Genomic DNA, 122,169 nt, shown 5'->3' with positions numbered 1-122,169 from the left:
TTATGTAGCTTAGTATGAGGAATAGTAAGTATTCTCTACCCAGATGAGTAATCGCACATCAATTGTGTAACCACTATAAAGTTGTATTTTTAGTGTAACCACTATAAAGTTGTATTTTAGCAAAGCAAGATTTAGTCATTGTAGCCCTTTGAAATCTTATGTAATGGTAAATGGCTTCATTCACACACTGGTGATGGCAAGCTAAAAGTGTTCAGAAAAGGTACATTGAGATCTAGAAATGAATCAATAATGTGGTTTTGTTTTCTATTTGTAAACCCACCTGTTTTAAAGGAATGTCAAATGATCAGCAATGGCCTCTACATTACCACAAAGGATCCAAGGCAAAATATCTAAACATCATACAGTGATAGTGATACAGGTTTGCAGAATTCTTATATTCATTTGTGTTGATTAAAAGATATATACAAATATAATGACAAATAAAGGTGTGCATAATTATTAGGTCTTACTTTTCCTTTGGCAAATGGTGCCTGTCTAATAAGATATCTTGCAGAGGGATGCAGCAGTCTTAAATTGCAGTGTTCTGAAGTCCAGACTTTTAACTGGTAATAACTGCCCATGAACTGAGAGAAAGTCAAGCGCCAAGATGCCACTCTGAGGCCATACAACATCACTGAGTGCCCAAAAGCACAAGAGATAGCCATGAATCAATAATGTGGTTGCAAGACAGATTTCACTTTATGCATATTTGTATTGTTGAGCAAGAATATGCATCTGTTTTAAAGGAATGTCTGTTATTCATGATCAATGCAGATTGTAAATCAAATAAGTGCAGATTCAAGTCCTTTGTGTAGTTAGCCGTAGGTCTTACCTTCAACATAATGAGTAGTTGTTGTGATAGTCCTTTCTGTGAAGTAATAAAATTAGTTTTAGGTTCCTGCTCAGGCAAAAATATCTAAACATCATACAGATGAACCCCAGTGAGAACCTGTGGTCCATCATCAAATGGGAGACTTACAAGAGGAAGGAACAGTGTGAGGTTGGGATCTCAGTTGATGGTGAACAGATCAAAACACTGAAGAATCCAGAGACAAACTAAAAGAAAAAAGCATAACAGAAATGTCAAAATGTATATTTGTGAAAATGTTATATTGTCAACCAGTGAAACCTCTACACAAATAGTCACCTGACAGGGATTCCCCTTCTACTACCTTTTCAGCTTTGATCTGAATGTAATAATAAAATTAATCAACTTCCTCAGGAGGATCAGGAGGTCCTGACGAGACAAACTAAAAAACAGGCAAGGTCTGTCCCCTTCACTACCTTTATCTGAATGTACTTAATCAGCTTCCTCAGGAGGATCAGGAGGTCCTGACGGCCCACAGGAAGGTCTGTAAGTGATACACATCACATTTAATATATATCAAACAAACAGAATGCAACCAGGCATACAGGTGAACACACAGCATACGTTCTTACCCCCAGGATAAAGAACATTCTTCACTATATGGATCACACCGTTTGTTGCCATCAAGTCACTGTTTGGCACACCCACAGAGTTGACAAGGATAGAGTTGTTTACCTGGTAAAACCAAACACAATTAAACGTTACCTTCACACAAATTTAAGAAGATTTAAGTCATTTAAGAAGAATGCAGTGTGAGAGCTGGGAATTCCATTTATTAACGTTACTAATATCCTACAATTGTCCAACATGCAAAACTGAGGCAAATCACACTTTGAGCTGAGTTTGAAAAGTTTTTCTGCCCTTGGGCTGAATTTTAAACATTAATCTAAGAATAATTTCATGAGTTTCATTAGCTGATACGTCTGAAATTACCGCTCTATGACTGTCCCAGAAGGATTTAGAAACTCGGTGCTGGCTTTTTTATTTAAAAAAAAAAAACTCTAAAAGATGACATACAGATTTAACTTGCAGGTTCTTGCCCTGGAAGGTTTTGAGCAGATTGGTAACTCCTCCCTCTAATCCTCCATTGATGAAGGTACCATTACTGAAGTGGTACAGCAGGATGTTTCTCAGAACAGTTAGATCACCTGTCGATGTCAATACGAAGCAATCATAATTCATATTTTACACAATGTTAAACAATGTTTTTTCTCATTTCTGCATCAAATAGTTCCCTATTAGATGAAGCTACCTTGACAGCATTGCTGGGTTTTTCAAAAGACAAGTGCATGTGTGCTCACTGCAGTGGGGTACTCACTTCTGAGCAGAGCCATGTCTTCCTTGCTGAGGTCGACAAAGGCATCGTCCGTTGGTGCAAAGACGGTGTAAGAGCCTTCCTGCTTTAACAGATCATACAGACCTGCTGTTTCCATTAACGACAGGAATTTCCTACATTTATTCAAATAACAGAAAGAAAAGAAGAAAATCAGGGATGCAGAAATAAAATAGAAATCAGGTGATTTTAATGATCCACTGGAAGTACTTTTTTACCACAGCCTTAGTGTTGTGGTTCAGACAGAAAAAAAAATTCCCCAAAGAAATTTATATTCTATATTTGTATATTTGCACAAGCAAAATGGCTCTAACTGCAATAACACAATGAATATCAGAACAGATTAAAAAAAAAGGTTTTTCTTTTAAGCCGGGAGGATTATAGTGTTAGCAGTGAAGTTCAGACAGAGGGTTTGAATGAGATTTGCATTCTTGTGTGGTCCCACTGAGTCACAGATTTGTTTTCCTCAGTTATTCATCACCAACCTTTACTGGTGCCTTTAATTACACAGTGAGAAATGTTCTGCTGAAAGTGCATCATCAACAGCATTGTTTTATTACACACACAAGCAATGTGCGATCACTGTTTCCATCCCCACTACTGGAGATAAAAATCTCACTTTACTCAAAGAGAAATCATTTTCAGCAACAAGTATTTTAGAATAACACTTTGCTCTTACTTGAAACGTCCGTCAGCAATCAGGAGCTCATAGATAGTTTTCTCAGGTGGTTTGATTAGAGACCTCACAGAATGGAGCATCCCATTGCTCCCCTCCTTACTGCCACGCACCATACATGTGTTTTCTATGCACACAGCCTGTCAAAAGAAGAGCATTCATAAAGTTAAGCCACAGGTTTAAAATTCACTGTACAAATCTGGTAACTATTTGCTTGTGTGGAGGAGGGCTGTAAGCCTTTCTTTTTTGATTGTCATCAATCAGAATAAGACAATGTTTCTGTGGAGAAATTAAACCCAGCTGACTCTAATATGTTATCTAGTGGAGCAGAAACACACTTCATCTGCCAAAAGCTGGAGTAATTAGATGTTTACAGATTTTTAAAGTCAGCAACAATATACCCCACACTTGGTAAGACTCATATAAATCAGACTTCTAGTTTGAAAGTTACTGCTTTCTGTGGTTTTTCTCTTTTTCTTTCAGATTTCACTTGGTTAATGTAACAATACACACACACACACACACACACACACAGAATTCTCACAGTGCGGTAAATGAAGACTCGTAGCAGTTTGCCAGCGATTGTTTCCAGCGTCTGTTCGTTGTACAGCTCACTCAGTTTCATTTTTATCTTCAAGATGTGGTTTTCCAAAATGAGTCTCAGCATGTTTGTGTCCATTGACATCATTTCACCTGACAGAGAGAAATGTCAGAGATTTAAAAAAGATGGATAGTTTTAGATCCTGATCAAATAAGGCAAAATGCCTTGCAATTAAAACGTGTGGCATATGTTGTAATATTTTTGGTTTGTAAAAGACAAAATATTATAACCACAAAAAAGTGCTACTTTTCTATAGATAAGAACATGTTTCAACTCACTAGTGAAGGCACTGTTGAAAGGAGCTAGGAGGGTGTACTCTGTCTTTGGACCCAGGGATTCAGCTAAGCCCAGTTCAGACAACTTCCTGCTGAAAGTGCTCTGGGAGGTTTCTAGTAACGATTTCACTTCCTTGGCTGACATGAACAATACAAAAAAGACATGCCTGTGACCCATTAAAAGGAACACGCCAAACGATTTAAACAACTTCAAAATGTGTTTGTACCTGAGTCTGGGATCAGCATCTGGTCTATCAGGTGGATGACGCCATTGGTCGCTACAATGTCCTTCTTCAGCACCATCTTGATGCCGTTCACAGTCAGACTGTCACCGTCACAGCCAATCTCTATGTTGCTGCCTTCTGCCGTCTCATAGATCGATCCCACCATGATTGCTTCTGCACACTGGACACTCTTTAACAGGTGGTAGTTCACCAGGGCTGACAAGATTGGTCAAAGTGTGAGAAAGGCAAAATAAATTACATTTAATAGAGTAATTAAATAAACATAAACACAAGTTGAACATAGTTGTGCAACTCAAATATCTAATTATTATGTGAAGCTCGTGCTGTGATGTGTTATTCAGGAATTACAGGTACGCAGATGAATCAAACACCTATGTTCTCTCTGCTCATTATTCACATTAGGCATTTATTTATGCGATTGCACCCACAGCTGAGCCCGACTATCAAGTTAAGCCAACAAATTTAGCCTGCAAAAGCAATGCATTAGAAACACAAGCAAAATTTCAAATTAAGTCACCTTTATTATGCAGGTCAAATTACTCATTGGCTCTAATATAATCTTGTCTTTGGAAGCTGGCCTTGCGTCATTAGTCTGCAAAGCCTGTTTGTGTCGGAAGTCTCTGATAATTTATTGGAATTTATTCCAAGAAGAAGCCTCTCACTAAGGACTTCATTATATGTGGGACTTGAATAGGTACCTATATTTACACATTATTTTGCAGAAAGGGCCTAAACGATGATTACATTGGTTAACTTTTAACTTGGCAAGCTCAATCAAGATCAAAGTCCACTTCATATCAATTTGTCTTCGGGCCTACTATCAGCTGTGTGAAGCTGCCGCACACAGCTCATAGTAGCTCGTAGTAGTAGTAGTGGTCCTTTTTTAGCATATTAACCAGGCTGCAGGATCAATGCCAATATGTGAAAATGTTAAGGTTGTACTTTATGCTCTCTTTAGTGCATCACATTTTTACTGTACCTTTAACAACAGCCGGGTCTCCCATGATATTCTCCAAGTAGTCTGGGTTCATTTTGTCAAAGGCGTCATTAGTTGGAGCAAACAAAGTGTACTGGCCAGGCTCACCCAGCTTGTCCATCACATCGGAAGCTAATGCTATAGCCTGGGGAAAAAGACGTGACGTAAACATTTTTCTAAGAATCAGATGCTAAACTGAGTTGAATAGAAGTTGCTGTTTGTTAATGGCGAACTGTACAACTGTAAACATTTTTGAGAATAGTTACATACACTAAAAGAGGAAAGGTCTTCATTGAACTCCAAGTGATCCTTGATGGTGTTCCCCACAGCCTTGATTACCCGATCGATGACGTGCACCACACCATTTGTGGCCAGCTGGTTAGCATGGAGAATCCTGGCACAGTTCACTGTAACAACCTTAGGAAGTAAATATTTTATGAAGATAAAACAATCAATGCCTTAATTGGCTCTTATAGATATAATTGTAATAATCATGCAGCGTTGCGCTTGTCTACACCGTTCATAAACTGACCCCATTTGGGTAGTGGTTGAAGTGCAGCCCCTCTTCATTGTACATGGAACTGACAGTCATGCCATTCTTCATGTCTTTGGTGAGGACACGGTGGTTTACCATGTGGTAATGCAGAGCGTTGTAGAGTTCAATGTTCACATTGTTCTCTAGTGCAGATCGTTGAGCCTTTAAAAATCACAGTGTTAGTTTCATCAAAGCATAACTGTGTGTGAGCAGACACTATTGTAAATGCATTTCTCTAGTAAGGTTTTAAACACAGGTTTACTCACAGGGTCCAGCTCATCCCAGGCATCATTGCTAGGTGCAAACAAGGTGAAGGCGCCTTTTCCCTCAATTTCATTTCTCAGTTTAGAGACTTCAGCATATTGCTGTGTGGTTGTAGCCTTGACAAAGCCCAGTGTACCATACACATGGTCAATGGGAGCCACTGGTGGTGAGGTTGAGAGTTGTGAGAAACCAGAGGAAATATTCATATATTGAATATATTGTAATTTTTAGTTGATTTTGAATGAAGCTGTTGAGCCAGCCACCTACCTGCAGTGCATCCTTTCGTACCCTCCAGTTTCATATAACCTGGACAGCATTCATATACAACCATACTGTCAAAAAAAATTAAAAGAGCAGTGAGTTATTCAATAAGTAGATAATCATTAAAAACATAAATTAATTTCATCCAGATATAAAAATAATAATTTAATTGTTCAGGGTTGTGCATCTTTATCATATAAATTTCAAACAGAGCAAGAGTCTACATGACTCTAACACAAAGTGATGAACCGAAACAAAACTATACCATCTCAACAAACTAAAATAAATGAGTCATTAAAAAAACCCCCAAAAAACCTGTGCAGCTGTGAGATAATGAGGAGCCCTGGGAATGAGGATGTTGAAAACAACAAATGAGGAAGTAACTCTTGACACTGGCTCACCTGAACACCACGTAGTAAACTTATAAAAAAAAGTTTGAAATGAATTAAACATAAAAATACTGTCAAGAAAACAACAAGTTAAGCAGACTGGAAAGGAGAAAAAAAACATTTACATGGTTCATATTTCCACAAGAAACGTGACAAAGAGCTCAAAAATTCCCAACAGGAGATTAATCTAGAAAAACTAGGTGACTGGGAAGATCTCCAGTAACTTATTTTCTGTCTTAAAAAAAGAAGGAAAGAAATTACAGGATCATGTGTAAGCATTATTATCAAAAACAGACCGTTATCTGTTACATTAATATGTAAAACTCTAAGTTGATTAGTTTTCTCTCTTCTGTGCAGTAGACTGCTATCAGATGTCTCACTTGTCAAGTCAAATCCTGTAGTCTGGAAATTTTCTGGAAAACATTCTTCACAGATTTTCATTCTTTAATTTCATTCCTTTTCATTCTAAAAAAACAGACAGGGGTGTCTGCTGCACTGCTGGCTTTTTCTTGGTCATTTATCTAATTCCCAAGGAAGTCTCCAAAAAAGCAAAAAGCTGATATAAAGCCAATGTCTTGTGTCGACTTCATTTATTTTTTAGGTGGAAATAAAGGCTTATCGAAACTTGTAAAAGTGTAACTCAAAGAAATATGTCATGGACCTGGGTCTGGTAACCCAGTGTTCAGGGGTGTTTGTGGACTGGTTTTTATTTGGTGGGTTTGTCTTATTGTCTTGTTTATGTGTGGTGCTTGCCCGTCAATGCTGGATCGCTGCAAGACTTCCCTTCAGTTTCCCAGCAAGTCAGTTGAATAGGTGAGTCTGCCGCAATTGTGGACTTTCTAACGGCTGCCTCTGAGATTTTTCCAGAAGGATTGCAGAGATGAGAGGGCAGTGAGCACATTTGACAGAAGCACAGAGGGTGCGGAGACACAGAGCACGGGGACTTAATTGTCGTGTCATATTACTGCAGTGTAAATAAACGCACTGTCTGCATCAAAGAGTCCTGTGTTTGGGTCCTACTTTCCCCGTTCCATGACAAAATGCAAGATAAGCACCAGATAAGCTGTGGAGCTGAGCTGGCACTCTTCTGCATTGGCATGAATGAAAGAATGAGGTGTGACAAGGCTAATATAATGAGACACAAGACAGTACCGTAGCTCTAATGTGAGAAGTTTTACTCGGAGCAAACAAACCATAGATAATTTGACAGTATTTGAGTAGAATTAGTCCCCAGTTAACAAACATCTTCTAAGACAAACTAGGAAGTGAATAACCGGTACTGGGGTTTAATTTGAAACACTTCTTGAGTTTTCAGTCCCAGGAATTAGTAATGAAAGTGTAATGAGCTCAAAGAGTTTTCCTTTGAGCTCATTACACTTTCATTACATTTTGCAGAACTTGAGGTTTTTCTGCCTTTTTCTAATGGAAACATTGTGTTTCCACATGATCACATTAGTTTTTCATGATTTACAATAAACCAGTCTATCAATCAATAAAGTTTGATTTCTATTTTTTTTTTTTAAAAAGCATACTGTAAGTACACCAACCTCAACCATAGCTGCTAATTGCATAAAAGTTAATATGTTCTGAGCATAAAAATGTAATTCTTACAAACAAACAAGCAAGAAACACAACCATAGTCAGTATGCAAGTAGATTCAAGTCCCCTCAACTGAAAACCTCATTCACACACACACAAGCACACATGTGCATGTACACACACACTTTCTACAAAGATTCACGCTTGGCAAAGCTAATCCATTTAATTAGTATTTGTGTGTTTATAGAAAAACGTCTCTGTGTGCGTTTGATTCTGCTGAATGTGTTGAATTAGTCATCTTGTGCAAAGAGGCATGTTGCTTATAGAGCAATCCCTCTTTGCTTTGACACTAATTTCGGTAATATAAAATACATAAATACCCCTCCACGACTGGCCGTCAGGAAGGTATGAAGTCATTGCTCCCCAGCTACGCTCTGACAGGATAATAGATTCAACAGAGAACTGAAACAGAATTAGCCAGTGCACTGTAGCCAGGCCCCTGGTTGTATCACAGCATGAAACAAATCAATGTGGCTTCCAGATGAGCAGATGTGCAAATATGGGGCTTTGGTGCACGCACACACGCACGCACACACACAAACACACACTCACTGTACTCACACAAAGACTTAAGGTGGGGTTTTCTGGCACCAGATAAAGACATTGGAGTGTTTTTTTATCCTCTGTAATCACTAATGAACAGTCTCTGTTCCATCCTCATCCGTCTGGTCTTAATATTGTGTAGAAAGGCTTTTTTTGTATAGATGGGTGTGGACTTCCTCTAAATGAATACATCTTTAAGAATCTGACTCTTACAGTGGTTTATTATAAAGTCCACTTAATTTTAATCACTCGTCCTGTGCTTCCTGCAAATAGTTTTCTTTAACAGAAAAAACACTTCTTTCATCCAACAGCTCAATTCAAATGAAACCCTCAAAAGATCCTATGGTACCATTATATCAAGAGAAACATGAGCAATTCCCAAACTATGTTAGGTTAATAGTTAATACTTTTAGGTTGGTATAGTGACCTGAAACTACACATGCATTTAATCAGCAGTGTAAGATCAAAGTTTAGTTTTGGAAACATGTTCAGGATACTCAACAGCAACAAAACCATTTGAAAAAGATTAAACGTGAAAGTGTGTGACTAACCCACCAGCACTGGAAAAGAACAAAACAACTAACCACAGCAAAACAGGGTATCTCTCTGGGTGATCCAATCTATCGCCAGTGGTGTACTGGTGAGGCAGATAAGAGGAGAATATACTGAACACTTCCAGCTGTTTAGCAAAGTGTTTTCTGTGGGAAAAACTTACTTATCTTTGGTGTAGATTTTGCTGTTTGTAACACTACAAACTTTTCGCATGCACTAAGAAATTAAATTATAAAGTGGAAAAAAGTTAAATGCATTGAAATATATTTTTTCAGTTGCTTTCAGCTAACAAAATCCTATTATAGAAATTGTTTCATTTAAACGTTTTGAACAGGCCATATTCACATTACACAAAGAGCTGACAAAATAATTTGTAAACAGCCTAATGGGACTTGGTAGTGATGTAACGATGAGGCCAAGCAATTGTGTTTCTTATCGTAGAAACCCCTATTAGCTTCTCGTAATCTACATGTTTTGACCAGTAATTCCTGGTTGTTTTCATGTCTACTGCTGTACTATTTTGGGAGAAAATGACTCACCCCTGAGCTCACATCCCATTTTCAGCCTTATCGATACCACAACAGGTGCTCCAGTTGACTGCATGACTGAAAACAGACGGGTGTATGTCTACATGTGTGTTCTTGTGTGTGCATGTGGGCTAAAGACAGAGAGTAAGTGTGTATATTATTTTCTGCTGCTACTGCACTTAAGTATACCAGAACAGCTCCAACTAAGCCTTACACTCCTTTAGGTGCGTTTCATGTAATATTTTATGAAATCATTCTGCAGGAAATAACCTAAATAAATAAATCCACCACAAGCACCCTAAAGTTTGGTTTCTTATTATTTTCATACATGCACAAAGACTAAATTAAATTTAAGCATAAATCCTGGGACAAGACAAATAAACAAAAAACTCTTTCAAAATAAAGGAAAAATCATTTAAAAAACTAGTCCAACTCACATATGGACTATGGCACAAATTAAGTACAATTACCCACTCTACAGACTCTCTATGCAGACACTAAAAGCATATGCAATACACTGATTTTTACAAACATCTGAAACATGCTGTAGGGGAAGTCCCATACCAATTATTGCTAAGCTACTACATCAGCAAGTCTACAACTGAGTAAACCACTGGCTACAAAGCATGCCCTGACTTGAGAGTAAGGGAGGGCTGGATGAGAATAAAGACAGCAGTACATGCATATAGAGATTCACTGTGCAGAAAACTGTGTGGTGTCCACTTGCAAAGTCTAAGATAAACATTTTAGTGATGAAAACTGACATTACCAGTTTGAACCATGCAACTTCATTTTAAAGCGAAGGTTAAGAGGAGAAAGCGAGATGCCTATAGGTTCAGATAAACTGAGGTACAAGTCTGAGGGTGCAGAAAGGGTTTGGTCAAACATATTGGGCCTCTGCTGATTGATGGGTGACAAAGCTGGGTGTGGTTTGCACTTTTGATCGGACCAGTCTATTTCAGTGCAAATAATAATAAAAATATGCACTAATTAGATCCATTCAGTCTTTCAGTAAATACTTACGTATTCTTGCCACAGATGCTGCGTTTGTACCAATTCCTGCATGTGCTGAAGTACTTCTTCTTGGTCCCCGTGACTTGCTGCAAAGCACACACATTGGGTCTGTAAGACAGGAGAGGGAGGAGAGGGTGAGGTGGGAGTAACAAAAGAACATAAGGATCAGGAGGAAGGTCAGGATATGGGACTGTACGAGCGTAGCAGGGGGAAGGAAGGCGATAAGGATAGACAAGTTGACAAAAAAGACCATGAGAAGATGTGGGGAGGTGTGTATGTATGAAATGGAAAAGAATGCATGGCAGAAAAAAGCAATTTACACATATCAAATATGCAATATTTATGTTAATAATACACTATTTGGACAAAAGTACTGGGTCACCGACAAATGACAAGCACAGGAGCGGCTCACTCATGGAAACTGATAAGCATGAAGCTCCTTGAGCACACTTTCTGTGCTGATGTTAATGTCAGAGGAGGTTTAGAGCTCTGCAGTCTTCAGAGTGTTGGCAGCTTTTACACACTAAGAGCTGCAGGTCAGGAATCACATCAACTCTGCCACTTCATGGCTGAGTTGATGTGGTTCCTAATTGCTTCCACTTTACAAATATAGCACTTACAGTTCATTGTGGAATTTCTAGGATGGAAGAAACTTCATGAACTGACTTGTTGCAATGCTGTCATCTTAACACAGTACCATACTTGGATTCAGTGAGTTCTTAACAACAACCCATTCCCATTCACAAATGTTTGTGAGGACAGGTTGTCTGAGTAGCTGCTTGATTTTATACCCCAAAAACAATTGAATTTAAAGATAAAGGGGTGTGGCCCAGCACTTCTGTCCATATAGTGTATTACGTAAAACCAAAATTTGATGCATGTGCATTTTTTGTCTGTTTTGTGGGGTTTTTTCAAGTTAGCAGACATTTATTTCAGCAAATAATAATGGCGCTTTATTAATCAAGCAGAAAAAACACTAATGTACAGTATCTACTACTGTAATGTACACTGCAAGTGTACTGTACTTGCAGTATGGTCAAAACCACCCAAGAGACTGAACTACTTATTTGGTTCATTTTCAGTCTTAATCCAAAATATCATTTTAAAGAAGATTCATCTTATTCAATTTAAATGTGAATTTTAAATTACATTAATTACATAATTATTAAATACATGATTCATGATATTTGGAATATTTCAATAAGAATCACACTAGAAAAACATTAGAAAGTAAGGGTTATTTCTTACAGTATTTGGATTTCTCTGGACTTCAGTTGTTGATTTTTGCATGTTAAATATGTTGACGATCAAGCGCTATTTCCTATTTTTCATCAATATGACTGATCTGTCCATGAAAATGTAATGCTCAGTAACATTTAAAACCACATTAAAAATTGATGCAGTATCAGCTTGTTACAAATGTTACAGTTTATTGCCAGATCATACAATTTATGTTCTTACACCTGCAAACAAGGTGATAAGAAAAATACTAAGTCTACCTACCCTTGATCCCTGGCCCGTATGCGGCTGTGGGTGACTATCTTGTCATATGCTGAAAAAGCTGTGGTCTCCAGACTGCAGAAGGCCACCAACAGTAAGGTCACCACCAGAAGCTGATGCATCCTGTGAAGTTATCAGTCCTCAGTGCTGCAAGGGCTCAAACACACACTGCTCTTGTCTTTCAAGTGCACACATACACACACACGCACACACACACACACGCAGGAGTCCCAAGAAACACACAGGATATGTGGGAACACACATGAGAGAGGGAGCTTTTATATCAACAAGCTTCTCTCTAACACACCCACTCCTTTTTAGTCCCTCACTGTCTGTTCCATACCATTATATCCTTCTCCCACCCGCATACACCCTTCTGTTCAGTCGAAATCCTTCCTCCACCACTAACTCTCCTCCTCCTTCATGTTCTTATGAATTTTGCATGAATTTGCTGACCACCGTCACATCCCAGAGCACCAAGGGCACCCTGTACTTCAACTTTACGTTGCTGTACAAGCTGCAGTGCCCGCCTGTCTCCAAACTGTGAATTGTGTTTAAAGTATGTAAACCGGTGATGATTTGATCATTGTATGTAAAATATTAGAGGATTAGGTTTTTTCTGAGGCTAACACCCACAGAATTTGCACTGCAATGAAAAAAGATGCCAATAAAGATCCATAAAGAAAAGCAGATTTTAAGATACAGATCAAAACACTTGTAGTTTCACAATAATACCTAAACACGGGCTCTAAGCATACCTCTGATCTCTCTTCATGAGACTTCTGGCAACAAAATGTAAATTAAATTGATATAAAAATGCTATAAAATAAAGGCGTAAATCATGCATGAAGACCCACTGTGGTGAATCTGCACAGTTCGGTATTTTACTCTTGACACGCTTGAAAGAAACCTGACTGTATTTTTATCACACCTCCCCTGGGACCCCACCGTTCTCCCCTTTAACTTTTATCATATTGATTCATCGTTTCCATCAACCTCCCGTGAACTCCCTTTTGCGCTCCTCTTCTCCCATCATCCTCCCTGCTGTCATGTTCATCGATATCAGCTCAACTTTTGCTTACTCCTACCTTTCCCCTTCAGCTGTCTCTATCTCCAACATTGAAGCCAGATCTGATACAGCTTCAAAGAATAAATTAATCATGAATACAGGCTTTCCGGACATCCTCCTGTACAGTCTTGACTTTTTGACAGGTGTGCTTCACACTTTACACATGCAGGTCGAGACAGTTCAGACAAGGTTGATTTATTGGACCAAGAGCCATTTCTTTCATCGCTGTTGTTTGAGAACGAATACGCCAAGAGTGCATGTTTTATTCTTTTACAGTAAATATAGTAAAGTAAGAGGTTAGGGGTTAGGGGGTTAGGGTTTGGGATGAGGACTATGTTTTAAAAACAAAGGTTAAAACAGCTTTGCGCTAAACTGAAAATATGTACTCACTCTTATGAACTCACACGACCTCTGTCTTTCCACAAATGACAGATGAACAGTCTCCAAGAGTCTGACTTTGGAAACATCTTTCTGTCTTTGAGTCCACTGTTTTTGAAATTTCGCTCTAATTGTAACTGTATTTTAATATTAACAAGTTATCCTCTAATCCTCTAAAATCCATGAATAGAGCTTATGTGTATTTATAGCGGTTCTTTATACTGTAAGTATAGTGTCTTGGATTTGTCACTCTACCTTCTTCAGGAATCACAGCAGGAAATTTGTGCTATGTATGACGTCTCCCCCTACTGGGAATTATTTGTCAGTACAGTCATATGTAAGGACAGGGACTTAACACATAAAACCTTTCACAACGTCATACATTTTTATTAGTAAGTTTTGATTAGGTAGTAAATGTTAGGCTTTGAGTGTTGCAGAGCAGGCCGCAATTTACAAGGAGCCAGCACAGCCTTTAATCTAATAAATCTAACACAACCCTGAATGTGTGAACTTTTATAAAGACTAGTAAGCTTTGCAGTTTTGATCCTTGAACACATTTTTTTGTGGGTTAGGTAAATTACTTTTATTATATATATATATATTTAATTTTAATTAAATAAAGTGGTCAAAATGTTACTATTTTATGTATTCTATATCAATTATTTCCTTCAGAAAACAAATCACACTCAATTTTAAATGTAAAAGACATTTCAGGTTATTTTAGTCACATTTAAAAGTCACATCACTGCTCTTAACCGAGATTATGCTACTGTATAAGACTTCAGCAGTTAAAACACGTAATTGTGAGCATTTAAATATGCAATGTTAGGAGATATCTATTCATGTGTTTCTGTGTCTGTGACAGCCTGGTTCAATCAAGTTGGAAGATCTATCATAAGCCCAGGAGCATTTCAGTACAGCCTTTTGATCCCACATGGAGCAGAATTTCATCAGCTGCTGAATATTTCATTTCCTTTTCACTTGCTCGGTCACTTGTTCACTGAAATTAGAAATTAGAGGCCAAGCAGCACAAATAGGAAAGCAACAGAAAGTTCAGAGAAAACAAAAAATATCCAGTCTGTGGGGAAACATATGCGGCAGCTGATGAAATTTTAAACAATTTTATAGTTTTACAGAAATTGTAAAAGTTTTGAACTGTGTTTTTATGATGCAGACAGGACCACAGTGCACACTATAGTTACTGTTAGATCGTGTAGAGCACAGGTTTTCTATTAATTACAGTGCTTAAACCCCATTTCTCCACTTTTTTGTACTACTGTATAATCACTGTAATACATTTTCACACTCATGATGTTCTTGGGAGCAAAAGAGATGTTAAAGTGGTGCAAAAATGTTGGCAAATTAGCCCTTGCAGTGTGTGGAAATGACATTTCACGACAACTGTTGCTGAGGCAAAAAGAAAAAAGAATGAAAGGAGCTCTGTGCAGTACTTTCACTCACCTTATGTGACATCTGTTCCAGGAAGTCATATGTTTTAACCACCAGTGCATGACAATAACGCAGTAGTGTTTGGTCTGTTCACGCTGTTAACAGGGTGATAAACTTAATAAACGTAATCACATTAAGAATAACTTCTACTCTGCAGGTAAACAAGTTAGCTGCCAATGCACTGCCGAGGTGCTACCAGCTTTGAAAATTATTTCAGCGGATATAAGCACAAAAACATCTTAGGTAGTGTTTCACTTGGAAACTTTAAGTAAGAGTATAACTTAACAGTTTAGCACTTTAGGTTAACAATACCTAAAGTTGTCTTGTTTTTGTGTGTGCCAGGGAACCACTTCAAATTTGATATTGAGATCACAACCAAGTAAAGAGAGGGCCAGTAGTACTGATATCAATACATTTAACTTCTGTGTGTCACGACTTATGAGATGAATCATCACTAATTTGGAATTTCTGAAGACATTTTAATGGCCACTAAATCACTGTGAGTTTTGTTTTCCAAAATAATCAGTTTACACAACAAATTACAACTTTTTACAGCTTTTCATGTATTTTGAAACTAGGTTTTGTTTTTCTTGGAGACCTGTAATGTAAATGTGTGTGTCTCTAAAGAGCCTCTCTTAAGGTTCATCTTCTGCTGTTCAAATGTGTTATAGGCTATAAAATAGACGTGACACCCAACACAAAGAGGCAGATAGACATTTTTCATAGTACATGTTTGAAGTATATTTTTTCATTTCCACAAAAAAAAAAAAAAAATCAATTTAACACAGTGGATTAGATATTCAACTTAGAGGATAGAAACAACATATCAATCCTATCATGCTAGTACTGATCCGATACCAATACCAGCATTGGTATTGATACTAATGATATTTGGATCAATGTGCTCACGCTTACAAAGGAAAAGGCATGGTATTGCTAATACCAGTGATATCACAATAGTTTTATATGAATTTATACTAGTATTATCACTGATGGTATGATATGGCAAAGCACTACTTGAAACCCACCTCTACTCTGCAAACAGTATATGGTCAGCTGAAGGCCCACATGCATTTCTCTGGTCCTGTATCAGGTCTTTGCTAAATTTCTTAAGAAACTGATTTTCAGATAGTGTTTATCTGAATGTAGATAGTAAGGAGATACATGATAAGCAAATTTTTTGGCTAATAGCTCTTTGAAAGTAGCAAAAATACTACTTCATGGCTGCCAAACTATATTATCTTTGCCATTTGTCAAAAATTCTCCACAAAAAATGACAAAAATTATGTTTTTTTTTTTAAAAAAAAAAACAGGCTGCTAGTAACAAAGTAACAAAGCCTAAAGACACGACTCAAAATTGGTTCTCAGCTACGTTGTTTGTTATCTGTAGACACAACACTGGTTCATGCCTTGAAGTTGGTGCATTTTTAAGCTTGACTGAACACTGAAAGCTCAGGGTAAAGCGGCTTAACGAAGAAAATAAATTCTTCTGAAAATAATCAAGCACAAGGCCTGAAAACAAGTGAAAAAGCAGTCATTATCAGAAACAAAGACAAACTTTAAAAGACCTTCAGAAAACCTGGAGAACCACTTTTCCAAATCACTAAAATATACCAGAAAGTCAGGCTCCTTGAAAGCATAGAGAAATGATGGGTAAAACGAGACTTTTACAGAGTACTATAATTCCCCTTCTCCAGTAATTAATCTAGCTGCTCTGTTATGAGCCTCAAGAGTAAAATAGACCATTTGGTGATGCTTGGCTGACTTGTTTAAATAGAAAGGTACTGTGTGACCCAATTAAAAGAATATCAGTTTGCATAACAACTATTAACCATTTCATTATTTTTATACATATGCATTAGTTTTTGTGGGTACCTGCATGCATAACCTTATAATCAGGTCATAGTGTTGTGTTGCTGTGGGTTCATGGCTTTTAAATGTGTTTTTCATTAAATAAATAAACACCTATAAGGAAAGATTGTCTTTCTTTTATTTTTAAAGTAATTTTTAATAACTGTCAAGTTTTTTCTTTAGATTTAACACGTCACTACAAAAGACTCCAAACATCATTAATGTTTAAGTGTAAACATCCATCCATCCATGCAAAAGGTTAACTATTAAGATATACAGTTAACAGTATCAGTTATTGTGTTCATGCCTGTCAGGAATTTGCAATGAACAAAAGAGGAGACAGGAAATTAAGAGTGTATTTCTATATTTATTCTTGATTTATGTTTCAGTTTCTATAATGCCATTCATTCAAACTAACATGACATCTTAAACTAACAGTTAAAAACAGCAGATCTGTTCAAAATAATGAGTTTATTCTTGAGTGACAAAACTTGAATAATACGTTGCTTTAAATAATTGATCGGCTGTGTTCATAATGTATATCTCAGATAGTTTGGCCACGCCCTACTTTACAGAGAATACTTGGGTTGAACTGTCAGCGCTGAATTTACAGTCGGCCTCATCAGTGTGATGAGAATCATGATCCACAGTTCTTGCATAGAAAACTTTGACAGAATTGCTGTTGCAATGATCAGAGTTTGTGCGATCTTTGAAAAAACTGTATGCCATTTTAAAGTGTGTAAAGTGCAGAAACAGACAGAGTAAGGCAGAAAGTCACGTCTAAAACAGAACACATCTATTGCTCTAATAAGATAATGATGGAGAGAGTTAAATGTTTAAGGGTAGAGGGAAAAAAAGAGGTAGAGAGAGACGGTTATATGGCAACCAACAGGACAATTTGAACTGAAATGCACATATCAGATGGGAGAAAAAGCTTTTTTCTTTCAGGAAATCCTTATTGTCCAATCACCTCTAGGGTCAAAAAACGAAATATACTAATCCTTAAATTTGATTCCTCGTAATGCTTACACGGAGCTTCGAACAATGTTGCTGCATTTCCACTGCTAATATAACAGCGTTTAAAACAGTTAAACCAGAGGCCTCCCTGAGTCTCCAAAGATCAAAGCTGATCATAAGTTTAGTAATAACTGGAAAAGTTCGACTCATGTTCACAATTCTCACTCGAGGCTCACGTTGATTGTCAGTCTCTGTGTGTTTAATCCAGCATTACTGGACCTGTAGTTCTGATCACATCTCATCACATCTTAGGCATCATCTTTGTATGAGCTAGACATACATTCATCAGCTACTGAGTCAGTACAGGTTAAGTCCTTTTCTCTTTCTTCGGTTTCTCTTTCTTCACACTGCTCCAAGCATTTTTTGCTGTTCGACTCCTCCTTAATTTCCTCGACTTCTTCCTTCTTTTTTGTTTCCAGGAGTTTCCTCTCACTCTTTTCTCCAGCGATATGTTCCTCTAAGTCTGAGTCCCCAGACTCTCCTGCTTCTTCTGACAAAGAGTACATCTCCCTCGAGATTTCTGCTGCACTTGATGAGGCTTCGTTGTTGCCCCTTTGGTGTTTCTGGAACAAACCAAAGTCAGATACATCTTTGGGGTTGCTTCTCCTCTGGCTTGACATTTCACCAGAGCTCTCATCAGAGACCAGGGACATGAATCCATTAGGTAGACCATTGGAGGCTTCAGGTGGCCTGGGTGCAGCTGTTGAACTGCCCTGCTTGAGGATGGATGTAGTGATTTTGAATCGATTAAATTTGCTTTTCATCTGGGTGCTCTGTGGGCAAGCAGAGACCTTGAGTGAGGAATTAGGGTATGCAAGGCTGGATTCCACTGAGCTGCCACTGGCCTTTGCCACATTTAAAGCTGACTTTCCTGTCTTCATCATTCCCATCACCTCATAACGGAAACTGGAGATATCTTGTTTCAGCTCCTAAAAAACAAAGAGCAGCTTGACTGTGAAATTTGTAACTACTAGCTCCCACTGTTGGTATCAGCAAAACACTGAGCTGTATTGATCTGGCTAAAAAAGATAGCTAGCAAAGGTTAAAATATCAATACTAACTAGCTAGCTTAGTTAGCTAGTTAGCTAGCTAGCTTTGACTCAAAAACAGTTATGAGACAAAGCAACACTACGTCTCTAAATGCCTGTAGTCTAGACTATGAATTCATGTATTATTTATCTCTGTATGATCATGGTTGAATTTTATGTCTGTTAAACTAGGAAAAAAACAGTCACAATGCAATCACCTCTGAGCTATGATGAAAATCTGGATTAGTCAGCACTTAAACCACCTCCTCATATATCCACTTATATATTATCTCATCATCATTATCTTGTCAGTGGATGACTGTGATTAGTTTGTCTGATGACTTCCAGGCATGTACTTAAAGCATATGCATTAACAGTCAACGCATAATATTAATGGAAAAAAAAAAGATTAAATATAACCAAAATGCAAAAAAAGAAAAATATGCAAACATGATGATAAATAACTCTCAAACATAATCATTTCATATTCATTCAAGAAGGAAGACTACCTTGAAGTTGTCTTCAGTCAAGCCTTCCTCTGTCTTGGCATCTCGAATCATGGCGGCCACGTAACGTTTCACCAGGTTCCTCAGTACCTCCTACAACAATTAAAAAAAATCTTGAACACAAAAGATCTGAAAGTTTATTCAATACAAACTTCAAATGAATGAGACAGGAAACAGACAAATGTGTTCCTCTACAACGAAAAGTGATGTAAATCCTTCTGAGTTTTTTTGGCTGATTTTGTGAAACATCATAAAAGCTTTTTATGAAACGTCCGCTTCAGGGTGTCAGCCCTCCGTTGAACCTGCCCTGTGTGTATCCACCTCTCACCCTTTGACCCCCACCTCCCTTCCCCCTTTTGTAAAAGTAATTAAGAAAATGAATGGATGAAAACTGAGAGCTGGAAACCTAAAGAGGCCAATTTGTGTTTGCCGCACACCCATACACAGACAGTGGTGAGAGAATGTAATTATTTTCAGCTTGCTTTCAAAGAGACTGCACTTACCTGGTACTGATGGTTTATCCTCAGGTTCTCTGCGGCTCGCCTCTACACAGACATCAGATGCCAGAGGTTGGTTAGAGAAAGAGTGGGAGATGAGTTAAAAAAAAAAAAAACCTAAAACATATTTTGTTTTTCTTCACAGTATCACACTTTTCTGTAAACTCTGCTATCTGTGAGGCTCGATATGTGTGTCTCCTGAGTGCTGCGCCATCAAACAGTAAAAAGTTTCCCTCTAAAATTAGGCTGCAATAAAGTGAAAATTCTACTTTCTACAGAAACTAACACTTTTTTCACTGGGTTACTTCGTTCAGTGTCATACAAGACAAAGCAGAGCAGCAAATCGTGACTCTCTCTTATAAGTAAAGTTGCCTGATTATTTTTAAAATAAAATTCAGCTCAAGTGATGGAAATTCAGCTCTCAATCACCGCTATTACTCCAGCAAAATGCCTAGTCATATCAGGAAGCACTCTTGAAGCCATTCCTATACAACTCCAGACTTCAACATTATGAGTTCAAACAACTTTGTTTGTATGTTTATTAGCAAACTCATATAACCTCTGCCTCATGAAGAAAAGAGATTTCTCAGCCTTTCTTGTCAGTAGTGCCTCCAAAGCCGTTTTTAACCACCTGAATTTCATTCCTTAATTGCTCAGAAGGTGATTCATTATGTTTAGCTTGCAGTTCGTGCAATTCCAGTTCTAATTTCCGTTGTTCCATCTGATTTTTCCGCTTCAGGCCTGCTGAATATGATATAATCAGCCCACGGGTGTAAGCCTTCAGGGTGTCCCAAAGCAGGCCTGGAGAAACTTCAGGGTTGCATTGACCTTCAAAAAATGTTCAAGCTGATCATTTAAAAATATTTCAATTTTGGGTCGTGAATCAAAATTGTTAAATCTCCAGTTATGAGACCGAGGGACAGGATTTAGATCACTTAGCTGAACAAAAACGGTGCATGATCTGAAATAATAATATCGCCTATTGTACATCTCAAAATGTTTCCTAGTGATCGTTTGGGGGTGAAAACGAGATCGATTCTACTACTTGTTCTATGAACACCAGAAAAAAAGTAAATTCTTTATCGTTGGGGTGAACAGTCTGCCAGGTATCAACCAGATCAAGTTCGTTACAAGTATCTAACAGTGCTTTGGCCCTTGTAGACATTTGAATTTGTTTGTGAGGGGATCTGTCCTTAGTTGTAGAAAATAACAGTTAAAATCACCGGCTATCACAGAATTATCACAAACCCAGTCAGAAAAGGAAGAGAAAGTATGAGCAATAAAGTCGTTAGACTGTACTGGTGGAAAGTAAATATTCAGAAATGACACTGCCTGACCACCTAGGGTGCCCTTTAAGGAAACATATCTACCAGACTTATCACACAAATTGTTTGGTCAACTGTCAGCGGTAGGCGTTTATGTATTAAAATGGCTGCACCGCGGCTCTTACTCGTAAAGGAGGAACTAAAACTTGACCAACCCAATCACGTTTCAGTTTTAGATGCTCCTGAGGAGACAGGTGAGTTTCTTGCAACAAGGCAACATGGACATTCTCCTCTTAAGAAAACTCAATATTTTTTCCGTTTAATAGGGTTATGTATACCTCCTACATTCCAGGAACAAACATTTAACACTGAATTATCACTTATCATACAATATTTGAAAGAAGCATGGAGCCAACCTCAGGTGACCAAAGCATAGCTGATATGTAGAGCTCCCAAACACTGCTCTACAACACCAGTGGCAAGTAAAATACACATAGAAAAACAAACGTCCTGCTTTGCTAACAATTAACAAAAAACTATTTACAAGAAACAGAACCGTCAAGAAACCAGTGAGTATGGAGGTCAGACAAAGGTCTCCAACGCCCAGCAGGGGGCGCAAGCAAACTTTCCAACTTGGACATAGAAAGATGCCGGACCAGAGTACGAGTCTTTTCTCAATCAGTAACGTGAAATAGCTGCCCGCCCGCAGCTAAAACAAGGATTCGGATTGTAAATGGCTAAATAAAATAGTCTATATGTATAAGGGTATTATCTCCGCGCAGACCCAAAAAGAAAAAAAAAAAGAAAACAAACAGAAAAAAAACCCAACAATAATAAACAGAAAAAAATAAGTAAAAAGAAAGGAGGAGATGAGTGACTGGCGAATGCCTCACGTATGGGATAGGAGCACAGATCAACAGTCCGCTGGAGCCACTGAGGATGAGCGTGGTCCCGCCCCTTGAGGTACGTTATCCAGGTAAGCTGAGACTGCTTCTGGGGTTCTAAAGGATTTCTCCTGGCCATCGATCTTGATCCTAAGGACAGCCGGGTACATCATGGCGAAGGGGATACCCATCTCCCTGAGGCGTTGTTTGATGTGGTAGAATCCCTGGCGTTTCTTCAGAACAGCGGCGGAGAAGTCCTCGAATATCATAATGGGAATACCGTTATGAAGTAAGGACTGCTTCTTCCTGGCCGCTTGCATGATCCGTGCTTTATCCTGGAAGTTGTGGAGCTTTATAATGACGGCGCGGGGCCGCTGGGCATTGGTAGGGAGGCGTGCAAGCACCCGGTGGCAGCAATCAATTTTAACAGTGCCGCCCTTGAAACTCACAGCCAGCAACTCCAGTAACCACGTTTTGAAAAAAGACACAGGGTTGGTACCTTCACTGCCTTCGGGTAGCCCAATAACACGTATGTTACACCGTCGGCTCCTGTTCTCCAAGTCATCAATCTTATCCAAAGCGGCCTCCAGCTTAAGCTCCACTTCGGAAATCTTGGCGCCATATCCCGCTGTAATATCTTCCTGCGTTGATATGCGTGTCTCTGCCTCCTTCATTTTAACATCCAATGCAGAGATGTTAGCTGCGCATGTTTCCAGTCTTTTCAGAACCGGGTCAATCTTCTTCTCAAAGGAGGTCTCCACAGCCCTCAACACCTCCGCCGATATCCTCTCCACCAATTTATCGACGTCCATTTGGCCGAGGAGTGGGGACGACTGGGCCTCCGCCATTACCGCTACAGCATGATCGCTGAGCGGAGGGTGATTTTCTCCGGATTTGCCCGGTTTTGACCCGAGGTTGAGCTTCTTCTGGGTGCTTGGCATCGTACGCAGTTTAAAAGTCGAAATAAACAGAAACTTTACCCAAGTAAGACATATATAAAGGCCTAAACAAATGCCAAGCTGCGGGAGCGGGCGAGAAACACAGCTACTCCGCCATTGACGTCACGTGACCCCCCAACTTTGTTTGTATGTAAGTACAAGTTGTTTGGTCTTGGTCTTCTTCCACATCTTTGCCAAGATGTGGAAGAAGACCAAGTCTCCACAGTAAAGCATGTTTTACATCCATGGGCTGAGAGGGTCCAAGAAAGATGTCCCTGCTCCAAAACTAACACTTTCACCTTTGCCAGAAATTTGCAGCTGCCCACACGGATAAACCAAAGTTTTATGGTCAGGTGAGACAAATATTGAGCACTGTGACCAAACAGGTCACAGTGACAAGAGGTACAGTATGTCTGAAGGAGTAAAGGTGAGGTAATTGTACAAAGTGGGTGGAACAATGAAGGCGGAGAACCTCCAAATTTTACAATTTCACGTAAAATCAACAACTAGAATGTTGAAACTTGTACAACTGGGTCTTCCAACCAGACAATGATCCCAAACACACATCAGAACTGGTTTTGGAGTGGATAAAACCTTGAATGGCCGTTGTAAAGTCATAAACCTCTGACCACAACTAATTTACAAACTATGAATTAGTATGAATTTCTCAGTTAGTAGTTAAAAAGATAACAGCAATAAAATCTTTCAGCCTATTATTCCTTATGTTCATTCTTCAAACAAACCAACCCCCTCTCTCTCTCTCTGTATGTGAAAACCATACAAACATTTTTGACACCAGCCTTACCCCAAGGGTACCAATGGTGTCAGGGCGCTTGGAGCTTGTCCTCCACACCTGCTTCTTGATCCAGCACATGAGGTACCAGAATGATTTGGGGCTTGGGATGATGTTGAAAGGGGCTGGCAGAGTGCCTCCTTCTTCAAAATAACTCATCCACAGTTTTGTCCTTGCAAATTTCCACTCAATGTCTGCATGGTCCTGAAATCAGATTGAGGTATATTTGATAAGAATGAATGTCTTGGTTGAACTGTTACACTTACATGACTGTATGCAGTGTTTTTGTTTTTCTGCTCACAGCAATGTGCTGGTAGGAGTTGTTCATCATGGCTATGAGCATGTTGAGGAGCACCACCAACGAAATGATGTTGTAGGCCCCGAACATGTTGGCACCAACAAATTCAGTGAACTGGTGGTCAGCATCCACATTGGTCACATACAGGCTGATCAAACCAAAGATAGACCAGAAAAGAGACTGCAGGGTCTCAAATAATCTGCAAGAGAACGTATGCGATGTAAGCCAAATTTGCTAAACAGTACAGATACATGCAGTAAATAAAATCTGTCCTTGCTAGTTGAAAATGTATTCAGTTGCAGGATGGTTTAAAAAAAAACTGAAGGAACCTCTTCACTTAGTGTTAATGAGATTCTGCTAATACACCAGCTTTTCTTAGCAACTGAAAATTTGACTGAGTTCCCACATTTTGTAACAAGTAACAGCGATATACACGAACGCACAGCTCTCTCTTTCTTTGACACTCTCTCTCTCTCTCACAAGATCACATATTCACACTACACGAGCAAGCAAGACAGGATTCATGCAAACTCACGTGGAGAAAGCGTTATTCTGATGCACACATCGGATGCCCTTACACTTTCCTTTCTCATCTGAAGCCTTAGTGTCATAGTAAAAGTACAGCTGGTTCAGGCCATTAGCAAAGGCGAGCAGAACCTGAAAAGAAATGCAGCGCGTGGGTGAAATTATATAACTTCATTCACTTCTTCTGTCACATATAATTTACTGTTCCACTTCTTGTCTTTGTTCTGCTCGTGCGCAAACATTTACCAGGCAGTAGATGAAGAGGAACTTCAGGATGTCGAGCAGCATTCGCCCCAGAGAAATCTGCAGTGGCCCCAGGTGAGAGTTGGCCGTGAACAGTGAAATGAGGCGCAGGGAACTGAAAATGTTTGCAATGGCAAACACTGCTTCAGCAACTAGTGTCGGGTGCCACATTTCCCACTGGTTTCTGGGTTTACTTCCACTGTACTGGATGAGCAAAAAAAAAAAAAAAAAAAGACAGATAACTTGAGCATACAGAAAGGTCACAGCCTGCATACTCTATTGTCAGCACTAGTGGTTACCTTAGTGTAGGCTACAATCTTCAGGGAGATAGTGGCCAAGTACAGAGAGTTCATGACAAAATCCATCAGGTTCCACCAGTCATGAACATAGTCTTGAAAACCACCATCCCACATTTGCTTGATCTCTGCCCAGATGAATCCTAGAAATTAGATTATAGAAAAAGAGAGCACGTGTCCAGTATTAGCATTTTATATGATTGCATATTATTTTAAAACATTGAGGACTGTAAAGATAAAAAGACTCCTTATTTTCTCTTCAATCTGCAACTACTGTAGCACCCCTGACTCAGGCTGGCTATTTTATTGACATGCCCTTTGAGGAAATGTGAGCTACTGTACATTAGCAAACAAACATGCCTACCAAATTTCATTATCACAGTTTTCAATGTTCCCATGTTGACATTTACAGGCTGGCACAAATACATGATGAAAGAGAGTTAAGGCTGCAGTAAATGCCATTCAAGTTTGTATTTGATTATAAACCAAAGTACTGAACAGATTAGATAAAAAATCAAAAAAGCATTTTCACAATTCAACTTGAGGGACACCCACAGTCTCATGATATTTCAATGGATGCAACTGTCATTATTTTATCTGGATAAATAGAGGATGGAAGTCCCACTGAGATAATCAGTCCCTTTCAATGGAGACATGGTATTTAACTCAAAACTAAAGAAAAGTAAGTTAACCTCATGGCAGTGCTGGAAAAGAAAAAAAACAATCAGTAATAATAATACATTATGCCTGAACTACAAACAGTTGATCAAAAAGCTACGTTCAGCTACTTCCTTATTCAGAAGCGGTTGCCACATGTTTGACTTGGCAGATTTTTTTATGCTGGACACCCTTTCTGATGCAACCCCCATGGGATTTGTTGGCCATTGTTGAAGAGATTATTTTGGACCAAAGGTGATGGAAGGACTAAAGTCAATGCCTGAAGTCATGTTGGTAGCATGGCTAAAAAGTAAATAGTAAAAATTGTGGAGGGCAGAAAAGCATGTCAACAAGAAGCACTTAGTCACTGAGCTTAAAATCTGCTGGGATGCCCGAGGCAGGATGAAAAGATAACACTTTTTATAGGCTTAATGTTCATTCAGCACTTTGATCCAGTTCTACTTTGTGTAGTTTTTGGATTCAATCAGCAACTAAAGCAAAATCACTTGTTCCCATTAACAAGTGTAAAGTTTGGAAAGTTTGGATTTGACTTTTCCATAGGAACATCAGCTGAGGTGTGTGGTTGTCATAGCAAGAGTAATTTAAACCCAATATTTAAAGATTTATTGACAGTAACTGACCACAAATAAGCTCTCTACTTCAGCAATTCACCAGTACATTCACCATCAGTACACTATCAAAGAGTATAATCATCCTAATGCAGAGTACAAAACCACTCTACTCACCCAGCACCCAGGGCAGGATCATCCACTCCACAGCGGTCGGTGGAGGGCCCTGCCTGTCCTGCCTGTCCTGCTCTGTGATAACAATATGCTGGGAGGCGAGGAGCAGCAGGAACAGAAAGGTCAGGTAGGACGCCGTGTGGCAGATGAACTTGATGAAGGGCTTGCGGATGAAGAGGCCATAGCGACTCTTGGGAGCGATGAGGTAGCAGAGAGCAAACACAGGGTAGAGGAGACCTATGAAGACACAGGTGACGAACTTTCCCGCCCAGTGACGCCGCCTCCAGCCAGGGAACTCATCATACCAGCGTGATGCCAAAAGCTGCTGACAGTTGGGCTGAGCTACAAACTTAAAGGGGGGATATAAGAAGGGAGGGGGAAAGGTTTAACTGTTTGATCTATGCTGTTTGATTTTTTTTTTTAAATGACTCAAAATAACTTTTATTACCTTAGCTGTGTATAGCAGGCATATAGGCCTGCTTGGAAAACTCATCCTCAGCCTAAGACTATATAAAGGTTTTACACCGACCATCATGCCCTTGTGTCAGTATCCTGGAATTAGTACCTGCAGCAAGCTTCAGTTAACGGAGTACAAAAGACTGAGTAGGATGTGTTGGTGGTGTAGAAAATTGAAGGGTTATCATGTACACACATGAGTATTTTAGAATGAAAAACATATTGGCTGTCTTACAGAAACAAAGGTGGCTTTAAGCAGGCAGGTGGGCCAGCGCAAATATTTCTACATGTTTAAAAAAGAATGACTGCATAGGATTTTTCTGAGATTTTCTTAAAATCCTGGACTGAATATGATTGGAACTTAATTTAAAGATAAATACCTAACATGACTGTGAATGCATGTGAGTGAGCAGAAATAAAATGTTCAGTAACGCTAAAATAGTGATGCATCAGAAATGCAGATTAGCTTCAGTGCTGCTCGACTGAGTGAAGGTATATGGAGGCATACCCGGTTAAAGCAAAACAAATTCTGCTACAAATGAGGGTTACATCATAAGCATGCATGCATATGCAAGCAAATTATGCAGGAGCACACAATGCTGTGAAAAATCCTGATGAGCCTCCATATCAGTATATCAAGTGTTGACCAGCACCGGCGGGTGCCAATTCACCAACTCTGCAGCCTCGTTTCCATGGGAACCACAGATCCTTATCTGTGTTGGGGTCTGAAGCAGAATGGCTCATATTTCCATACTTCAACTACAGTATTACCTGAAAATGTGAGAGAAAATGCAGAGCAGATGGACAGGAAGGGCTGAATTTTATGGATGAGAGGAGAAGAAGAAGAAGTGGTATACTCGTTTTTTGTTTTTTTTTTCTCTTTTTTTATCCAAATTTGAGAGCGGGAAAAAGAGAAAGGGACGACTGAATGAATGTGTGTGTGAGTGTGAGAGACAACGACACTGTATTTGAAGAATAAAGAGAAGAAAAAGTCCCAACTTTTTCTTTTCAGATGACTTCTTTGAGCATGGGCCTTACTGCAGTGGACCCATGGGTGCAGACTGAAGTAAAAAAAGAAATATTAATAATGATAAAAGTAGAAAGTCTTTAATTCTACTACAGCTATAAATATAATTTACCACTATTTAAAAACAGCTTTAGTCACTTTTTCATCAAACCTGCTTCATTTCAGGTCTTTAAAGTTTTGAGTGTTCCATTTATAAACAGAGGAATTTATTTTTAACTTGCATCTTTAATTAAACATCAGAACCTTAATCCTGATTAAGAACTATAAACACTATTGGACTTCTTGACGTGTTGCGATAATCAGCACGATACATTTAACACTGGCAGTGATGGCAAGGCAGGAAATTATGCTAATTAACATGATATATAGGAAATCAATGTGAATATTTACTTAACACGTGGGCTGAAATTAGAAAGTAATAAATGCCTGAGATGTAATTAAATTGTCTGCTATAAACTAAAACACTGCGTTCTAAGTAAGATGTTGTTGACTATTTTATTTAACAGCCAGGTTAAAAGAACAGGTTTTATTCTTAACAGAAAATCTCTCTGGCTGTACCTTTGATTGCTCTTAAATAAAAAAGATTATGTTCCCCTTTCTATTGAAAAACTTATCTTCTTGTTAATTTCTCCTGAGACAGAAAGGCCAAACAAACGAAGCCATCAAATATTGTAGAGCCATTTCTCATCTGTCGCAGTCACTTACCAAAGCCAGCAGTGACATATTTGCCTTAATTGGCTTTTTTGCACAGCTCAAACCATCTCAAGTCCAGTTGGAAAAATGTCCCCCAGCAAACTGCCTATCACCGAGCCTAAAATGCCAGGAAAGTGCCTGTAACTGTGTGAGTGCTGTTGGTGCTTTCTAGCTCGGCAAAGACATGTTCCCCTGCAGCTCTACCGACATAAAAGGACTGCTGAAAGTTTTCTTTGTCGCTTTCACAGACACACGGTGACAAGCAAACAACATTCAGATGGGTGTAGAATTTTTGCTTTGCTAAAAACTGAAATACAGGTGGATATGAAATCCATTGTTTTGCTCCACCACTCTCTCAGGGTTGCAAGACTAATTACATATCTAAAAATGTAAATGTCTAATATCTGTATAATATCTATGAATCATTCAGCTAATAAAAAATACTAGCAAAAGTCTTGAGATATTAAATTTGTATATTGTGTAAACATAAGAAATCAACTGGCTCCTTTTTCAGTGCAAAGAAACAAATTTAAGTTGTGATCTTCATTCAGGAATACTAGAAGCTTGTTATTAAATAGTATATTGTCAAAAGACAACAGCAAAACAACAAATTTAAGTTGTATTTTTGTTTCCATTTTCAAAAACATCATTTGTTTCCATTTTTTCACTAAATCCATAAAAAATGCCAAAGATAAAACAGTTTGAAAGTATAATATTTTTCACCAACAAGATGCCAAAGAGATATTGTGTGTAGTGTGTCCTTAAAAAAAATTAGGAACCTGGGAAAATTAAATCCAAAAGAAGGGCCAGGTCTAAAATCTATAGTAGACACGCAGTATCTGAAATAAAGATCTGACAGAAAACCCAAGAGATCCATCTGGCCCTTCTGTTGATCCCACTACTGCAAACCAAAGACTGCATTTCAGCTAGTGGTGTTGGAGATCTTTTCAAAACTGATGGAAATATAAATGCAGAAAAATACAGACAGAGTTTGATCCACCAACAAATTGTCTGACTGGCAACAACTTGATTTTTTAGTATGACAATGATCCCAAACACACTGCCAATTGAACACAATCAGTCATGGACTGGCCTCCCCAAAGCCCAGACCTCAGTATTGCTGAAGTAGTGTGGGATCATACTGACAAAGAACAGAACATAAGGCAGCCAACATCCAAAGAAGAGCTTTAAACATTCATGAGGAAGCCTGGAGAACTATTCCTGATTTCTAATTATAAGAAAGTTTCCCAATAAGGGTTCAGGCTGTGCTGAAATACACAAAATATTGACTTTCAAGCTTGTTACAACTGTACAAACTCTGTTTTTGATTTATATACTTTATTTCCATTTATATTTGCACGTTTCAATAAAAAAACTGCACCTATTTCTTATTTTCTTAGGAAAATATAAAGAAATGAAGGATGACTTCAGACTTTCACAGAATACTATATAATCTGAACTGAGAACATTACACTACCAACAGTCCAACAGAGTGAGGTTGGAAGTTAGAAGAGGTTACAGATGAAAAAGAGATACCTCTATCTATTAAACTAAAGGGATCTTGTTAAAGCTACATATGTGAAATACAATTATTGCTTCCCTTTATTTCTGAATTTTACAAAGGCTGAACACTTTTGGTCACAGCAAACTGACTTGTTAAACCAGATACTTGCTCCAGAATCAACTGAGCACAAATGGTTTTCTCCCTACACAACACTTACTCCTCTTGGTGCAATTTAATTTCTACTTAATGGGGACATTAAGATGGCTTGAAAATCTGAATTGCAGTTTTTATGAGATATCACAAGGGGGCAACGTCAAACTACTGCATGTAAAATTGATAGGTTCCCCTCAGTGCCTCTGACAATTTTAAATATTAAAGAGACAGTCTGTTTACGTTTGTACTGTGATTTTTCAGTCTACTCACCTCACCTACATTTATACCAAGAATATCTGTATAAAATGTAAGTAATCAACATTTGAACGCTCCAGGGAGAGAAGATAATCTGCTCTTTAATGTCTATGTGTTACTGATCACATTTATCTGATTTGACCTCCTGCTGCATCAAAGCGCTGACTCCTCTGTGAGTTCAGCTCTTTAGACAGAAAGCCTATGGAGATTTCTCTTCAAACTGTTATAAATGGCCTTTTTAAACCCTGGGAGCACATCAGCGCACAGAGCCAAAAAACACACACAGATGCGAAGATAAATACACAAATGTAAACAAGCCTATTTGCACTTTACACAAATGAGAAACGTCCTTCATTTTGTTCAGCCGAGGGTCAAAAACAGACTTTTAATGACTCACATTCATAAACAGAAAGCACTATTTAAAAAAAAAAAAGTCTTCCATGCAGACTGAGTGTCGTGATTATTGTGAGAGTTTGAAACACTGGTTTCTGATCTGAAAACCTTTTAAAAGCGCTGAGCAGAGATCACACCGCAGACAATGAACACTCTAACTGCTCTCTGCATGAACAAACAAGCTTTTCCAGCCCCAGTAAGTGTCCATTTAACCCTCAACACTTCACTGGGGGCAAAACTTTACGGATCATCTCTCTCAAACAAAAGGCATTTCCTATAAAGAACTCTGCTTATCTGTGTGTGTGTGCGCGCATAAATGTGCACTATACAGATGTGATTTTCTGTTCTCAGGAAGCAGCAGATGAAAATGTTTTTTTAATGGCCGATTCATGTCATGTTTCCGTTTTCCAAACGAATGAGAAGTTTATTGAAGAAAAATCTCCCCAAATGAGGTTAGGACAATAACCGTTCATTGAATATTTTCTTGCGCCTTAAATTCATATAAAATCCTGTTTCTTGTCTTTGCAAGATGACTCTGCCTCTTCTACACAACAAAAAGCACTGCCTACATAACTGCTGCATATACTCCTCAATCAAACAAGAAATCAGGCATAAAACAGAGTCCAAAATGAGTTAAAAATAAAACAAAACACCTTACTGCTCAGTTTTTCCACATGATAGTTTTTCTATCATAGCAAAATGAAAAGAAATCTGTCAGCACCACTCTTTGGGCTAAAGTTGTAAGAAATAAATGTCTAAAATGACAGAAGAAAAGCTGATAGCTCATTCCCCAGACTGTCCTGTAATTATAAAACACAAAATGTCTTTTTTTTCTGTGAATCCATTGTAAATAAAGAAATTTCTCTAGTAGATAGGAACATTTAATCATTTATCTGTTACTTAATTACTTTGATGTAGCATGAATGACTGTGGGGGTGGTCTTTATTAGCTGGAAAACCTGTAAAATGTATGAAAAGGCAGTTAAAAGTCCAAAATTAATGCGACGCTTCACATTTTCCAAAGCCACCCAGTCGGCCAAATTGGAGTCGTTGGTGGGTCAATTGTGGCCCCCGGGGCTTATGTTTGACACCCCTGTTCCAAGAGAACAACAAAAAACGAGTGAAAGTAAATTTACTGAAATAGAAACTTTTCAGACAGTTTTACAACAATAAGACTGCAGAGAGACAGCAGCAAACTTCTTAATCAAATTATCACATGCTATAATAATTTCTCACAGACTAAGCATTTCCAGCAGAATGACTTCATCTTGAAAGGATTCTTAACAACTCCAGGTGGCGGGGACATTTATCATTTGAAAAGGGCGACTGGGTGGATTGTTACTCTCATCCTTGACACTCTGCTCTCCATCAAAATGCTGGAGCGACTGAAGGCTGCTATAGATAGCCGATCCAAGAGAAGGGCACGTTGGGACTCGATAATTAAAGCGCGAGGCTTGTTTGTTTACAGTGTGTGCAGAGAAAGATTTACTGGCAACAGCAGAGGGGTTCGGTAAGATGACAGGGGACTGTCCATCATCATGTCCACCTGTGCACTTGCACTGCCCCAAACTGTCCTTCTGTGACTCAACATGCTCATCCGCCAGCCTGTTTGTTGATGCGCAACAACTGCATGGATGAAGGAGGAAAGCACAGTGTCATAAAATGAGACTCCCCCAAAAGTGCATCATCTTTGACAGCCAGGCAGGGCTCACAGCTAAAGACAGCTGAATGAATTATTAGTCGCTCCTGGGAGGGATGCGTCTGCTTCTTCATCATTTCCTATCTCACCTTCATATGCAGCGGAACAATTCTGTTGTATAAAATCGATTTAACCCCTTCCTCTTGCTTTTAGCCATCCCATAACTTAGCAAGTCAACGAAAAATCTCCTTTCCACATTCACCATCCCGACACTGGAAAGCGTGCTCAGCTTTTGCATTAGCTTTCGGGTGTTACGGTAGCTTTTAACAGTAACAGGGACATTCATAACAACATGGACCTAACCGAAGGGGAGTGCCACATTAATTAGAGATGAATGTTGAAGATTGAGCAGATGCAAAAATCCACAGATACACTTTACAAGAATTAAATCAACTTATTTGCATGTTTATTGTTTATGGCTCTACCCACTGGGGAAGGTTTTACATCCCAATGGAAATAAAAGGATGAAATCAGCGGACCAGAAAACCGAATATTGTTTTGGAGTTACCACGTTTGGACCATTTCCACCACAATTATTTACATCCATTTGAATTGCAATGCGGCGCCTACAAAGCTGCTAAATAAAAGATCCCAATTTACTCCCTAGGAAATTCAAATCCGGACTGTGAATGTAATCAGTGTTTATATGGCATGTTTACAGCTCCTTCAAAAGCAGTTGCTCTGTATTAAACTTTCCAGATCATACAGGGAAGGTGTGTCTAATTGGATACATGTAATTAACTTTATGCAACAGTTCATTGCCTTTTCCTTTATTTAAAACCGACCCTAACTCAAACCTAAACAATGAACATGAATGTTGAGCTAAATTTCTGACATGCTTTTTTAAGGGCATTAGTAAACATCCTCAGTCTACAGCTACAATACAAACATAGATTTATTTATTAGATAGTTGCCTTGCAACTGTAATACTTGGTTATTTAATCCGGGCATCTTCATTCCCATTTGTTATCTGTGTGAGCTGCCAAGGGGAAAACAGTTAAAAACCTTATAAGACCTTTGCACCTCATGTCATTAAACCCGATGCTAATCTAACATAATTATAGGACTTCTCATCATCTCACAGTGACACAGACGAGACCACGTTCGCTTGGTTCAGCAAAACTCTCACATTTGGCAGGTTCACATTTAATTACAAAAATCTAAAAAACAAAAAAAGCTATACAGTAGATCATAAAGAAAACAATGTTAATCAATGTGACAGGAGGAAAAATAATACTAGAGGAAAACCCAAGGGGAAAAAGTAGATCACATGATTTCCTATTTTACACAGTTTGGAAGGCTACAGCTGTAATATTACAGTCTTATCTGACTCTCATTGGCCTTAAGGTAAAAGAGGGCGCACTTGACTGAGATGCAGTGTTTGTGTGTGTGTCTGTGTGTGTGTTTGTGTGTGTGTGTGTGTGTGCAAAAGATTATTTTGTTGATATCTAACAGGATGACATTCTCTGCTTCCTTCCCCTTCCTGCAGCCCCGGCAATAAAAAAACAAACAAGCAACCCATCTCATTGCCCATCTGGAATTTTACACATTACCATATGTGTGTGTATTAATGGTATAAATTAAACGTATAAAGGCCTGCCATATATTAAAATATGACACTTCTGTATTAGTATTTATTCAGAGGCTGAATATTACTATACTTTTCCCTGCTCCCTTATTTCCAAAGGGTTGCCACAGCAGATGGATTTTTACAAAAGATGCCCTTCCTGATGCAACCCTCCGAATTATCTGGGCTGGGACCGGCACAGCAAGTTCGCCAGCTTGTGTCTCCTCCTGGTCTCAAACTGAGGCTCTTTCATGTTTAAGGTTAATGTGTTACCCACTACAGCATGGAGCCACATTACACATGCAATACAATGCAACCATTGCTGGATAATAATTTTACTTTGCACATACCTCTTTTTGGTGGTATTTGATAGCTAGCTTGAGTCTTGCCAGATCATTAGTGCCCTCCTCTTCCAATAAGCTGATATCATCTTTATAGTTGAGGATCATCTCCAGCTCTCTGGAGCTCCTTGTTTGGTCCAGGAGGTCTTTTGCAAACTGCTTACACTGCTGGGACAGCTCTTCATACTCAGATTTAAACTCATTCTCCACCTGGAAGCAATAGATGGAGTGGATTTAAAACAAACACTGAAGTGCTGAAGAGCAGGAGTACGTAAAATGTGAGTAAATATGTCAGGAAAAGCCTTGGGGATGTCAAACTCATTTTACATCATGGGACACATACAGCTGATTTTGATCTTAAGTGGGCCAAACCAGCGAACCTCCCCTTTCTGTCAGTGTAAAGTCGTCTAACTTTGTGTTTAATCCCATTTAATAAAAGAAAAAGGAGTGCAAGTTTAGCTGTACGTCTCAGTTTTTCTACATAAAACTAATAGAGCTGTAGTAAATGAAAGAAATCTGTCCGCACAAATAAATAAGTTTTTTAAATTACAGAAAAAGTTACTTGTAGTTCACTGCCCGGACATACTTCACATTCACTGAAAATGTCCTTTTTTGCTCCTGTGGACCCTTTGTAAAAAAAAATATATAAATTTCTATACTAAATAGAGAAAAAACAGGAACTTTCATGTGTTTAATGGTTATTGTTTATCTATTACTTAATAGTAATAGATAAATTTCTGCATCAGGAAATTTCTTACTTCTTGCTTATACACTTTTGATGGATCACCTCTGTTAGCCATGTTCTCTTGGAGGAAAACAGTTGACCTATTTAACTAAAATATCTGTCAATCGTAGAGGACATACATAGATAACAGCATTTTATTATATTTTAGCTGGAGATATCAATGACCTTTTTTCAAATCCTTATTAAATATTAAATTCAACATAAGCCATTCATTTGAATTCTTATCTAATAAATTGAAAGGTCATTTTTTTGTTACACAGTCATATTATAGGAGGGTCAAAAGGTTAATTAATATATATACTGTTGGTATTTCAGCTCCTCAGAATCAAATCTTACCAACTGATGCTCCAGCTCCACTATTAGCTGGCTCACTTGCCCTCACCTTGCTGAGCTCCTGCAGCTCCCAGCTGAGCCTGAATGCGGTTAGGAAGGGGTCTTCGCTGGAGAGCGCAATTAGTGAGGGACTCGACAGTGCTTTGTAGATGTTGAGTCGTGAGCGCGAGTGCCGCAGGCTGTCCACATCCGAACTAGACACACACTCCACACAGTTGCAGCGCACCTGCAACATCAAACAAAACGTGGACGCTTGGACACATTTTAATGAGGCTTCTCTGTGTTTAGCAATGGCTCATGTTCCAGTCTTGCAAAGCAGCCGCTGTTCTGGGATGTCAAGGTATGATACTCAGACCTTCAAGGGACAACCTGACCTGAAGATGTATGTGCACGTTTACATTTTATAAAAATACACCACCACAGTGGATTTTAAATTAAACAAAGTGCATACTTTCAGCTATAATTCAAGGGGTTTACCAATAGGATCACAGTAATAGTTCAGGAATTACTGCCATCTTTTTACACAGTGCCCCACTTTCACATGCTTTGTCTTTAGTACTGAAAGGCATGCTCTGTTGGGTAATGATCATGCAAATGACTTGGCCTTTGAAGAATCTCCCATTTATTTGTCTTGAGAAATGCTTGTTTTGCGTTTGTAGCACCCTTCAGGTCATTACCCATTTGCACTGTAAAGCATCATCCCATCCTTTTGCAGCATTTGGCTGAATCTGACCAGAGAGTACAGCCCTGTACACTTCATCACAATTCATCCTGCTACTTCTATCAGCAGTCACATCATCAACAAACACTAGTAAACAGGCTCCACTGGCAGCCATACATGGTCATGTCATAAAAATGACTGCACCATGTTTGACAGATGATGTGGTCTGCTTCGGTTCAGGAGCTGCTTCTCTCCTTCTTTATTCTCCTGTCTTCCCATCATTCTGGCGCAAGTTAATCTCAACTTTATCTCCCTTCGAACTGTGCAGGCATTCTTAAATGCTTTAGGAGAAGAAGTCTAACCTGGACTTGTTGTTTTTTTAACATAGACAGTGGTTTGTACCTTGTCTTATAAACTCTCTTTTTATCTCTATCTTGATTGTTGACAATGATTCTTCTGCCTCCTTAAGAGTATTTCTGACTTGGTTTGATGTTTTGAATTTGTTTTTCTTAACCATAATTCTCACTAATCCTGTCTTTTGGTGTTGTTAAGCTGGCCAGTGAACTCTTTCTTTTTAGAATGTAACAGAGTGTTTATTTGGCCACACCAGCTAAAGTTTTACGATGTCTCTAATAGGTTTATTTTGTGTTTTCGGGTTAATGATATCCTCTTTCGCTCACATCAAGATCTCTGTGGACCTCATACTGAGAATTCAAATTAAAACCTAATAAATTTAAGTTAATCTTGTAATCGAATCCATATATTTTATCTACTTAAGTTTTCATGGAATAACCAGGAAACGGGCATCACCTGGTTATAAAACTGTTTATCACCCCAATGACTTCTGAGCCTCTGGAAATGGATTTAATTAACTTTTATTAAACCCTGCACTTCAAGCACATATTAGATGTTTGATTTAGAATCCACTGTGGTGGTATACAGAAGAAAAATTCCACAATTTGTGTCTTTGAACCCAAACTTTTATATGTGTAACTATGGTATCTTGCATAGAGATATTAGAGACAAATGGTTCACTCACCTCATGTGGCTGTGGCATAGACACACCTTTCTGCACCAGAAGCTTGATAATTTCATAGTTGTTGGTGTGTGCAGCAAGAATGATGGGAGTGATGTCAGGGGTGAAGTCAGAGAACTGCTTGTCCAGTAAGATCGGTGGAACCTTTGCAGGGAGATGAGAGAATGACAGCACATGTGAACAAAGCTGTCAAAGAAATACAATAGGTGCTGACCTGCACAGTACCTGGGGCTTTTAGCTCCTGGAGGTAAAGATAGTTCAAATCCAAACAAGAAATTGTCCCCTTGGAAAAAGACAAAATCCATATCAAGGCTTTTGTAAGGGGCACCAGTAACGGCAAAGTGAAATGCATCAGCGTTTAACACATTTCAGAGGGAATTATGCTCAGAGAGAAACTCATTCTACCTATCCCTCTTATCACCCACTCCAGCTAAGTCCTTTTTCAATTCTCATATCATTCAAGAGGGGGGGTAGAGGTGCAGGCAGCAGAGGAGCAAGCTGTGCCTTTTTAATTCTTTTAATTGAAGGCCTATTATCTGATTCTGTGGTGAGGGAGAATGGGAGAAGAGAGCGAAGACAGCTCAAGAATGATTGGAGGATAAACATGCAATAGGTAAGGACCTGCTTAGCAACTCAAGGCAGAATGATTTCAGATGGGACTATGACTTTCTGGTTTTAGTGAAAGAGCTTTGCCAAGAATGTTAAAGAGACAGCAAGCTTGAGAAGGCTTGGTCTAAACTTTAACAACACCAGGAAAATAGCAATGTAGTTGATATTTTACACCTTTTGAGTCCACAGACTGAGTTTTGTTTAAGCTGTCTTGGTGGTTCAATGAAACAAAAACAAAACAAAAAAAAATCTACATATACAGAATTGCATAGGTAATTTAAATGCAGTTCATCCATACCAACTCACAAGTGCTAATTAGCTTAAGATAAGGAGTTTATGCGTAGAAATGGTCTTTGGTGTATGGTAAATGTTAAATGTGGCACTTATATTGTGCCTTTCTGCCTCACTGATTCAGTCACACACATTCATACAGTGCTTTTGTCCATGCCTAAGCTCTTCTAGCCAACATTCAGACACACACGGATACTCTGATGGATACATCAGGGGAAACTTGTGATTCAGTACGTTGTCCAAGGATCGCCTATCTGAGCCACAGCCACCCAGTGACAAAAATGGTAGACCAGCATTATAAAATTTCATTTAATTATGAAATTATAAATCCCACTTAAGTGGTAGTGACATTTAAAGTTATATCAACTTTAAAAAACAGCATGTTACATTATAAACATTTTATATGAGATTAAGGTTTAGGGTTTTTCCTTGCTCAGAATGGGCCCATGGAGGGTATCACACTATTTGTAAGATACTAAAAAATTATTCTATGATTAAGATCCCTGCATTATGCGGTATTAATATAATATCAACCAGCAGTTATAGTGTCTTGGCTTTGCAGGGCAGTCACAGCTACCTCAATTTAATTTATGTAAATTAAAATTACCTCAGAGTTATTACCTGCTCACTGTTTCTGCCAATCTAAACCCTTACTATCATAGTTAATTATATACTCAGAGTGTTTTTCCATTGAAACAGCAAAGGACACTGTATGATAGTCTAGCAAAACTCCTCATTTAAATCGTGCCCTGTAGATATATCTGCATTTTTCCCATTAATTGTGATGTATTTTGATCTGACTGTGCTAACACTGACATACACTCAGTTACCACTTTATTGGAAGCACCTTGCTTGTACTTGCTTGTATCTTTGTGGCACAGACCCAACAAGGTGCTGGAAACATTTCTCAGAGATCTTGGTCCATATTGACAGGATTGCATCACACAGCTGCTGCAGATTTGTCACCTGCACATCCACGATGTAAAAGTCCCGTTCTCCCATATCCCAAAGGTGCTCTGCTGGATTGTAATCTGGTGACAGCGGAGAACAGCGAGTACTTCGAGCACAGAGAGCTCACTGTCACATCCAGGAAACCACTTTGAGATGATTTGAGTTTTACGACCAAGTGTGTTAACACTGTGGTCATAAAGGGATGGATATGGTCAGCAACAAAACTCAGGTAAACTATTGTGTTTAAACAACGCTCAGGTGGCCCAAAGTGTGCCGAGAAAATATACCCCTCCCACACATTTATACCACCACCACTAACTAAGCCAGGTTGGATCCATGCTTTGATGTCTTTTGCACCAAATTCTGCCTCTATGTGGGTTTAATATTCTATCAAATGTTAAAAAAGTCATTTTCACCCAGAGAAAACCACTCACTGGATATTTTCTTTTTTCAGGCCATTCTCTTTAAACCCTAGAGATGGCAGTGTGGGAAAATCCCAGTAGATTATCGCTTGAAATACCAGCCAGTGTGGCACAAACAACAATGCCATATTCAAAGTCACTTAGATCATTTTTGTCCCATTCTGATGCTCTATTTGAACTTCAGCAGCCTGCATTGACCGTGTCTACATGCCTAAATGCACTGGGCTGCTGCCATGTAGTTGGCTGGTTACATATTCATGTTTAAAAACAGCTGAACACCTATATTATAAAAAGATTTCTTTCTTTAAAAAATACATACACAAAAAGAAAGTTAAAAAAAAGACCTAGACTCTTTGATATTTGCAAAGCTAAATAAAGCTATTAAATCCTAAAAGACCAACTATAGGCATGACAGTATAAGTCACAGTTAAGACAAGATCTGAGATGTTTTAACGATATTTCACTTGCAAGCAGTCTATTATGAGCAGAAGCAGAAATAGTAAGCCTTTGTCACCACTGCTCACTGAGGAACAAAGCATGAAGAATTGTTCTCCAGGGGTTTTGGTTCATTTTCTCCAAAATGTTTCATCATTCATATAGCATCCAAAAATCATTATATCACACAGGGACACTAATTACTTGGGTAGCTTACTCTCAGAGCAGTCACAGTGCAGCAGGAACTCTAAAGCGTGGCACAGAGCCATGTCTAAGAGTCATCACATTTCGCCGAGGTGGGTGATCTAATAAGCTACAGTATATACATTCTGTTCTCCATGTGGGAGGAGGTGGGACATCAAATAATCTACATCAAACAGCCTTGGCCTGTGCCCAAGCAAACTGATATATGTGAAACTATGGTAATTGCGGAGAAAGGAAAATAAAAAGCCCACTCTTCTGAGTAACACATATTTGTTACTCATAGGGAATCCACCATAAGCATATTGATTAAAAATACAACAGTGGCATCTGCAACAGCAGAGTGTGCGGTTACTTTTGTTTTCACCGTGCTCCATTTTGAGCCTCCCTGCTGGTTTTCTACTGTCATCCGACATCATCACAAATGTTTAGATAGAACTGGTGTAAAAATGGGACGCCGGGCGGTTTTTGAATTACACTGTGGAAAATAAGCTCAAGTCTCAGATTCAAGCGAGCATGAATGCATTTACTCCGCATCATGCTCTGTGTTATAGGAAGGAGAAGGATTTCCTTCCATAAGTGCACTTATATGGAAAGGCTGACAGAAAAAGACGTAAAAAAATAAAATAAAATAAAAAAAAAACTCAAAATCACCCAAAGGTCATGCAACTGAGAAACTGTGTGAAATCCATTGTTTGCCACTGACAGATGCATATCTGTTCTCAGAGGATAATAGATGGAGCTCTTTAAAAAGCTGATATGCATGCGGTCCTCAGCGGAAAACAAATAAGCCAAAACACTTGTGAGATTATTACAAACATGTCATTCAGACGGCCTAAAATAGAAAGACAAATATACACAATTCCAGCCAAGCGCAAAATGAATCTTGGTATTAATAAATCTCAGAGAAGACACTGGCAACAGATAGGATGTGCTTTTTCCAAAGAGTTTTTTAATATAATCAATGAGCTTCTATTGGAGTGATATGGTGGCACTAGAGTGATCTGTTTTCACAGCCTACTCAGTGGATGGGAAAAAGCACTATCTTACAAAGGCATTAAGATAAAGTGTGCCACCTGATTAATGTCACAGCTGAGCGGTTCAGACTGGAAATTTCATCCATTTGACAAACAATCCCAATCTCTCGCTTTGAGCTCACGCTGCCTTTTCCTGCTTATTATTTTCCCCCTTTCCTTCCATTTTTCAACTTTCGTTCAACTTAATTTTAACTTGAGCTTGCTTCATTTATTAAAACTCTTACTGCAACAGGTTGAGAACAGGAGGAACATCTCTCCATCATTACTGCTCACAGGGAGAGGAAAAGAAGGACGTATGTGTGCATGTGAAAGCACACAGAGCAGTAAGTCGACGGAAACTAAAGCTCTACACATTTTGTTCCTGTTCATTACTATAAGTGGAGTATTAATGAATAGCGGTCCACAAACTAATGTGAAACCTTCCTAGAGTAAATAAGAGCAAAGCTAAATTAAACAGTGTATTTTCTCTGAGTGAACATGCTCATTAAACCTCTCTCTCTGTAAGACTTGTTCCTTTTCCAAAAGACAGAAGGCTTATGAAGCAGCTTTTTGGAGTGTCAGCTTTTGTTGTTGCCAGCAATACTGGGTCAGTTAATCTGGATGGTCTAAAAAGCTCCAGGCAACTGCAATCAGTTTATAAGCTATACAGTGAGTAGCAGTATTTTACTGGGACTGGCAATCACACTTTATCATTCAGTCACGAAGGTCCCTGAGCTGCTGGATGTTGTTTTTAGATTTAAAACTAAAGTATCCAGAAATCCTTTACTGCCATTGGGTAGAAATTCAATAATAACCTTATATGTATCTATATGTAGTGTAATTCAAGCGGTTGGAGAGGAACTTCTGCACATACTCTTTGCTCCACCACTAGTATTTAGAAACTCTCGAGTGTGGTGGGAGACTCTAGCCAATCACAGGGTTTTCAGAGAGAGCGCTTTCCTGATGGCTGTACTGTGTATGCAAATCCATACAGACTTTCTTCCAAATAGTGCAGGAAAGGTTAATATCCCTGTATTTAAAATAACTGCACACAACGTGGAACAAGGAAGATAGACTTAAATGATCATTCATAATGATCATCCATCTACCGTATTTTTTGGACTATAAGGCGCACTTAAAATCCTTTAATTTTCTCAAAACTCGACAGTGCGCCTTATGTATGAATTCTGGTAGTGCTTACTGACCTTTATGTGGTACACGGTTCTCAAAAATCTGCCCAAAAATTTTTTAGTATGATTTTGGTAAGCTACGAAGCCGCACCGCTTGATAGATTGTCGAAGCATTATGGCTACCATAGTCGGGAGCCTTGCGGAGTAATCTGGGTCCAAACTCTGCTTCCAGTCCCAAAGTCGAACGAACACTGCGGTATCACTGAGAGTTAAAAACTGTCTAAATTCTTTCATCTTTAATAAAATGATCAATGTTGCTGCTTTACCAGGTGTAACAATTAAGTTTAACATCCAGGCATCCATGAAAACAGAACGTATTAAATTTAACAGAGTTAGATGTTAGCAGGAAGTTAGCTCGCTAGTTTCCACCTAAACATGATACACCATGTTCTGACTGAGAGATTTCTGAAAAAAATTAAAACGTACAGCTCTGCTATCACTTCCAACATAAATGAAGACAGAAAACTAAACAGCAGTGACTTTTGTAGGGTTACTAAAGTTGGACAAGCTGGTATATAATGATGTGCTACGTGATCGCTAGCAACACAGCTATGTTAGCGTAACATAAACACAGTGAAGCTGGAGGATGATCGCTAACTTTTTTCCACTCGATATGTTAATGTGAGGATTCCCGATGGTTAGGGACAAATGCAATCGCATGGCATGATGCTGTAAATGGACCAAACTTCAGTCAGGAGAGCAACTGAAATAATACATCCACAATATGAGGTTAGTCATTAATATACTGCAACAACATGGGAATAGAGCAGGTGCGAGATAATTCAACATTAATGAATCAATAGTACGGAAGTGGAGGAAGAGAGAAGAATGAGTTGAGTAAAGTTTGACTTATCTGATTGTTTTGTTTCACTTAATGTGCCTTATAATCCGGTGCGCCTTATGGTCCAAAAAATAAGGTACCCTACTGAAAACAGGACTGCTAACTTAGTCAGTGATATTAGAATACAAACCCCATTTAGGACCATTATTTGTCTTATTGTTCTACCATGCTGTGCTTAGGAATGATGTCTTGCCAGTGGCAAGACTCTGATTTTATACCTTACCCTTAAACATCTCCATTTGACACTGAAAGAAGAAAACTTTTCAAAATTCTCAGTGTTTACAGGACGGTTCCCTCTTTTATCTAACCATTTTCATAGTGACTGGATAGGTTTTGTTGATGAAGGCTAAATGTTTGAATTGAATGTTGCAAATATTTAAGCCTTCTGCGAACCGCATCCAAACAATCAGGCACAGCTGTGTCTAATTCAATTTAATGTTGATGCAGCTCACAGCTTCTGCTGAGCACACGTATCAAATGTGCTCTTTTAGTGGGAGGGCCTGAGGGTGGAGAGAGTAGAGGGCAGAAGGAGGGTGAGAGCTGCACCTTCATATTCCGGCTCTTTTTGCCATTTGCAGCTTTAAGGTGGGAATACTTTGGAAGTAACACTCTAAACATAAAGAGTAAAGGATTTTTAAAAAATTCTAATCATTCATTAATGCGGGCATTCGATTAATTCAGCTTACGATAAATGATAAAGGCGGTGCATTTGTTAAATGGTACACTGTACTAGTTAGAAGAATGTTATTATGTTGGCTACAAATGAAACTGGCACAGGTCCTGGCACACAAATGGATTAAACACTGCACTTAAAAACAGCACAAAAAAAACCCAACCCCAAATTAAAAAATGCAATTAACTGCTAAAAGCAGAGAAACATAAAACAATTTGCTGGAAAAGCTAACAAAAAAAAAGATAATGATAATAACTTGGAGAGAAAATAAATGTCAACTATTGTTTCCCTGCTACTATGACTCCAACCTGGACAGCCGAGAACAGTCTCGGCAGAGAGGCGCTTGTGGCTCTTGTAAATTTATGTTAATATGCAACTCTTTCCACTTTCCTCAGTCCCTTCCTCACCTGCATGCCACCACTCGGCTTCTTGTGATTTAGCAGCAGCTCCACAGCTCCGACCACTTCCTTGCGAATTGCGTGCAGCAGGGCGTCGCCGACATACACGTTGAAGCTCAGCAAGAGTTCGATGATTTCCAGGTTCTCGTTCTCAATGGCAATCAGCAGAGCTGTGCGGCCGAGAGGGTCGATGCAATTGATGTTGATCTTGAAGTAGATCTCAGCCTCCTGCCAAAATAAAGTGATTGAAAGCCAGAGTTTGTTTCAAGACCTACTCTGGGACTCTGGGGTTCATTGATTATGGAGGAAGACACACAGGGAATGAACATTTTTGAAAGGAACTGTAAACTCTTCGCACCTTTTGTAACTGAACAAGCTACTAAAAGTTTGTAGTTTTTCCTCTGAATCTGGAGGAGTGGAGTGGGAGTGAGTTTACCAGATCTCTGTAGCTCACTTCTCTTTATCTGCATTTGAAGCTAGCAGCACAAGACTAAGCTCGCCACTACTGCTGGCATAACACAACTCAATATCCAGTTGAACTGTTGGCAGTCAGGTTGAATTGTGGGGAATGTAGGAATCAGAGTACCCCATGTTTCTGCTGCATTGATTTTGCACTTTATACTTTTCTTTTTTAACTTACTGTTGTCTTGTAAGTAGCTTTCTGTCATTAGCTGCCTACACACACAATATTTTAAGAAAAATCACAACAAAAAGGAAGTTGTGAGAATCGGCATATAACATTTTTAAATAGATATTTTTGTTTTCAGAATAGATTTAAAGCAAATGCATTTCTCCAAGTTTATGAAAACAACAACCTTTTTAAATGTTAAAGAAAGGAAAAAAAGACGTCTGATTAATGCAGATGTCCGTTCTTAATCTCTATATGGACAAGCCAAGTGGGCAAACTATCACAAATTGTTATTGTGGATCGTGATGTCATTTGTCACTATATTGCTAGATGACATGTCCTGATATATTACAATTTTCAGCCTCTCCGTTGCTACGGGACTACAAAGCAGCTGCTCCCTGCCAACACTGTCTCTGCTACTGGTTTCTATAAAGAGCCTGCGTATTATTTGAAATGCATAGCAATTATTATGACTTTGCATCCTGCCCATGAATCTTCCAATCTCTTCCACGTCAATCAAATTAGATTAACGCTTTAATATTGAGCCATTCCCTCATCCATAATTTTGAGCTTGATGCATCTGCGTTAATTCATCCCTTTATCAGTCAGTTTCTCCATTCCTCCACATAAACACACACACCTCAAGCGCTTGCTTGACACTCGCATAGTCCCCTTTCTCGACGGCTCCAAGGTAGGCTTTCTCTAAAGGTGACAGCTCCGACTCGGCCCGCACAATTCTCAACGGGATTCGGTCCCGGTATGAGGAGCTGTCAGTCCGCCGGTAGTAGAGCTGTGACATCTCTCTAAGCTTCAGCTGACCAGCACCCTGTTAACACTGCTACAGCTGCTGCCGGGCTGGCGGGGTTCACACTAGAGAGGATAGAGACAAAGCTGTAGAACAAGCTTGTTGTTGGTTTTTGCATAACAAGTAAGAAAAGAAGGAAAAGAGAGGACAGTGAATACACATGCAGAGCAGAAAGGGCTGTAATACTGAGATGAAGCTACAGTAGTAGTTGACCCCTCTCCATTTATTACATGAGCTACATGATCTAATTAAGAACTGCCTGATTATAAGTGTTTTCCTACAAACTGTGCAAGAATTACAGTTGAATAAAAGCTCATTTTAAATGTAATATAACTAATGAAGAAATTTAATATAAGATGACAAGTAGACAAGTGGAATAAGACAGTCAGGAGTCAGCTGTCATGGGTGAGAGGTGGAGAACAGCCTAGACAGATGTCGAGCTCAACACATGATAAACCCTTATTTAAATATTATGGTTTTATTTGGAAATAAAGAAAAAAAAGTGCCTTTTAGTGTTCTTGTAGCATTTAGTAAGTTTCAAGCGCTCAGAATCTAACGTCAGGCAATGTTTACATGCTGGCAAAAATCAAAGGATAAAAATGTTTAAGTTGTGAGGTAGGAAAGAAATAAAAAACGCCTCCACTGCATTGTTTTCCTCTGGTGTTCTGTTAGAGAGCTCTAAACTAAAGCAGAAAGATCAAGCGTAGACATGACAGCGGCTGCTCCTGCTGAACACGTTTCACAAACAGCCATCACGATACACAGCACACACTGCAGGAAGGACTTTGCAGCTGCACTGGATGGTACGATTCATTAAATCTCAAGTTTCTAACTGCTTTATGGAATGTGTTTAATCATTACTAGTTGACTGACATCTTCTCAAATAATATGCACTTTGTTTTATTTCCTCTGGCAACAGTCCCTGGTTTCTCTGCAATCTAAAACATCTCTAAATATATTGTAACATTGAAATACTGAATGTAGATAAAAAGATAAGATATTAGTGTTTAAATCATGTAAAAAGCAGCATTAGTACAATGCTTCTGTCACAAACCCATTTTAAAATTCAAAACTGGAGCAACCATAATAATGACTGAAAACCAGGATCTGTGCGGATGTGTCGACTGTCACCTCTGAACATATTTGCAAAATATTCTGACGGCCCTCAGAGAATTTAAAACCAAAAGGAGCAAAGCAGACAAGAACACAGACAGTGCCGGAGATGAGGGCGAAATATAAACCAGGTGAGTCAAAAACAACATTAAGTGGAAAACACTGCACAGTAGTAAACATAACAAAAAGCAAGAAGTTCAAGTAGTTAGTGCCTAAAGGCTCCCCTCTCTCTCTTCCCACCGTCTCAGGACAACTCATTACTGCATCTATCCGAAAAATAATGATTGGACCCGCAGCAGCCTAATTAGTTTATGAGAACAAGCCGAAATGCGGCGATTTCTTTAATAAATATGAGTAAAAATATTCATGCTGTGCCCAGAGTCCCACATCCTAAAATAGCGCATTTAAAGGCACAGTTCAAAACTTTTGATGCTATCATTATTGGCTCTTTTACTGATATGAGAACATGGTAGGTTTGGATATAGTTTGTTTCCCCTGTGTTTCCTGTCTTTCTGAGTTAATTTGCTTCAAGTGGTCAAGTGCTTCTTTCATAATCATCAGTGTGATATCAAACTTCTAGCATTAGCCACAGTTAAAAGGAGGATTAAGGTACTTTCACTGAAGGCTTTGTTACACTGTAACAAAGCCTTCATTTAAATAAACAAGCTGTGTGATTGGTTATGCTTTCAGTTTTAGGTGTGAGAACTTTTTTTTCAGTCTGGTGTTAAGAATTCAGATGTTGAACATGATTGATCATCTATAGGAGCAGAGAATGTCTAAAATTGAGGGTAAAAGTCCTAAAAGTGGATAATACTAAAGGAAAACAATACTTTCCCTTGATCCTGTCTGGACCTGCATTTTGATGGCAGCATTTCATCATACCTCATCTGAGATCCTGAGTTTGATTTTACAGAGACCAGTTTACCTGTATAAGTAATTGCATGTAACTGTCAACATAAGGAGCCTGTTTAGCAGAAACTCTGCTTTCAGTACAACAAGTGGTTTATGATAAAAGTAAGTAGCAAAGCACAAGCCAAACAAAACAATATGTATCTGTGTTTAAAAAAACAAAATTATAATTTAATTTTGCTCAAAAACACACAGTAAGTTACGTCATCAGTGTTCTCTGTGATATTGGTTTTCATTTGTTTGCTAAAATGCATAATGTTTTAGACAAGAGTGTGTTTTAGTGTTTATCTGACACACAGATTAGATCAGGCTACATATTGCAGTGTGAGGGTTATGTTATATTTTCTGGTGCTTGCTTGAACCTGCGACAGAAATTGCCTCAAAAGACAGCCGCTATTAAGGGAAGCTGCCAACCAAGCAGAAACACTACAAAAGGTACGGCCTGCTGATACCTCTGTGTGCAAATACCGAAACGCACACGCAGGCGCCCACGCTCAGTAGCGCACAAGCCAATACACACAGCCACGCACGCACACGCGCGCGCACATACAGAGGTAGCCTTTCTGTGCACTGGCTCTCTTCCCCTAATGAGTTTGCCGAATTCAATGCATTACTTGGAAATGGGAAATCTCAGCTGTTTGATTACACGGTGCAGCAGCGCACCAACGCCACGGCAGGGAATCTTTTATTCTGAAAGTTGTAGTTCTCAAGCAGCATCGAATGGATTTCCAACAGACCATGCAGCATATTTAAAGCCCACCCCGCGCTTACAGTACGGGTGAAAACAATCATTAAACTGCCACGGTTTAATTTTGTATCAGAAATCTTCCGAGGGTAACATGCCTTACTCTTGTCTGCTACAGAGCCTTTTATAGTCAAAGATTAGTAGTAGTACACAGACGCAAATGACTAACCTTTGGGATGATGGACATTGGAACTTCGCTCAGGGAGCTCAGTGGTTTTCCTGTGGAAAACAGCATGAAAATAATTCGCCTCAACTTCTTGGAATTTGTATCCCCATAAATGTAGAAACAGCAGTGTGAAAATCCCGCTTGTTAGTGTTAGAGATGTCAGCGCGTCTTTTCCCTGTTTTTTTTTTTTTTTTTTAGTGTAGTACGCATTCTTCCCTCTCGTTTTTTGGAGACTTCTTAGCACTCCTCCTGAGAATCCACATTTGGTCAGGTTTAATCACGATTTCCATTCGGTCTTTTACGGAGGGGGTGCGGGAAAAAACGCAGACCGGCTCACACCGCATTAAACTCACCGCGCAACAAATCCTGGAGACGAAAATAGGCAACAACAACCAAGTTCCCTCGGTGGATTACACCTGTTTTTTCAACGCCTCCAGTTTTCCCCAGGGTGTACATCCACCAGTGTTCTTATCCACCTGTTGGAGGTGATTGAGCGAAAAGCAGCGCCTCCAGAAATAAACGCAGAGCAGCCAGATGCCTGGCAGGCGGTCTGCGGAATAATGCTGCTGCAGACGGGTTGTGCGCACTTGGAGACGCATCGAACACAGTGGCACTGCAAGAGGAAAGGGAGAAAAAAAAAAACATCTTAGCAAGCAAGTCAGCCAGGCGTTTAGTCTCACTTCCACTGAATGAAAGTTACACTTGACAAACTACACGATTCCACCTTCACATTCAGCTGCTCATCCAATGAGTTGTGGGAATTTGATTAGCATCAGAAGCCAGTAAAATTCACTAAAAATCACATAAACATCAATCCGGATTAGTTATTTTTGATTAAAGGCGTTTAAAACTGATATACAATTCGGAATTCAACTCAAATTGATGTGGAGAAAAGAGACATATGTAGGATATTCACCAGACTCACTTACTATTTGAATGTTTAAGAATTGGAATGACTAGAAGGCAACTTTGAGATTTATCACCTAATCAGGCTCAAACCAGGTTCACTGTGTTTTACTGATTTGCTTATGTCAGTTATACTATGGATGCCTATAGGAAGAGAATTGACTGAGGCAGCTCACATCCCTTCTGTCTTAGTTATCAGTGACCTGGACAAACTTCAGGTCCTTGGATTTGGCACTAAACAGTTCACCAGGCCTTCTTCAAACACAGTTCCTCTCTCCCTCCCTGATTCATACATCTGGCTGTGTTATAAATTCTTTTTAAAAGTGTGTAATGCTGTTGAAAGTTTAAACAGTCATGTTCAAAGAGTCTCCCGGCCAGACTCAGTCTTTGTGTTTTGCTGTGTGAGAGTTTATGTTGGCAGAAAATGCATTTAAACTGCAGGTCCGGTCACAATGAAATGTCACCGGGGATACTCATTTGGCTACAGAGAGCGTTTGATTATTCACTGTTTGCTTCTGCCAGGACGGATACACTGGATCCACACATTGTTTGTGCGGACTGGATACAAGAAAGATATATGGGCTTTGACCGCTTATCCATCTTCCTTTGTACTCTGCTCTTGCTCATTCACAGCTAGTCAACGTAATCATTCAGAACTACTGTACGGTATATTCACTGGAACAACACACAGTGGATCACCAGTAATAGCTTGATAGGGTCTTTGTTTCATGCATGCTTATAAATACATGTCAACTTAGTGTTCAAAGTAAAAAAAAAAGAATCCCCCCTTCTCTATTTGCACTTTCGGCATCCTCTTGAGAAATTTCTTAATTAAAAATAATTTAATGCGTCATGTCTCTGCTGCTAATTTCTTTGATGTACTCTGTGGAGTCAGATTAAATGACTACACCCATGAGACTGCAGGGTTCCCTGCTCTCACCCTGAATCCCACATGTAGGCTACTTTAAAGCAACTCTCTGTCTCCCTCGACTCGGCCTTTTTAAAAATCTGGTTCATTCATAATTGTTACGATCTATCACCAGAACAAGGAACGTTGGCCTTTAAAGCATGATCACCTGCAGTTTTACAGATCAATGAATTTGAATTAGTCAGCTGAAAGTGATTTAGGAACATACATGCAAAGCAGCTGAGTGCTGATCCAGAAAAGAAGGTAGTTAATTGAATTACACATTCACAATCAACGTGGAATATTTTATTTTTACTGCTCAATCAAAGGCATGGAATTTAAAAGTCAGTCATTGCAATCTGCTATAGTAGTAATACTCTCAGACATAACATTTGTGTATTTGAACAAGCATTTTTTTTTAAGAAGGTCTGCAGATTTGGTTGTGTGTAGAGCACGTTAAAATACCTCTCCTACACAGCGTTTGTGTGGCCGACTGGTCAGAAAACATGAAATGTTTTTGATTCTAAAAATAGCCCTGAGGCTAATTCTGCTCCCATAAAAGGCCTTTTAAAGGGGATTGATTGGAACAGACTTTTAAACAACATGTAATGCGATGTGGAGAGGGGTAGAAAACCAGCAGAAGATTCCTCCTGCCTCTTAAATCGTTTTAAGCTGCCTTGTGACACCATAGACATTTCGCTGTAATGAAGGCAACGCTTCTTACGCTGGTTGATTGAATTTTGCCTCAAGGAGAAACACAGTATGGCTTCTGTAGCAGAGGGATTCAAAAGCAGGGGGCTTCTTTTCTGTTTTTGTTCAAGAGATGCTTGCTAATGGTGAATTACCCTCATCAGAAATGCGGTGTTGCTTTACTTGTTAATACAAACGTTCGAGCATACTGAAGAGTGGGCACAGAGGCAGCGTTACTGCTGTGGCTGTTGGTTTGAACTGCTTTGCTGCTGCAGCACATTTTGTGCTTTTGGGGTGTTTTTTTCTGTCCTCTTAGATTTTTGCAGTAACTTATCACAATGAAAACTTTTGTAGTTGGCCATTTATGAATAAGCAGGACTGTAGTACAGTTTAGACGGTTCAGTTTTTCTGGTCACGGCGAGAGCAGAGGCAGGAGAATGTGTGGCAGGTAGTTTCTGTAGCTACAAAGCAAACAGGCACCGTCTTTGTCTGTGAAATGTAACATGGCTCCTATTCCAGTATGAGCATCCAGTTGGCAGTGACAGCTCCCTTTGCAGCATCCCCTCTGTCCGTCTGTCTCCTCCCCCTCTTTCTTGTTCATATCACTCCCTCACACTCTCACACAGCCGCAGGTTAGATTCATGTTTCCTCTTCACCTCCACTGAAAATGCACTGCCGTCCTCATTCTAAGTGTCACCCTTTAGCTGAGTCGAACCTTACTGCATAGCGTCTGCTGTTGTTCAACATTGAGGCTACATAAAGTAACTTAAAGGTTTTCATAACCCCTCTTTTCCTCTGCTTGCATCCGTGGGAGTTGCGCTATATTTTGTATCAGTTGCTCAGGGAGTTCCCTGAGGTAAGAGTGACCATCCAAGCTGTTTGAATCCTCATTACTCTCATGCTCTCTGAGACGTTACTGGGTAATTAAAATTGATCTGTCTCTGTTGTCGCTGGAGATGCGTCGAGGCCGAGCCCCCCCACCCTGGATCCCCAACACGCACAGTTCATATTTGTTACAGTCAGCAAAAATTATAGAAAAGAAGAAGATTGTCTCAGCAACGCACAGTGAAGGATTGTAATTTGCTTTTTTATTTCCTCATATTGGCGAGGCACTGTCGTAGGTGGAAAACTACAATGGATTTTATTTCCTATCCCTTCATTTTTGCATAAGATAAACCAGTCGCCTTAAAAAGTTCTCTTATATAAATTAATCTGCTCTGCAGAATACCTTTTGTCCAAGTAATTCCTGCTTGGACTGTGCTTTTCTAAAATCACATTATCTAGTCTACTAAAAGAATTGATCTTATTTTTTTCAGGGGCACCGTATAAAGAAAGCCTGGTGAATGACTGGCCTCACAGCTCAGGGTTCATGCGCCTGATATGGCAGACCACCAAAAACACTGCAAAGAAGGAAGCTTGCCTTACTTAAGTTTATAGTTTAAAATTGTCTTACAAATTTTTAATGGCTAAATATCACAGGATAGACTACATTTGTATTTGTAAACAAGAAAGTACTTTTGGCTGCTCTCTTATTTCCTAAGGGGTTGCCTCAGCGGATGTTTGATTTGGCACTGATTTTACACTGGATGTCCTTCCTGATGTGACCCTCCAATTTATCCCGGCTTGTGACACCCCCTCTGGCTGGGTTTGTGCCTCCCCGTAGTTTTGAACCAACTTTAACTAAATGCGTAATATGCCTTTGCTTTTTGGTTAGATTGTTGAGAGGTTAAACCTGTAAGTGGAGGTTGGTGTGCATTTGTTGGTAGAGAATAAGATTAAAATGGAGTTTGTCCTTAGTTTCATGTGAAAACACACCCCTGATAAATATGAAGCAATCATGCACATATCCCCAGAGTAATGGTAATGTCTTCTTATAAAGAAATACAGTGCAATTAGTACAAATTTCAGGGACTTTTGAGAGCTGTTTCCTGTGTAATATCAACACGCTGCAGTTACTTCTTAGAGGTTCCACTATACCAGTGATGCCAAGGATAAGTAAACAGTTCTTCCTAAGAAATCATGGCTTGCTGCAGCAGAAATGCCTCTCACTGCTCAGATATCACTCTCCAGACCCCAGAGAGAATAAACAGATTGTTTCGGAATACACACATGTCATCTCTAAGTACATCCTGCGCTACTGTACACTGTTCACTAACCCCGACTCTTGAAAGAGCAGGTTTGACTCAGCTGCAGTGATCTGTCAAGGACATAGCAGTTACCCGCAGTTATTTTAGGCTTATGTAATGTAACTATATCTGTAATACTACTTTTTTTTCCCCCATTTAATTTTGTACAAAATGTTTCCAGAGGCCTGTGTGATATCTTTTTGATTTGTTTGATATTTTTATAGTGCTTTCTATAAAAGCACAATTGAAAAGTGCTGTTTAAAGTTTCTTTAGAGGACTGAACCGTGACAGTTAAGGGGCATTTAGAGGGTCTGATAACAGAAACCATTCAAAGTCACATTTTACCTCTGAGTCCTTTAAAGGCAATGAAAGAGCCCCTCACTGGCTGCTCTTTCGGTTTTGCCGTAACCATGCTATTATCACTCAAACAGAAGTGGTTGCCCTGGAAATCTCAATAGTTTTCAAAACAACATAATACATTTAAACTGTATTACCACATTCCCTATTATCTGTCACCTTCAGCTCTACCTTTGAGTGGCACGGCTGCTGCTAAATTGAATGTCTGCTTTTAAAGCTATATGGCAAGAGAAAAGGGGCTGTAATTTAACATTGCTGAAACTTGCTTTTGCACAAATTAATCCATCACTTTCCCAGCTGACAGGGGGAAAGGAAAAGAAAAGAAAAACTTAGGCTGAATAATAAAACAGCCGGCTTTGTTCTGAAGAAATGTATTGGAATACCTTAACACATTTAAATGCAGGAAAGTGGATCCCTTCGCTTCTAACACCACTTTTTAAAGATTCACATATAGCCTGGATGTTTCTGAGTTTCCTGTGGGTTCTGACAAGCAGCTTGCAGCATACCTTCTTATCTAACGCCATTTCGTGAAGTAATTTGCAATCGCTTCTATAAATAGAAAGCAATCTTTGTCCAGTGAGGTGTCCACTCAGGTTGAAAGCAGTTTTTGACCCCTGAGGCAGCTTGTTGTTGTTGCTGGAGGAGTTATTGTGGTGGACCTTACTGTCTATATATGCTGGAGCTTAGGAGACTCTATAAAAGAGACCTTTTTTTCCTCAAAATTCAATGCTGACTTTCTCTTAAAGGTAGAGAGAAAGGGAGAGACCTTCAAATTGTGTTTGCATTTGGGACGCTTTTCTTGAAAATCTTGAAAAAATGATTGATGCATCTGAGTATTCTGGTTTATTTTCCATGGGCTTAACAGTTCTTTCTTTATTATTTATCATATATTGCTGTATTTCTACCATTATCAAATGATTTAGAGTAATAGTAGCATTGGGTAGGAAGGTTATACCAGTAAATAAGAATAAAATGGTTAGTTCAACTAGAATTTATCTCAGGCTTTGTTTCATCAGGCCTGTAATAAGCCTGTCAGGTCACCAAGGTGCAGAGTCTCAGTAGCTAAAAGTTTTGACTCAGAGGAAGCAGCTGATTGAAAGATCGTATAAATCATAAACTTCTAACTTTTTAAGAACAATTTTACATCATTTGGTTTAGAAACTGCACATCCAAGGAATTTTAATTTAACTTTAATTTCAGCAAGTTTATCCAAATATGACACACTATTAGGTTGAAATGATTCAGATCTCTATCAGCTTTATTAACTGTGATGGTGGCGAACAAGGACAGCTGCTTTATAAAACTAATCCAACATTATGTAGAAAGAGTCCATGATTGAGGAGGTAATGGACTAACACTGTGTTTTGTTATTTTTAATTTGGATGATGTGTAATAATTGCTTGCATGTCCAATTAAATATCCAACTGAAAGAATCATTCTGGACAGAAAGACAACTCAATGTTGGGTTTTCTCTATCCTGCTGTACTAATAAAGAACCAGGGCAGAAAATTCAATATAGTCTAAATTCAGACCCACATTTAATTATTAGCGTCCAACCAAATACAATTCAGCCTTCTGAAAGCTTAAGCAGACACCAAGAAGTAAAGAAATTTCATGTCAGAAGACGTAAAGCCAAATTTACTTTAAACTTACTTTTCTCTTAAATAAGTCTGACTGACTCTGTCTCTATGAAAAGAGAATCAGACATTTCACTAATTGATCATTCTGAACTCGGAGTCCTCATTGCTATCAGTTTGATATATAGTATAATCCGAATGTTAGTTTATAAAAGTACATTTATGATTTTACTAGCCCTCTGTGATTGTTTTAGCTCTGCTCAGAAACAGTTATGTCTGAAATAAACTCCCAGAATTAAATTTAATTTGTAGAAAATTATTCATACTTTCAAAGTGTCTTTGTAATGATCTGTCCTTAGTTTTAAATTTAGTGTTTCTGAATGTTTTTTCCCCCCTTTTCTGTATACCATCTGTCTTTGTCTCATTTGTGTCTGTGTGAGATTGTTCTTGCTCTCCTTTCCTGTTTATTTGCTGTTTATTTCAAAGTTTGGTTCCTTGTGTGTGTTTTCTATCCCTCCTTTGTTCTTTTCCCTGCCCTCAGTGTTTGTGTACCATATTACCCTTCTCTCCCTGCTGTGAATACAGTCTGTGTCTACGTTTGTCAGGTTGTCACTGCAACTCCCTCTTCTTTCTAATCTAATCTGGTTGATTTTGCCCTTGGATTTTTGTTTTTCATGTTTTTGGCCAGTGGTCTTCCTGCCTTCCTGTCTGCAGTGCCATCTGTTGATCACACGAGTTTTGCATATAAAGGGCTGGATTTCATTGCAGAATATTTTGACTCCTTTGGTAATGAAGCTCGGCTCCTCAGTCACAAATTATGAAACATACTGCATTATAGCTGCAGTATAATTTTAGTCTCTTTAATTAAGGTTATTTTATTACATTTATCTTCTTGTATTTCATTTTAAGATTCCTAAATTTTGTCTTTGCCTTTATTATCTTCATGATTTTTATGTCTCATGTAAAGTACTTCCATGACCTTGTTATTCAAAGGTGCTACACAAATACATTTGCTTTAGCCTTGTGTGGAAATTAACAGCATTTAAAATGCAAAGATCAAATCTACTGTGTGTATGTTGCAGTAGATTAGATGTTCTTCAGAATTATAGCATTAAGCTTAGAACCTGGTTTGCATAATGCCTGACTCCATCACTTGTACTGTGTCTGCTGTTTGAATGATAATTCAGCAACGGCTCCTATTACTTAACACACTTTTACTCATTACAAGGGTTAGCCCAGTACAGTAAGTTTATTGTTGCACTTTTTGGTGTTTAAGGGATTTTTTATTTTAAAGATCAGCAAATTCACATTAACCCCCCCACACACACAATTGGTAAATTCCTACTTCCAACCTTCTGATAACCTGTGCCAGAAGCAAGGCTTTTTTTTCTTTTATTTTAAAGATCAGCAAATTCACATTTTTAAAATGAAGTCACGTGCCAAAATGACCTTACTGACCATCTAATCAGCAATCATCCTGGTTTCTAACAAAAACAGAAAAACTTAATCATGTGAAAAAAAGAATTTACAGTGTTGAAGAAATGATACTAACACCAGATTCATGGGGAACATGGAATGGGACCAGCCACCACAAAGGAAGAGGTAAGACACAGGAGATTGCTGGGGACATCGGGAATAATCAACCAGACGAGACAGGCCATTGATTTCACAATAAAACAGGAAACAAGAACACTATGAGGACACTGAGAGACGACAAAGAATGAGGATTTAAAAATACTAATTTGTATCACATAAAGGCAGAAATCTTTATATATTTTTGAAGTCACGGTGACCTTGACCATCTAATCAGCTCATCCTGGTGAAAACATGTGAAAAAAAATTTCAGTGTTGAAGAAATGTGATTCATGGGGTGGGAATGGGGTGGGAGGTAAGACAGCTGGACATCGTCGGGGCCATTGATTTCTGCATGTGCTGCAGTGTCAAAATAATTTGTATCGCTAAAGGCAAATTCATGCATGTGTTGTGGACTCTGTGACTGTGACTGCAAAGGCAGTGTAATCCAAACCACTGATGTGATAAGCATCAGTGAAGCTGTCTGCTTTTTAAACCACTTTTCTTCCGACTTTCAGAAACCTCAGGCACTTTCAAACTTTGATAATGATGTTTTGTACTAAATGTAACAACATGTGGAGAACAGTTTATCGGGGGTTTAAGTCATTAAAACAATATTAACAAGTTATTTTATGTTTTTATGGTAAAAGTGTCCATACCCTGTTCAGGGGTATGAGTGCTATGGTAATTTTGGGCTTCTGATTATTCCTTTGAACTGGTCTTTTTACCAAAGTGGAATGATTTTACAGGAGAAAAATTTAATAATGAATGCGCAAATTGTCAATAGGGGTGAGGTCAGGGCTTTGGGAAGGTCTTTCCAGAAGCTAAATGTTAGGCTGCTTCATCTTTTCCAAAACCATTTTTCAAGTGTTTTTGGGATTATTGACCTATTGGAAAACCCATCTATGTCTAAGCTTTAACTGTCTACTTGCTGATTTGAGATCGGTTGAGGAATTTGAAGGTAGTGCTCTTTAGTCATTTTTCCATCCAGTTTGTGCAATTTACCAGTATCACTGGCACCAAAACAGTCGCAGAGCATGATGCTTCCATCGTCGTGCTTGGCAGTTGGTACAGTGGTCTTATGTTTGAGAACCTCACCTTTATTTCTTCAACGATTACTCTTTTTATTATGGGCAAAGAGGTCAATCTTTGTCTCATCTGACCAGAAACCATTTCTCCAGAAGGCATTTGGCTTGTCAGGCGAGCTTGAAGGTGTCCATTTTGGCTTCTTTCTTGGTTGTCACTCTCTCAATCCATGGTTATGAAAAACTCCTTCAGTGTGCACAGTGATGCTGGTGTTCCACTAGCTTCCAGTTCATGGAAGGGTTGAGCCTTAGTGGTTTTCTTGAACATCATAACCAATTTCCTTTCATCTGAGGGTGACTGTTTGGCTCCCCTTCCAAACCTGTGGCGTGGTTGCATGCCCAAATAACTTGTACTTATGTACTAATAGTTTTTTGAATTAATGATGTTCTGATCTCCAGTTGTTTAGAAATGGCTGCAAAAGACATTCCCAACTTGTGTGAATCTACAAATCTTCTTAAACTTCGTTGGACTTTCTACTTGTTCTGAGTGTTGGTCAAAAATTCTGTCAAAAAATATGTAAGGAGAAACTTCCAGTTATAGTCAGTGATGAATCACTAATGAAAATTTGTCCATCAAGTTAAAAGACATTCAAGAGTCTTCAGGACAACTTGAGTTGAGTTGATCCTGCATGTACACTTTTGACCCTGTGTGTATTAGACAAAATCCAAAATAAATTCAAACTTTAAATCATAAAAATACTAAAATTACCATAATATTCATGCCCGTGATGAGTAGGGATAGGAATCGAGAACAGGTTCTTGTAGAGAACCACTTCCCAGTTGTTCATTTTTGGGGGGAATTGCCAGTCTGGCTGCTCATCGATCCCACTTGCACTACATTCAGCTGGTGCATCAGAGGAGGGAAATAGTGGCACAGTCTGCAACCTGCACAGGGAAATTTCTTTTATTTTTCTTGCACAAAAGGACGAGAGCACAATGGTCCAAACTGCATCCACAATAGAAACAACTGCATTATGCTGCGAACGCTAGCCAAGAACCCAAAATGATTTTAAACATGAGTGAATGCCAGCCCCAGCCCAGCAGCCAGACCCTGAACTTCAGCAGGTAACAAATGCAGTGATGAGCAGTCAGGCTGCAGCCTCTGTTTCTACCTGTTCATGTTTCTAAAGTAAAATCCCCTTGGCAATTGCTTTGAAGTCTATTTGTGCTAGAAAAATGTCTGTTGCCTAAGCAGGACCATTAAATCACTACACACAATTAAATGTCAGATACATTTAATTTAAGTCTGTTCATTAATCTTTGAAGAGTAGCCTTGTATTGCTTTAGAAACATGGAATTGCTTTAACGCGGCAATAAATTTGTTGGTGTTTTTTTGTCTAACTGAAATGCTTTGGTTTATGTTTCCATCGCACTGATTTCCAATGAGTGGCCAGTGAACTATAAAATACCCAATCGTTCTATGCCAGAGGCATGTGGCTTCTCTTAAATGATGTTTTGACATTATTCTCTTTAAAATAGCACTGCCGCTACAGGTGCGTTTTCTATTTCCTCCTTCTATTGATTTCCTCTCTCACCTCAAGCACAAGCAAATCAGTGGGTCTGGAAGCCTGGAATCATTTGCCTGTATCAGTCTTTAAAATGGTGGGCACACAGCAGATTTTCTTCCCAGCACAACAGAAAGTCAAAGAAAAAATGAACTAAAGAGGGGGGAAAAAAGCATCACTTTTTTAAGCATGGCACCATTGTGAGATCTGAGGACTGTAATTGAGAACCATGTAGGGATTTCATGCTAAAAGAAAAAAAAAATCTTTGCAAATTCTTTTAAAACAGCTCAAAGTAACTCTTCTCGCTTCAGTTGTTTTGAGATTTAGATCACATGTCCATAAAAATGTAACAGAGGGACATAGAAAATGTTAAAGCGAGAGGAGGAATAACCGACACAGCTCCGGTTGCTAAGGCTATCGTCCCTCGAGATGCAACTTAGTCTGTCTGTGTGTGTGTGTGTGTGTGTGTGTGTGTATATCTGTGCAGCTGTGAGTGTTTTGTATGTGTATGTCTGTGCAGCTGTGAGTTTGTGCACATATGTATGCCTTAAGCATTAGTGTGTGTATGTGTTTGATTTGCTGACAGATCCTCTCACTTCAGAGAATTAATGTGTGAGACTCTATGCCCCTAGGCAGCTGGTGGAGAGCCAGGTGTTACCTCCTGTCTCGCTTCCTCTATCAAGGGCTTTGACCAGATGAGGAGTCCAAAGGCCTTTTTGTGTTTGTTTTTGCAGCAAGCACTACAGAATGATGTCCTGGAGCTATTCAGACACCCAAACAGACATGACAAAGAAAGGACAGAAAGAGAGGACAAAGTAGAGTAAAATAGATCTGTCTTGTTCTGTCTTCACTTGTGTTGTACACCAGCTTTTCATGAGTGTTCAGTGCAGAGAGTTTGGCTTTTGTGTGTCTGACAGACGTGCTTTGTTCAAATTTTCACCTTACTCCAAGTAACAATGCAGTTATTGATTTCTGTGATTGTCCTCTTCCCACCTTCCTTTCAGGCTGACGCAAAGCTGTTTTCGTACTTCCTTCATGTTCTACTCACTCTTACATTACCGAATTCAACCCTGAAGATAAACAAAGCACCAATTTGCCCATATAAAAACAGATTAATTTAACTGTGCTGTTTTGTTTAAGCAGTTAAATAAATTGTCTTACTGTCCAGTTTTTAGTCAAACATTGTGTTATATTAGGCAGTCAGTATAGTTGTGTCAAGACCCCTTTATTTCAAATAGGTTTGTTTTTCTATCTGTAGTTATTTATATTTGGCAGTAAGTATCTGTCATGAGACTTCCCTTTATAATGAATTGCTTTTATATAGCGCTTTTCTAGGCACCCAAAGCGCTTTACAATTCCACTATTCATTCACTCTCACATTCACACACTGGATGGGGTAAACCACAGTTGTAGCCACAGCTGCCCTGTGGCAGACTGACAGAAGCGAGGCTGCCATATCGCGCCATCGGTCCCTCTGGCCAACACCAGCAGGCGGTAGGGTAAAGTGTCTGGCCCAAGGACACAACGACCAAGACAGAGAGAGCTGGGGGATCGAACGGGCAACCTTCCAGTTACAGATGAGCTTCTCAACCCCCTGAACCACAGTCGCCCATTTGCATATGTAGAAAGCCTAAGGTGGGAACAGGAGCCAGAACAAAGGAGGCGGTGACAACAGAAACGTTATTGATTAAATCAGAAAGCATGATGTGGAGGAGCTAGGGGGAGGTGTGTTTGCAAAGTGGCTTGCAGGAAGTCTATACAGCCTGAAGCATCTGAAATAGCCTACACTAGGTTGCATGACTGATATGTACTGGTAATGAGATCAGCTAATTTCATGGGATTGCTGGCTGAAGGAACCAGTATGGTTGAACATTGGTCCTGTAGTCATCTACAGGTTTCAAAAAGTATGTGAAACAACCAGTCACTGTGTGTATTCTTGTTTGTGTTGTTCTCGGCTCGCCTTCAAACTGCCACTGAGAAAATCATGGAGACCTCTTACTATAATATGAAACCAAGTGTTTTGTTTAAACAGTATTCTACCCTGGCATATCGGATTAACTGTCAGGCTACTTGGACTTTGCTTTTGTGAAGGTTGCAATCTGTATTGTATACCCATAATTCTCCATTCTGCATAGCCAAATACCTAAGCAAATCTGCTATCGCTAGGTCTGAAAATAAAAACCAACATGTACTGACCTTAAACCACATTATTTTATTGGCCAACAGGCTGCACAAAGAAGCTTCTTTAGTGTTTTATTTTTAAGTGAAAATTGCATGCTATACAGTCTCAAATCATACTCTACTGAATGTTTAATGACTTTTTTAAATTTCAGATTATAAACAGGTGGGAAGTGAACTTGGAGAAGGCAAACCTTTATTCTGCTGTTTTGCTGAGCTCATTGTTTGCAGTGTTTTTGCAGATGCTTCACTTGTTCTGTAAAAGCTGAAGTCATTAAAGACATTTTTGTGCTGGAGTCAGCAGCCGCCACTGCTGTAAGTTGGAAGGACCTATGTCTGACAAAAACAGGGAAACTAACCAGTTTGACAAAACTACTTAATATGTTGAGCTATTTAATCATTGCACATCTGTAAAAGTGCAATTAACAGTGTTTACACTAAATGCTTTAGTTGCCCTAAAGCTGTTTTACAGCTCTTTGTTTATCTGACTGCTTTACACAATAAGCATTCAGGGTTTAGTTTGCTGTTGAGATATTCATGCACTGTATATAAAGAAAAGAGCTTTTAACTATCTCTTGTTTGTGTGTGGGGGATTTACGGACTGCCAACCTAACAAATCCTAGGTTACAGTGACTTTTTTTTTCAGATGCAGTTTCTTTTGTTTTTATAAACAGCGTTTGTGTCGGTGACAAAATGTTCCCATAATAGATGTCACGCAAAGCTTCTGCAGCAGATTGTTGAGAAGGGGCTTACAAAAGCTCTGTTCAAGAGGCAAAACCAGTGCCCTACTTGCAGGAGCACAAAGTGGCTTTGAATTCTTGTTCTTCTAATATTAGATTCTCAAATATTTCAAATTTTTTTTAGGCAGAGCTGTAACTGGACAAATGTGAAATATTCATGTGTGATAAGTTCAAAGTTAAGACATAACTTGGTTACTTGCTTTAATTAAGCTTTCTTTTCTCTTTTTTCAAATTTTCCTGGCAGACTCAAAACATCTGATAGACATCAAATTGGATTCAACTTTCAGAAAATGAAATGGGAAAACAAAAAATAAATTTCTTTAATAAAATTACGTAAATTTGAAAATAATGAGTAAGTAGAGGTAATTATAATTGTTTGGCAAACCCATCACAGAAACCTAACTTTGCTTTTGGTAATGAAAAGATGGATTTCTTGCTACTTCAAAACTAAGAGGCTTAATTTCAAAATGATTGTCATATATGTTATAATAAACAACACTTTGCAAATGTATCAAATAGCAGTGTTGCTGGAACAGAGCTGAAGAACTTGAATAGTAATTTTGTTTTGCTTTGCACAGGATAAAGAAGGATATATTTTATGGTCATGTGAATGTGCCAGATTTCTGTAGTGACATAACATCTACAATAAGCATCTAAATCTGTCTCTGTGACACTTTTGACATAGATTCAGTTACTACATCCACTGACAGTTTTGCAGTTGTCCAGTGTAAGACTGTAATCTTTTTAGGAAAGATTTGTGCTTTTTGTAGAGTAACCTACAGTTTTTCCACCAGTACTGCTTTACACCTCCTCTTCTCCTTGATGGCCAGTGTTGGGCAGTAATACATTACTAAGTAAAAATTAATTACATGATCCCTTGAACTATTTTAGGAATAAGTAGAGTGATTACAAATTTAAATTAAATGACCTCTTATGGCTAATATATGCCATGAACAGAACCTGGTTTTATGAGTTCTTTATGTTAAACATGTGTGTGAAGTTACATAAAATTCTTCTGAGGCTCAATAATTACTTATAATTATAATAACATACAGTAATGTGGCATTTATTGTAATTATTTAAGTTATTGCCATTGCAATAAGTGACATAATTAGGGCTCTAGTGCTAATCATCTAGCTGACAGTTGGTCAATTGCTCTTCCTTGAACATCTCACTGACTGGACTCCCACTGGTGTCACTTTCATTATGACAAAAGCCAATCTTCAATATGTTTCCAGGATTAATCCATAGCACAGGGAGGAGTAGACTACCTAAAGAGTGCTCCCGCCTTTGAAACAACCCAACTTATTAGAGACTGCTTGGTCTAACTCATTTAACATTGATGATTGTTTACTCAGTCAGCCTCAGAATAATTACCACCCTCTCATAGAAGTTTGATTGCATTTTGTATATTTCATACTTGACTTTTTTGGACATCTCTTTCAGGAAAAAAGCTGTTTGCACAACACAGCTCAATCACCAACAACAAAGCTTATCCTCTAAAAACAGAGGGTCTACCTTTTCGTTTTTTTCATGTTAACACTTGAGGCTTTGAGTATAAATATGTGAGCACATGAATATTTCATTAAGTCTGGTCTTTGTACACCCAACAACAACTTCCTTGGCTTCAGAGGACACAGCTGAGAGTTTGCTGAAACACTGTTTATTCTGTGAAACATCACATAGTTCTGGACAAGTAAAGTGCATACTACCTGGCCTCAGGTACAACACACCAAAATGAAGTGTGTGTTATGCTGTTATTGTTACATGAATTGTTGAATATAATAATTAAAGTCTGAGCTTCAGAAAATTAATTCAAATAAAATTAATTGTTGTATTCTTAGCAGGAATTAGCTTTTGAAGTAAAGATTAAAGATGTTTGAAGTAACAGTTGCTAGTTACATCACAGGAAATTACAGAAATTTTAATTTTTGCACATTATTCCTACAACAAGTGAAATGCAAATATAGCCAAGCTTTTTTTTTGTTGATAATCCAACAAAAAAGCTTGATCAGATCTATTTTAAATCTATTCTAATAGATCTTTTTAGGTCTACTCTAAAATAGACATGATCCATTTTTTCCACTTTTCTTTTGTGTTATTCCTCCAGTCTATAGAAAAACCAGAGTCAACAAAAACTAATCAAGTTATTAACTTAACTGTGGCGTTACAAAATTGTTAGATCCTAAATAAAAAATGACTGAACCCTTAAAAAATACTGTTAGTGCTCAAGAGAAATATCAGAAGTGAAATGATAGTGAAAATACCACAAATTTGCTCTTCGGTGACAATGAGGGTATGCGTTGTGGATCCATACACTTCAGGTGCTAAACACAAGATGCAAGAGTGGTTAAAACTTGTACATCTGCTTATGTTTTACTAGCAATCGTTTGGTGCTGCGCTGTTCAGACAAGTGCAAAGAGGATGCACATGCACTCGCAAGGATGTGCAAATGCACGATGTCCTTAACTGTAGGGTTGACTCTGGGGAAAACTAGCCAGTTAAAACTACACCTCAAACATCCTTGTTAAACAGCTTTGAAAAAGCTTATCTGGGAAGTGAAGTTTTTTGGACTGATAAGTCCAAAAAACAAACAAATTCTGAGTCATATTAATTTGAAACCTTCGCTAAGATGAGCAGTTCTAGTTCTCATTCTTACAGTGTGCTGACATTTCTGTCTTTTTCATTTTTTCCGTTTCATTCAGACAAACAAGGCTGTGGGCAGAATGCATTTATTCTTTTGTGGCAGGTAATCTTGAGATACCAACCATCTCCGCTACAAATTGATTGGATGAAAAGTAAGGATGACCAAGATTTTCTTTGCTCGACTACACTCCCACAATTAAAATGTTACATAAGCGTTTTTTATTTATATATGCATGCTGCTTCTTTGTCATTTGGAGTACTCTGATTATGGATTGGGGTGTGTCCATCTCACAAAGCATCACCAGTCATACGTCCCGATGCCCTGTGAGCCTCTTAGTAATTACCCTTATCGACCTCCCCAGATGTATCAGAGTCGTGGGTTATCAGCCAGGGAATCCAATCACAATGCAAATAAAGGTAAGTTGAGCAGGATGATGCAAGTCATGTTTCATGTTTTATTCCTTCCTCTTGGTCCCTTAGGTGGAAAAAAAAATGGGGGGGAAAAACAGACATATCCAATTATTAGCACAAACGGCATTGATTGTGTCCTTCCCTTGCAGAGTTTTTAAGAAAAACCACTGGGAAAAGGAAGACAGCGTCTACTTCAAACATAATGCCTGTAGGAACGATTTCTGTTTAACGACACATTATAATAGCAAGGGCTTTGTCATTTAATCAAACAGTCATTCGCTCCGATATTTTCTCTAATGCTTCACTGAACCTGCATTTTAATTATTTTTCAGAAAGTGACAAATTGCACACATGTTATGAACAGTACAACCTAACTCACTGTATTTGTCACACATGATATACAAAGAACATAAATGTGTTTTTAATGAGGTTCCTGTCATCCTGTAAGGGCTGCTCATAAATGATTAAGAAATCTGATGGACGTGAGAACCTGTGGTTTGATTGTGACTGCATGCTACAGATGTGTGCATCTGTGTGAGTAAAGGTGGAGCCAGATGAGAGGAGTAGAGTACAGAAAGGATTGCAGGGAGATAAAACGCACCTGACTGGAATTGTGCTTCAGGGTTCAAATCTCAGCTCTGTTATTGCTGTATGGCATAAAATGGCTTAAGGTGGTCAAGTACAAACCGCCCCCTTCTGTTAAATACTTCTGATAGGGCCAATCCAATTGATGGATTTCTCCAGTAGACACAACATAGTGCAAACAGATTATAGAGGTTAACACTTGAAATATGGTGCTGACAGAGTTATGGTTGCTTCAGCATTTATAGTCATAGGTTCTCTTTTAGCAGTATGAGTTATGCAACAAAGACAACCGGCCTAGGTTGACTATAAATAGCCCTTTGTTTAAAAGTCAATCATTCTTCACTTATAAATGAACACGCCTGTCATTGTTGTCATTTGTCGATTACTGTGATAATGTATTTAATGTGCAGGACAGATTTATAGCTCTGCTTATAGATATACAGCTGTCTTCTGCAGAGAGCTTGGCAGTCCCTCATTCTTTCTTTTATATTTGTGGAGGCTTTGCTGGAAATGCAACAGTACACTAAAACAGGACTAAATACAGAAAGAAAATTTAGCTGACTGGAAACATCGGTGTAATTCACGATTTATTTATTTTTAATTGAGAACAAGGGAAAATACAGCACCATTAACCTTTTTGGTGGTGTAGTACATTATTTATGTAACCTTTAAATCATTCATGTTGGCAGCACAGGGTCTACATTTCACACATGTTTATGGGATTGTGTTTGAGGTTAAGTGCTTTGCTTGACAGCTCCAGTAATAACTGGTGATGGAGGGGAGGGGGCTGTTAGCCAACAGGAGCATGCACTATTTCTGGTAAGATGGAAGGAAATGCAGAAAAAACTTGTCAATCAAGGTTAAGGTATCAGCAAAAGCAACACTTTTGTATCACTATCTCCTTTGGTGTACCGTAGCTTATTTTCACATCACCTAACATTTAAGAGTAGGTGTACTTCAAATTATGGAAAATATTTTAAATAAAACATTCATTAACAGATTTATTAACATGTTTAGGAAGTCAGTGTTGAGCAGTAACTATTAAGAATATTACTCCTTTCCTTAAGTCCACCTCAGCTAAAACAAACTGTGTGCTTCTCTCCAGATTTTATGAGGCAAAATACTCATCTAACAGTCTTCCTCACATTTCATCTTGCCTTGTGGGTAGTTGCTCTTGCCGTGTAATTGCTTAGGATGGGTACAAACGGCTGCAAAATGTTCAAAATATGTAATCTAGCACCTTGGGAGGAGAGAGCTTTCTAAAGCCTCTCAAAGGACACCATCACCATGGAAATGACCAGTCTCTGAAAATAACAGAAATTATCATTGCACAGCAATTACGGATGTAGAAACATGCGCTACAAAATTTATTTGCCATTGTGGGGTTTTTTTCTTCTTGGGAAAGCTGTGCTTGTATAAATGGCAGGTCAAAAGAAGATAACATTCATTTGAATTGTGGATGTATGTTGTTAAAATGTAAATCACAAAGTACCTACGACAATAAAACAAAATGAAAGGAAGAGATGACCTATTATTTGATTCTTGGATATGTTGTTAATTATGGGTACATATTGTATACTTATCCCATCATTAGTGACAAAGCAATGTCCACATCTGGTTTAAGTGATTTCTGTAGCAGTTAGTGATTGCTTTGCTTTTTCATTGCTGAAAGAAATGCTCGCTCTGAGTGCATGGTGCTGGATTTCGTCATCATGAAAATATTTGTGCATTCAGCCACAAAGTCCTCTGACCTGATGGGAATGTAAAGGTGTCATCCGTATACAAATTCACATTGTTATAATTCAATGTTGTGATTGTTTGTGATTTATGTGTGACTCCTCCCCGAGGATCGCTGTGGGTTTTTTCCTCTTCTCTGTCTCAGGTGTGGACACCTGGGTGTGTCTTAGTGGAGTCCAGTGCCTGCTGGGTCATTGGGTGGGATTCATTCCTGTTTTGTGATTGGATAATTGGTTGGTCACCCCCAGTGTGACACCCCCTCTCTCCTAGCCTCCACCACCCAACAGACAGCCTGTGTTTTCCGATTGTTTAGGCAGGAACAGTAGGACAGAGGAAAGTACCATATTATTATTATTACATGATTTGATTTCTTTTGACATAGTTTCATCATATCTTTTTTTCATCAATTGTTGTGTTTTACTTTTTGCAGTGTAGTATTTAAAAGTATAAACTCCTTATATGTTTTAGTACCTGCCATTTAATAGTTACTGTTCAATATATTTATTTCTACATTTTTTATTTCTATAGGTAACAACATTCTCAGATGGTTCAGTCAAAAAATCAACCTATTTCTTCCTGTTATTCCAGTATTTATTTTTGTGCAGCTAACAGGATTCCCTGCAGAGGTCTTTGCTCACAGATTGTAGAGGCAGATTTACCTGTTGCTGTGAGGCAGTAAATAGAAAGTAAAATGTTTCACAAACCTAAAAGGATTTCCTGTTGCTACTCAACCCAAGCTGGGAAAGGGGATATTGAGAGTAAATGCTTATTACCAAACAAATGGATCCTCTGCACCTCGGGCAATGTGAAAAGGTTAACTTAATACTGGTTATCCTTTTATAACTCCATATGCAAGCTGACATAGTCCCTGCAATCAAGCATTTACAAGGAGAAAATCTTGATATTATTCACCAGTTTAAATGGAAAAGATTAAGTAAAATGCAAACACTATTACTACTACTACTACTACTAATAATAATAATATTAATAATAATAATAACTGCACTGTAATGCATTTTATGGAAGTAATTTTTCTTTACATGGTAACATGTGCCATTGATAACATTAATCTTTCACCTGTCCTAAAATCAGGAGTTTATCATGATGGTCACCAATGGCGATAGAAATTATGGTGATGGAAAAATGGGCAATTAAGATCTTATTATTGTTCTCAGAAGCTGAAATGAACTGGAATTGGCTGCTACTCTGAAACTGCTATTAACTCTGGGTTAATGGTCATGCCCGCTGAAAATGAGGGGAATGGCTGAAAAGGGGACAAAGGAAAATAACAGTGAAAAGACAGTAGCTGAGTGAGGTCAGGCTAAATGTCTACAAGGGTCTTATTTCTTCAGCTTCAACAGGGAAAGAACTATTAAGCCTCTGGGGCTTGGTCACTGAATGTCACTGCATTTAGCTTCATATCCACACATACACTTTTTAATACACTTCTTTTCTTATACAGACTGTGAACCTCTGGGTCTCTAAAGGGCAAAGTGTATACATTTTACAGACACAAACAGTAAGCAGAGAGAGTACAGTGAGCGTGGTGATGATGCAATACAATTTATAGATAAATCTTCTGTTCATTGTGCTCTGTAAACACATCTCTATTTCCATTTTCTTTTACACGCATCCTTTTGCATCATTCGGCACATTACCAACACTGCTGGCCTTGCTTCCTCAGGGGACTGAACATGTTAGAGTGCTTGGCATACTTATTAAACCATATGGGCTCTGATGTACTAAAAGTGGCAACTTTGAAAAATTTCATTTGAATTAATGTCCATTGAATCAATAGAGCTAAATGAGGTAACACACTGGCAATTGAATTCAAAGTATTGCAATAGTTGCGGTATTGTGAAATGGGTGTCTGTGGCAGGGGTTGGATGGAAGGTGGGGGTCTATTAAATTACTGCTTGTGAAAATTAAACCTTTCTGCCATGCAGCTTCACATTAAAAAATTTTACCTGAGAAAACACAAGTTGACCTTTATTATGAGCGCTTTTAGTCAGAGGCCAGAGGATTGTGGTTTATCTTGCTAATTGCCAATTTTGTGCTATTTCTCAGCACCAGCCCTGTTTGTCAGTGTTGGAGACCAAAAGAAAAAAAAAAAACGAGTTGCAATCATTGGGGCCTTATTCTGCACTTCACATGAAGTGGAGTAGTGCATTTGTTTCTTGTGGTGTTCCCTAGCCACTCAAAGGATTGCATCCGTTGGTCTTAGAGTGCAAGGAAGTGATCTGACTGAAAAACCAAGGACTGACACATCTTAAAACATACCCTAACTTTAAAGGGAAATGCAATCAACATAATTAATATTTTCTTATATTAAAAAATAGAACAAAACAAAAAGAAATTGATGCTGTGAATGAGACAATAAATGTTTACTCAAGAGTAGAGGTAACTTCTCATAGACGTCTATACAAGTGGATTTCTTTGTACAACTAGTAGTCAGCCACTGCTGCTGAGAAAATCTGCAGGTTTAAGCTACCTTCACATTTGCTTCACTTGTCAGACCTAAGTGCAATATCTTGTTTTATACAGTCTACATTGGGCTTAGAAGGCACCACTACTGTTCATCAGAAAGAGTCATTTTCTGTATTTTTTGACAGCAGATCCGTTTGAAACATTGCAGGGAGTAAGAAAAAAGGGGAGGGGCAGCAACGGTGAGCTAAGCTGTTAGATGTGGAGCTGCAGGTGACAGCGTGCAGACTTCCGACTTCAAAGTGAGGTAACAAACCCCTTCCACTGTGCATCGCTCTCTGTAGACTACTTTAAAAGATCAGATCACACTAACTCCCTGAATGATGTAACTATTCCAATTAATTCCTTTAAAATGACAGTTTTTTTGTTTTGATATCCCCAGAATTCTGTGGCATGTGTTATTAACCAACAAGGGATTAAGCTATTTAATCAAATGGGCTTTAGTTAATAGAATGTTTATCTGGGTAATAGTTCGTGGTAATATTATTATTTTTGCAAAAGCTGTAATATAGAGATAGAGGAAGAAGCAATAGATTGAGAGAGATTCAACTGTTTATCATCTGGCTTAATTAAAATGACTGTATACGAGGTTGCTTATATATTAAAACAGCATATCTTATCACAGGCAATTAGAATACCACTCAAGTCCTTTTCTGTAAGGCTTATTTTGTGCATAGATACATACACAAAGAGCAAATATTAGAGCTTTGTTGGTTCTAAAAGTCTGAAAGCATTTCAATCAAAGGGAACGAAAAGAACAGCACAGGAAGTGAGCATCAAGGACAAAAAACAACTAAAACGCAGACACAGAAAAGCAGCATTTTACCTGAGACATGAGCACCAGTATAAAAATTTAACAGTGCATGACTATTTAATCATTATTTCCTTTTCTAAATAGATGTTAATGGATTCTACTCTTTGATTGTTTCTTGGAATGAGAATTGCCTGTTTATGCTTTTAGTCATTAAGCAACCATCTTTGATTCGTGATGGAGTTTGACAGCAAAAATAATAAGTGCATTTCAGAATGTTATCAATGTCCATTACTCAACATATGCTGTTACACTAAATGCACATGTACATTTTCTGTTAGTTGTGAAAATACATTATTCCAGAGGTTCTGGAGCATTGTTTCTAATCTACAATATTCTAGTAATGTTTCCATTGTAAATTTAGTAGATTAATTGTAGACACTGTGCAGGGTTTCTTTGTGTTCTGGTTGTTTGACTTGGAATGTTCAAGGAAGTGTAAAAGTTTAATTAGTTTAGCTCCCATTAAGTCTGCCTCATGTTATTTGTTTTACTTTGGACCAGTACCATATAGGGGAAGTTTGAAATGTTTACAAAAAAGGTTCATTCTGTTCATCTGAACGTAGCGTTTTCAGTGGGAGAAACGTTTCGTCACTCATCCAAGTGACTTCTTCACTCTCAGCTGACTGTAGAAAAGGGAAAGACCATCTCTGTATCAAGGAGGGGGCCTAAGGGTACATCTTTCACCATCTGACAATGCTGTGACTGCAGCCATTCCCCAACTCCCTGTGAATGGTACTCATGGCCATTGATCAGAGACCGAAGAAGTCACCTGGATGAGTGACGAAATGTTTCTCCCATTGAAAACGCTACGTTCAGATGAACAGAATCAACCTTTTGGGATCTACTTACCTGGATGATTGAGCATGCATCAAGACACCTTGAAAAAAAAATTAATAATTCTGTCTCATGTTGTGTTGGCTTATTTTCTCCCACTACACTATTTTACATGTGTGTTGGCAGTTGTGTTGCCAATAATCATAAGTTATTTTAGTATTTTGCTTCCTAAATGTCATCAGCACACTTTACAGGCAGTAGGTGGAGTTAATAACTGGTACTAACAGCTCAATCGCACTACAGTAAAAATAAGGATGAAAACCTCTTAGAGACTAGATGGTTGCCAAGTGACCGATTGCAAGCAGCTGCGATGACTTCAGTGGTCACCTGTTGGGAGGCAATCTGTGTCGTAAGAATCGAGGTCCTACTCAGACTGTTTGCAGTCACACTCAGACAGATCGGCAAAATATGGCAAATAATTGTCATCCAATTTATAACATTGCTAACATGTTGCAATCAGTCTGAGTCAGTCTGCACCAGTGAGCACAACTTGTCTGTGATAAATGTCTTTGCAATAGGGGACTCAATTGAACTTGTATTCGAGTTATATTCCTATATGAAAGCAGAGTTGCTGAGCGACAAATTAACTTCCAGCAGCAAATAGATCGGTATCTATGGAGAAATTTTTGAATCTCTGTTTCAAATCTATTAGCTAATTACTGACTATTGATATGAATTTCTGTTTAATGTAATTTTCCGTGAATCTTGATTTGTAACAGATATTTGTAGTTTTCACTGGTTTATCACAGCTAACTGCCAACAGATTGCATCTAATTTTCATTTCATTTCATTTATTTTATTTATTTCACACTTGGTACAACAGTTCAAACCAACCAACCACACTTTCTATCAATAAAGCACTACAACCATGTGTGAAAAGGAGCAGGAAGAAGAAAATATTCTTATTAAACCCTGCCCCCTATCTACAATCCAACTTATATTACAAGTGGGCACCAAAAATCAGGGAACAAACTAACATTAACATTTATCTCCGGTCCTAACCCAAACCAAACAACAAATTTACAATCGGAATATACCATTCCACATAGTAACAAGGAGAAAAATAAAATTAAAATAAATAAAACAAAAAATTATAATGGATCCTTTTTCAATGAACTCCAATTTCATTCACATTCTTCATATTGAGTTATCGTTTTAAGCATATAACACTTTTTAAAACAATGTAAATTTATACAATTCTTTAAATTATAATGAAGAGAGTTCCACAGTCGTATACCCCTAACCGTTGGACTCATTAACCTTTGTGTAGTCCTAGCTAACTGATGCTTAAAATAAAATTTCCTTCTGCTATCTTCTCCCCCTGAACACAATAAAAATACTCTTTGTAACTTAAAGGGCAAAATATTATTTTTAGCCTTAAACATAATTAATAGTGTCCGTAATTTCACTAAATCTCCTAATTTTAATAATTTTGATTTTATAAATAATTTATTTGTATGTTCTCTATAATTAACATTATGAATCATTCGTATCACTTTCTTCTGTAATAAGTTTAGAGGTTTTATAGTATTCTCATATGTATTCCCCCAGACTTCAATACAGTAACTAAAATATGAGAAAAACAATGAAAAATATAAAATGCGCATTGTTTTATAGTCTAATAAATCTCTTACATTTCCCAGAATATAAATGTTTTCAACCATCTTCTTTCTAATATACTCAATATGTGATTTCCACATCAAATTTTCATCTACTATTACACCCAAAAAATGAAATTCAGTAACTCTTTCTATCAATTCTCCATCAATGGACATAATAACTTTTTCCTCCTTTACACGATTGCCAAATATCATGAATTTCATTTTTGTCAGATTCAAAGATAATTTATTTACATCAAACCATATTTTTAATCTTAACATCTCAGAAGTCATAATTTCAACCAAATCTTTCAAATTCTCTCCTGAGCAATAAAAATTTGTGTCATCTGCAAATAGAATAAAATTTAACCTTTTGATACGTCACAGATATCATTAATATATAAATTAAAAGTTTAGGTCCCAAAATAGAACCTTGAGGCATACATACAATCTTCAATCTTTCAGAGGTGTTACCGAGATAACATACATATTATGACCTATCTTCTAAATAACTCCTTAACCAATTCAATGCCACTCCTCTCACACCATAATTATACAATTTAGAAATCAAAATAGAATGTTGTAACGTATCAAAAGCTTTTTAAATCAACAAATACCCCAACTGTATATTTATTATTATTGGTTGCAGATGAAATATCGTCAATGAAAGTCAACAATGCTAATGCCGTTGATCTATTTTACAAAATCCAAATTGATTTTCATTTATTAGTTGATATTTTCAATAAAACTATCAAGTCTTTGCAAGAAAAAGTTTTTCAAGCACTTTTGAAAACTGTGACAAAAGAGACACTGGCCTATAATTGTTAAAACTATGCTTATCTCCTGATTTATATGAGGGTATCACTTTTGCCACTTTCATTCGATCAGGAAATACTCCTGATTGTAACGAAAGATTAAAAATATAGCAAAGAGGAATACTTATACAATCTAAAGTCTTTTTAATTACAACCATGTCTATACCATCACAGTCAGTAGATTTTTCATTTTTACAATTTTCTACAATTGCTACTATTTCTTTTATGGTAGTATCAGCCAAGAACATAGAATTAACCATTCTATTTTCTCCTTTCCAGATTTCCTCATATTCTGGGTCGTCTTTTTTTCTAATTAAATTTGCTAAAGTGGGTCCAACATTTACAAAAAAGGAATTGAATTCGTTTACTACTTCAGTCTTGTCTTCGAGAACTTGATTATTCTTAATGAAATAATTAGGCCGATCTAAGGGTGTGTTCTTGTTACCCAATACTTCTTTAAAAATATTCCAAATGCCCTTAATATTATTCTTATTTTCTTGAAAAAGTTTATTATAGTAGTCTTTCTTAGCTTTCCTCAATATTAATACCAACTTATTTTTATAAACTTTATATTTCATTTCCGCATTCTTAGTTCTCTGTGTTATATAATCCCTATATAAATTATTTTTCTTTTTACACGCATTTGCAAGACCCTTAGTTATCCAAGGTTTCATATTCTTATTCTTTTTCTTATACTTAAATGATACCAATGGACAATGTTTATCATACAAGGCCAAGTAAGTATTGCAACGTTGACCTCATTAACATAAACTTCCTTCCAGTGCACTTCCATGAGATCTTGTCTAAACTTGTTGATTGCCTCGTTATTTCTTAACCTTCTATGACTCACGAAACCAACTTCTTCCTTTCTTTTCATATTTAAATCAAAAGTAAAAAGGACTGGTAGATGATCGCTTATATCATTTATGATGAGGCTACTCATAATATTACTCTCCAAGCTATTAATGAAAATATGATCAATTAGTGTTTCTGATTTATCTGTTATTCTACTCGGCTTTATAATTAAAGGATAAAATCCTTTACCAAGTAATAATTCAAAAAAATCTGATGCAGCCTTATCATTTGCCTCTTTACAAAGATCAGTATTGTAATCACCACTCAAACATAAAGTCTTATTTCCCTTAGCCTTACTCAATAAGTCTTCTACTGCCTCTGTAAATAACTCAATCTGTGACCCCGGTTTCCTATATATACACACGTTACAATTATATTACTTCTTCTTTCTATATCCAATTCCACTGTCACAGATTCCATTAAATCGTCTATAGCCACAGACATACATTCAACTTTTTTACATTTCAAATCACAATTAACAAAAAGTGCCACCCCTCCTGCCTTTTCTTTAATTCTATTTACAAAGTATAAATCGCACCATTCGATACCAAAATGACAACCCCTCTTCTCATCTAACCATGTTTCAGACAGAGCAATTATTTGAAACCTGCCTCTCAACCTATACAGGAAATCTTTAATCGAAGAAAAACTTCTATAAAGACTTCTGCAATTAATATGAATTAATGAAAATGTATTAACTATTTCAACCGTATCCCTGAATTGCTCCTCTGTATAATATTCACATGTGACATTAATTGTATTAAGCACATTCCTTTCAGGGTCAATACCTACTTCAAAATCATATGATTTATGATCTGAGTCGTCTCAAAAAAAAGAAAGGGATCCTTAACAATCGCACATTCATTTATCGACATATTTTAAAGTCCGTTGATCTCTTTTAAGCCTTACGCCGTTCAATCACAAACTGTTAGCAGACTGATGGCACACTGACTCCAACTTATTGCCATTTTATCGGCATCTTGACTCATCCAAGTCACTTTGAATATGGCAGCTGACTGTGAGTGGTCACAGACCTTATCCCTGTCTTAAAATTAGCGATTTCATAGGCAACAAGATTGCAGCTTCCTTATTGGAATTACAATAATTTGGTCACGCTGTCACATGCAGTCTCCAACGAATGTCTTTCCTAGTGTGACTGCACCGTTAATGTGTGGGGTTACTCATTTTTCTCTGGAACTAGTCTCCAAGCCTTGTGTAATGTAATGATACAACAACATTAGCTGACTCAGAGCAATACTTACATCTAATTGCCAGGGCCGTGTTCAAAGTGCCTTTAAATTTAGTGTTGTGTGTCAGTACAGACAGACTGCATGTCATTATGGTGCAGCAATCTGCTTCATCATAATAACAATGAATCACTGTCGCTTTGGGTTGTTCTCACTATTAAAGCTTGACTGAAGACTAGATGAGTAAGAACATACATTTTTATCCGTCTTGACAAAATACAAATACATTTAACAGGAAAATAAATTAGCAGCAGTTTATCAGTGTCCGAACGGCTACAGTCTTCTCTGAGATTAGAAATCAATAGTTCATCTGACGGAGCACATGGTGGCGATTCTACAGAGGAGCTAGTGGTACCACACAGCATTCGCCTCTGTCTTCAGGCTCATATTAGTGATTTAGTAGGTAGGCATTGCTTTCTGAATGATCTAACTCCTTTTAAAGGGGAGAAATTGCTATCAGGTCATAGAGTCATTTATTTTTGACCAAAGAGTAATCCATCATAGTAACTACATTTCTTTTTTCTTATTTCTGCTAATACTTCTGGAACCCTGTCATTTATCATCCTTGGGGACTTGTGTGACTTTCCAGAGGTTTCTGATAAAGCTATGACAGTTTCCATCCAGTAGCTTAAGACATTTCCTTCTTGATGATGAGAACCTCAAATGAAAATCAGAAAATGGTGTTGTTCAGTTCTGTATTGGAGACATTGCAGTACTAAGATTCAATGGTTCTTTGAAGATATTTGGGAACAAAGTGAATGCGGAGTCAAAGACGTATGCCTGTGAAGTACAGAGAATAGTTCATTCATTCAAAGTAAAGGTCTGTCTTTTCATGCACCAAAGACAAGCTGCTGTTTTAGCATATGGGCAAACTATAAAAGAAAAGACTTGAGGAAAATAGAAGGAGATAAAAAGATAAAACCGCAGTGCTAGAAGATTTTTAACAGTGTTCTGAATCTGTTTTTTGAAATTACTAATAAGGGTATACTCTAAGCTACTTGCTGGACACAGCTGAAATCCTCTCCTGTGTTTTCTAACATCATTATGGCATTATAGATGACTTGCTGTGAGTAACTTGAGCCAAACCATTTGGAAAATACATCCCCATGCTCTGAAAAATAAAACCCTCTTGAGGAAGAAATGCTTTGAATTAGATTTGCTCTCCATTTGGGTGCACCATCTTTTAACTCAACACCACCGAGGCCTGTAGTTGAAGCAGCCAGAAATCAATGCTACCATTAAATGTTTACAAGGCATCATTAGACTCCTTCGTGTCTTTGTTTGGTTGTGATAGAGCATTAGTTTAAGGATATCTATGAAAAATAACTCCACTTGCTCTAATCACATTTTGCTGCTCTGGTCTTATTTCTCATGAATAGATATTGCTTTAGGAACCTTTGACACTAAAAGGTCTGTCTAATCAAATGTTTTACATTTATCAGATATATGTACTCCAATTATAACATTGCTATGCACTACAACAGTTGGTTTAGCTATACAGTAATTGCCTGGAATAAATTTGGGTCTACACCTTCAAGGGAACAAACACAGCTAAGATAACCTAAGCTAACCTAAGATAACAGTACAGGCAGTGCAATGTCAGGTGTCGAGAAGCTACCAGATTTAATTGGTTTGCCGCCTGTAGAAATGACAATGCACCTTTGCTTGCTCTGTAAGAACAAGCTTTAAAAGTAATACTGTTCTAGGGATAAATGTTAAATTATGTAAGTGAAATTCTGTCTTCTGTTTTCTCTCTCTCTCTCTTTTTAAATAAATGAGAACAAAGCTGTTTTGATTCCACTTTGACTGACACTATATATCAATACAGAGCATGGAATCAAAGGATCAATGAATGAATTGAATATTTCTTTGTACGAATGTAATATCCTACCCCACATCAAACAAAAATAAGCACACACAACTGCATTTATGGTTCTGTAAGACTGAACGCATTGGCACACAAGCGCGCACTGATTGTAGGCAAATAATTAGCATATTCACTATTGTAGTTTAGCATGCTAATTCCTCATTTGCATGCTAATAAACGACACAGCTGATGCTGGAAGCAGTCCAGAAGCCGAAGTGTGCGTCAAAGGAAAATATCAACACCAGATGATTCATCCTTCAGGGATCGTAAATGTCACACAAAATTTCAAGGGAAAAGAAAAATGGGAGATTTCAATCTGGAGCAAAATACCGAACTTACTCTTAGACTCCCAACATTACTTATTCTCGTGCTGCTAAAAATGCCTAGTTCTGTAGTTCAGTTCAAAATCACTGAATGCCCAGAGGAGATCAAGAAATGTGCAGATGTCTTTTAAAGTCTATGATATATGAAGAAGGAAGCTATTTGAACTGATGGAAATACATTAGGTTAAGCGCTTTGTGCTACGCTGACGAGTAGACATCAAAAGGCTTTCTACCAGACATTCATGCAGATGAGTATCCTGATCCAAGCTATCTGAAAACAAGTATTGTAAGTACTTATACGCATCACTGTATTTCCAAGCAGTTAAATGCTGTCTGTTATGTCAGTATTTGACTGAACTGATACACTATTGTGTAAAAGCAAGTGTTAAGAAGTCACGCTGGTGACATTTAAAAAAGAGGCGGAGGAGGGGTCTGTTTGCTTTTTGTTTTTATTAAACGTCAACAGAGCTCAGTGAAAGACTGATTTTGTTTGGTGTTTTATTCGTGAAGGAGTAGTTTTGAAAATGTCTTGTACTAATACATATTCAGCCAGTGACATTTCACAGATGATGCCGGGCACCAAAAATTCCATCATATTATGTGGCTGAGTCCAAAACAATGTGGCGAAACAAATGATTCCTCAGTCAGAGCTGCAGATGATCCAATATAGAAAGTTTTGCATACAACAACAGCAATCTGTGCAATTGAAAATAACATCAGTTTCAAAAGAGGAAAGGTTGAGATATGCCTTACAAACAGTTTTTATCATAATTTTCTCTTAAAGGGAGGTGTAGAAGTATAACGCTGAAGGAGCTAAGTGAGTTGATTTGACCTATGTCACATTTATTTGGAAGCCACTGAGGTGACAAATAACTCTAAGCACCCACTGCCGTTTCCTAGTGCTCTGTGTGACCACTTGACCTCATTAAGAATATGCTTCACACAGAAACAGCTTTAGTCTTCATGGGACTTTTTCGTGCCTCAATTTCAGACTGCATTACTGTCTGCCCGAGGCAGAAAGGTTCTGACACCCTTATTATCACAATTAATGGGCAATATTCAGCAAACTGAATAGGTCTCTGATGATAACCAAAAACACACATCACTTAAACTCACCTCTCACAGACAGAGGGAGTGTGCTCAGAGTCGAAGACGAATGGGATGAGACATTCGAACACACCCATAAAAAAGGAAATAAACAATCTGAACAAATGTAAATGTCAGCATCATTAAGCCATGCAGTCTTTTCAGTTCGGATATTTTGTATCATTTGAGGAGAGATGATGGATAAAATGATGCCTGGTGGAGCAGAGCGTGAACATCACTGCAGTAATCAGTGCATATTGCTTTTTTATCTGTCAGACCTAAAGTTAGAGAAGGTCAAAAGCAAGTTTTATACATTTTGCTGAGAGCACGTAGGGGCCAAGAGCCTTGCTGTCTTTGCGTTTATATGTCATTCTGATATTTCGTTTTTCATGCACTATTTATAGCTTTTTTTCAAAGATTTTAAAAATCAGGTGGGCGTGCTTCAGTCATGTGTTGGATCCATGTGCTTTTAAAGCTCTGCACACTGAAGTGCCCTATTTGCACAGATGAGGGGACAAGAACAGGAACCAGGGAGCTTGATAGACTGCCCAATTCATGTATCATCATCACCTTTAGATAGTCAAAACACATTACTTAATCACCCTGACAAAGTACTGACTCACGGGATATGTAACCGTTCCAGTGGGTGAGTAGATGTGGTCTGATGTGGTTTTACAGCACATGACCTCTTCACTGCCTGCAACCTACACTCTCTTTTATGTTGAAGCAGCTTCAGAACATGGGCGAACATGTTGCTTTTGCATATTTTTTTTTTTTAAAATGTAGTATCATGTAAAATGCTCTTCTAAAATTCTTATATTTTTGCACCATTTTTTACATTTGTTCTGTTGACACTATTTCTTTTTTATTAGCAATTGATTTTAAACAGCAGCAGTGTTTCATATATAACACATGACAGGGTTACTGTCCTGTTAAAGGAAGCTGCTGCTGCTGCTGTTAGGTAGTTGCAATATGGATTTGTGGTTGGTTGTGCAACAGTACTGGTGATAGCTTTGGTATCAACAACACCCAGGCTTTCTCACCTTTGGATTAATTGTAATTAGATCATGCAATTTGTCTTTTGTTTTTCAGTTGTGGTTGATTGCTATAGTTACTTTACTATGCTCCTCCCCCAAGCAAAGCTAAAGTATACTGAAAACACTTCTCTAGACTGAGGATCTAGTTTCATCTTTATTATTTTAAAAATGACTGTTATAGTTTATAGCACAATACCTTCTATCCATCAATGAAGCAGTTTCACACAAAAAGTATCCAAAGTTGGCATCAGTGACCTGTCCATTTTATCAAGTGCTACTTAATTCTTACATGCTGTTCTACTATCACATAATATCATGTCCTCTTTTACCTAAGACATGTAAACACAACACCTATCATGATTCAAATATATATTGAAAGTGAGCATGGCAAGAATTGTTGGGATTTATTATAAATATATATGTCATAACCAACAGGGCACAGGTCTCCGGAGATTCAGTTAGTTTATTTACAGTGCACGTGAAAAGGGTAACTATTTACAAAATCTTCAAGCAAGGATAAATTCACAGTCTTTATTTACATAGTCCTTGGGAAGGTAAGTCTGTTAGTGAATCCAGAGCTTCTGATCGCACACGACACAGGAACAGAATCTCCTTCACAGTTCTCTCTCACACGGAAGGCCTGGCAGGGAAAAACACCAGAGCTTCTGCACAGAGGACACGACAGGTTAGTAGTCTTTGAGGCAACAACAGGAAAGCAGACTTACAGCTCTGAAATGATCTCAGTAACACAGTTATTCCAACATTCAGGCAAACACTGAACATTTAATCCCAGCTTAAGTAGCAGCAGCCGCCTGATCAGCAGATGACAAACAGCTGAGGTTGATTGCTTCAGGTGTGCTCAGGAGGAGGGTGGGGATCTCGAAAGGACCCCACACCTGCAAGGTAAGGCGTGGTTCTCTCCAAAGTGGAGAGAGAAAAGAAAGAAAGGGAAGAGGCCTACAGGAGGACTGGATGACTATTACAGTTTATAACCATTATCAGCATTAAACACTGTGTTCACTGCTATATCATTAAAAAAACTTCATAACTGCACACTTGCCTTTGCAAATCAGTATGTCCATTCAAAGCTGTGTAGGGAATCTTGAGTGTTTGGGATCTGCACTCATGTTTCCAACACTCACTGAAATGGCAGCTCAGGTGTCTTTATAATCCTATGACCACGCCCACATACTCTCTTTTGATCTCTGTTATCATCTCAGTTAGTTTTGATCTCAGTTAGCTTTGAAAAAATAACTTCTAATTTGTTCATTTTTAGATTATTTAGCTACATTGCAGGTGCTTGTGACTGCAGGTGCAGATTTCATGTCTCTCTCAAGGCTCTCTCTCACCTCTGCATGACCTCTGTGTCTTTCGTGCACCATATATGATCACTCTAATGGCTGCTTCACATAGAAACTGGGATGTGCTCCACTGATTGTTAGGATGAGTCAATGGCCTGCAATTTCTGGACTCTGTGCTCTAACTGTACTTATAGTAGTTTGCACATACTCATGGTTTAATATATGGACTGTCATGTTTCTAATGGTTGTGAAAATTTACACCGTGCCATAGTTGCCACATGTGTGAAGGCTCCTCGTCCGGTGTTCCTGCACTTCAGCATATTGTGCTTGACATGGCAACAAACCATTCATGCATGGCACAAGCCATGGGACACAATGGGTTTCAGAGTGCAGTGGTGCCATTGGTGTATTGTATGTGAAGGGCCCTTTCTGGTTTTCTTTCTTTACACTTTCAAAATTCCCCCAAGACCCTTCAAACACCAGCAGGTGTCTGTCTCTGCAGAAGCCTGGGCAAATGTGCTGGGAACAGAGACAGTTCCTGTCACACTGTCAAGGCCTCCTTGAAATCTGTCATCACTGTCACATAAAGAATACACACAGACATGGCATGTACAGTTTCACAGTATCCAAAAAACATTTTTGACCCACACTGGTGGATCTAAAATGCATCTGAATAGATATGACCCTGAACAGCCTGCAGAAAAATTTGTAGCACATGTAGTTCACCAAATTTCAGGCTAAAAGAATGACATTTAGGGAATTTTTACTGCTGTCAAATATCAAAAAATGTTAAATTTGACTCGAACAATATGTAAGGATTAATGAGATGTGCTCTGTGCACAGTATCCCATTCCATTTACAGAAGCTTCCATCAAAATCTCACAAACAAAAGAAGCAATCTGGCTTAAAATTATTTAAAATGATTTGCTTAATTAATTAAAAGACTTCAAAGAGTCCTGTAAAAACTTTCTTTGTTGCATCTCTGTATATACTGTACAATATACTGTTCCCAGATTTATGCTTTAACACAAAAAATATCGAGGATGTACCTCTCTAATGGTGCCTGTCTTTTTAAAAGCTTCTCCCACCTGAGGTATTGTCATGAGTCTGCAAAACTATCTTTCGGTTTTCTCCATTTCTATCCTTTCTCCTTTATCTCCTGGGGTGGCCACTGAACATAAGGAAACATTATTCATCCTCAGACAATGAGCCAAAACTTGTCTCCATGGTTACCAGGTGTGAAGCGGATAATGCCAATAGCTGTCTTGTGCTTAATCTCTAAGCTGTCTTAATTGTGTCATTTCTATCCCTCTGTCTATCTCTTCCTGCCTCCAACGACCTGAACAGGGTTCACGGCTGACACGGTCACAACGAAATCTGACCTCTCTATAACTGAAGCCGTATATAATGGCTGTATTGTGACTTGTTGAGGGATGAGGTCTATTAAAAGGGCCAAAAATAGTAAATGAGCTCTGTTCAAAACCTATACTGCCCCTTCCTTTTGTACATTTACTAATATTGTATACATTAATTGCAACTCCATTGTGCACACACAGAAAAGCCAATATACACATTCCCTGATCTCTGGTTTCTCTTAAGTGTTTATTAGTATTCCCAGATGCTAAATTACTTTATATTAGTGTTCATTATTTTTTATACTATCAGAGCTTTGCATGCATTGGAAAAGGCACAAACTCAGCCAGCACTAATAATATAAACAAACAGGGCTGAAAAAAAGCATGTCAGGCCTAGGGCATAGGGATTAAGCTGCTGTAGGTTGTTGCGGAAACTGCAATCTGGTTCTTCAAATCAAATTATGTTTGGAAATGTATTGAGGCAGAAGTGGTGGTGCTGCACAAACAAGCAGAATGATGAATTAAAGGAAGCTGTTGATATCCTTAAAACATCAGAAGAGTTGAAAACCATTAACATAACTGAATATTAACAAAGCAAAAGATGCAAGAAAACACAGTAGTCTCAAATGTAAGGGTGGGAGTTACAGGCTCACCCATGCATTACTCAGGACTGTGATACTAATAATAGTATCACAGTCCTGAGAAATGCATATCACCAGCAAATAAAAAATCCCCAAAAGACAGGAAAATATCATGAATCATTCAGACCTTTTTATTCACTTCATTGTGCTAATGTGTGTTTTCAACATTATTCAGTTTGAGTCATTTTTAGTATTAAATTGGATCTGTTGTGGGGATGATATTCTGCTGTGATTTGTTGTTTTCCTGCACAGCTATGATGGGTTATTTCACTTTTAGGCAACTTACAGAGCTCTGGTTGCGCAACAGCTACATGTAAATGGATCAGTAATAGAGCTGGCTGAGTTATTTTGTTGAATGTTTAAAACTGCTTTGCTGCTAATGGCCACTCTAATTTATTAAAAAATGAGAAAATTTACAGATAAATATGGTTCAACTCCTCTGTTACATTTTTAAAGCTTGAAATAATATGAATTCGATTTAATTATGTGATGCATTAACTGGAAATATTTGTTCCCATTCTATCGATAATATATATGAGAAAACATTGAGTATGAGTATTTGTCCTGTTCCTACAGGACAACGATGACAAATTCATCATCAACAAATACACAGCCAGGCGCTTAAATACTAGCTCTTCACCCTAACAGTTGGAAACTTGCTAATAATGTCACTTAACAAGTGTTACAGAATCACACAGAAGGCTCATTGTTCTAGACGTGACATATAAAATTAGATCATTATAACTCCCATTAAGTAAAAAAAAAAACCTTCTTGTTTTTACAGAGCATTAAAGTTAATAACCTTATCAAAATCTGAAGTTTAACAGAGCCTACCTCATGTTGCAAAGCAAAACACAAAAAAATTAGTCATCATTAAGGATGTATCATTGTTTTTATTCATCACAGCTTTCAGTAATTGCATTCAGAAAGCTTTTTGAACCAGTGGGCAAAGGTTTAGAGGATTGGTATGAAGGTAGAAATATCTTTCTTTAACAGAATTAGACCATATGACCTAGCTAAAACGTGGTGGGTTTGAGAGAAATGCATTTGAATGTGTCAGGATTGTGCATCATGACTATGTCATTGTACAGTTTCACTGTACTAGAGTGTATTTAAAAAGAAAAATCTTGAAACCAAACCCTGAATGAGCAAAAGTACCCAAAACTAACATATAGCATCTAAAGGTAAATTACTCACAGGAGATACGGCATTTGCTTCTGCTGCTACACTTTAGTAGGAGAACAATTGCTTAGGATGACAAATGGTCAATTTATATAACAGCCAAACAGATGCAGTGGTTAACCACAGTGACAGCTTTGCTACAAGAATAACACCTCCACAGGCACTACAAGGTGCTGGCAACCTCCGTTATTGACACTTTATGTAATAAGTGTATTATATATACACACAAGCTGGTGTATAACATTTGCTAAACATATATTCATAATCATCCAACTAATTAGAATAAATATGATTTTTTTTCCTTTAATGGAAATATGTTGATTTCCAGAGAAACTGTCAGCAACAGGCACTGATAAGCTTTTGAACAGAAAGCCATGAAAATAGTCCCGACCTCCACGGCAGTTTGTGTCACAAGTCGTGATGAGCAGGTAGGCTCATCAAGCACAAATCACAGGCTGCTGGACTGTCAACACTGTGTGTGCTTACAGCCAAATTGGAGACACACGTCAGTTCCCGTATAAAACCTACGGCTAATTGTCTCTGAAAGCGCACGTTTTCATTTAAAAGCCGTTTGAAATGCTTCTTTTCTTAGTGTGTGTGTGTGTGAGAAAGAGAGAGAGTCTGGCATATCCTGAGTTAGTCCTTTACACTTCAGTATAGCGCCTGCAGTTTCTCAGGCCAGTCATCCATTAAGACTGTGATTGCCGAAGGAGGCCCAGGGTACACTCTGTACTGACACCCTGGTGCCAAAAACAGCAGGCTGATCTCCACCAGCTTCACAGCTTTTTTTTTCACTCGCACCATCTCTCTGTTTTTAAAAATGTTAAGTTTAAGCATAAATAGCGAATCGTTTTTTTCTCCCCTTTCATTAAACTGTGCCTTGGCATGCATTAACGCGAAACAAGGCCAAAGCATGAAAACTGATTTGTGTTAAAAGTGTTTCAGAAATTCAGGCTTATCAGCAACTACACATGTGAGCTCTACAAGAAGCGTGACTATTTAATTAAGAAGAAACCCTGTAGATCAGGCACATTGTTTTGCTGAACAAGTTACATTTGAACTACTTTTATCCAGCATTTTTATGAATATCCTTTTTTTTTTAAATACATTAAATTGCAGTGGTTAGCTCCTATCCAAAAACAATCAGTTTAATAGTATTTTTTTTAAAAACGACATACATCAAGTGACTTTCAGGTTACAATAATTCCTATTACATTGGGAATTATGCTGGAATAATAAAAGCAGTGATTTAACTTCACTGGTTTACTTCCGCTCTTTTAGAGTACCACTATTAGGCTGACTATGTGACTGTACTCCAATAAAAAAGCCTAAGTATATTAATCCTCTTCTTCCCCAACTCCCAAATAATTAGTCTGCACTCTAAAAATAAAGTCCTGATGTGAAGATATATATAAAGATACATAGAAATGAGTAAAAAGGTGTTCAGGCAACTTTTTAAAGCTCAGACTAGGTGTGGAACAGTTTATAATTAGATGCACTTTATGTGTTTTGTGTAATTTTAGTAACACTTTGCACCACAGCGTTTGATGATGCTCAACCCTGCCTTTCATCTCTGTTTCATCCTCAGTATTAACTGGAGCAGAGCGGAAGCTGCTTTCATATGTTTCTAATTTTATCTTTTGAATTCAAATTCATTATAGCAACACTCTGACTGTCATTCATAATGCTCACTTCACAACACAGCAAATAACCTGCTGGAAGACAAGACATAATGGATAACATCACAGCCTAGGTGACAGGGCTTCAATTTAAGCCTTTTCTCAATTGAAAATCTGTAGCTGTGTCAGATGTTAAGCGCTGTCAAATATTACGTTTGATGACAAGCTCTGACAATTCCTGTTCCCCCCTCTATCTGTGTGGCACAAAAAAAAAATCTTATTGTAATTCAAATGCACTGAATGTACATCAAAGTGGCCCGCTTCTACTGGTTTTTATGAACATATTAGCGAGCAGCATGGCATCGCAACACATATGGAAAGAGAAGGCGACAGGAAATACAGCAATAAAAATAAACAGCTACTAAACACTTGGCATATACATTTTTTTTTTATTCAATATGGGTGCCTATTTCATCAGCATGGCCGTGTAATAACGCTGTGGCAGTTTTACAGCCAAGTGCAACAGGCGGTCAGCTGAACAGGATGACATTCATGAAATTAATTACGAGCGTGACAGCACCATGAAAATAATTCCCCAAGCTAATGAGTGGTAGGGAAGCAAGTGCCTATATGGCTGTATTTGAGCGATCTGGACTGTGAAACAGGACATGGGCCATCTGCAATGACTGACTGGTGTTTACATGGCAGGAGATGCAAAGACGTTAGTGCCAGACGGGCTAAACACAGATACTAAGCCATAAGATGGAGTCCCAATCCAACATCACCAAACTGGACTGAGATCAGTCTGAGCACATGGCTTCAACATTGCAGGTTTGTTTTAGAGAGGTATTAAATTATTTAAGACTTGTAGAAATGATCATAACATTACAATAAAATGTTCTTTTTAAATTATATTTTATACTTGAACTGTTTTTTCCTAAATTATTTTTCTTGGTGTTAGATTTTTATCCTGATATTATCTATGTTTTTAAAAAGCTGTTGGAGTTTAATTATACAGTAAACATATAGAAGCTGCAAACGCATCAAAACTGTCTGTTCAAGGATGCTAATTAAATATATCGCAACACTGAAGAGATTAATTGACCACATGGCGTGTAAATCTGATTCTGTTATTATCTGAGTATAATAATCCAAAACAGAATCGGAAAAACATTTCCCCTTTTTTTGGTGTTGAGTTTAGTAATGATCCACTCATTATGTGTGTTATTGTTTGGATAACTAAAGTCTCCCAATAATTTTAGCACTTTAAAGTTTAATAAGCTGCCAGTTCTTATAAAAATTATGCAAACTCTTTGGCTTAGAAAAACTAAGTACATTTCACTTAAGGTGCCCAAGTTAGGGCAACTTGTTCATTATGAGGACTCAACGTACTTAGAATAATTGCTTTTTTTTTTTAACTGATGGCAACTTTTAGGTTTTACAGTGAACGAGCGAGAGGAAGGTCAGGCATAGTCTTACTCTTAAATGCCACTGACATCCTGCAGAGAAGATTGTCCCTTTCTTTTACTTCTAAAACATCTTGTGTGATTAAAAATGAATTAACTGAGCATATTTGATAGCTTAAGTTACATCGATTAGTGTGGCCAGTCAGCCTGTTAGTTTCCAGTGATTAGAAGATGCTGTCCTAAGCTGAAAAAGCTCCCTGTAGCAAAACAAACGATATGCACTAAGCAGGTTAGTATTGATTTCACATGGGCTGTCCCCACATAGATAAATCTGGCCCATTGTAGAGGGAATGAGGGGGGAAAGAGAAAAAGTTCAAACTTTAGAACTACAATAAGTCTTTTTTCTGTGACATAAACTGAACTGAGGCTGTGTAGGCGGTTGAGATGTGGCACCCCCTGGGCTTCCAAAATGCAGTGTACAGTACAGAAAATTTAGTAGCCTGGTTTCAATACGCTTACAAACCTTTTTAGAGATGCCTTTCATGTACATCCCAGACAAATTATGTTATGCTGTTTTCTGGCAGAAACACTGATTTTCTTCTTATAAATATAGAGGCTTTGGCTATGTCTGGAAATATATGTTTGTGATGACAGCAGAAGGGAAATGAGCTGTAATCATAATAATTAGAGCTATAGGCCTCGTCCTCGGTAGGCAGCCAGAGCTTATACGTACACACATGCAAACATAAATAAATAAATACACATTATTTATAGGAATTATGTACATTCACCAAATTCAACAAGATGTTAAAGACATTCCTCAGAGATTTTGGTCTTTACTGCTGCAGATTTGTCACATGTGCATCCATGACTACTACATCCCAAAGGGGCTTTACTGGTTTGAGATCTGGTGACTGTGGAGGGGATTTGAGTACCGAGAACTCATTTTCATGTTCGTGAAACCAGTTTGAGATGATTTCAACTTTGTGACATGGTGTTTCATCCTGTTGGAAGCAGCCATCAGATGATGGGTACACTGTGGTCAGAAAGGGAGAGACATGGTCAGCAGCAACACTCAGGTATCCTGTGTCATTTAAATGATGATGATTTGATACCAAGGGCCCCAAAGTCTGTAAAGAAAATATCCCCCACACCAGTACATCACTACCATCAACCTGAACTGTTGGTACAAGGCGGGATGGATCCATGCTTTCATGATGTTTATGCAAAATTCTGACCCTATATCCAAATGTCACAGCGAAATTGAGGCTTTTCAGACCGGATCAGATCTCCTGTTGCTGTAGCCCATCTGCTTCAGCATTAGACACGCTTTGCATTCTGAGCATCGAGGTTCAGCATGCCTTGGTTGTGATTGGTGGTTATTTAAGTGAATTTTCTCCTCCTATAAGCTCAAAGCAGTCTGGCCATTCCTCTCTGACCTCCTGCATTAACAGGGCATTTTCACCCAGAGGACTGCTGCTCACTTTTTCTTTTTTTTTTTGTGCTTTTTTCTATAAAACCTACTGATGATTGTCTGGGAAAATCCCAATAGATCAGCAGACCAGCCCATCCTGCACCAATAACCATGCCAAGTTCAAAGTCACTTAAATCTTGCTCATTTTGAAACTCGATTTGAACTTCAGCAAATCGAGTAGGTTGTCTTGATCATCTGCTTAATGCATTAAGTTGCTGCCACATGATTGGCTGATTAGATACTTGTGTTAATGAGCAGCTGAACAGTGGGGAATAACCACTAGCATTTGTAAGGTCCATGGATGTTTACTTTCAGAGAGCTTAAACGGATGGTAAAGGCAGTGATGAGCCTATTAGTTATTACCGTTTCTCAAACCTTCTGTGGTGTCTGCCAGAGTCATATAATGGTCTTATATGACCACAATTGTTTGTGCTTTCGATTTTAGGATGAGAATGTGAGGAGGGCAAAGCCACCAATAAAACCACTTTACTGCCACTTCACTGTGATGAGAGGCTGCTTTAACTGTCAGCAGCTTCATTCAGTTACTACCTTTGAGGAAGGACATGCGGGACAGAGAGACAGAGGAGAAGAGAGGTGCTAAATCTGGACAGCAAGGATTTTTTTTAAACAATAAAAAAAGATAAAGGATATGACAAAAAAGAGAGAAGAAGAAAAGGAAAGGTAAAACCAGTCCAAAAGATGGAAAAAATATATAAAATGATGAAAATATTTTTACTTTCAAACTGTTTAACTTTGTCTGCAAAAACACTCTGTGTGAGTCACTTATGATTAAAGACATTACTGCACAATTTTCATATGACTATGAAGATTTGTCACATGGAAAGAATAATATATGCTACAGTACAGTATTAAATTATCATATTAGACAAATTAAAAAAACAATATAAAACAAAAACAAAGACAGTAGGCAGCCTGAGAATAATTCATTTCTCCTTTGTGGTTTAACATGCTTTTTTTTTGCTAGTCAGCAAATGCAAATTTTTGTGCACCAGTTAAATAAATAAATCATATAACTAAAGACAGAAGACATAAATAAAACCAATGTAGATGTTAAATGTGATGCAAATTTAAACAGTAAGCAAAAATTAAAAACAGTGACCTTGCCATGTACAATACATGCGTTTGGGAAATGCCCTGAGTCCGTTTAAACAATGCAAAAGAAATTGTATCTTTTTGAATATGAAAACAAGTCAAATCTGTTCATATCACAGACTCTATGTGGTGTACACATGCATTGTGGAAACACACACTTCGATGAAGCAGAAATAGAGTGTGCTGCTAATTATCTCTGACATGTCGGTTTGTTACAGGGATGTGTTGATTTGTCACAACGACCAAACACCCACGTATCACACAACTTTCTTTCTTTTTTCTGTTGGCCTTCTGTTTTTTCCTTTTCCAGTCCTGTAAAACTTGTCTTCAGTTTTAGCTATAAAGGCTTCAAACTGTACACCATCAATCAACACCTTATTTTTAAGTATTCACACATCCTTTCCACACTGGAGCGCCGCCTAGCAACATCTGATTCATTGTGAATGGAGCGTGTAATTAAAACGGAAGCTTGTCTGCTCCTGGCTGTCGCTCTTTGCTGCGCTCTCATCTCGACATCACTTTGACACGCATTTACTGGCCTGCTACCTTAACACCGGTCTGTCAGTAGTGATGATATGCTGTTAACTGCATGCACTTTGCATGAGAAGTGGGGGTCATGCATAGAAGTTGGATTACATTTTTTTTAAAGATTGGACTGTCAACCAGTTAGGGGAATACATTACATCACTAATGTAAAATGATGTTTTTTTTAAAAATCTGAAATTTTTTTCTCCCATCAGCTGCTTTCCACTGTTTAAATCCACAGCTCATGCAGGGAACTAAATTATTCTGTTATGCGTTATTAGGTTTTGGTAATTGTGTGCATATTTGTGCGTGTGTGTGCTTGTGAGAAAGAGGCAGAGAGTTATGTTTTATGATATACATTTGGCCACTCACTTGCATCAGTGATTCATTTTGTTTGCGCTCTGTGTACCACCAGGATAATGTCTTGTCTCCTAAAAAGGATCTGGGGAATGCATTTACGACAGCAAGGTTAAATAGATCTATCAATAACATTAATAGTGGTTAGAGGCTGGGGCAGGGTGTCACATCAGTGTTCTGCACTCTATACAAACAGGGTGTCATGTATGTCACTGTACAGTGTTCTCTTGAGAAACATCCGAATATATATCAGGAAAGCTGCTTTGGTGCTTTGCTTATCATGCCCTCTCCCATGTTAACACAGCACAGGCAAATTATTCCCCAGCTCAAATTTAATTACGACTCAGTATGCTGGGGATTATGCAAAGTAAGTAAACATTAAAAGAATGACATTGGGGCTGTCCCCTGAGGTATAGTCGCCGTAGCTGTCACATATAATTATTCATTATTGCTTTTCACATGAGGAGCAATCTTATCGACGTGTGACCATGTAACAGCGCCGAAAATGATCATGAATTTTCCATCCTGGCATAAAAAGGTGTTGTTAGGCAGGATGTTATCAGAGGATACTTGTTTTAGTGCAGAGTCAAGCAGTTAATACAAATACATGAAGAATGAAGGGGGAAGAGAACACTGCGTTAAGACAACTGTGAGGAGATGAAGTAAACTTCAGCAAGCCTTTCAGAACATCAGAATAATAATATGGGCTAAATTCTTTTAGCTAACATCTGTGCAAAATGTTATTTTTCAACACTGTAAAAATTGTTAATGGAGACACTTCAGATATGTTGAACAGCATTAGGACCAGAGAGGAAGCTTTCAGTGTCCTTAAAGTTTAGATCTACTCTGCTTAAACTGTTGAGACTGGAGCCATGTCTTCTGCAACAAGTGCTCCTTAAAAGTTACTTTACCAGAATTTTTTTTAATTTGGATTATACTTTATATCTGTATTCATTTCTTTGAATTTCCAATATCCCACTGAGATACTAACATGATTTGACACTGCTGCAAATGACACAGTGAGCAACTACAGGTTACCTAATACAAAGCAGAAATACAATGAACCTATGAATTAAGCTGCACAGCCATGACAAAAAGGGAGATGCACATAAATCCCAATTAAAAACTCCCTATTTTAAATCAAAGAAACAAAGAAACAACTTAAATTAACCACAACGTGCACAGTCACAAACAAGTAATGCCTTTCATAGACCACTGGCACACTGGGCTCAGGTGTTGCCAGTGTTGCCTTACAGGAAACAAACCACACCGCCTCTCCAGTGCCTGCAGAGAAGAAACTGCCACACAGGCAGAATGAAAGAGAGGTGGGGTGAAGTGGATCATCTATGAGTTCTTCATGTTTGAAGGTGGGGTATTTTCTATTTATTTCAATAACCTAGAATGAGTTTAGGTGTTTGTTTTTTGCCAAGACCCACTGAGCCTGTCAGTGATTAACAGGAAATGAGAATTGTATTACTTTTTTATCCTGTTTGGACTGGCTTTGTTTTCTTTTCTATTAGTTTTAGATATTTGTGCACCGCAAATCTTAACTGATATGTTACCCTCCTGAACTGATGACCCTTTGTCATGTTCAGCCTAGGCTTTGCTCATTTAAAAAAAATTAATACAAAAAAACAGATAAAAGATAAATCTCCAGTTTTTCTGGTAAAATCAACAGTGAGTGAGGTAAAAAGAATAATAAAATAAAACATGAGCCTTTCTGATCACATCAAAATATCTGATGTTTCGTGTTTAGCTTCTGCACTGGCATTGTGCAGCGAGTAGAAATACAACACAGAAAAGCATAACACTGCTGAAACAGGCATAGCACACAACAATCAAACACTTTGGAGCTTTACTTAGTGGGTGTTGCAGAGTACTGTGCGCAGCAGAATTTCCTATATATAAATAGATAGCTGTGTGAGCCAGAGTTCTTCAGCAGCAACTATAGACACTATTTCATTTACACGCTGCATTACCATTACTCATGTTGCTTTATTTCACCGTGATGTCTATGCCCTTTTCCTGGAGATGTCCAATTATGTCAATATTTCTGCCAATCCAATGAAAATTTATACAAACTGTTCAGAAGTGACCTTTTGGAACTAAACTAATATCTGTATACAGGAATGTGCATTAGGCACATACATTTGGGCATATGTTTACACACATAAGGAGGAGTATTAATGTAGTTAATTGTTATATTTCTGCTGGTAATGCAGCATTTTCTCCCTCTGTCCATGAGGTTTGCCTTTTTTATGCTCTTTCAGTGGAAGCTACACAATGCACTGAATCCTATTGCTGGGTTATGCATTTTGAACACACCCTCAGACTTTCTGCAAGAAGAAGATGATGGGCAACTGTCATGTTCTTCAAAGCAAATATTTCCTCTTTGCCACATTGACAGAGGCACTCCATGAAATGTGTCTTTCTGTATGGAACTCATTCATTATACATTTCTATTTATGATCAAAGAGAATGAGCTCAAGACAGGAACTTCAATCTGACTAGTTCATTAAAACTGCCCCGAATATGCTGAATTAAGTCTCTGTCTCTGTTTTTTTGGGCTGTCAATTACTGAAAACTGCATTCAGTGTATATTCATTATACGTCATCAGTACAAATGTCCTGCACAAAAGATTCTGCAAAAAAAACTTGAACCTTTGATCCATACAGTGGGACGAATTAAGTGACCAGTATGCTCTGAGTGCCATTTTGCTCTTATTGTATAATCATCTTTGGCCTCATTGAGTGAAGGTTCACTGCAAATCAATACAGAGTTGTTCTGAGTGTCCATTTCTATTCTATGATGACATACTTTAGTGCTGATAGTAGTGGTCGCTTCCACAATGACAATGCCACCATCACAAGTGGTCAGTGAATTGTTTGAAAAACACAGAATTATAGTCTGTGTTCTTCACAGTCACTGGATCTCAACCAACTTACACGCCTATGGGAGATGGAAGATTAACATATTAGGCACAGCTCTGCACCGTCATTATGAAGACACCAAGTTAAAGAAGATCATTTGGAAGAATTGTTTTTCCCTCCAGCATAGACTTGTAAAAATCAATGCCAAGGAGCTCTGAAGCTATTTTGGCAATTCGTGCTTTATGTGGGGTTTTCCTTTTCAGGCATCCTTGTGCTGTTTCTCATTTCCTCACACGGAACATTCCTCTATATTCCATGATACATTACTATGAAAGTTTTAATTGTTTGTGATTTTTTTTTTTTTTTAGTAAACTTCTTCTTTTTTCTACATTTTCCTGTGAAAAACTCGTCACTGAATCCCAGAGGTGTTTGCCTGAGTGTCTGCACTGGAACTCTGAGTCATTGAGTCTGTTGCCATCTTTTATGCTGGTTGTCATTTCACTGCCTACAGTGTATCACCTACTTTTTCTTACTACTGTACCAGAAGTGCCAGGAAAGAGGCTAAGAAAAGAAAAGAAAAGAAAAGAAAAGGTTATTTATAGCTAACAACCAATTTTTTCTTTAACCACACTGAAGACACGTTAAGTCACTTCTACCTTTCTTTTAGCATATTTTGCATGCAAAATCAGCTTTAATTGTAGTCTTTGCCTTCAGTTTGGATGTGAATGTGGATTTATTTTTGTTAGACTCATTAGGAACTTTACTAATTCAGAGCAACAGGTCGGAAAGTGGCTTAAGATGAAGGCTGGTTTACATTAATCTTAAAGTGATATGTGTTACTATTTTATATGTGTATGTTATTTGACAATAGAAACTGTTATATTATTGGGAATAAAATTCCAAAGTATTATCGGGCTGTATTTTAATGTCACAAAATTCCAAAGTATAAAGTATGCTGGAGCACAAGAAGTAGGAAATAAGGTAGTTGTTAGCCACATTTACCATACAGTTTGTTAGTGGTTCTAATATCAAACATATATTGAGATTTTGCCATTGTAGTGGGGCCATTTTCATCAAAAATAAAAGCAATCCAGAGGTTCTGCTGGAGTACATGAAGACTCTTAGATTCACTATTACAGCCAAACAGTTCCTCTGCTTTGCTCATAGCTTTTACTCTTTAGAGACCGATTTAGTGAAAGCAGCTCTGGCTTTCTGGCAGCTGGCTTCATCAGGACATGAAGCTGTTTTCTTTGTTTGAGGTTCTGCCAAACTAACCACTAGGCGGGCATTATGACAGTGGTGCAACAGTGTTTTCTGAGGGAGACGGTAGTTCTTACTGGTACAGACTGTTCATAGTTTGGAAAGCTTTTTTTTAATCCACCAAAAGCTATATCACATTGTTAAAATTAGGGGGAGAAAATCCCCAAAGCACAGTGGGATACCTAAAGGTGTGCAAAGTATGAAAAATCTCAGATTTCTGTAAATGTTAAATTGTATGCATGAAACAAACTAATTAAAATTAAAGGTGATGCTTCTTTTCACCAAAAGAAGCACTGGATTTAATCATTTTCTTTTTAATTATTAAATTCTTCCCAACAACATCATGTCAAGCAGCAAATTTCCAATCTGAATGAGGGTTATGTTTGTTTAACGTCAAGAACCTGGATTGAGTTGAATAACAGTGCTGAAAGATGTCAGTGCGCCTCACAGAAGTAACTGCGTCTTGTTTATAACCTTTACGGTAATGGTTAGCTATTTGCTATGAATGCCTGTCCGTTAATAGGACATACAATGGATTATGTTTGAATAATAATGCACAATTTAACTGAAAAAATTTAGTCATTTATAAAAAAAAATCTTAGCTAACTATTAAACTTTAAAATAGATACATTTACTTCTCAAAATTGGCACCAGATGGATGACGTGTACGTGAGGGTCCTTCTGACTTCCGGGTTTGTATAAACAGATATCAAGCGGAGTCGCCTCGCCCATAAAGATGTGAGTTTTTGGACTTTCGTGAAATTTTGACATGGACATATTTTATATTCATTCACGTGTATCCGTCTGTTAACAACTGTAATGGTGTGTTCTTCATTAGGTCTAAAGTAACGTTTAAAATCACCCTGACGTCGGACCCCCGGCTACCATACAAAGTGTGAGTATACTGACAGCTCAGCAGTCACCGCTTTAATTTCTCAGCCAGCTACATTTTCGACTTTATTTAACGTTTAGTTAACATTTCACGGCTACTGCAGATATTTTGTGTTTGTAGTTTTTTTACTAAGCAACGTAAAAACGTGGGGAATGAGTGAACATCTGCTAGTGCCGATGCTGACACTGTAATCACAGTCGGCTTCCGTTTTCTGTAGTGTGGCTTCACAGCATTTTATGAAGTCTGTTATGAATGAAACTGACTATCTTTAGGTCGTGATCAATGGGAATGGCACTCATTAAAGTAATTTGTATAATATATGTGAATCCTGACAAACAGCCAGAGTCATAAAAGTATTATTAAATTGATTTTAAACTTTTAACTGTATTTCTACAAGTTTTACAGCTTTTCCTATTAATAACCGCCATTCGTACTACATCAAAGTAGTTAAGTAATAGATAAATAATTAAATGACAGAAAAGTTTCTCGTTTTCCATTATTTACAATGACTCTGTAGTTTTTTATAAAATATCTGAATGAATAAAAACTGAATAAAAGTTGGCTGTTTGGGGCCCTACATTTTAAAATGGCGTTGACGTCCCTGCTATATGCAGGATAAATTCACATCAGAATATGGACAGGACGAGCAGAAACGGGAATCATTGTGGCCAAGGCTAAATGTAAATCAGACCTTTTAACATTAAGCCTTCAGACAGACTGTTATGGCTGTGGTGTTTGACTCTGCATTGCTTAAAGGCACAGTGTGCTTTTTATAATCCAAGTCTTTGTCATAGTCAAGTACAGGCATGTTTAACAAAAACACTCTGCTTAGAATGCTAATTCAGAGTATAAGTCTTTTTTTAATCTAGAAAAAGTTAGTTTAGCGAATCTATTTTTTATAGTATTATTGTTATGAGTTTGATAATTTGATGAAATTGAAAAAAGCAAATATTCAATAGCTTTTGATACAGAGTTTCAAATTTTAAGCTGTATTCTTGAACCAAGTATTCAAATCTAGGTTTTCAATATTTTTTCTAATACTCTGGTTCTTCTGTTTGAACAACACTTGGGCGTATCAAGCAGATCCATTTCCATTTCTAGTTGAACTTCAGGTTTCTGACAAATTACCTGAAATCCTTCATGGATTTCATGCAGAAATCGTAGTTGAATCAATTTTTGCCATTTCTGCAGCTGATTTGTTTTATCTTTGTTTGTTTTGGGGTTTTTTAGTGCAATATAAAGTGGTAGCATGAACAATAAAAGACTGGAAAAAATCTTGTTCAGGTCTTATTTAAATAGATTATTAAATAGCTTATTATGAATGTATTCACATGAATGAAACCAGGGAATAAGGTGGAGCTGAATAGCTTTGTAGCACCTTGATCTAATGAGTAATTAAATTTGAGGTTCGACAGGTTCGGCAGATTATTAGTAAATGAGGTAATTTTTTGTGTCTGGTGCTGCTTCCAGTGTCATCACGGAGATACTTGCTCAGTAATAAGAAAATAATGACTTCCCACAGCCCACTTACAGCCTCAACACATCCTTTTCCATTCTTCTCATCCCTGTGATGTGTTCATGGGGCAGACAAAAAGTTGCAATCGTGGTGCAGTCTAGCTACATAAACAGATTAATGCTTTTTTTAAGTGCCAGGTAAATTCAAATGTAACATTTCAAACAGCTCAACACAAACGGAAACTGTTTCCATGCTGTTCGTGTCTCTGAGCTGCTTTCTCTCACAAGCTGAGAAAAAAAATCTTTGAGACTGATACACAGACAAATAAATGTCAGGAGAGGAGAATGACATTATTTTCAAAGTTAAGCACTGCTTAGCAGGTGAAATTTTATAGACTGGAAATTTAAATCTTACATGCAATGTCCTCATTTATTTCTAATAATTTTTGAAATGAGATATAAATAATGTTTTGCTGAATCAATGCTTTCATGAAATAGCTTGCAAAACTAAAAAAGTGTATTAAATTTATGTTATTCAAAGGTTGCATAAAATACCAGGCAGTTTAGTGCAGGGTAAACTGATTAGTTTGCAATATTGTGGTAGAATTTAGAATGATGCAACGTGTTGGGTTGGTTGCTTCCTGAGTACTGTTACTAGGTTACATCAAGGGTACAAACATCAATTCATATTTAAGGTGATTCACTCGCTGGATTTTACCTTCTACCTGTTAGCTTTAGCTTTGTGTCTAGGAGTTAGCAATCAGCCATATAACTAGAGCAGAGCATAGAGTAGCAGCACAGGTCATTTGATCAAAGTGTATACACAAAGAAAAATCTACTGGAGCTCACAAACAAATCATTATGTGACTTAATTCTAAGATCCTCCCCCTGCCGAATCTCACTTTAACCCCTAAATAAAACCATTTTTTCTGAATAAAGAATTTTACATTTTCTTTATTTAACTAAAACTAAAAGTAACTAAAATGTAAGCCATGATTGGTCCACATGTAGTTAATGAAAGCAGTGTGTGCCACCTTACATAAAAGAAGTCTCACTGTTTCCTGCCTATTAGATTAACAAAAGGTATAATGGCTTTGTTTTATATACTGGTTTTACATACTGGATTATGTCATCTGGTTTTGTGTATATGGGCATAACATTCCTGCTATCACATTATCTCAAAGCACTTAAATTGTTGAGCTTTTGTTGACCTTTTAGGGACTAATTTGACATTAGTAGCAAATCAATGTGTGCTAACTTCTTAAAAAATATATACAATCAAAACATCTTAAAATCATATTATATGACAATCATTTTTGTAAGCAGCACCAAATGAAATCCCTATATTTTAACTATATTATTACAAAGCAGAGTTTGAAAGCAAGATTAGAATTTATGTAAATTAAAGATTTTCCATTCTGGTTGGAAACCCAGCTAAACCCTAGTATTAAGCTGTAAATTATAAGTTGATTAATATATAAGTTGAATTTTCTTTCATGGTTAATCTAATGAAAAAAAACAAATAGTGAGGCTAAGAATAAAAAAAATCCCAAATGTCTTAATTTAAGGTCTTACACAAGGTTTTCAAGAGATGTGCACTTTGTAGAATTGAGGTTTAAACAAGATGCAGTTGCAGAGTGTTTTGTTTTCAGTGGTATTTTTGCCACATAATGCATGGTCATAATTTCCAACAAAGATTCAAATGAGTAGGTTCAAATAATTAGATGTAAAATACTGGAGACCGTTGTTACTTTAACATGTTGACAGAGCGTCTTTTCTTTAATGAGGTCAGAGAAAACCTCGCTGGAGCTAATAATGTTATGGCTTGAGCAGAGGGATGGTGATGATAATGAGGTATCGCATTAGCCCTGTCAGACATTCAAAAAAAAGTTACCACTGGCTCTCAGTTAACACACTGAGGTCATCTTTATAATCTCCCAGGTTTTCACTCTCACACATAGGCTGAAGATTCAGCTTAAGCTTAGCTTCTTTCTCTTTTTACTGCAGTGCTGACTACATCGATTGATTTTCACCCTCTTAGAGCTCACCTCCACTGCATTACCTTACTTGGCAATTGCATTTCTGGCCTTGATTTTTTTTTTTTTATTTATTTATTTAAAAAAACTCTCACATCTGTGTAAAGAGTCTGGTGGTTTTTGGGTTGCCCTTGGGAGATCTCTGGTCCCCACTGAACACTACTCTGCAGAATTCATTTGAGAAGCATCCACCTGACAGTGTTGTATGTGTAACTGTTTATGCACTCTTAAGGACCAGCCATGGCATTTCAGTATGTTGAGATGTGAACTGTAACTGGGCCATTGCAACTCAGTTATTTTTTTCTTTTTTAGCTTTCTGTTGTAGATTTGCTGCTGTTCTTGGGATCATTCTCCTGATGCATGACCCAAGTTGAGCCAAGCTTTAGATGTCAGACAGTTGGCCTCACAATTGACTCTTGAATATTTTTGTATACAAAATATGGTTGGTTCAATGACTGCAAGGTGTCCAGGTCCAGTGTCTGCAAACCACCTCTGTACTCACAGTTGGTATGAGGTGTTTGTGCTGAAATGCTGTGTTTGGTTTTTGCCCAACGTGGTGCTGTGCATTATGGGCAACATCTCCACTTTGGTCTTAACTAAAGGACATTTTTCCAGAATGTTTGTAGTTTGTTCAGATACAACTTTGCAAACCTTCGCTACCATGTTCTTTCTAGAGAGAAGAACCTTTGCTCACATTTGATAAGTTAAAGTGCATTTGATTTGTAGCACCTGGTTGCTCTTTACCCTCTTAATTCCTATGCAAGCAGTAAGGATGTAGTTAGTTCTTCACTGGACTACATAGATCCATGTAAACCTTCTTCTTCACAAGACTGTAAAATAGTCGGCATTTTATAAAATAAAAATGTTATTTTAGAGCATTTTTAAAATCCCATTTAATATGTCTGTTACAGACTAAGTGTCCCAGAGAGCACACCATTCACAGCGGTTTTGAAGTTTGCAGCTGAGGAGGTAAGCTGTTTCTCATTGTTCTTTGTGCAAGACTACGGTGGAATAATTGCATTGCGCAGTAATGCTGTTCAGCTTAATACAGATCTATAGTACATGTGAAAATATATGTCAGATAATTTACAAACAGTTTTATATTTGATGGTTTTGACTGTGACATACCCTTGCAACATTTATTCAACATTTATCTATTTATAGTTGCAAAATTCTAGTATAAACAATTGTACCTTTTAATAGACTAAAATAAAGTCTTGTTGCAGTAAGTGTTTCAGGCACTGGATGTGTTTTTCAGCCACGTTTTTCAGCCTGACACAACGGGTTCACTTATATTTTAATCAATAGAGCCGTCTGCTGTCACCGAAAGCCTCTCTTTGGCCTTTGAAGTGTATTTTCTTCCCTTTTCTGTGCATAAACACGCAGCAGTACTGCGGCTTAAATCACCCTAATGAATGAGTAAAGCTGCGGCTGCAGATGTGCTCCTTTTCAGTGTGTTGACAGGGTATTAATCTTATTCTGTTACAAACCAGGAAACTAATGGAACATAATTTTCACATTGGGATGTCCAAATTTGCATGCAATGAACATACCTGCTGCTAGAAGTTAATTTACTTTGAGGAGAATACAGTTATGGTTAAGTAGAAGTACAAAGATTTCACCATTGATTTCCCACAATGTTAGCCTTTGAGTAACTTAGCCATGGGAGTAGTTTCCTGGAGTGGCTTCATTTTGCTGCCTTGTTGCTCTTACTCGTCAAGGACTGTGTATTCTACTTCGACTACAAATTGTACATTTCTGCTAAGAGTGAATGAAAATAGGAAGAAACTTTTTTCAAGCACTCAATTTTATATGAATAAAATTGAATTTGAAGGAATGAGTGGAATTATACTGTTGGTATTTTGTAGTAAGTTCAGTTACATTTATTTATTAATCAACACAGATTTTGCTTTTGTGTTAGTAGCTTTATATTTTACATTTTCTTTATTATGGTTCAACTGGCAGAATAAAATGATTTTATTTCCTTAAAGATATAATGTCAAATATTTTATCATAAACCAACCAACCAGGCGGGTGGTTCAAACTCATTTATATGCTATATTTAATCCTTTAGGAGTTTTTTTTTTTTTTTTTTTTTTCTGCCACAAAAACAAAGCTCATCACCTCCCATTTGTCTCTGATCAAACTGTTTCATGTGTGCTGCTTGTGCTACCTGCCAGTAGTTTAGTGAGCAGCACTTTGCTAACCTTATCTCCCTGGAGACAGACTGCTTCCTCCACCCGTTTGCAGCAAATCCCCAGCAGCCCACATCCTCTTCTGCCGAACACTGAAGTAGGACATGTATTGTAACCGTGCTGAGTGATTTTCTTCCAGAAATTCAAGCGTGGCTATCTTTCCCACAGGCCCTCTCTAAAGTGTATATTTGAATGTGTGTGTGTTTGTGTGTGTGCAGGTGCATTTTTGTGTGAAACCGCAAAACACTTGTGTGTCTGACAAGCGTGAAAGTTGGGAGACAAAGGACAAAAACAAAACAGTTTTTCATTTTTGCTTGTTTTACTCACTATGGTAGTGAAGACATCGTGTAGTAGCTCTTGCTTCTATTTTGAAATTGTTACCCAATAAAGTCAGAGAACGGCAGCGCGCTGACTCAGTAGATAAAGCTGTCTTTCATGGTAGTTTTAGTTTCACACTTTGTCTTCAGGCCAAGTGAAATATGGGAGCAACATGTCCCTGATTATTTAACTAGAATGGATTTGTGCTGCTGAAATGTCAAATGGTAACTTCTGTTGAGAAATTCACTTTTAATGTTAACATTGGTATCTGCTTCAATTTCTCTTCCAGTTTAAAGTGCCGTCAGCAACCAGTGCAATAATAACAAATGGTGAGTACACAGAATTTGATTTATTTATTTATTTGATGTTCAAAGTGAACTAGAGTTATTAGGAATCATTTTATGGGTCCTTATAGTAAGTCTCGTTCTTTTACAAGCCAAGTGTTTTGACAGGCAGGTTTGAAATCAACAAAAAGCTGGAAGGATGTGTGGAAGCTGCATCAAAGTGAAGGCGTGCTTTCTGTGGTCTTTGAACTACAGAGCGAGTCTGGAAATAAGCTGATGCTTGAAGTACTGTCAAGTCACATATAATGATATATTGATCACCAAAAGCAAGCAAACATAATGTAATGGGAATATCTCATCAAACATACATTTAGGCATGTGGACATGGTCAAGACTGGACCTGCTGAAGTTCAAAATAAGGATCAGAATTTGGGTGCGGGGTGTCTCTGAGTGAAAATGCCAAAGGAAAATGGGCAGATTTCTACTAGCTGATAGGAAACCAAAAGTAACTCAAATAATCTCTTGTTAGAACCAAGAAATGCAGAAGAGCATCTCTGAAAGCGTGACAAGTTGATCCTTGAGAGGAGCAGAAGACCACACTGGGTCTATCAGCTGTGAAAAAAAGGCTGACGCTGCAGTTCACACAAGCTCAAGAAAATTGTACAGAAGATTGGAAGAATGACACCTGATCTTACAATTTTGGATTTCTGCTGCAATGTTAAATTGATGCAGTCAGGAGTTGGTATAAACATTACTGAAGCTTCCTGCCTCATATCAAAGGTTCAGGCTAGTCATGGTGATGGTGTGGGGCATAATTTCTTTCCTTTAAATTGTTTAAATGCCACAGCTTACCAGAGTAATTGTTGCTGATCACACCCTCCCTTTTGTGACAGCAGTGTATAAATCTTCTTGCTTAAAACAGGATAACACAGCAAATAAAACTGAACGTCAACCTTGTACCAGTAAGGTGTAACTAATAAAGTGGCTGAGTGTTTAAGTAAAAATAATTTAAGATAATGTTCTGTCAGTATTTTGACTATTTTTAAGCCAACACAGATCAGTATAAAATATTTCCTAAACTTTCCATTGTTTCTGTTGTTATAATAGTTTTTCACCGACTGTATTTCTTATGACAGTAAATGGGAGGTGTCTGTAATTTCACAAGCACCTTATAAAAAAGGTTGAATTTAAGTCCACTTTCTGAGGTTTTCATTGCTAAATTAATCTTTGTTTTACTTGCTACCTTTAGAGCATATCGGTTTTAGGCCATCAGGACTCAGTAACACTGAATCCTGCATTCTCCACTAGCAGAAGTTTTGCATAGCTTCTCCCAGTTTGTGTTAAGACCCAGTATAATCTTTGTGTGATCTGTATAAAGTAGATCAGTCTGAAGCTTCACCTTAGAGGGGATTCATCTAATTAGTGTGTGTATAAAACAGAAATAGAGGTCAAAGTTGTAAAGTAGTGCAATTCAAAAATTTTATTTTTACTTCCATATTTAGGTGAAACGTGATTATTTCTTTTGACACTTCCGTTTGCGACAACTACCCAACAGATGGATGTCTGAAATAACCCGAGCCTAAATTTTCAGCTGGATTCATCCAGTTACACAACACTTTATTGATCTTATACACTCTTAGAAATTACCAGAGCAAATGACGCTAAATTGCCTTGATGGGTGTTAGGAGAAAAATTGTTGGCTTTTTCATTGTACTCCAGCAATCGAACAGCAGATTGCTGGTGACGTCGTTTTCTTCTGCTCTGTTCTGACAGTGTTAGACTAGTGAACTTAATTGTATTTTAAATCACAGAAAGATTACTTTCTTGGGGACATATTGTGTTGACAGATAACATAAAGATAAGGTTTGTGTTAAAATGACTGAAGTGATGATACGCTCAAAGAAGTTTTAGCTTTATCAAAAGAAAAATGGCTCGTCTGTCATTGTTCCAGATAGATTTCTTTGCTGTCAGTTTTGCTGCTGAGTGAACTGTTATTGCAAATGAACCAGTTATTGAATACATTTTATTTCTTATTTCTTTGCTTGTCTTTTGGATAACAGTTTTTCTTTCTTGTATTTTCTGCATTTTCTGTTTACATTCTCATTTTAATGTTTGCCTTGCAGATGGAATAGGAATCAACCCGGCTCAGACTGCAGGTGAGTTCTTATGTTGTCCATGCATCAGCTCTTTTTCTTTTTTCTTTTTTTTAATATTAGAAATACTTTGATCCTCAAGGTGATTTAAGGTCACATGTTCTCCATCTTTTGTATTAATATGCAAATGACCTCTGGGCTTTCTTTTAAGCTTGTTGACACTTGTCAGACTGCTTTTGTCAAATCATAAATAGCCTAAGCAATTAATACAGTTCTTGAAAAAAGAATGAATCATTATGCTTTTTATCTCAGACGTGTTCAAATCTCAGTGACATTGGCCTGAAGGTCAGCGGTCGTTTTCTGAAAATCTTGCAAATGCAATAACTTGAGAACAAGGCAAGATAGGATTTTGAAATTGAAACCATCTACTGGGAGGCTGAGGGCTACCACTGGTCGCCACCTGTATTTCTGCTAATACTCAAGGGGGTGTCACTGTGGGTGGTTCCACAAAGAGAGCAAGAAAATACAAGGTAATTCTTACTGGAGGTAACATTACAAATTGATCTACGATCAATCATTTCTAATTAAATTTGGGTCATTTAAGTCTGTTTTTACAGTTTGGTTTAATTTTCCTTTATAATTAATTATTTAATTTTGGAAATATTTGTATAGAAAGAGTTTTTAAGAAAGAAAGATGGATATTTGTCAAAGCAGGGACACTTTTATCTCTCTTTTTTTTTAAATCCCTGAAAATTTTGCATCATTGGTGAGGTCACACAGTGACGATGTTTAGTTATAACACCTCTAAAGATAAAAAGCAGAAAACTGCATGTAAAACTGCAAATATACATCCAACAGAAACTTTGTTAGGTTTAACTCTTTATCTGTCTGATAATGTAAATCTCTAATCAGCCAATCACATGGCAACAGCTCAGTGCTTATAGGGATGTGGACATGATAAAGACAAACAGCTGAGCAAACAGAACAGGAAAAGAAAAGTGGTTTAGGTGACTTTGGGGCATGGTTGGTGGTCCCAGAAGGGGCTGATCTGAGTATTTCAGAAACTGCTGATTACTGAGATTTTCCTACACAGCCTAGGGTTTACTGAGAATGGTCTGAAAGGGAGAAGAAATGCTTTGAGTACCACTTGATATTTCACGTTTGGTTGAAAATGCTTTGTTGATGCCGGAGGTCAGAGGAGAATGGCCAGACTGCTTTGAGCAGATAAGAAGTCAACAGTATCTCAAGTAAAGGTTTGTTACAACCAAGGTATGTAGAAAAGCATTGCCTGGTGTGAGTCTTGATTTCTGCTGCAGCATTCAGATGGCCGGGTAAGAATTTATCATAAATATGAAAGTATGGATCCACCCTGCATATTTTCAGTGGTTCAAGCTGGTGTTGGTGGGGGGGGATATTTTCCTGGGACACTTTGGAGCTGTTAGTATCAACTGAGCATTGCTTATTGAGCATTGCTGATCATGTCCATCTCTTTATGAGCACAGTGTATTGTTCTTCTGATGGCTGCTTCCAGCAGGATAATACATTATGTCAAATCATCATGTCAGCTGGTTTCTTGAACATTCAAATGAGTACACTGTTCTTAAATGGCCTCATCAGTCAGCAAATCTAAATCCAATAGAGTATATTTGGCATGTGATGGAATGGGAGAGTTATGAACCAACAAATCTGCAACAATTGTGTGATAGTATCATGTCAAGGTGGACCAAAATTTTCCGAGGAATGTTTTCTGCACCTTGTTAAATCTACAACTTGGAACAATTAAGACAGTAAAAGAGAGTGCAGCCTGATATTAATAATCTGTGTCTAACCGATCTGAGTCAATTGCAGCCACCTGAACAATCTTCCATTTGTTTGGTCAGCTCACTTTGTTTTTAATGAGGTTGTCTTTGATTTACTTAAAAAAAAGGAATAAAATAGCGTTGGTTGGTTTTGGACTTTGACAAGATAGATGTGAATTTGGGAGGGCAGAGATGTCACAGTGCTACCTTGATAATCAACTATTGAAAATCTTACTAATCTTTCAGTGACTCTCTTTACAAAGAATTGCAGGACTTCATCACCACTGCTCATACTCGGAGATCTTGTCACATTTATATTATATGTTGAATGTGGTCAGAACTGTAGAAGTGTGGCCTACTTCTCCTTATGCAAGTCAACAGTGTCATCACAAACTCATAATTCCCTCTATATTGTTTATAATAAATTAATAAATATTAAACCTCCTGTGACCAAAGTCAATATTGGGTCTCTTCTGCTGAGGAAGGACATTGGTGGGCATTCAGCTTTTTATCCGAGTTACACTCATGCGCTGTGCTGCCAAGAATAGCAGCAGTTCAGAAACCTCTGTCAGATTGGCTTTTTTTCACCCACTGCAGCCACTCCACCTCCTGTTTACAGGACTGAGATGGTGGAAATCAATCTGTAAAGTTCCTTTTTTCCCGACATGCTTTCTAAGGTTAAAATCACACTTCTTTTGGAAAATAGCAAAGGTGCACATGTGCCAATGAGAACTGCTTAAAATGCATGCTCTTGTTAACATCCACTTCTTTTTTTTAATATAATTGGTTTATGTAGGCTGAGTGAAGAGCTGAAAATTAGGCACTAGGATTTTTTTTCATCTGTCAGTTTAGAGATCGTTCCAGCTCAAAGCGTCTGTGTGAAGACTGAATCTGTGTGCAAGTTGTAATCGAATCCAAGACTTTGAGTCAGAGATTGCATGCTTTTTTGTCAAGTTTCTCTCCCAGCTGGTGAGTTGACATGTTGTTGGCAGCTTTGGTGACAATAAAACCCCTTATTAAAGCACACTGATTATAAACCATGATCTTTATATAGTGTTCTGCCTTGTGTTGCAGGGAATGTGTTTCTAAAGCACGGCTCAGAGCTTCGCCTCATTCCAAGAGACAGAGTGGGAGGACAAGGAGACTGATGCTGCTTTTCCTCGTCGACATCGGCATAATGACTCACGCGGCAGATTCATGTAACGCTCGAGACCCAGGAAACACCTCAGCGTGTGTCATTTTTATTTTCTGGCCCACCACTGACAGTGACTCACATGAGAGTATATTTAAACACATTGATGACGTGCGCATGTTCCCTGTGTCAAGTTCAAAAGTTTGGAGTAACATCAGGAGAGAGTAAGAGAGTAATGAATTTACACAACACAGCATCTACATCCCGGGAAAGATCAGCAAACGACTGAGTCAGCTGACTTTTGTATCTTTGTAAATGACAATAAAGAATCCGTATGACCAACAGCATATGCTCAGTGCAGCGTTACTTTTGTTCGTACTGGAATTGGTAATGATACCTACAAAGGATGCTGTTAAGTGCTTCATTAAGTGACTGGTGACTTTATCCGTACTAATCAGGCACCTTCTGTCAGAGCAGTGTTCTTCAAACAGATGCTGCAGTTTTACTGGCGACCAGATTTGTCTTTGAGTCGATCCAACACATCTTCAGATTAAAGCATGAAACTGTTAAATCAATCTGTTCAAACATATGGCTCTTTGCTGCCCTCTCTCAGGTTACATTCGAGCATCAAATGCACTCATCTCCCCACTTGAAATCACACACTGCGCACCTACACACAATAAATATAGAAAATCTCCACTGAATAATGCTGCCTGATTATGAACTGATAAAGCAGGTGTTGATAAAACAAGGCAAACGTCCAAAGAGCTTAGATTAAAATTGGCATCGAGATGTGTCTGAGTAGCTATCAATAAGATTCATCAACCACCGGTAACACGGATTTTCATCTTGGAAATAAATGTCACGTGTTTGCAGTCGTTTGTCATGTGGCTTCTCTTTTTGACAGCGTGGCAGTTTGAAAAACAAGTAAACAGAAATTGTGTCTTCATATCAAGCCTCCTTGATTATTTCCACCCAAAACAACATGACTAACAGAGCAGTCCTTGTTTTTTCCTTTATGAAATGTGCTTTATTAACTGATTAATGCAAAGAAGCAGCTGACTATCCTGTCCGCATTAATCATTTTCATTTGAGAAGGTCTGCATCATTTGTTTCTGAATTGGTTCTGTTTCTCAACCCCCCAAAAATAAATAAAATTCACGCTTTGTAAAGAAAAATAGGCTTGGGTGAATAATGGAGTGTGCATGGTGTAATACACAAGAGAAAGCTTACGGTTGTGTCTCACCATTTGTTAGGATGCAGGCTGGGATGGGGGGGAGGAGTATGAGGGCCATCGCAAATGGATTTGCTTTTCTGTTTTAATCAAAATCACTGCTGGGCACAGCAGAAATTTGCTTCTTAAATTGGAGTCGACCGCAGAGTGCCCTGAATGCAGCAGATGTTATCTCCCAGCGTTGCAATGTTGGTGGTTGAAAATTGCTTAATTGCTGCAGATATTTCTCATACATGTGTTCCTGAAGGGGGGAAAGGAGTAAATTTTTTTTTGTAGTTTTTAAACGGGTGAATAGTCCTTAGGCCAAGATCAATACATGACATTTTGCATGCTGACTAAACCGAATAAGATGAAACTTAAATTTATTTATTTTTAAAAAGGTAAGAGATCAGCTCATTTCACACCTGAATTTGTGCTCTTTAAAGCATGAAATTAAAATTTCACAGTTAAACAGAATGGATGCTCTGGTTTAATATTTATGAGAAGCAAAAAAAGTCTCATAATCACATTAATTGAGCTCCATGTCCCGAGCCAGCTGCAGGCTGAACTGTGCCCCAAAGTCAAACCTAACTTAAGAGGCACTGATGCACTGTGGGTATCGTACTCGGGCAAAAGAAGTCCATTACAAACTCGTTCTGTATGTTTTCTGGGTTATTTATCAAATGTGAGCAAGCAAACAATAGAACAAAAAAAAATAGTTTGTCCTGTGGGTTCTGTTACTCTGGAAAAAATAGGCCCCTCATGCATGCTGGTCCTTTAACAGGCTCTATGAAATATGAGAGCCTCCTGGTCTCTGCTCTTATATAATAACGTAGTTAGTAAACTAATCAAAACAAGAAGATAAATTAAATAACAAATAAATATACTTTAAAATATACAAACCCCGTAGTAATTGAATTTTCTGATGAGTTCTGTTTTTTAATCAACAAACATAAATAGCTCCTACCACCACTTTATCAGCTGTAGCTGGCTTCAGCAGGTCCATTGTAGAGACGAGACAATCAAAAGGCAGTTCATACAGTTCGGTCTGTTGCCTCGGCTGTGGAACATAAAGACTCAGGGGAGACACTTTAGTGGGTGTCAAATTGGGATGTCTTTAACCAAACTCCTGGAAGCAAGGCTCACTCTTTGAATTTTCCAAATTCATTTAGATTTCAAACCAAGACATTTTTTTTAAAAGGGTGCAGGTACAGGATCACACATCAAATTTGATAAATGCTTTAAAAGACTGCTGCAGAATTCTTCATTTGATATTTTCTCTTTGCTATTTTAAAGCCATTGCTGTCTTTTAAATAGCCACTGGTTTAGCTCACTGGAAACAGTTAGGCCACTGAAATCATAACAGAGAATATTGAGTGTTTGATAACAGCATTTGGGGTGTACTGTTGTATTTAAAAGATGTGAGGAACTGTTTTTGATTAATGATGTATGAGGAGGTAACAGTGCATTTGCAAACCACTGATATTAAGATTATTAACACTCACAAAGATTAGACATGTCCCAGTGATTGATTGATTTGTCTTGAACCGAGTTAGGGAACAGTTTGAGGTCTCCAGCTGTATTTTTAGTCTCTTGATATAAAGATGACAGACATAAAGAGACAAACGGGGAACCGGGAGCTGACACGGGCTGACAGCGTAGTGCTGACTGGTCTCAGCGGCTGTGCCTGACGCTGTGTCTGTGTCTGCGTGAGGGCGAAAAGTCCATTTGCTATGAAATGGGTTTTCCCCATGCACTGGTCTGCTGCCCTCTTTCCCCCAATCGTTTGCGCTCAAACTCCTTCATAAATGACATGTTGAGTGTGCAGCCACCGAGTAAAGGCGGCCAATCTAAAATGAGATCTGGTGATCTTTCAATTCTCCGTGTAGACAAGATCATCACTGTGGCCACAGGTCAGTGAGCCAGATAAAGAAATCAGGAGCCAGGGAATGGAAAGAGATTCTCTCCGTCATCCCGTCCAGCTAATTTTCACCCCCATTCTCACACATCAGTCACTAAAACATGTGGATATATACAGCTCAGTCTGCAAACTGCCTAGTTGTAGTTCATTCCCAGCTGAACTAGAACCTCAATCACAAAGTCCACACGCCCTGGGAATAGAGTGTCTCACATTAGGAAACATGAGGAAAACCAGTTGAGGCATCACATCAAGATTATTTAATTATATGAATGACCTGATTCTGCCCCCTTCTGTCATAAATTTAGTATGGCAGCTGGTTGAAAGCCTTAGTTTGCCGGGTTTAATCTTCCTCAATAGTTTCTTTTTTTTTTCTTTTTTTCTTTTTTTTCCAAAATGCTTGCTGTTTGTCGTGTCACGTCATGGTTTGGCAGTAATTATTTGTTTCTCTTCTCAAATATGAATAAATTCAAGGAAAATATTCAAGTTATATTTTGAAAGTAAGCCCAAATATGTCTTTAAATAGTAATAGTCCTGTCAGTGTATGTATGACACATCATCTTAAAAAAATATCCAAAAAGGATCCACAGGAAACCTACTGTAAGAACCATAAGTCTGATGAGTTCAGTTGGCTTAACAACAATTCTCTTTGTCGCCCCTGGTGTGTGTCTGATAGGTTGTTTCATCTATTATTACACAGGAGGTGAAGATGGTCCGATGACTACAGTATTGTCCTATTTTAACAAGTTTTTGCCGTGAAATGAATGAACAGATTTCTTACCGCAGTCAGACTGCCTGCATTTAGTACTCAGTGTGTTTGGTAAAAGTATCAACCTTTACATAATGTCTTTTATAGCAACCACTACATGTCATTCTGCAAAAATATAGACCTTTTTCATTCAACTTAAAAATGTATTAATCAGCAGTGACATACATCGTATGTTACAGTGTTATTAACTAATAACGTGCTTCCACACAACAGCTAACGGAGATGAATGTCTTGTATAAATCTGACTGGCTGTACACTCTTGAACCGGCAAGTTAGTCCTAGAGTTAATCTTTTATTTTCCCCAGTTTCTTTGTATCGCTTCCATCTGTGCAACAACTTTCTGCAACTAGAAAATGCATTTTCTGAAGAAACTGCTGTGTGAATGCTGATAGCTGAATGTTTTGAGCTGAAATGTAATAATTGCTGAATGTTAAGTTAAAAATTTTGAATGAGATGAGAAATGCAGAATTTATCACCTGAAAACAAAACTGCAGAACTGTTGAAAACTGACCTTCACACAGAAGAAGAAGTTGAAAGTAGCTGAACATGTTTAAAATATAAATTAGAAAAAGCTAAGTAATCACAAAAGAAAATTTAGAGTCAGAAAACATCTGAATGAATATTAAAAGTTCATATTCTTTTAATCACTGAATGACTAACATGTGATCACTCCACTTGGATCCACACAGTTTAAAAGATTTACAACTCTGAGCTTTGAAAGACACGGTGTTGGAAAGAGAACAACAATGGCGACGTTTTGAGGGTAAAATGATGGCTGTAGAGCAAACACTGTGGACACAGCAGCAGTTAAAAGAGAAGTGTTTAAGATGAATCTTGGCACAGTGAGAGACAGAGCTCGTTAGGCAGGCAGGTGTGAGCCTGGTTGCTATAGTGACTGCACCCAATGGCTCCATACACATGCACACAGACATGCACCTCACTTTTGCTGCTTAAAATGAACAGAAAAGTCAGCCCCAAACAAATCGTTCCCAAAATGAAAAGTACAGGTCGTATTGACAAAATTCTTTCACCGTGGCGCCAACAATGTCCAGTCTACCAAATTCTCAGTTTTCATGCCCGTGGAGTTTATTATATGGACATGGTGACAGTGGAAAGACACCATGCTCTTCTGATTTTCAAACGAACCTTCTGAGCCATTTTAACATTAGAGTCTATGGAAGAGTTGGAGGGAGGAGGCTGTGCATTGGTGACATTTATGAAAGAACCATAACACCTAGTACAATAGTAAACACATTGGATGAAAGAGGACAGCGATGGCTACGTTTTGAGGGTAAAATCATACCTGTAGAGCAAACGCCGCGGACACAGCAGCAGTTTTAAAAAAGATTTTAAGATTAATTTTTTTGCTCCTCTCACTCTAGCAGTTGAGCTGTCTCACTCTGGCGGCAACATTCCGTCCCATACACACCCATTATAAACTCTGAAACGGGTGAAAAAACATCATGAAACTTAAACTGGAACTGAAGAAAAAGTATAATAGATATTGAAAAGATAAATACAAGTTGAATAGTTGAATGTCTTGTCTTCGTTTTAAAGTTTGAATGGTGGCTCTATGTCAACGTATGTGAAAGTAGATACAGTTTAAAGAGAAGTAAGTTGAATGAGAATTTGAAGGGTCTCTCCATTGAAATATATTATACATTTTTTTTTAAATAAAGTTGAATAATTTTAAAAATATAAATGTTAAAAATGAGAAAAATACAAGCAGTGCTTTTCAAGCATTCACACTAATAAAGAATAACATTGTTGTCATTGTTGATTTTGTGTCTTCACCCTGAGTCCATCCCCTGCCAAGCTGCACCTGTGATTCTACGGCTGCTCGCTGATGAGCTGACCGATAAGTAAATGTTTTCTTGGATTTTATCCTCTGCATCCTTACCCAATCACCTCTGCCTCCCACAGGACGCCAGCCTGCCCTGTTGAAACACTATTTTTTCAGTGTTTCAACTGAAAAAATAGAATGCCTTTTATCCAAAATAGAATGCCTTTGATCCTTTGTTATGTCATCATCTTGCTGAGAGGCAAAACCCATAAATAGGAGCTTTGCTCTGTTAAACTTTACTGCTTAACGGACGTAGACCTGACAGCAACCACAGCCCTTTTGGAAAGTTTTGAGAAATTTCACATTTCTCAGCAATTCACCGACCAAGCCGACACATTTCATCATGTCAGCTAACCCATCCTTCAGCTCAGATGAGCTTGAAATAGTTGAAGGGAGCATTTTGGGAAACCACTACAAGGTAGAGGCCTTCCTCGGAGAAGGGGCTTTGGTATTGTAGCCAAATGTCGTGATACCAAGACCAACCGAGCTGTGGCTATTAAAGTCAACAAGAGCCGCCCTGATATTCTGCAACAGGCAAAACTGGAAATTTTCATCCTGGAGCAGCTGCGACAGTTGGATCCAGATGCCGCCAACATTGTTAAATGGGACGGCTTTTTCTACGACGGAGAGCGGGTTTGCTTAAACTTTGAACTCCTTGATCAATGCCTGTGGGACTATATACGGGACCGGAATAACCAGGGTCTCCCCATAAGTGAAGTCGGGCCAATTTCGTCAACTCACAAATGCTCTGTCCCACCTGGGTTCTGTGGGAATAGTGCACGCTGACCTCAAACCTAGAAACATCATGGTTGTAAATCGCCATGAGTCTCCAGTCAAAGTCAAACTTATAGACTTTGGCCTCGCATGTCCCAAGCGCCTGCAGTGATGCCTGGTGACCGTGTGGGGACGGTTGGTTATAGTGCACCTGAGGTTATGCTTGGCCTTCCTTTTAATGAAGCAAGTGACATGTGGTCTCTGGGGCTGGTAGCTGTGGAGCTTGCTACAGGGGTGCCACTCTACCCTGGAAATGAAGATTATGATGTTTTGAAATTCATCATAGAGACTCAGGGTCAGCCACCAGATCATGTTCTAGATTCTGGCGTGTACACTGAAGACTATTTCATTGAAGACAACTACAAGCAACAGCGCTGGACATTTAAGACTGACCAACAATTTCAGTACGAGACAGGATATGAATCCCTGGAGACTCGATACATAAGACTTAAACGCCTTGATGACCTTGAACAAGTAATGATTTTTGGACGAGGACCTGAAAATGGCCAACGTTTGTTTGTCAGCTTAATTAAACAGATGTTGGCCTTGGATGCAAACCAGCGCATAACACCTTCGGAGGTTCTCCGGCATCCCTTTTTCGACCCTAAGAGTTCCTGTGCATTGACACGAGTAGCACAAGGGGACAAAACCCTGTGGTCTTTCAGCAGCCTTCAAACTTGAAAAGTAAGAGATCACAGAAAATCAACTGTAGTTTCCAAAACTCTGTTGAATTTTCTCAACAAGTGCACATCAACATGTCAGCCAGCCCATCCTTCAACTCAGATGAGCTTGAAATAGTTGAAGGAACATTTTGGGAAACCACTACAAGGTAGAGGCTTTACTTGGAGAAGGGGCTTTTGGTATTGTAGCCAAATGTCGCGACACAAAAAACCAACCAAGCTATTGCCATTAAAGTCAACAAGAGTCGCCTGATGTTCAGCAAGAGGCAAAACTGGAAATTTTCATCCTGGAGCAGCTGCGACAGTTGGATCCAGATGCCGCCAACATTGTTAAATGGGACGGCTTTTTCCAAGACGGAGAGCGGGTTTGCCTAAAGTTTGAACTCCTTGATCAATGCCTGTGGGACTACATACGGGACCGGAATAAACAGGGTCTCCCCATAAGCGAATTCAGGCCAATTTTAGGTCAACTCACAAATGCTCTGTCCCACCTGGGTTCTGTGGGAATAGTGCACGCTGACCTCAAACCTGGAAACATCATGGTTGTAAACCGCCATGAGTCTCAGTCAAAGTCAAACTCATAGACTTTGGCCTCGCATGTCCTGCGTCTGCAGTGAATCCTAGTGACTGCGTGGGGACAGTTGGTTATAGTGCACCTGAGGTTGTGCTTGGCCTTCCTTATAATGAAGCAAGTGACATGTGGTCTCTGGGTCTGGTAGCTGTGGAGCTTGCTACAGGGGTGCCACTCTACCCTGCGGAGAATGAGTATGATTATCTGAAATTCATCATAGAGACTCAGGGTCAGCCACCAGATCATGTTCTAGACTCTGGCATTTACACTGATGACTATTTCATTGAAGACAACTACAAGCAACCGCTGGACATTTAAGATTGACGAAGAATGTGAGTACGAGACAGGATATCCACCCCTGGAGACTCGATACATAATACTTAAACGTCTCGATGACCTTGAACAAATAATGAAGGTTAGACGAGGACCAGAAGATGGCCAAAGCTTATTTGTCAGCCTGATTAAAAAGATGTTGGCCTTAGATGCACACCAGCGCATAACACCCTCGGAGGTTCTCCGGCATCCCTTTTTCAACCCTGGCCTCTCTAACAGCTTCCCATGTATTGCCACTGAGAGACCACACAGAATCAATCTCCAGAAGGGAGAAACAAAAGTCTGGATCATTGGGTCAAGCTACATCAGGCGAGGCGAGAGTGACGCAAAAAGAGATATTCGGAGAAAATTTCGGACTTAATGCCAAAGTCCAGTGGTTTGGCAAAGGAGGATGCGCTGGAGTGGAGTCCTTCCTCGTTTTTATGAGGAGCTATCCACACAGAGCCCACCTGACATATTGGTAATCCATGCTGGGGGCAATGATTTGGGACTCATGTCTGCTTATCAACTTTCTTCTGTCATTGAGAAGGAATTGATGCAACTGCACTCAGAGTTCCCCTCAATGACAATTGTATATTCATCCATCAACGGCGTCAAGTGTGTGGAGATATGGAAATCCAGGCAAAATCAATAAGGACAGGAAGATCGTGAACGCCAGCATTAGAAAGGCTGTCAACCGCTTTGCTGGAGTGATTATTGAGCATCCATGCTTGAGGTTTTTCAACAACTCCATTTTTTTACCCGACGGAGTTCATTTAAACGAGAGAGGAAATGCACTGTTTCTGAAAAGCATCCGCTCGGCCATCCAGCAAAGTCTTCAGTCACCTCACAGAAAACTGACTTGAGGGATTTCCTTCACAGTCCAGAAAACTATATGTTGTTCATTTTAGGCAATGTGAGCAACACATAGCTAAATTGTGCTCTCATTTTTCTTTTCTTTTACCTCTCACCACCCAACCAGTCATGACAGATGGCTGCCCTTTCTGAGCCTGGTTCTGTCAAAGGTTTCTTCCTTTTAAAAGGAAGTTTTCCTTTCCACTGTTGCCTAGTGCTTGCTCTCATGGGGGATCATTTGATTGTTGGGCTTGAATTTAATTTAATTTAATTTAATTTAATTGGATTGAACAAAATTTAAAAAATTCAGGTGAGAGGTCCAAATTATAGGGAGCACTACAAAATCTACAAATAAAAAATTGTCATTAGCAGCAAATCAAAATAAAGAAAAAAAAAAATTGAAAAACATCTCTTACTGCTCTGTTTATTTACTTAAAACATTTTCAACTATTTTCCAACTTCTTCTCTGTGGATGTCAGCTTTTTAGCAGTTCGGCACTTTTGATTTCAGGTGAAAATTTCTGTATTTTCATCTCAATCAACATTTTTAACTTAAAATTCAGCAATTAATTCATTTCAGTGCATACATTCAGTTTCAAGCATTCACACTACAGTTTCTTCAGAAAATGCACTTTCTAGTTCTATTTTATTATGATCTATTCCGTGCGTTTTTCATGGACTATCTCCTTCAACACCGTTCAACTTAGAAAAACCATTCAACCACCATTCGATTCCTCTTCTTTTGGACATTACTGCTTCTATTTTTCTCACTTTGAACTTTTATATTTTTAAATTATTCAACTTTATTCAACAAAAATTATAACGGATTTCAATGGGGAGACCCTTCAAATTCTCATTCAACTTACTCCTCTTCCAACTCTATCTACTTTGACATACGTTGACCTAGAGCCAACGCTCAGAGATTTGAACTTTTTGAATTGTGTGGCTCAAAGTAGAGGATAACCTTCTAACTGACCCATAGAAACACATTGTATTTTTAGTCAGGAGTTTGTCTCAACAGCAGGAAAGACCCCACTTTTTAACTTGCTTCTGTCATCACATTTTTGACACCACAAGGATAAAAGAGACACTGTTGTGTAGAACAATTCCTTGGGATCCTCATAGTTCAAAAAGCTGTTTTGATGGGAGTTAGGGTCTTGGATTTAGATGCAGTTTTCAACAGGTGCACCAAGGCAGATTTGACAGGGTTTTGCCACAGAATAATAGTATGCCAGTAGTTAGTGCAGGCCAACTAACTCCTTGGTGTTCATATTTATATTAATAGTTTTCTATGACAAAAAGTACAAGTGTTCATTTAAATGTAAATTAGAAAAACCTAAGAAATGAGAAAAACAAATTAGAGTCAGAAAACATCTGAATGAATATTAAAAGTTCATATTCTTTGAATCACTGAATGACTAAAATGTGATCCCTCCACTTGGATCCACACAGTTTAAAAAGTTTACATCTCTGAGCTTTGAAAGACACAGTGTTGGAAAGAGAACAATGGCGATGTTTTGAGGGTAAAATGATGGCTGTAGAGCAAACACTGTGGACACAGCAGCAGTTGAAAGAGAAGTGTTTAAGATGAATCTTGGCATAGTGAGAGAGAGCTCGTTAGGCAGGCAGGTGTGAGCCTGGTTGCTATAGTGACTGCACCCAATGGCTCCATACACATGCACACAGACATGCACCTCACTTTTGCTGCTTAAAATGAACAGAAAAGTCAGCCCCAAACAAATCGTTCCCAAATGAAAAGTACAGGTCGTATTGACAAAATTCTTTCACCGTGGCGCCAACAATGTCCAGTCTACCAAATTCTCAGTTTTCATGCCCGTGGAGTTTATTATATGGACATGGTGACAGTGGAAAGACACCATGCTCTTCTGATTTTCAAACGAACCTTCTGAGCCATTTTAACATTAGAGTCTATGGAAGAGTTGGAGGGAGGAGGCTGTGCATTGGTGACATTTATGAAAGAACCATAACACCTAGTACAATAGTAAACACATTGGATGAAAGAGGACAGCGATGGCTACGTTTTGAGGGTAAAATCATACCTGTAGAGCAAACGCCGCGGACACAGCAGCAGTTTTAAAAAAGATTTTAAGATTAATTTTTTGCTCCTCTCACTCTAGCAGTTGAGCTGTCTCACTCTGGCGGCAACATTCCGTCCCATACACACCCATTATAAACTCTGAAACGGGTGAAAAACATCATGAAACTTAAACTGGAACTGAAGAAAAGTATAATAGATATTGAAAAGATAAATACAAGTTGAATAGTTGAATGTCTTGTCTTCGTTTTAAAGTTTGAATGGTGGCTCTATGTCAACGTATGTGAAAGTAGATACAGTTTAAAGAGAAGTAAGTTGAATGAGAATTTGAAGGGTCTCTCCATTGAAATATATTATACATTTTTTTTTTTAAATAAAGTTGAATAATTTTAAAAATATAAATGTTAAAATGAGAAAAATACAAGCAGTGCTTTTCAAGCATTCACACTAATAAAGAATAACATTGTTGTCATTGTTGATTTTGTGTCTTCACCCTGAGTCCATCCCCTGCCAAGCTGCACCTGTGATTCTACGGCTGCTCGCTGATGAGCTGACCGATAAGTAAATGTTTTCTTGGATTTTATCCTCTGCATCCTTACCCAATCACCTCTGCCTCCCACAGGACGCCAGCCTGCCCTGTTGAAACACTATTTTTTCAGTGTTTCAACTGAAAAAAATAGAATGCCTTTTATCCAAAATAGAATGCCTTTGATCCTTTGTTATGTCATCATCTTGCTGAGAGGCAAAACCCATAAATAGGAGCTTTGCTCTGTTAAACTTTACTGCTTAACGGACGTGAGACCTGACAGCAACCACAGCCCTTTTGGAAAGTTTTGAGAGAATTTCACATTTCTCAGCAATTCACCGACCAAGCCGACACATTTCATCATGTCAGCTAACCCATCCTTCAGCTCAGATGAGCTTGAAATAGTTGAAGGGAGCATTTTGGGAAACCACTACAAGGTAGAGGCCTTCCTCGGAGAAGGGGCTTTGGTATTGTAGCCAAATGTCGTGATACCAAGACCAACCGAGCTGTGGCTATTAAAGTCAACAAGAGCCGCCCTGATATTCTGCAACAGGCAAAACTGGAAATTTTCATCCTGGAGCAGCTGCGACAGTTGGATCCAGATGCCGCCAACATTGTTAAATGGGACGGCTTTTTCTCGACGGAGAGCGGGTTTGCTTAAACTTTGAACTCCTTGATCAATGCCTGTGGGACTATATATCGGGACCGAATAACCAGGGTCTCCCCATAAGTGAAGTCGGGCCAATTTTACGTCAACTCACAAATGCTCTGTCCCACCTGGGTTCTGTGGGAATAGTGCACGCTGACCTCAAACCTAGAAACATCATGGTTGTAAATCGCCATGAGTCTCCAGTCAAAGTCAAACTTATAGACTTTGGCCTCGCATGTCCTGCGTCTGCAGTGATGCCTGGTGACCGTGTGGGGACGGTTGGTTATAGTGCACCTGAGGTTATGCTTGGCCTTCCTTTTAATGAAGCAAGTGACATGTGGTCTCTGGGGCTGGTAGCTGTGGAGCTTGCTACAGGGGTGCCACTCTACCCTGGAAATGAAGATTATGATGTTTTGAAATTCATCATAGAGACTCAGGGTCAGCCACCAGATCATGTTCTAGATTCTGGCGTGTACACTGAAGACTATTTCATTGAAGACAACTACAAGCAACAGCGCTGGACATTTAAGACTGACCAACAATTTCAGTACGAGACAGGATATGAATCCCTGGAGACTCGATACATAAGACTTAAACGCCTTGATGACCTTGAACAAGTAATGATTTTTGGACGAGGACCTGAAAATGGCCAACGTTTGTTTGTCAGCTTAATTAAACAGATGTTGGCCTTGGATGCAAACCAGCGCATAACACCTTCGGAGGTTCTCCGGCATCCCTTTTTCGACCCTAAGAGTTCCCTGTGCATTGACACGAGTAGCACAAGGGGACAAAACCCTGTGGTCTTTCAGCAGCCTTCAAACTTGAAAAGTAAGAGATCACAGAAAATCAACTGCAGTTTCCAAAACTCTGTTGAATTTTCTCAACAAGTGCACATCAACATGTCAGCCAGCCCATCCTTCAACTCAGATGAGCTTGAAATAGTTGAAGGGAACATTTTGGGAAACCACTACAAGGTAGAGGCTTTACTTGGAGAAGGGGCCTTTGGTATTGTAGCCAAATGTCGCGACACAAAAACCAACCAAGCTATTGCCATTAAAGTCAACAAGAGTCGCCCTGATGTTCAGCAAGAGGCAAAACTGGAAATTTTCATCCTGGAGCAGCTGCGACAGTTGGATCAGATGCCGCCAACATTGTTAAATGGGACGGCTTTTTCCAAAGACGGAGAGCGGGTTTGCCTAAAGTTTGAACTCCTTGATCAATGCCTGTGGGACTACATACGGGACCGGAATAAACAGGGTCTCCCCATAAGCGAATTCAGGCCAATTTTAGGTCAACTCACAAATGCTCTGTCCCACCTGGGTTCTGTGGGAATAGTGCACGCTGACCTCAAACCTGGAAACATCATGGTTGTAAACCGCCATGAGTCTCCAGTCAAAGTCAAACTCATAGACTTTGGCCTCGCATGTCCTGCGTCTGCAGTGAATCCTAGTGACTGCGTGGGGACAGTTGGTTATAGTGCACCTGAGGTTGTGCTTGGCCTTCCTTATAATGAAGCAAGTGACATGTGGTCTCTGGGTCTGGTAGCTGTGGAGCTTGCTACAGGGGTGCCACTCTACCCTCACGGAGAATGAGTATGATTATCTGAAATTCATCATAGAGACTCAGGGTCAGCCACCAGATCATGTTCTAGACTCTGGCATTTACACTGATGACTATTTCATTGAAGACAACTACAAGCAACCGCGCTGGACATTTAAGATTGACGAAGAATGTGAGTACGAGACAGGATATCCACCCCTGGAGACTCGATACATAATACTTAAACGTCTCGATGACCTTGAACAAATAATGAAGGTTAGAGCGAGGACCAGAAGATGGCCAAAGCTTATTTGTCAGCCTGATTAAA

The 122,169-nt window shown here is 38.3% G+C and overlaps 3 protein-coding genes across 4 annotated transcripts; 1 reads left to right on the top strand and 2 right to left on the bottom strand.

Annotated features, from left to right (window-relative positions):
* Window positions 1–975: 975 nt before the first annotated feature.
* LOC116323463 (periostin-like) lies at window positions 976–12,483 on the bottom strand. Its single transcript, XM_039618762.1, has 16 exons — window positions 12,162–12,483; window positions 10,668–10,766; window positions 6,041–6,105; window positions 5,776–5,933; window positions 5,507–5,671; window positions 5,245–5,391; window positions 4,978–5,119; window positions 3,981–4,193; window positions 3,757–3,891; window positions 3,422–3,570; window positions 2,881–3,017; window positions 2,187–2,317; window positions 1,886–2,016; window positions 1,441–1,543; window positions 1,285–1,352; window positions 976–1,056 (listed from the first exon to the last, which is right to left on the bottom strand). Exons 1-16 carry the CDS (start codon window positions 12,278–12,280, stop codon window positions 976–978), a joined length of 2,043 nt encoding a protein of 680 aa, XP_039474696.1. The 5' UTR covers window positions 12,281–12,483.
* A 4,692-nt stretch (window positions 12,484–17,175) lies between these two features.
* On the bottom strand, window positions 17,176–49,452 carry LOC116323461 (short transient receptor potential channel 4). 2 transcript variants are annotated; one of them, XM_039617875.1, is made up of 16 exons: window positions 49,204–49,452; window positions 48,854–48,903; window positions 45,753–45,982; window positions 44,494–44,712; window positions 37,461–37,601; window positions 35,810–35,986; window positions 34,692–34,892; window positions 26,599–26,944; window positions 25,199–25,338; window positions 24,903–25,103; window positions 24,667–24,788; window positions 24,135–24,330; window positions 23,846–24,037; window positions 19,960–20,001; window positions 19,460–19,549; window positions 17,176–18,851 (listed from the first exon to the last, which is right to left on the bottom strand). In XM_039617875.1, the coding sequence occupies exons 3-16, from the start codon at window positions 45,909–45,911 to the stop codon at window positions 18,171–18,173; spliced, it is 2,907 nt and encodes a 968-aa protein (XP_039473809.1). In that variant the 5' UTR covers window positions 45,912–45,982; window positions 48,854–48,903; window positions 49,204–49,452; the 3' UTR covers window positions 17,176–18,170. The 2 variants fall into 2 exon arrangements, with proteins under 2 accessions (XP_039473809.1, XP_039473808.1); XM_039617874.1 differs by having other exon boundaries at window positions 48,854–49,452.
* A 47,073-nt stretch (window positions 49,453–96,525) lies between these two features.
* On the top strand, window positions 96,526–109,086 carry ufm1 (ubiquitin-fold modifier 1). The gene is made up of 6 exons (XM_031743804.2): window positions 96,526–96,671; window positions 96,772–96,828; window positions 101,228–101,285; window positions 103,119–103,158; window positions 105,237–105,269; window positions 108,080–109,086. Coding segments are annotated over exons 1-6 (264 nt in total). The 5' UTR covers window positions 96,526–96,669; the 3' UTR covers window positions 108,154–109,086.
* Window positions 109,087–122,169: the final 13,083 nt, after the last annotated feature.

The sequence above is a fragment of the Oreochromis aureus genome, linkage group 10 (assembly GCF_013358895.1).
Source record: "Oreochromis aureus strain Israel breed Guangdong linkage group 10, ZZ_aureus, whole genome shotgun sequence".
In the NCBI taxonomy this organism is placed as follows: Eukaryota; Metazoa; Chordata; class Actinopteri; order Cichliformes; family Cichlidae; genus Oreochromis; species Oreochromis aureus.
The sequence above is the reverse complement of the archived record's forward strand: the minus strand, read 5'-3'. Positions and strand labels throughout refer to the sequence as shown.

Bases quoted from the DNA above. Each gene is read 5' to 3' on its own strand.
- LOC116323463 (XM_039618762.1), bottom strand. From the start codon at position 12,280: ATGCATCAGCTTCTGGTGGTGACCTTACTGTTGGTGGCCTTCTGCAGT. The intron at 3,571-3,756 runs GTGAGTTGAAAC...TCTCTCTGTCAG, and splicing joins TTTCAACAGTGCCTTCACTA to GTGAAATGATGTCAATGGAC. The intron at 1,057-1,284 runs GTAGTGAAGGGG...TTTTTCTTTTAG, and splicing joins TTAAGTACATTCAGATAAAG to TTTGTCTCTGGATTCTTCAG.
- LOC116323461 (XM_039617874.1), bottom strand. From the start codon at position 45,911: ATGTCACAGCTCTACTACCGGCGGACTGACAGCTCCTCATACCGGGAC. The intron at 37,602-44,493 runs GTGAGGAAGGGA...CTCCCTGCAAAG, and splicing joins AGCCGAGTGGTGGCATGCAG to GTTCCACCGATCTTACTGGA. The intron at 24,038-24,134 runs GTGAGCAGAAAA...ATCTGATTTCAG, and splicing joins ACTCCTACCAGCACATTGCT to GACCATGCAGACATTGAGTG.
- ufm1 (XM_031743804.2), top strand. The intron at 96,829-101,227 runs GTGAGTATACTG...TGTCTGTTACAG, and splicing joins CCCCGGCTACCATACAAAGT to ACTAAGTGTCCCAGAGAGCA. The intron at 101,286-103,118 runs GTAAGCTGTTTC...TTTCTCTTCCAG, and splicing joins TGAAGTTTGCAGCTGAGGAG to TTTAAAGTGCCGTCAGCAAC.